The sequence below is a fragment of the Bos grunniens genome, chromosome 2, assembly GCF_055505025.1.
Source record: "Bos grunniens cultivar Pamir isolate PY7600 chromosome 2, Bosgru_T2T1.0, whole genome shotgun sequence".
Taxonomy (NCBI): domain Eukaryota; kingdom Metazoa; phylum Chordata; class Mammalia; order Artiodactyla; family Bovidae; genus Bos; species Bos grunniens.
Window position 1 is genome coordinate 127420639 of NC_141166.1, and position 144179 is coordinate 127564817.

At 37.5% G+C, this 144179-nt stretch overlaps 1 long non-coding RNA gene across 2 annotated transcripts; it reads left to right on the top strand.

Annotated features, from left to right (window-relative positions):
* The first annotated feature begins 26367 nt into the window (after nt 1–26367).
* On the top strand, nt 26368–86851 carry LOC147378718 (uncharacterized). Of its 2 annotated transcripts, none has more exons than XR_015153101.1 (3): nt 26368–26809; nt 50265–50377; nt 84863–86851. It is a non-coding gene; the product is annotated as an uncharacterized LOC147378718 (long non-coding RNA). The 2 variants fall into 2 exon arrangements; XR_015153099.1 differs by lacking the exon at nt 26368–26809 and adding an exon at nt 49153–49319.
* The last annotated feature ends 57328 nt before the right edge of the window (nt 86852–144179 follow it).

Here is a 144179-nt window from a genome sequence, read left to right on the forward strand (position 1 = left end):
AGGACTGGAAAAGGTCAGTTTGCATTCCAATCTCAAAGAAGGGTAATGCCAAAGAATCTTCAAAGTACTGTACAGTTGCCCTCATTTCACATGCTAGTAAGGTAATGCTCAAAATCCTTCAAACTAGGCTTCAATAGTATGTGAACCAAGAATTTCCAGATGTACAAGCTGGATTTAGAAAACAGAGGAACCAGAAATTAAATTACCAACATCTGTTGGATCATAGAAGAGAAACAGAATTACAGAAAAAATATCTGCTTCTGCTTCATTGGCTATGCTAAAGCCTTTGCCCATGTGGATTACAACAAACTTTGGAAAATTCTTAAAGGAATGAGAATACCTGACCACATTACCTGCCTCCTGAGAAACCTGTATGTAGGTCAAGAAGCAACAATTAGAACTGGATATGGAACAACAAACCAGTTCAAAATTGGGAAAGGAGTACATCAAGGCTGTATATTGTCACCCTACTTATTTAACTTACATACAGAGTATATCATGCAAAATGCTGGGCTGGATGAATGATTCAAAAGCTGGAATCAAGACTGCTGGGAAAAATACCAACAACCTCAGATATGCAGATGATACCACTCTAATGGCAGAAAGTTAAGAAAACCTAAAGAGCTCTTGAAGGTAAAAGAGGACAGTGAAAAAGCTGGTTTAAAACTCAACATTTAAAAAACTAAGATCATGGTATCTCATCCCATCACTTCATGGCAAATAGATGGGGAGAAAATGGAAACAGTGGTAGATTTTATTTTCCTGGGGTCCAAAATTACTATAGACAGTGATTGAAGCTCTGAAATTAAAGGACACTTGCTTCTTGGAAAAACCATGACAAACTTAGATACCATATAAAAAGCAGAGACATTGCTTTGCTGACAAAGGTGCCTATAGTCAAAGCTATGTTTTTTCCAGTAGTCATATATGGATGTGAGAGTTGGACCAAAAAGAAGGCTGAGCACCAAAGATTTGATATTTTAGGACTGTGGTGTTGGAGAAGACTCTTGAATGTCCCTTGGACTGCAAGGAGATCCAACCAGTCCATCCTAAAGGAAATCAGTCCTGAATATTCACTGGAAGGACTGATGCTGAAGCTGAAGCTCCTATATTTCAGCCACTTAATGGGAACATCCAACTCATTGGAAAAGACCCTGATGCTGAGAAAGACTGAAGACAGGAGGAGAAGGGGACGACAGAGGATGAGATGGTTGGATGAAACTCACTGACTCAATGGCCATGAGTTTGAGCAAACTCTGGGAGATGGTGAAGGACAGAAAAGCCTAGTGTGCTGCAGTCCTTGGGGTTGCAAAAAGTCAGATATGACTTAGCAACTCAACAATAACGACAACAATTATGTTATTTGCAGTCAATGACATTCCTTGCTGAGAAAGTATCATCTAGTTTAGAAACCAGCTTAGGGTGAATTTGAGGCTGACAGTTTCAGAATTCTGATTACTATAGTTTGAAAATGTCCACTACTATTTTCTACAGTAACTTCATGCTATACATAAAATGGTCTGGCACCCAAAGATTTTCCTGGAGAATTCCAACCTCTCAGTTCACTTAAACAATTACAATTCTACACCATTATGATTTGTCATGAGATCTTACTAGGCTCACTCCAGTATTTTCTGGAATGGTTGCAGAATTGTGAAAACTATATTGTTTACTGATTCCAATACTGCAACTCTCTTCTAAAGTCAAATTTAAGCATTATTTTCAGATTATTCTCTAGAAAGAGAAGAGAATCAGAAAATGTGAGTCTTGACAGGAATGCACTGGCCATGCTATCCATCGTTATAGTCTCATAATTGTTAATATAGAGTTGCTTAACTGGTACATTTTGTTGTCTTAAATTAGGCTGCTGCTGCTGCTAAGTTGCTTCAGTCATGTCCGACTCTGTGCGACCCCATAGACGGCAGCCCACCAGGCTCCCCCGTCCCTGGGATTCTCCAGGCAAGAACACTGGAGTGGGTTGCCACTTCCTTCTCCAATGCATGGAAGTGAAAAGTGAAAGTGAAGTCGCTCAGTCATCTCCGACTCTTAGTGACCCCATGGACTGCAGCCCACCAGGCTCCTCTGTCCATGGGATTTTCCAGGCAAGAGTACTGGAGTGGGGTGCCATCGCCTTCTCCGTAAATTAGGCATATATAATCTTAAAAAATGTGTGTGTGCTCAGTCACTGGGTCATGTCTGACTCTTTGTGACCCCATGGCCTGTAGCCAGTCCATGGGATTTCCCAGGCAAGAATACTGTAGTGGGTTGCCATTTCCTTCTCCAGGGAATCTTTCTGACCCAGGGATATGCATTGGCGGGTGTATTCTTTACCACTGAGTCACCAGGGAAGCCCAACATAAAAGAATAGAACATATCATTTGCTTTGGAAAATTGAAGGAATATAAGTTAATGTCTTTAAGGCAAAATAGAAAATGAATAAAAAGTATTTTTGTAGGTAGACCCACATTTTCGTCTGGGGACTGTCATATATATACTATTATTACTTACTATTAAATATTTCGCTCATAGTTATTCCAAACCTAGATCCTTGCAATTTTGCAGATACTGAACTGGAAATCTTGTGCTTAAAGAATTGTTCTCTCTGCCATTAATGTAGGGTGCACTCACTGGGAATAGCTTCAGAGAGCTTAGCACTGTAGAAATATTGGACTAAGATAATATAAAACTAAGAAATGTTTTTTGTTAATAAAACATCCTAATAATTTAGAAGGAACATAATTTTAGATTTGTCTATTTTCTGTCAAACTGTTTTATAAAGAGGGTTAATGTGTTTGACTGAAGGAATTGCACATATTTAATGATGAACCAAAAATATACTTGAAAGATACTAGAAATGAATTATCCTTTTGTATATGAGACATTCCATGAATTATTTCTTGAAATAATGCTAAGAATAATGAAATAAGCTGTGTTTGTGATTGAATAGTAAACTCCATATTTCTTTCTCAATATTTCATAACATAATTCTGCAAGTGTTAATAGACAAGAATAATTCTTTGAATTTATTAGCCATTCAACAGTCTAAGGGATGACCACCTTCCTTTTTTCCAGTACATATAAAACACTCATTCTTGAGAATGCTTACCCAAATCTTTGTTAATTTAATATAAAAAGGTTACTAGATGACTGGAGAATTGTAGTAAATTTATGCTACCTAGATTGCCTAAAACAACTTTGAATTTGTCTTTAACTATCTTAGAATTAGAACTCAGAATGGAAGAGGTTTTAGTGATTATATAGTTAGGTTAAGTGCCCTGATTTACCAACTGACTTGCATACAATTTTAAGTTGTAGGAAAAGGGCTAAAGTTACAGAGAAAGTGCCAGGAATGACCTGTTGTCCATCTCATGATTGCAAGAGTGCTTTGCCTGTGAGCTGCCATCTGCCACAGCTGCATGGAGATAGTTTGAAAAAGTGATCTATATAAATTACTATATATGGGAATTCCCTTGTGATCCAGTGGTTAAGCCTTGGTGCTTTTACTGCCGTGGTGCAGGTTCAGTCCCTGGTCTGGAAATTAGGATTCTGCAAGCAATGTGATGCCGCCAAAAAAAAAAAAAAAAATCACATTATATAGTTGAGAAACTAAGTGATTAGAGAGGTGAAATTACTTACTCAGTATAAAATATCTATTTAGAGGTATGGAGTAGAGAAAAAAAAAACCCTCAAGTTGAAGATTAGTTGAATGTATATGCATGGGTTTATTTCTGGGCTCTCTGTTCTTTTCTGTTGATCTGTATGTCTGTCTTTATACCAGTACCATGCTATTTTGATTACTGTAGCTTTGTAATATGTTTTGAAATCTTGAAGTTGGAAGCATCCAGATTTGTTCTTTCTCAAGATTATTTTGGTTATTTGGGGTCCTTTGTGGTTCCATATGAATTTAGGGATTGTTTTCTCTATTTCTGTAAAAATACCATTTGGATTTTGATAGGTATTGGATTGATTCTATAGATAAATTTGGGTACTATGGAAATTTTAGCAAAGTATGTCATCTGATCCATGAACATGGAATCTTTTTCTATTTATTTGTGTCTAATTTCTTTCAGCAGTGTGGTATAGTTTTCAGTATACAAGTTTTTTAATCTCCTTAGTTAAGTTTATTCCTAAATATTTTATTCTTTTTTGATACTATTAGAAAAAGCATTGCTTTCTTAATTGCCTTTAAGACTTCTTGCTGTTAGTATATAGAAACACAACTGATTTTTGTGTGTTGATTTTTCTATCCTACAACTTTGTTGACTTTGTTTATTAGGCCTAACAATTTTCTTGTGTATGTGAAGATAGAAATTGGGGAGAGGGCAAGGAGATTTGAATATTCAACCATCAATACTCTGCCTAACAGAATATCCTAAGAGCCTAAATAAACATAGTTGGGAATAAAACAACTGCAACTTCAATACAAGTAAAATTATATAACTGTATTTTATAAACAAGTTTATAAAGATGTGCCTTAGTTCTTAACTTTTAAACACAATGGATTTCAGACTCAATTTCTAATGGTCATAGTGACTTGATTCTTTTGGTAAAGAGGATTTGCCATAATGATTGCAAGAGAATAATTTATTGCCTGTTATGCTTTTCTTGTTACTTTTTTCAGTTTATCCTGGTATAATTTCATTGTCTGGAAGGACTGAAGTTTGTAGGAGTAATTTTCTAGTGCCCAAACAAAAAAGATTAGCAGCGACAGTTTTCTAAAATATGTGTTTCCTAACAGAGGCAACCTTCATAGCCCATTTCCTTTAATGATATCTGGGGAGGATCTGATAAGCTTTATTCTACTTTGCACAGGTTAAAGGGCATTGTCTTCCCTTTCACTCCAGCAGCCAACAACAAAGCCAGGCATATGCTATCACCATCACACAGGAAGCGTTGTGCTTGCTTGTGTTAAACGGAGCACAAATACAGGAAAAGGGTCAGGGAGGTTAAAAGCTGGTGAAGCTGTGTAAGAGGATATTATGCCAATAATATTACAGATAGAGCTGGAGATATATGATTAGCCTTCAGCATAAAATGCTTAGAAACCCTTAAACATTAAAAACTCTATAAAAAGTAGCCATTTTATTTTCTCCACTTTGAACTAATAACTCATACTTTTTAAAAATAGGAAAATAATAGTTAAATTGAAGAGTTATGTCAGGAAATAACACAATTCTCAAGCATACAATTAAGCATTTCTTAATAATTTAAAAATTGTTCCCATTTGCATTGTATGTTAAAAAATTCCAATTATATGCTCTTACTTCAAAAGAAAAGGGGATTTCCATTTTGTGGTTAAACTTTTGTCATAAATAAAGAATTTGTGCCTTTTGGAAACTAAAAAACTCATTTCATTCGGGAATTTTATTTTGTATATTTTAATTGGGGGGTATACATCTGTTTTTAAAGTTACTTGAATCATGATGGGTGTATTCTAAAGATCTCTACCAATGTGGTAAAACCTATTGTATGAGCCACACTGGATTTGTTAAAAAAAAATTCTTAGAAGTTTTGCACAATGACTTCCACATCTTTTTTCTTTTACCAAAAAGGTTAAAAACACAATGAATGATCAGACTTTCCTGATGGTCCAGTGGTAAAGAATCTGCCTGCCAATGCAGGGGACAGGGGTTCCATCCCTGGTCTGGGAAAATTCCGCATGTCATGGAGCAACTAAGTCCCTGCACTGTAGCTACTGAGCCTGTGCTCTCAAGCCTGTGCTCTGCAACAAGAGAAGCCACCTCAATAAGAAGCCAGCGCACTGCAACAAAGAGTAGCCCCTGCTCACCACAGCTAGAGATAGCCTGCACACAGCAATGAAGACCCAAAGAAGCCCAAAATAAGAATAAGTAAGTATTTTAAAAAATGGATTATAAAAACTTCTAGAGAGAACAAAAATAATAGTACATAATCTTCAACTCTGACACAGAAATTGTGAACATTTTGATTCATTTTCTCTCCAGGTATATTTTTCAATATATTTTCAAGACTGTGGTCAAATGTGTATACAAGCCTATGGCCAAATGTGTATACATGCATATATACACAATGTATCCCCAGTGGCTCAGCGGTAAAGAATCCACCTGTAATGCAGGAGACGCAGGAGATGTGAATTCAATCCCTGGGTGGAGAAGATCCTCTGAAGAGGGAGGGCATCCCACTCCAATATTCTTGCCTGCTGCTGATGCTGCTAAGTCGCTTCAGTCGTGTCCGACCCTGTGCGATCCCATAGACGGCAGCCCACCAGGCTCCCCTGTCCATAGGATTCTCCAGGCAAGAACACTGGAGTGGGTTGCCATGTCCTTCTCCAATGCATGAAAGTGAAAAGTGAAAGTGAAGTCGCTCAGTCATGTCCGACCCTCAGCGACCCCATGGACTGCAGCCTTCCAGGCTCCTCCATCATGGGATTTTCCAGGCAAGAGCACTGGAGTGGGGTGCCATTGCCTTCTCCAATATTCTTGCCTAGAGAATCCCATGGACAGAAGAGCCTGGTGGGCCGCAGCCCATGGGGTTGCAAAGAGTTGGATGTGACTGAAGCCACTCAGCACAAGCATATAATTTTGAATATAACTTTTTCTTAAAAATTAATACATAGAATATACATTTTCATGGTTTTTGTATAGTTTATAATCTTCATTTTCAGTGGCTGTATAAAGTTTCATTGATTGAACAAGTCACAATTTATTTATTAGTGAACAATTGTATAGAATGCTGAATATCTTTCTTTATTGGACGCCTTCAAATTTCCTGTTACCTTAGAGATACTGTCTCCCTATATCTTGTATTTTCTTATAGCCATGATCAGAAAGGCCCATGTCATGTGGATCAACTAATGGACTTAGTGACTCTATTGTAATGCACATGTCCTTAGCATAAAGTAATTAAATGTTAAAACAGTAAGTTAACTGTTCCCAGGGGAAAGTTAATTGTGCTAAATAGGAAGTGTTGAGGTTCTATACAGTTTGAATTCAAGCAGACAGAGGTTGTAGACTGCTGAAGAGGCTTAAAATATCTATCATCCAGGCATCAGTTAGAAGAGAATTATGCTGGTTCTCTGCCAAAGTTACAGAGAGAACTCACATGTAACATAATAACAGGGTTAATAAGTAAAAATAGTACTGGAAAGTCAGTGTCTTAAAGTGCATTTTTGTTTTATAAACCACACTATGGCCATATATGACATCTTTTGTGTGACAGCTATGAGATGTGGCTTGTGGGATCTTAGTTCCCTGACCAAGAATTGAACTCGGGCCCTCAGCAGTGAAAGCGCTGAGGCCTAAGCCCTGGACCACTAGGGAATGCCCACATGTGATATCTAGGTACCTATTTGTGTTGGAAAAACTATGCTGGTTGTGAATTTTTTCTCTTAGGACCCTAGGACAATTCTGACAGTCATACACTGTCTTTTCTATTGCTTATGAAGAAATAAATACAAAAGTCTTAAAGCACACCATACTTTATCAAACTGCTTGCCATCATCCCCAGGAGCTTTACCGTAAGCCCTTTGATATATTTTTTTCTTCTGAACTTCGTATTTTGTATTGGGGTATAGCCGATTAACAGTGTTGTGATAGTTTCTGGTGAACAGCGAAGGGACATACAAATACATGTATCTGTTCTCCCCCCAACCCCGCTCCCATCCAGGCAGCCACATAACACTGAGCAGAGTTGTAAGCCCTCTGATACTAAAGAAGGGAAATCTTTTTATTGTTTTACACCTTCTTTCTTTTTTTGGGGGGTTTCTTTTCTCTCCTTCATACCTACTTTCTTTGTTTAGAGGAGAGGACTTGACAACCAGATTTAAAAAAATCAAATATACTGAAGCTATTAAGTATCTTCTGTGTGTGTGCTTAGTCGCTCAGTTGTGTCCAATTCTTTGCAATCCCATGGACTATAGCCCTCCAGGCTCCTCTGTCCATGGGGATTCTCCAGGCAAGAATATTGGAACGGGTTGCCATGCCCTTCTCCAGGGGATCTTCCCAACTCAGGGATCAAACCCAGGTCTCCCACGTATCTTTTGAAATAGAGAATATAACAGAATAAAGGGTTATTTTTATCTTCACAGGAATAATAATGCTGTTAAGAATTCTATTTCTACCTCTAACTTACTGTTGATCTTATCAGGTTTTACCATTGAAGAATTCCATTTTTTTAATTTACGGCAATGTTTAACTAGTTTACCACTGAATAAGTATATTTAATGTTTCTTTAAAAACACATTATAATGGGAAGTCTACTACTACAACTTGATTATAAAACAAACTCTGCCCTATTTTTATTTAGGACAATCACACATGGAAATATAAAAAGGCAGACAGAATATTATTTAGTTAGTTTAGTTTTGTACTGTGCTGATGTTGGACACAAGAACAAAGAGAAGGATCTTTCTCTGCTGTAGCCCAGATGTTACAAGGCTGTTGAACTTGGGTCTAACTGACCCAAGAGAATCAGTTGGCTGCTATAGCAGCCTTGCTTCTGGCTTTGTAGAGATCAAGGAAAGCCCTTTCAGCATGTCTGAGAGCCAGATCCAGGGTGTCTCAGGCAAGCTGGGGAGCACTTTGGCAAAAATCTCCTGAATTGTGCAATCTCTGACTGTTTTTTCCCAACGTTTTCCTCTCAAAATCACATGCTTAAATTGGGCCATGCAGCTGTGTGTGGGTGGAGTGCTTATCCTCAGAGCTCTTAGGTCTGTTGGTGCCGAGTCAGTGGTACACTATTTCTTACTCCACCTTCATCCTGAGAAACTTCAAAAATAATCCCTCGAGGTAAATTGGTTAACCTGATCTGTTCACCCTGCATGTTCCTCCTCGCCTCTTCTGGGTAGTACACATAAGCAGTTTGTAGTCATCAGACAGTTTCACAATGTTTCCTTTGCTTTTAGAAATCTAGTGACAAATGTTATATATCAGTAGTTTTATATTAGAGAAGAATCTCAAACTTAGTTATCAGTTTAAAGAAGTCTACATTGCTACAATATTAATTTTTAAATTTAAAGTTTTACAGATGCTACATTATAACACTGACTACTTTGGCCACCTCATGCGAAGAGTTGACTCATTGGAAAAGACTCTGATCCTGGGAGGGATTGGGGGCAGGAGGAGAAGGGGATGACAGAGGATGACATGGCTGGAAGGCATCACCGACTCGATGGATGTGAGTCTGAGTGAACTCCGGGAGTTGGTGATGGACAGGGAGGCCTGGCGTGCTGCGATTCATGGGGTCGCAAAGAGTTGGACACGACTGAGCGACTGAACTGAACTGACTGATTGTAATAAAAAAAACCCTCATATTTTTATTTAAAACACATTTTGAGACACTCTTAATTATACTTTCCACTGACTTTTTCTTGAATTATGGAGCAGATGTTTCTACATACGTAAAGAAGGACTTGGTCCTTAGGACAAAGTTAATCTTTCAAGTTCAAATAGTAATTTGTTACAGAGTAGTTACCATGGTCCCTCGGAATGTGTCCTCTTGGATGCAAAGACATTATATTTTATTATTGCTAAGTCTACTAGCTGCTCTGCCTCCACCACCACCTCCTCCTCTTTCTCATCCTCCTTGTCCTCCTCATCCTCTGGCCCTCTTCCCAGTTAAGAAGAGACTTGATAATTAGATGAAAAATTTTATGTGCAATGATGCTATTGAATTTCCAAGGTCTTTTTCCAGGAAGAATAGAGTATAGCTCTAAGAATAATGCAAGAAGTTACAGTAATATCAATGCTATTTATGAAAATACTATAGTGGGTATGATTTAACCTAGTAGAATTCTCATTTTACAAATATAAGTCAAACTTTAGGAGAGTGACTTCACCAAGATGATGACACGGGTTATTTCTGACTTTACTCCCCTCACAAGAGGAACAACTAACAATTATTCAAGAGCAAGGCACCACCAAGAGAATCCTAGAACACAGTGGAGGCCGAAGCAACCCCCAGACCACAGAGATGAAGACGGAGTACGTTAGAAGGTAAGAGAAACACGTACAAGTTGACTACATTCTCCAGGCCAGCTCAGTACCGGGAGAGGTCTCCTTGAGCCTCTGTTCCTCCAGTGGTGAAAGAGAACCCGGTGGAACAACTAGCCACCTCTTTCCAGCATCATGGGTCTTTTTGTTTTTGGGGGAGCACCTACACTGATCTCACCCCTTAGGAATTGTAGTGGAATCTGCAGGGGCTCAACCACTGGTAATGTGACTGTGATGGAGAAGGAGGGAGGGGCTTGCTATTACCAGCACAGGAGTCTTGGTAGAAACTGAGTTCATACCTGCAGTGCCCAAGTAGTAATCCCAACCAGTGGCCTGATTTGAGCCTGATTTGCTCAAGCCCAGGCAAGGAGCTGAGTCTCACCTTCTCTGGAGTCTCCTGGCCCCATATAAGAATGCTGTTGAGAACCCCTGGAATCTGTGTAGCCCAGCAATCAGAAGCACTCATACTGAAGTAGAACCTCCATGACTGGAAGGAGGAAGACTATTGGGAAAGAAGCAGATAAGAATCTGTATATAGAATTCTATATGTTGAGATAACCTCATGCAGATGACACCACCTTTATGGCAGAAAGTGAAGAGGAACTTAAAAGCTTCTTGATGAAAATGAAAGAGGAGAGTGAAAAAGTTGGCTTAAAGCTCAACATTCAGAAAACGAAGATCATGGCATCTGTTCCCATCACTTCATGGGAAATAGATGGGGAAACAGTGGAAACAGTGTCAGACTTTATTTTCGGGGGCTCCAAAATCACTGCAGATGGTGATTGCAGCCATGAAATTAAAAGATGCTTACTCCTTGGAAGGAAAGTTATGACCAACCTAGATAACTATATTAAAAAGCTGAGACATTACTTTGTCAGCAAAGGTCCGTCTAGTCAAGGCTATGGTTTTTTCAGTGGTCATGTATGGATGTAAGAGTTGGACTGTGAAGAAAGCTGAGCACTAAATAATTGATGCTTTTGAACTGTGGTGTTGGAGAAGACTCCTGAGAGTCCCTTGGACTTCAAGGAGATCCAACCAGTCCATTCTAAAGGAGATCAGTCCTGAGTGTTCATTGGAAGGACTGATGCTAAAGCTGAAACTCCAATACTTCGGCCACCTCATGTGAAGAGTTGACTCACTGGAAAAACTCTGATGCTGGGAGGGATTAGGGGCAGGAGGAGAAGGAGACGACAGAGGATGAGATGGCTGGATGGCATCATCGACTTGATGGACATGAGTTTGAGTAAAGTCCGGGAGTTGGTGATGGACAGGGAGACCTGGCGTGCTGTGATTAATGGGCTTGCAAAGAGTCGGAAACAACTGAGTGACTGAACTGAACTGAACTGATGCTGAGAAATCTAGCATATAGGATTTCTCAGCAGAAACCCTATGGGCTAGGAGAGTAGAATGGCATACTCAGAGTGTTAAAAGAAAAATTGCCAGCCAAGAATATCAATCTGGCAAAATTTTTTCTCCAAATATCAAGGAGAAATAAGAATTTTTCCAGATCAGAAGCAAATAAAAACTGAAGGAGTTCATTCCCCCAGATCTGCCTTGCAAGAACTGTTGAAAGGAGTTCTTCAAGCTGAAATGAAAATATTCTAACCAGTGTCATGAAAACATGTGAAAGTATACAACATGCACATAAAGGTAAATATATAGTCAGACTTAGGAAACTCTAATTCTGTAATAGGATGGTGTGTTTAACCATAGTTCAAATATGTATAGTCTGTGTCACTACACTGTAAAAAGTACAGATTCTGATTCAGTAGATTTGGGGTGTGGCTGAGAGTTTGCATTTTTAATGAGCTCCCAAATGATGCTGCTGCTGTTTCCATACCATATTTTGAGTGGCAAAGCTCTGAGTCTTAATTTTGTCATATTCACATCATTTGAGTACACAGTAGATTCACATGGCTGGTATCATATTGGATAGTGCAGACAGAATATTTCCATCACTGAAGAAAGTTCTATTGGATATCAGTAATCAAGATTCTTGAATACATTGGTAACCATTAATCTTGCCATACCCATTAATTATCTCCCCACAATGACCTGTCTTTGTTTCCACCCTCAGGCTGAAGGTCTTCCTTGCATAAAGCATTGCTGAAATCTCATTCCATGTATTACTTACATTTGATTTTATCATGCTTTTCATTCTGACTTGCATTAGATTTGGAATAAATTTAAAAGAATAGAAAGTTCAAACTGGAGGTAAATGTTAGCTCAGTTTAAGGAGGAGCTTCCAAACAATTTAGACCTGTCTAAAAATCTCATTTTCTAATAGACTCCTTCACCATCCAGAACATTCATGTTTCAGGGCTCCTGTGGCTGTCTGTACTCAGGATTATGCACAGGTTCTAGGAAGTTCCAGTGTGGCTTCAACCACTACGAGGCATGACTTGAGGTAAATAAGAACCTCTCTAGGAATAAATTTTCTCCTCTAAAATGAGAAGGTTGAACAAGATTGTTATTTCTTCTGATTCTTACATTTCATATTCTTCTGCTTGTTTCAGAATAAAGATGGCATGAAGCCGGAAAGAGCTTTAGCGTTTTAGCACTGGATAAAGAGTGGGTCTGACTATGTGTCCAAAGTTACTAGGGAAGTTTTTGGCCTTTTACGAAGAGTTTGACAATTCCTGATAGAAACTGTACAAGTGAAAGTCATTCAGTCATATCCAACTCTTTGCAACCCCAAAGACTATAGCCCAACAGGTTCCTCTGTCCATGGAATTTTCCAGGCAGCAAAGGCTGGCACTAACATAAAGCTACTTTGAACAATTACATATGAACAAATTGTAAAACTGAGAAGAAATGGATGAATTCCCAGATGCATACAAGATACCAAAGACTGGACAAGGAAGAAATAGAATATCTGAACAGATAAATAATGAGTAAAGTTAAATTAAGTTTAGATTAAAAGAATAATGAAACACCTCCCAACACAGAAAACCCGGGGACCAAATGGTTTCACAGGTGCATTCTTACCAAACATTTAAGGAATAATCAATACCAATTCTTCTCAAACTCTTCCAAAAAAACTGAAGAGAACACAATACTTTCAAACTCATTTGACAAGATAAGTGTCACCTTGATACCAAAGCCAAATAAAGACACAATAAGAAAACTACAGGCCAATATCCCCAAAGAACATCAATATAAAAACTCTCAACAAAATATTAGAAATTGAATTCAAAAGCATATTAAAAGAATTATATATATTAAACATTTGGGATTTATCCCTGGCATGCAAGAATGATTCAATGTGTGCAAATCAAGAAATGTGATATACCACATGAATAGAATAGAAGATGAATTTTATATGATCTTCTCAATAGATGAAGAAAAAGATTTTGGCAAAATTCTTTCAAATATTCTTTGAGGAATAAAAACCCTCAACAAATTAAGCATAGAAGGAACATACCTCAACATAATAAAAACAATATAGGACAAACCCACAGCTAATGTTATACTCAAGGGTGAAAAATTGAAAGCTTTACTTCTAAGTTCAGAAACAAGAAAAGGGTGCTCACTTTCACCACTCTTAATGTAATACTGGAAGTCCTTGCTAGAGTAATTAGCTAATATGAAGAAGTATAAAGGATCCAAATCATAAAGAAAGAAATAAAATTGTTATTTGCAGATGATATAATATTAAATATAGAAAATCCCAAAGATTCACTCTAAAGCTGAATTGTTACTTTAGAAGTAAATTTAAAAGTGAATTTATTTAAATTCACTTTAAAGCTGAATCCTAAAGATTCACTTTGAAGCTGATTCACTTTTAAAGCTGAAGCTGAAGCAACAATACTTTGGCTACCTGATGTGAAGAGCTGACATTTTGGAAAAGACCCTGATGCTGTGAAAGATTGAAGGTAAAAAGAGAAGCAGAGGATGAGATGGTCAGATAGCATCACCGACTCAGTGGGCATGAATTTGAGCAAATTCCGGGAGATAGTGGAGGACAGAGGAACCTCTGTCTACGGATCTGCAAAGAGGCAGACGTAGCAGAGCGACTGAAAAACAACAGAAACAACAACCAAAAATTCAACCTAAAACTATTCATTGTAGTTGCAGTTTCATTGCACTCACACAAAGGAATTCAAGTCACATTATTGATCCCTTATAGATCCCAGAAAACGGGTGGATGCAATGAACTGGGGGAAGGGCAGTGCTCCATCACAGATCATGAGCAAGCAGAAGACAGAGCAGAGTGGCAAGTACCTGTTACTTATAAGGTGGTTGGGGTAGCTGTCACTAACTTTTCTCAGGCTTAACTTTAAGTGGTTATTTTAAAATAAATAGAAAAGGAAAATGAGAATTTGTGGTAGGAATCCTAAAGTTGAGTCCCTTTCTAAATGTCCAGACTCTAGGTGTGAGAAGGACTGCCATACTGAAAAGTGCCTAGGCAGGAACTCAAAATAACTGCTTTCTTATTGCAGAATCCTACACCATGATCAATTAGGATTTAGTCTAAGGATGTGAGCATTGTTCAATGTCCACAAATCAATCAATGCTATACACCAATTAACAAAATAAGGGATAAATATCATATGATAATCTCAATAGTTGCAGGAAAAGCATTTGAAAAAATCCAACATCCACTTATGATAAAAATTCCCAACAAAGTGGGTATGGAGGGAATATATCTCAACATGATATTGGCAATATACAAGAAAATGAAAGTGGAAGTGAAGTCGCTCAATTGTGTCCGACTCTTTGCGACCCCATGGACTGTAGCCTATTAGGCTCCTCCGTCCATGGGATTTTCCAGGCAAGAGTGCTACAGTGGATTGCCATTTCCTTCTCCAGGGGATCTTCCCGACCTAGGAATCGAACCTGGGTCTCCAGCATTGCAGGCAGACACTTTACCGTCTGAGCCACTAAGAAGCCCACAGCTAACATCACACTAAAAGGTGAAAAGCTGAAAGCTTTTCCTCTAAGATTGAGAACAAAACAAGGATGCCCACTCTTGTTCCTTTTATTCAACACAGTATTGGACATCCTAACCAGAGCAAGAAAGCCACAAAGGAAACATCCAAAATGAAAAGGAAGAAGTAACCTATAAAACTATCACTATTTTCAGATGACATGATGTAATATACAGAGAACTCTAAACACTCAACCCCAAAAAAACTGTTAGAACTACCAAATGTATTCATTAAGGATACAAAAATCAATTTGCTGTAATTCTATATACTAAAAATGAACTATCAGAAAGAGAAATTAAGAAAACAATCTCATTTACAATTGCACCATAAAGAAAAAAAATACTTCGGAATAAATTTAACCAAAGAAGTGAAAAGCATGTACATTGAAAAATGTAAGACACTGATGAAAGAAAGTGAAGAAGACACAAATGGAAAGATATCCTGTGCTCATGGATTGGAAGAATTGATACTGTTAAATATCCAAACTATCCAAAGTAATCTACAGATTCAGTACAGTCCTTATAAAAATTCCAGTGGCATTTTTCACAGAAATAGAACAAAGAATCCTAAAATTTGTTGGGAACCATGAACCCCAAATAGCGAATCAAGCTTTAAACAGAAAAAAAAAAGCTGGAGGCATCATGTTTCCTGATCATACGGTATTACCAAGCTATATAATTTTCAAAATACTATGGTATTGGTATAAAAACAGACACATTGATTAGTGGGACAGAATGGAGAGATTAGAATAAATACACATTTATGGTCAAATAATACACGCAACAGAGAATATACAATGAGGAAAGGAAAGTCTCTTCAATAAAGACTGGTGCTGGGAAAACTGGACCATCATGTGTAAAAGAATGAAGCAGGACAACTTTTACATCATGCATGCAATCAACTCAAATATATTAAATACTTATACATAAGACCTGAAACCATAAAACTCCTAATACAGAGTTTTAGGCCATGGCCTAAAATTTTAGTCTTCATGCCAAGAGGCACATGAAAAGATGCTCAACATCACTAATAATTAGAAAAGTGAAAATTAAAACTACAATGAGGTATTACTTCACACTGGTTAGAATGGCCATCACCAAAAAAATCTGTAAACAATAAATGGGAAATGGAGTGGAGAAAAGGACATCCTCTTAAACTGCTGGTGGTAATGTAAATTGGTATAGCCACTATGGAGAATAGTATGGAGAATACTTAAAAAACGAATAATAGAGCAACATATGATCCAGCAATCCCACTCCTGGGCATACATCCAGAGGAAGAAAAGCATAAACCAGAAGGATACCTGCACCCCAATGTTCACTGCAGCACTGTTTACAACAGCCAAGACATGGAAGCAACCTAAATGTCCATCGACAGAGGAATGCATAAGGAAGATGTAGTACATATATACAATGGAATATTACCCAGTCATTAAAAAGAATGAAATAATGCCATTTGCAGCAACATGAATGGACCTAGAGAGTGTCATACTGAGTGAAGTAAGTCAGACAGAGAAGGAGAAATATTGTATAATATTGCTTATATGTGGAACCTAAAAAATGGTACAAATGAACCTGTATATTTACAAAACAAAAAATCAGTCACCAATGTAGAAAACAAACTTATGGTTTCCAAGGGGGAAAGGATAAACTGGGAGATTGGGATTGACTTATACATAATACTGTATATAAGAAAGATAACTAACAAGAACCTACTTTATTGCACAGAGAACTCTATTCAGTACTCTGTAGTCACCCTGCTTATTTAACTTACATGCAGAGTACATCATGAGAAACGTTGGGCTGGAAGAAACACAAGCTGGAATCAAGATTGCTGGGAGAAATATCAATAACCTCAGATATGCAGGTGACACCACCCTTATGGCAGAAAGTGAAGAGGAACTAAAAAGCCTCTTGATGAAAGTGAAAGAGGAGAGTGAAAAAGTTGGCTTAAAGCTCAACATTCAGAAAACCATGGCATCTGGTCCCATCACTTCATGGGAAATAGATGGGTAAACAGTGGAAATAGTGTCAGACTTTATTTTTTTGGGCTCCAAAATCACTGCAGATAGTGATTGCAGCCATGACATTAAAAGACACTTACTCCTTGGAAGGAAAGCTATGACCAACCTAGATAGCATATTGAAAAGCAGAGACATTACTTTTGTCAACAAAGGTCCGTCTAGTCAAGGCTATGGTTTTTTCAGTGGTCATGTATGGATGTGAGAGATGGACTGTGAAGAAAGCTGATCACCAAAGAATTGATGCTTTTGAACTGTGGTGTTGGAGAGGACTCTTGAGAGTCCGTTGGACTGCAAGGATATCCAACCAGTCCATTCTGAAGGAGATCAGTCCTGGGTGTTCTTTGGAAGGACTGATGCTAAAGCTGAAACTCCAGTACTTTGGCCACCTCATGCGAAGAGTTGACTCATTGGAAAAGACTCTGATGCTGGGAGGGATTGGGGGCAGGAGGAAAAGGGGACGACAGAGGATGAGATGGCTGGATGGCATCATTGACTCGATGGACGTGAGTCTGAGTGAACTCCAGGAGATGGTGATGGACAGGGAGGCCTGGCGTGCTGCGATTCATGGGGTCGCAAAGAGTCGGACACGACTGAGCAACTGAACTGAACTGAACTGAATGACCATTATGGGAACAGAATCTAAAAAGAGTGGATATATGTATAACTGATTCACTTTGCTGTACAGTATAAACTAACACAACATTGCAAATCAACTGTACTTCAATAGAAATTTAATTAAAAATAAAAATATATAGTAAGCTCCTTTATGGAAGTGCAGAAATGATTTTTTGGATTTGACACCAAAAGCAAAAGCAACAATATAAAAATCAACAAGTGGGACTACATCAAATTGAAAAGCTTTTATTCAGTGAAAGAAACAGTTAAAAAAAGGCAGCTGACTGAATGAGAGAAACTAGTTGCAAATCATATAACTATTCACAGTTAATATAAAAATATATAAAGTACTCATATAACTTGATAGCAAAAAACCAAATAATGCAATTAAACAATGGGTAGAGAATGTGATTAGACCTTTTTCCAACAAAGACATACAAATGACCAACAGGTTTACAAAAAGGTGTTTTATATCACTAACCACCAGGGAATGCAAATGAAAGCCACAATGAGAGTGCAGAGTTCTAACCACTAGACAACCAAGGTTGGTGAAAACCACAATGAGCTATCACGACGTGTGTTAAAATGGCTATTATAAAAAAAGACAAAAAATAAGTGTTTGTGAGGATGTGGAGAAAAGGGAAAACTTTTACACTGCTGGTGGACTTAGAAATTGGTGCAGCCACTATGGAAAAAGTACAATGGTTCCTCAAAAAATTCAAACTAGAGCTACTATATGATCAAGCAATTCTACTTCTTTGGGTACTTATCCCAAAGAAAACCAGATAACTTATCATTTATCTTTAAATATTTGCACCCCTCATTTTCACTGAAGCATTATTTACAAGAGTCAAGACATGGAAGATGATTGCCAGAAGTAGGTCATGAGGGATGGGTAAAACAGTTGAGTGTGGTCAAAAGTTACAAACTTCCAGTTAGAAGATTAAGTCCTGGGTATAAGGTACAACCTGGTGGCTATAGTTAATGATAGTGTGTTGTATATTTGAAAGTTTCCAGGAGACTAAATCTTAAAAATTCTCATCATAAGAAAAAAATGTAATGATGTATGGTTTATACACACATAAACCCGTAACCACAAAACAAATACATACATAAAACAAATATAGCAAGCTTGAAAACTTATTGAGATAATCATTCTGTAATATATCAAATCACAAATCAAGATTGCCAGGAGAAATATCAATAACCTCAGATATGCAGATGACACCACCCTTATGGCAGAAAGTGAAGAGGAACTAAAAAGCCTCTTGATGAAAGTGAAAGAGGAGAGTGAAAAAGTTGACTTAAAGCTCAACATTCAGAAAATGAAGATCATGGCATCCGGTCCCATCACTTCATGGGAAATAGATGGGGAAACACTGGAAACAGTGTCAGACTTTATTTTGGGGGCTCCAAAATCACTGCAGATGGTGACTGCAGCCATGAAATTAAAAGACGGTTACTCCTTGGAAGAAAAGTTATGACCAACCTAGATAGCATATTGAAAAGCAGAGGCATTACTTTGTCAACAAAGGTCTGTCTAGTCAAGGCTATGGTTTTTCCAGTGGTCATGTATGGATGTGAGAGTTGGACTGTGAAGAAAGCTGAGTGCTGAAGAATTGATGCTTTTGAACTGTGGTGTTGGAGAAGACTCTTGAGAGTCCCTTGGACTTCAAGGAGATCCAACCAGTCCCTTCTGAAGGAGATCAGCCCTGGGATTTCTTTGGAAGGAATGATGCTAAAGCTGAAATTCCAGTACTTTGGCCACCTCATGTGAAGAGTTGACTCATTGGAAAAGGCTCTGATGCTGGGAGGGATTGGGGGCAGGAGGAGAAGGGGACGACAGAGGATGAGATGTCTGGATGGCATCACTGACTCGATGAACGTGAGTCTGGGTGAACTCCGGGAGATGGTGATGGACAGGGAGGCCTGGTGTGCTGCAATTCATGGGGTCGTAAAGAGTCAGACACGACTGAGAGACTGAACTGAACTGAACTAAACTGAAGCTGTACATCTAAAACTAATACAATGCTTTGTGTCAATTATATCTAATTTCAATAAAAACAAAAAAGCATTAAAATACTTAGAGATAAATTTAACCAAGCAAGTAAGAGATTTGTACAATGGAAACTAAAAGGCCTTGATGAAAGAAATTAAAGACACAAATTAAAAGATATTCCATGTTCCTTGATTGGAAGAATTAATATTATAAAAATATCTATAATACCCAAAGCTATCTATAGACTTCATGCAATCTCTATCAGATTCAAATGGCATTTTTTCACAGAAATAGAGAAAACAATTGTAAATTTTATATGGAACCACAAAATAGTCTGAATAGGGAAATAAATCATTAGTAAGAATAACAAAGTCAGATGCACCATACTTTTGATTTCAAGCTATACTACAAAGCTATAGTAATCAAAATAGCATGATACTGGCATACAAATAGACACATAGGCCAATGGAACAGAAAAGAGAGCCCAGAAATAAACCCTCCATATATGCTCAACTAATATTTGATAAGTGATCCAAGAATACTCAATGGGCAAAGAATAGTCTCTTCAACAAATGGTCGTTGGAAAACTAGATAACTACATACAGAAATATGAAATTTGACCCCTATCTTAGCAATGGCACCCCACTCCAGTATTCTTGCCTGGAAAATCCCATGGACAGAGGAGCCTGGTAGGCTGCAGTCCATGGGGTTACTAAGAGTCAGGCACAACTGAGTTACTTCACTTTCACTTTTCACTTTCATGCATTGAAGGAAATGGCAACCCACTCCAGTGTTCTTGCCTGGAGAATCCCAGGGACAGAGGAGCCTGGTGGGCTGCCGTCTATGGGGTCGCACAGAGTCGGACATGACTGAAGCGACGTAGCAGCAGCAGTAGCAGTTACTCTGCTCACAAAAATTAACTTGAAATGGATTGAGGACTTAAACATAAGACCTACATAAAACATAATACTGTAATACTCCTATGAGTAAACATATAAAAGAAGCTCCTTGACACTGGTCTGGGCAATGATTTTTTTTTTTTTGATCTGACACCAAAAACTCAAGCAGCAACAAAAACAGAAATCAACAAGAGGGACTATGTCAAATACAAAACACAGCAAAAGAAACAATCAACAAAATAAAAATGCAATGTCTGGAATGGAAGAAAATGCTTGCAAACCTTATATTAGATAAATGGTTAATATCTAAAATAAATAAAGAACCCATACAACTCATTCAAATAGCCAACAGGTATGTGAAAAGCATTTTTCACAGTAGACAAATATGAAAACAGTCTAAGTCCTTGGCAACAGATGAATGAATAAAAGATGTGACATATATATACAAATGCAATAGAATATTATTTCATCATAAGAAAGAAGGAAACCCTGCCATTTGCAATAAGATGGATAGACCTTGAGGGTATTATGCTAAGTAGAATAAATTAGACAGAGAAGGACAAATATTGTATGATATCACTTACATGTGGAATCCTCAAAAGCCAAACATAAAAACAGAGCAGAACAGCAGTTACCAGGGGTTGTGGGGTGGTGGTTTGGGGATATGTTATTTAGGGGTACAAACTTGCAACTCATAGATAAATAAGTCCTGGAGAGCTACTGTACAGAATAGTGATTATAAATAACAATATTATGTTATAAACTTCAAAGTTACCGGGATATTAGAATTTAAGTATTCCCACCATGAAAAAGAGACATTAATTATCTAATGTGATTTACGCTATAGTGGTAATCATATCGCAATATATAAATGGATCAAATAAACATTTTGTATACTGTAAACTTACACAATGTTATATGTCAATTATATCTCAATAAAAATAAAATGTCATTTGCAGTAACTTGGATGGATCTAGAGATTATCGTAGTAAGTGAAGTAAGTCAGACAGAGAAAGACAAATATCACATGATATCACTTATATGTGGAATCTAATTAAAAAAGATACAGATGAGCTTATTTACAAAAAAGAGACTGATATCGAAAACAAACCTATGCTTATCAAAGGGGAAATGTAATGTGGCAGAGGGGAGGGATAAATCAGGAGCTTGGGAGGAACATACACATATTACTATATATAAGATAGATAACCAACAAGAACCTACTATGTAGCCCAGAGAACTCTGCTCAATATTCTATGATAACTTAATGAGAAAATAATCTAAAAAAGAATGAATATATATATATGTATAACTGAATCATTTTGCTGTACATCTGAAACTAATATAATACTGTAAATCAACTATACTCCAATAAAATTAAAATATTATATCTCAATGAAAATAAATTTAAAAAATAAAGAAAATGGAACTTAGATAAAATTTAACTGTGGATTAGAAGGTTTACTCAAGTTTAATCACATAGTGACCTTCTGTTCTCCTGTCTTAAAAACAAGCTGCTAAAGACATACATTAGTAAGAGAGTATGAATTTCACTATTTACTGTCTACTAAGAGCCTTTGGCAGAACAGCTTTTCATTTCACAATTCTATGATGAAATAACCTGATGCTATGCAACCTTTGGCATGACTCTAAATCCCAAGGGATGGAGATGTTGAATAAAATTAGTTTTTAGAAAATATAAAATGCTAGATATATATTTCTCTGACAGGATAGTAAAAGATCTAAAGACTATCTAAACTCATGTCCTATATTGAACACATATTTAGTATGTCTAGATTGATCCCAAATGAGTGTTCTTAGAAACTCTTAAGTAGTGATAGAAATGCAGGTATGTGAGAAAACAATATAGTCCTCAGATAATTAAAAATGAAGTTCTTATTAGTTTGGATGATTTTGGCAGTAAATCATAGCTATAAAATTATTAAGTGAAATATTTTGAAGCTCTTTGGTATAGATGAAAAAGCTAAATACGGTATAGATGAAAAAGCTAAAAAGCTAATATAAATGATTACCAACTGTAACAAACAGCAGGAATCTGGCACTTTATCCTTTCAACTCTCTTTTTTTCTCAAACTTTAAACTTTTTACTTTGTGTTAGGGGTATAGCTTATTAACAATGTAGTTTCAGGTAAAGAGTGAAGGGACTCAGCCATTCATATATATATCCATTCTTCCCTAAGATGCCCTCCCATCCAGGCTGCCACGTAACAGTAAGTAGAGTTTCATGTGCTATACAATAGGTCCTTCTTGGCTGTCCATTTGGAATATAGCAGTGTGTACATTGCCTTCCCAAACTCCCTAACTATCCCTTCTCCCTGGCAACTATAAGTTCATTTACTAAGTCTGTGCATCTCTTTCTGTTTTGTAAGTAAGTCATTTGGATCATTTCTTTTTAGAGTCCACATGTAAGGAATGTCATGCGATATTTCTCTTTCACTTTCTTTTAAAGTATGTATGGCCTACAAAAAGTTTTCTCATGATATTTAGTAATAACCATCAGTTATTAAAAGTACCTACTCTGCCAGTAACTATTTTTAGTCGTTTGTTTAATCTTCATTAACTCCCTCATAGAAATTGCTATCAGCATTTCACAAATTGGCAATTGAGGATTATGTAGAACCCATAAAGCTAATAAAGAATGAACTGGTCATGAACTCAGGATTATCTGGCACCAAAACCTATGGCTTTTCCCTTTACACTGGAGCCTCAAGGGAATTTTCAGCTCACCCACTCTGCACCAGCCCTGCCTTTAATCCTCCCTTGATTACTCAGCAGCTTTGAGCATTCTTTACTTTCACACCCGATTTGGTCACAATTAAGTGGGAAATCTTCCTGCACTTTTAAAGGCACTAGCCTAAAGCCAGTGCTCTGGGACAACCCAGAGCAATAGGATGGGAGGGGAAGTGGAAGGAAGGTTCAGGAAATAGGGGACAAACGTATACCAGTGGCCGATTCATGTTGATGTAGGGCAAAAACCATCAAAATATTGTAAAGTAACTGTCCTCCAATTAAAATAAATAATTAAAAAATATAATCATATTATAGAAAAAAAAAAAAAAGGCACTGGCCTAGCCTCTGCTCTTTCTTGTTTTACATTTTATAAAGTTATATAGTAATTATACCCTGAGTCAGTTTCCACTTTTCTCAATTTCCTTTATCCATAGAGCTAACTAGAGAGTAGAGAAGATTCCAGACTATATTCAGGTTTGTTTGTGAGTGGAGAGGATAGAGGCTGAAGATGATGGTAGAGAATACAAAGAGATTGTTGATGGACCTTCTGAGCACAGCACAGCATTGAGGATCTTGTACTTGCTATGATATTAACAAGTATCCTTTGATTCATTCTCCTTTTGGTCCCTGGGTTGATTCCCCATTCCCCTGTTTCCCAACAAATGGAGGATGGATGCTGTGCAATGCAGGGTTAATTTCTTCCTGGATATATGCCATTCAACAGTTCAGGAGCTCAGCTTGTCTGATTGTTTGCAACTCCATGGACTGCAGCACACCAGGCTTCCCCATCAATCACCAACTCCTGGAGTTTACTTAAACCCATCTCCATCGAGTCGGTGATGCCACCCAACCATCTCACCCTCTGTCATCCCCTTCTCCTCCTGCCTTCAATCTTTCCCAGCATCAGGGTCTTTTCAAATGAGTCAGTTCTTCCCATCAGGTGGCCAAAGTATTGGAGTTTCAGCTTTAACATCAGTCCTTTCAATAAATATTCACGACCAATTTCTTTTAGGATGGACTGGTTGGATCTCCTTGCTGTCCAAGGGACTCTCAAGAATCTACTTTAGCACCACAGTTCAAAAGCATCAATTCTTCCACACTCAGCTTGCCTTACAGTCCAACTCTCACATCCATACATGACTACTGGAAAAACCACAGCTTTGACTAGAAGGACCTTTGTTGGCAAAATAATGTGTCTGCTTTTTAATATGCTGTCTAAACATGATGCTGTGAAAGTGCTGCACTCAATATGCCAGCAAATTTGGAAAACCCAGCAGTGGCCACAGGACTGGAAAAGGTCAGTTTTCATTCTGATCCCAAAGAAAGGCAATGCCAAAGAATGCTCAAACTACCACACAATTGCACTCATCTCACACGCTAGTACAGTAATGCTCAAAATTCTCCAAGCCAGGCTGCAGCAGTACATGAACCGTGAAATTCCAGATGTTCAAGCTGGTTTTAGGAAAGGCAGAGGAACCAAAGATCAAATTGCCAACATATGCTGGATCATCAAAAAAGCAAGAGAGTTCCAGAAAAACATCTATTTCTGCTTTATTGACTATGCCAAAGCCTTTGACTGTGTGGATCACAATAAACTGTGGAAAATTCTGAAAGAGATGGAAATACCAGACCACCTGACCTGCCTCTTGAGAAACCTATATGCAGGTCAGGAAGCAACAGTTAGAACTGGACATGGAACAACAGGCTGGTTCCAAATAGGAAAAGGAGTATGTCAAGGCTATATATTGTCACCTTGCTTATTTAACTTATATACAGAGTACATCATGAGAAACGCTGGGCTGGCAGAAGCACAAGTTGGAATCAAGATTGCCGGGAGAAATATCAATAGCCTCAGATATGCAGATGACACCACCCTTATGGCAGAAAGTGAAGAGGAACTAAAAAGCCTCTTGAAGAAAGTAAAAGAGGAGAGTCAAAAGGTTGGCTTAAAGCTCAACATTCAGAAAACGAAGATCATGGCACCTGGTCCCATCACTTCATGGGAAATAGATGGGGAAACAGTGGAAACAGTGTCAGACTTTATTTTGGGGGTGGGGGCTCCAAAATCACTGCAGATGGTGATTGCAGCCATGAAATTAAAAGACACTTACTCCTTGGAAGGAAAGTTATGACCAACCTAGATACAATATTCAAAAGCAGAGATATTACCTTGCCAACAAAGGTCTGTCTAGTCAAGGCTATGGTTTTTCCAGTGGTCATGTATGGATGTGACAGTTGGACTGTGAAGAAAGCTGATCGCTGAAGAATTGATGCTTTTGAACTGTGATATTAGAAAGACTCTTGAGAGTCCCTTGGACTGCAAGGAGATCCAACCAGTCCATTCTAAAGATCAGTCCTGGGTGTTCATTGGAAGGACTGATGCTGAATCTGAAACTCCAATACTTTGGCCACCTCATGCGAAGAATAGCTCATTGGAAAAGACCCTGATGCTGGGAGGGACTGGGGGCAGGAGGAGAAGGAGATGACAGAGGATGAGATGCCTAGATGGCATCATCGACTCGATGGACATGAGTTTGAGTGAACTCCGGGAGTTGGTGATGGACAGGGAGGCCTGGTGTGCTGCGATTCATGGGGTCGCAGAGTCGGACATGACTGAGTGACTGAACTGAACTGAGTTTGGTCATAATTTTTTTCTGAGGAACAAGCATCTTTTAATTTCATGGCTGCAGTCACCATCTGCAGTGATTTTGGAGCCCCCCAAAATAAAGTCTCTTACTGTTTCCCCATCTATTTGCCATAATGTGATGGGACTGGATGCCATGATCTTTTTTTTCTGAATGTTGAGTTTTAAGCCAACTTTTTCATTCTCCTCTTTCACTTTCATCAAGAGGCTCTTTAATTCTATTTTGCTTTCTGCCATAATGGTGGAGTCATCTGCTTATCTGAGGTTATTGATATTTCTCCAGGCAATCTTCATTCCAGCTTGTGCGTCATCCAGTCCAGCATTTCTCATAAATAAACAGGGTGATAGTATTCAGCTTTGACTTACTCTTTCCCCTATTTGGGACCCGTCTGTTGTTCCATGTCCAGTTCTAACTGTTGCTTCCTGACCTGCATGCAGATTTCTCAAGAGGCAGGTCATGTGGTCTAGTATTCCCACCTCTTGAAGAATTTTCCAAACTTTGTGATCCACATAGTCAAAGGCTTTGGTGTAGTCAATAAAGCAGAAGTAGATGTTTTTCTGGAACTCTCTTGCTTTTTCAGTGATCCAGTGGATGTTGGAAATTTGATCTCTGGTCCTCTGCCTTTTCTAAAATCAGCTTGAACATCTGGAAGTTCATGGTTCATCTACTGCTGAAGCCTGGCCTGGAGAATTTTGAGCATTTCTTTGCTAATGTGTGAGAGGAGTGGAATTGTGCAGTAGTTTGAGCATTCTTTGGCATTACTTTTCTTTGGGATTGGAATGAAAACTGACCTTTTCCAGTCCTGTGGCCACTGCTGAGTTTTCCAAATTTGTCAGCATATAGAGTGCAGCACTTTCACAGCATCATCTTGGAGGATTTGAAATAGCTCTACTGGAATTCCATCACCTCCACTAGCTTTTTTCGCAGTGATTCTTCTAAGGCCCACTTGACTTCACATTCCGGGATGTCTGGCCCGAGGTGAGTGACCATACCATTGTGATTATCCGGGTCATGGAGGTCTTTCTTGTGTAGTTCTTTTGTGTATTGTTGCCACCTCTTCTTGATATCTTCTGCCTCTGTTAGGTCCATACCATTTCTGTCTTTATCATGCCCATCTTTACATGAAATGTTCCCTTAGTATCTCTAATTTTCTTGAAGAGATCTATAGTTTTTCCCATTCTATTGTTTTCCTCTATTTCTTTGCATTGGTCACTGAGGAAGGCTTTTTTACCTTTCTTGTCTTTGGAGCTCTTCATTCAAATGGGAATATCTTGCCTTTTCTCCTTTGCCTTTAGCTTCTTTTCTTTTCTCAGCTATTTGTAAGGCCTCCTCAGACAATCATTTTGCCTTTTTGCATTTCTTTTTCTTGGGGATGGTCTTGATCACTGCCTCCTGTACAGTGTCATGAATCTCTGCCCCTAGTTCTTCAGGTACTCTGCCTATCAGATCAAATCTCTTGATTCTGTTTGTTATTTCCACTGTATAGTTGTAAGGGATTTGATTAAGGTCATACCTGAATGGTGTAGTGGTTTTCCCTGCTTTCTTCAATTTAAGTCTGAATTTGGCAATAAGGAGTTCATGTTCTGAGCCAGAGTCAGCTCCTGTCTTCTTTTTGCTGACTGTATAGAGCTTCTCCATCTTGGCTGCAAAGAATATAATCAGTCTGATTTCGGTATTGACCATCTGATGATGTCCATGTGTAGAGTCTTCTCTTGTGTTGTTGGAAGAGGGTGTTTGCCATGACCAGTCCATTCTTTTGGCAAAATTATGTTAACCTTTGCCCTGCTTCATTTTGTACTCCAATGCCGGATTTGCCTATGACTCCAGGTATCTCTTGACTTCCTACTTTTCCATTCCAGTCCCCTTTAATGAAAAGGACATCTTTTTTGGGTGTTCGTTCTAGAAGGTCTTGTAGGTTCTCATAGAACCATTCAACTTCAGCTTCTTCAGCATTACTGGTTGGGGCATAGACTTGGATTACTATGATATTGAATGCATTGCCTTGGAAATGAACAGAGATCATACTGTCATTTTTGAGAATACATCCACATACTGAATTCTGGACCCTTTTGTTGACTATGATGGCTACTCCATTTCTTCCAAGGGATTCTTGCTCGCAGTAGTAGATATAATGGTCATCTGAGTTAAATTCACCCATTCCAGTCCATTTAGTTCACTGATTCCTAGAATGTCGATGATCACTCTTGCCATTTCCTGTTTGACCACTTCCAATTTGCCTTGATTCATGGACCTAACATTCCAGGTTCTTATGCAATATTGTTTTTACAGCATTGGGCTTTATTTCCATCACCAGTCACATCCACCACTGGGTGCTGTTTTTCTTTTGGTTCCATCTCTTTATTCTTTCTGGAATTATTTCTCCACCATTCTCCAGTGGCATATTGGGCACCTACATACCTGGGGAGTTCATCTCTCAGTGTCCTATCTTTTCCCCTCTTCATACTGTTCATGGGGTTCTCAAGGCAAGAATACGGAAGTGTTTGCCATTCCCTTCTCCAGTGGACCACGCTTTGTCAGAACTCTCCACTATGACTCGTCCATCTTGGGTGGCCCTATACAGCATGACTCATAGTTTCATTGAATTAGACAAGGCTGTGGGCTATGTGATAAGTTTGATTAATTTTCTGTGATTGTGGTTTTCGTTTTGTCTGCCCTCTAATGGATAAGGATAAGAGGCTCATGGAAGCTTCCTGATAGGAGTGACTGAGCAGAAACTGGGTCTTTTTCTGATGGGCAGAGCCATGCTCAGTAAACCTTTAATCCAATTTTCTGTTGATGGGCGGGGCTGTGTTCCCTTCCTGTTGTTTGACCTGAGGCCGAACAGTCGAACAGTCGTGGAGGTAATGAAGATAATGGAGACCTCCTTCAAAGGGTTCTGTGCATGTACTGCCACACTCAGTGCTCCCAACCCTGCAGGCCCACCGCCAACCCACACCTCTGCTGGAGACTCTTGGACACTCATGGGCAATTCTAGGTCAGTCTCTTGTTGGGTCACTGTTCCTTTCTCCTGAGTCCTGGTGCACACAAGTTTTTGTCTGTGCCCTCCAAGAGTCTGTTTCCCCAGTCCTGTGTAAGTTCTGGTGGTTCTATGGTGGGGTTAATGGCAAGCTCCTCCAAGAGGGCTTATGCCATACCCAGGTCTGCTGCACCCAGAGCCCCTGGTTCAGTGGCAGGCCACTGCTGATCTGTACCTCTGCAGGAGACACTCAAACACTCAAAGGCAGGTCTGGCTCAGTCTCTGTGGGGCCTCATGGTGTGCACAAGGTTTTGTTTGACCCTTGGAGCATATCTGGTGGGTATGGGGTTTGATTCTGAACATGATTTCATCCCTCCTACCGTCTTGCTGGGGCTTCTTTGCCTTTGGACGTGGGGGATCTTTTTTTGGTGGGATCCAACATTCTTATGTTGATGGTTATTCAGCAGTGAGTTGTAATTTTGGAGTTCTCACCAGAGAAGATGAGTGCACATCCTTCTACTCCACCATCTTGTAGACAAGATATATGCTGTGATACCATTAAATACCTTAAAAATTGCTTTAAATATATTATATCATCTCTACTTTTATTCATCATGATTGAAATGGTTTTCATTTTAGAAAACACAGTATTCATTTACTGTAAAAGCATCGCTACAATAAAAAATTAATATGTAGTTACAGTAATTTTTTTTTCTGTGTAATTGAATCATGGAAAGAGAAAGTCTTGATGTAAATATTCAATTATATTGTTCATCCATTCATCACAATGAGACACTTTGACTGATAGAATAAGAGCCTGTTATTTGTATTGTATTTAATCTCTTATAAACAAAGAAGTCTATTGTAGAGATTTGGAAGTATTGAGGTTGGGAAAGCCAGTTGGTCAAATTTCAAGAGGCCAAAATGTTACACAAAGTAGACAACATTGGTGATTTCATCCTGGTTCAGCATAACAGATTCAGAGACTCAATCTTGTCAATACCCTACAATTAGTCAGACGTGTTGGATGACTCACACTGACTAAACTCACAAGAGACCAAAGTATATAAATCAGAAAGCCAGTGTATTATTTGACAATTGGAAATATAACAGATAACATAACCCAACACTCCTGTCTTTAGCCAGAGTGTTCTGTTTTACAAATAACCAGAAATGTGCTTGGTGCACATGGGAACATTATGAGTGACAAATTTGATCTGAGGGTTTAACAGAATTTCTACAATAGAAATAAATTCTACTCGACATTGCTTAGGTGGGCCAGTGCCAGTGTTTGTCTTTCAGGTCCTATTGGTGCTATACTCACAATTTATGAATTTGTTTTTCTTTCTATTTTTTAAAAATAAATTTACTCCTATTACTATCCAGTTTATTTTGGAACTTATTCAAATGATATTCTAAATTATGGTACATATAAAGACAAAAGTTGTATTTGACCACTGTAGGGGAAGATTTGCATTTACATAGTTCAACAACAACTATATTTACTCAGTGAAAACCTACTTGGGAAATCAGATTCTCCAAATGTTGTCAAAGATGTGTTCCTAGCTAGTCAAGTCCATAGGCTATCAGTAGCTATTTAAATGTGTCAGAATTGACAAAACTATCAAAAAATTATAAATAAAAGGAAAAGAAGTTCATATTATGTTGGAAAACAAATGTAACATGTAGTTTAGAAAACAGATATGACATATCTACTATAATTCCAAAGCATACATGACATTAAAACTTAAAGAGAAAACTCCAAAATTGTCAATCACATAAATATTTTGGTGTAAGATAAATCAGTCTTAAGCTACAACCAAAGGAATTTATTTACTTAAATGCCCAATAAAGGAGCTCATTATGATTGTCTTACTGAATGGAATCATCCTACAAAGAGCCACATTATGTGTGTGCCTATGTGTGTGGGGTGTGTGTGTGTGTGTGTGTTAGTCGCTCAGTCGTGTACAACTCTTTGCAACTCCATGGACTGTTGCCCACCAGGCTCTTCTGTCCATGGGATTCTCCAGGCAGGGATACTGGAGTGAGTAGCCATTCCCCTCTCCAGAAGATTTTCTAATACAGGGATCAAACCCACCCTACACTGCAGTCAGATACTTTACTGTCTGAGCCACCAGGAAAATGCAAAGAGCCACGTAGTTATGCTGTAACTATAGGCTTCCCTGGTGGCTCAATTGGTAAAGAATCTGCACGTAATGTGGGAAACCCTGGTTCGATGCCCAGGTAAGGACAATTCATTGGAGAAGGAAATGGCAAACTCCTCCAGTATTCTTGCCTGGAGCATTCCATGGATAGAGGAGCCTGGAAGTATCTACAGTCCATAGGATCTCAACGAGTCAGACATGGCTGAGTGACTAATATACACTCTAACTATAAGCAGTTGCTATTGTAAAATAATATCTAGTGTTAAATAATTTTTCTCGATTCGACAAACTGGTGGAAACTAGAAGAATGTATTTTGGAACCAGGTAAAATTGTTGGAAATTTTCTGCCTTCCCTTCTTCTAACCCTGACAAGTGGCTTGAGTAGGTAAACTTTAGAGAAGAGGAATCAATTCAGTTCAGTTCAGTCCCTTAGTCATGTCTGACTCTTTGCAACCCCATGGACTGCAGCACACCAGGCCTCCCTGTCCATCACCAACTCCCGGAGTTTATTTAAACTCATGTCCATTGAGTTGGTGATGCCATTCAACCATCACATCCTCTGTCGTCCCCTTCTCCTCTCACCTTCAATCTTTCCCAATCAGGGTCTTTTCAAATCAGCTTTTCAAGTCAGCTCTTCCCATCAGGTGGCCAAAGTATTGGAGTTTCAGCTTTAGCATCAGTCCTTCAAATGAATATTCAGGACCGATTTCCTGAATGAACCAGGATGGACTGGTTGGCTCTCCTTGCAGTCCAACGGACTCTCAAGAGTCTTTCCAACATCACAGTTCAAAAGCATCAATTCTTCGGTGCTCAGCTTTCTTTATAGTCCAACTCTCACATCCATACATGACCACTGGAAAAACCATAGCCTTGACTAGACAGACCTTTGTTGGCAGAGTAATATCACTACATTTTAATATGCTGTCTAGGGTGGTCATAACTTTTCTTCCAAGGAGTAAGCATCTTTTAATTTCATGGCTGCAATCACCATCTGCAGTGATTTTGGAGCCCCCCCCCCCAAAATAAAGTCTGACACTGTTTCCACTGTTTCCCCATCTATTTCCCATGAAGTGATGGGAACAGATGCCATGATCTTTGTTTTCTGAACGTTGAGTTTTAAGACAACTTTTTCACTCTCCTCTTTCACTTTCATCAAGAGGTTTTTTAGTTCCTCTTCACTTTCTGCCATAAGGGTGGTGTCATCTGCATATCTGAGGTTATTGATATTTCTCCCGGCAATCTTGATTCCAGCCTGTGCTTCTTCCAGCCCAGCGTTTCTCATGATGTACTCTGCATATAAGTTAAATAAGCAGGGTGACAATATACAGCCTTGACATACTCCTTTTCCTATTTGGAACCAGTCTGTTATTCCATATCCAGTTCTAACTGTTACTTCCTGACCTGCATATAGGTTTCTCAAGAGGCAGGTCAGGTGCTCTGGTATTTCCATCTTTTTCAGAATTTTCCACAGTTTATTGTGATCCACACAGTCAAAGGCTTTGGCATAGTCAATAAAGCAGAAAAAGATGTTTTTCTGGAACTCTCTTGCTTTTTCAATGATCCAGCGTATGTTGGCAATTTGATCTCTGGTTCCTCTGCCTTTCCTAAAATCAGCTTGAACATCTGGAATTTCATGGTTAATGTATAGCTAAAGTCTGGCTTGGAGAATTTTGAGCATTACTGTACTAGCGTGTGAGATGAGTGCAATTGTGTGGTAGTTTGAGCATTCTTTGGCATTGCCTTTCTTTGGGATTGGAATGAAAACTGACCTTTTCCAGTCCTGTGGCCACTGCTGAGTTTTCCAAATGTGCTGGCATATTGAGTGCAGCCCTTTCACAGCATCATCTTTCAGGATTTGAAATAGCTCCACTGGAATTCCATCACCTCCACTAGCTTTTTACTAGTGATGCTTTCTAAGGCCCACTTGACCTCACATTCTGAATATATGCACTGAAAAAAAGGGTAGAATTCATTTATTCATGTTAAAATTTACACCCATAAAAGGATATTTGCCTGTACTGAAGTCTGCTTTTTTCTATATACTATGTTTTACAGGTCAGTGAAAAATAACCTATTTTTCCCCTGTGGAAAGGTCAATGAAGCCATCTTAATTTGTTTTATTAATGCCACTGGTTTACTCTTATAGATTATATTATTTTACATTTTATACATGAAAATGTGAAATATACCTTTTAAAAATACATATAAGATAATTTTTAGGTTTATTTCAAGAGTTATGTTGTATAATTTGTAAGCTGAATCATCAGTGCCTGGCTAGTTCTTGTCTTTTAAATCTAAGATTATCTTAAATTAAGCATTTGACTCACAACTTTCTCTGCTCCAAGTTTTGCCATCTCCTTGGCTAACATTCGAGTCCATGTGGATGACCCATCTGGCTTTTGCTCAGGTCCTTGATTTCCACATCTTCAGTGACCTTTACTTCCACAGCACTGCAGCCAACCATTCCCTCAACCACATCCAGGACCTTTTCAATCACTCAATTACTTCCCCTTTAAAATGCTAAAATCAAACAACCAGGTCTCAACCTCATGTATTTATAGCTCACTCGTTCTCAGCCCAGACTATATATTAGAGAAACCTGAAAGATCCTGATGCCCAGGTGAGGCCATATCCCAGATTAATTCAATCAGAATTTCTGGACTTTCTGGAGGTGTAATAGAAAAAGCTGCTGCTGCTGCTGCTGCTAAGTCGCGTCAGTCGTGTCCGACTCTGTGAGACCCCATAGACAGTAGCCCACCAGGTTCTCCTGTCCCTGGGATTCTCCAGGCAAGAACACTGGAGTGGGTTGCCATTTCCTTCTCCAAATAGAAAAAGCAGTAGATCTTAAAGTTCCTCAGGTTACTAATATACCTCCAAGATTGAGAACCACAGTTTTAACACTTCCATTTTGTTGCTCACTATACCTGTTTGTGAAACATTGGTCCCGCAGCTGTTGCCAATCCACATTTCTCTTGTTTTTGCTCCTCTGCCTTTGTTTCATTCCCCAGCAGGCTGTCAATCCTGGACCAACCTGATAGTCTCCTGCCTGGACATGTAGGTGGACGGCTGAGCACTGGTGGAAAAGAATCAAGTCATGTCACAGGACAGGGTCTTTCTTTTCAGTTGCCCCTAGGATCTCAGTCTGAGAAGGCAATGGCACCCCACTCCAGTACTCTTGCCTGGAAAATCCCATGGGTGGAGGAGCATGGTAGGCTGCAGTCCATGAGGTCACTAGGAGTTGGACACGACTGAGCAACTTCACTTTCACTTTTTACTTTCATGCATTGGAGAAGGAAATGGCTGCCCACTCCAGTGTTCTTGCCTGGAGGATCCCAGGGATGGGGGAGCCTGGTGGGCTGCCGTCTATGGGGTCACACAGAGTCAGACACGACTGAAGTGACTTTGCAGCAGCAGCAGCAGCAGGATCTCAATGATGCCAGACGAGCCTCATTTTGCCAGTTATTTTATGCTCCCTTTCTCCACAATATGTAAAATATGTCTCACTTTTCTTAAACTACAAACTATATGGAATTATGAGTTCAAACTAACTTCATTTCTCCTGAAATATCAAGCATTCTCATTTTTTCCCCTTCATCTTTCTTGTTTATTGTTTTGTATCTCACAAATGGTATTTTCATTTAATTGGCAGAAATACAAACATCTCCGGGGAATCCTTCTTGTTTCTCTCCCTCCTTATATCAAAATCCCCCAATCATGTGGCTTACATATTTTAAAATTTGTTCTGTTTCTCAGTATTGCTACTGTTATAACCTTACACTGGGTAAGCATGTACGGTTTTCTTGGATGCTGAAACAGACTCAAATCTGGTCTCTTTCCAAGCAGTTGTCTAGTGTGAGATGCCTAAATGTCTAGCAGTTCATCGGTCTTACCGTTAGAATATATTCCACATTTCAGAACTTAAAGGCCTTCCCAAATCTGTCCTTCATCTTTCTCTGCTGCCTCATATCATACATTTTACAAAATCCTATTGCTTATAAAACTTAAACATTTATCCAGTTTTCAGTGCTGTTCCCTCTGCTTGGAACGTTTTTTCTTCTTCTCTTTCACTGGCTCAGCTTGACATTATTTACCCTGGGAAGTTTTCTCTCACTCTGTCTGGGACTAGTGGCCTCTCTACTTTGTTTCATTCTTCCTTAATCTTTTACCTCTATCATAGCTCTTATGCATTGCTTTGAAACTAGTTTTTCCCTTTATGTTCATTTCCCAAGAAACTGTAAGGACAGGGACCATAATAGATTTTAATATAATGTAACATAAAATAATATAATATAGGTTTTCATCATCATAATAAATAATTGGCCAAATTCAAGGGAATATTCAAATACTTTTAATGATATATAAAAAGCCTGGCTAGAACTCCACAGAATTTCATAGTATAATAAAACACTCAATAGAGGACTATAAATAATAATAATGAAAATCCTGGAACTCAAGTGAAAATTACTTTGGTGGTGGTTTAGCCACCAAGTCCTATCTGACTCTTGCAACCCCTTGGACTATAGCCTGCCAGGCTCCTCTGTCCATGGGAAGAATACTAGAGTGGGTTGCCATTTCCTTCTCCAGGGCATCTTTCCAACCCAGGAATTGAACTCGGGTCTCCTGCACTACAGGCAGATTCTTTACCAACTGAGCTACAAGGGAAGCCTGAAAATTAGTTTAGTGATCTCACATTCATGTTTAGTTTTGAGATCTTTTTCCATATTTAATCTACAGAGCATGATCTGCAACTCACCCAGATGATCACTAGACAGAGAGAGAGAAGACAGCAAAGTTTATTTGAGATCTGAAAATCACCTGAAAAAATCCTCTGGGTCAAACCACGTCCTTATTTGCTAAATGTAAGCAATAAAGAGTTTGGAGCTAGATAAACCTGTATGTGAAACTTGGATCCACTATCAACCAATTGGATGAATTACTTAAATCTTAGTTTTTTCATCTGTAAGATAATTAAGCTTGCATTACGGGGATGTCATGAAGGTTAAATTTAAAAAAATATATATATATATATAAATGCCCAATATAGTACCTGCTAAAGCAGATACTTGCTCCATGCTTTTATTTTTACAACGGTGCCTCAAATACTATATTATTTTGGATTAAAGGATTATATCTCTAGGAATTCCCAGTTAAATGTAAATATAGGATATGAGGTAAACATTTTAGCTTCAATTAATGTATGTGTGTGTGTGTACTTACATATTCACCTCTGAGGTGGTAGGATACTGAGAATTAAACACTAAAGAAATGGATAGAGTACTTTATGGGCTTCTGACATGTATGAGGGATGATGTGATAAGTATGAAATGTAGGACACTGATTCAGGGAAGGTTTAAACATATTTTAGTCTTGCTGCTGCCAAGTCCCTTCAGTCGTGTCCGACTCCATGCGACCTCATGGACTGCAGCCTACAAGGCTTCTCTGTCCATGGGATTATTCAGGCAAGAACACTGGAGTGGGTTGCCATTTCCTTCTCCAATTTTAGTCCTAGCCCCATAGAAAACTTTGGTTTCTTAGAAAGAAGCAAAATAAAGACTCAGTGCTGAGGCTTAGGAGCAATGCTGTTGGACAGGGAAGAGTATATCTAGATAATCCTCAACCTCCTTACATTAATTTTATTAATTTTTATTGAGGTATAGTTGATCCACAATGTGTTACTTCAAGTGTATAGCAAAGTGAATCTGTTACATACCTGTATCTATCTATCTGTGTATCTACCCAATCTTTTTTAGAGTCTTTTCCCATATAGGCTATTACACAGAACTGTATTGTATTGAGTAAAATTCTCTGTGCTATACAGTAGGTCTGTACTGGTTGTTGATTCTATATCCATTGTAGTTCAGTTGCTACGTCGTGTCTGACTCTTTGCAACCCCATGGACTGTAGCACACCAGGCTCCTCTGGCCTCCATTATTTCCTGGAGTTTGCTCAAATTCATGTCCACTGAGTCGGTGATGCTATTTAACCATCTCAGGCACTGCTGCCCCTTCTCCTTTTGTCTTTGATCTTTCCCAGCATCAGAGTTTTTCCAGTGAGTCAGCTTTTCACATCAGGGGGCCAAAGTATTGGAGCTTCAGCATCAGTTCTTCCAATGAATATTCATGATTGATTTCCATTAGGATTGACTGGTTTGATCTTCTTGTAGTCAAAGAGACCCTCAAGAGTTTTCTCCAACACCATGATTTGAAAGCATCAATTCTTCAGCACTCAGCCTTCCTTAGGGTCCAACTTTCATATCCATACCTGACTACTGGAGAAACCATAGCTTTGACTATATGACGTTTGTCGGCAAAGTGATGTCTCTGTTTTTTAGCATGCTGTCTTGGTTTGTCATAGCTTTGCTTCCAAGGAGCAAGCATCTTTCAATTTTGTGACTCCTATCACTGTCACAAGCAGTGATCTGGAGCCCAAGAAAATAAAATCTGTCACTGCTTCCACTTTTTTCCCTTCTGTTTGCCATGAAGTGATGGGACTAGATGCCAGGACTTTTGTTTTTCTGATGTTGAGTTTTAAGCCAGCCTTTTCACTCTCTTCTTTCACTCTTGTCAAGAGTTTAGTTCCTCTTTACTTTCTGCCTTTAGAGTGGTATCCCCTGGCAGTTTTGATTCCAGTTTATGATTCATCCAGCCTGGCATTTCACATGATGTGCATACACGTGTGTGTGTGCGCAAACGTGTGTGTGTGTTAGTAGCTTCGGTTGTGTCCAACTCTTTGCAATCCTATGGACTGTAGCCCAGCAGACTCCTCTGTCCATGGGATTCTCGAGGCAAGAATACTGGAGTGGGTTCCCATGTCCTCCTCCAGGGTATCTTCCTGACCCAGGGATCGAATCTGCATCTCTTAAGTCTCCTGCATTGGCAGATGGGTTCTTTCCACTAGTGCCATCTGGGAAGCCCATGATGTACTCTGCATAAAAGGTAAATATGCAAGGTGACAATATACAGCCTTGTCGTATTCCTTTCCCAATTTTGAACCAGGCCATTGTTCCATGTCCAGTTCTGACTGTTGCTTCTTGACCCACATACAGGTTTTCAGGAGACAGGTAAGGAGGTCTGGTACTCCCATCTCTTTAAGAATTTTCCAGTTTGTTGTGATCCACACAGTCAAAGGCTTTAGCATACTCAATGAAGCAGAAGCAGATGTTTTTCTGGAACTCCCTTGCTTTCTCCACAGTAGTGTGTATATGTTAACTTCCTTAAATTTTTTTTTTTTTTTACACTTTACAAATTGTATTAGTTTTGCCAAATATCAAAATGAATCTGCCACAGGTATACATGTGTTCCCCATCCTGAACCCTCCTCCCTCCTCCCTCCCCATACCATCCCTCTGGGTCGTCCTAGTGCACCAGCCCCAAGCATCCAGTATTGTGTATCGAACCTGGACTGGCAACTCGTTTCATACATGATATTATACATGTTTCAATGCCATTCTCCCAAATCTTCCCACCCTCTCCCACTCCCACAGAGTCCATGAGACTGATCTATACATCAGTGTCTCTTTTGCTGTCTCGTACACAGGGTTATTGTTAGCATCTTTCTAAATTCCATATATATGCGTTAGTATACTGTATTGGTGTTTTTCTTTCTGGCTTACTTCACTCTGTATAATAGGCTCCAGTTTCATCCACCTCATTAGAACTGATTCAAATATATTCTTTTTAATGGCTGAGTAATACTCCATTGTGTATATGTACCACAGCTTTCTTATCCATTCATCTGCTGACGGGCATCTAGGTTGCTTCCATGTCCTGGCTATTATAAACAGTGCTGTGATGAACATTGGGGTACACGTGTCTCTTTCCCTTCTGGTTTCCTCAGTGTGTATGCCCAGCAGTGGGATTACTGGATCATAAGGCAGTTCTATTTCCAGTTTTTTAAGGAATCTCCACACTGTTCTCCATAGTGGCTGTACTAGTTTGCATTCCCACCAACAGTGTAAGAGGGTTCCCTTTTCTCCACACCCTCTCCAGCATTTATTGCTTGTAGACTTTTGGATCGCACCCACCTCCCAGAATACTGGAAATAAAAGCAAAAATAAAAAAATGGGACCTAATTAAACTTAAAAGCTTCTGCACATCAAAGGAAACTATTAGCAAGGTGAAAAGACAGCCTTCAGAATGGGAGAAAATAATAGCAAATGAAGCAACTGACAAGCAACTAATCTCAAAAATATATAAGCAACTCCTACAGCTCAACTCCAGAAAAATAAATGACCCAATCAAAAAATGGGCCAACGAACTAAATAGACATTTCTCCAAAGAAGACATACAGATGGCTAACAAACACATGAAAAGATGCTCAACATCACTCATTATCAGAGAAATGCAAATCAAAACCACTATGAGGTACCATTTCACACCAGTCAGAATGGCTGCGATCCAAAAGTCTACAAACTTCCTTAAATTTTAACTTAGATGGTTTTAGCTGGTTTGTCTCAGTTGGCCTTTGAGAACCTGAAAGGAAACAGATTGAAGCTGCAGGTCTCTGTATCGTGGAACACTTCTGTGAGTCTGGGCCCTTTGATAGTTTTGTGACAATGATCTTTTCTCCTGCCCCCTTTCTTTGGGGATATCAAAGTACATATATCTGTGGAAATGACTCACTAAAAATGTGGGCCTTGGCTACAGGTCATTTCTAGTTAAATCCATCTGAAGAATTGTGTTGCCTCCTTTTTATCTTGCACCCTTATATCAAGAAATTTAGATATTTAAAAATATGCATCTTGAAAGGAAAAAGAGGAAACACAAAAGTAAATTTTTGATATTTTTATTGCTACAATGAGTTTGTCTTTCAATGAATTCTTTTTAGATGTGTAGGTATTGATATTACATGAGTTCTAAGAAATAGTTATAATCTAGCTAGGTTTGGGAAATTTCATTAAAATCCTTATTGACAATAAGGACCTACTATATAGCACAGAGAACTACATTTGATATCTAAATAACCTATAATGGAAAATAATTTGAAAAGAGAATATGTATATATATATATATATATATGTACACACACACACACATACACACACACACACACATGTATAGGGCTTCCTTGGTGGCTCAGCTGGTAAAGAACCTACCTGCCAATGCAGGAGACACAAGAGAAGCAGGTTTGATCCCTGGGTTGGGAAGATCCCTTGGAGGAGGGTATGGAAACCCACTCCAGTATTGTTGCCTAGGAAATCTCATGGATAGAGGAGCCTGGCAGGCTACAGTCCGTGGGATCACAGAGTTGGACACCACTGAACTCACATGCATGCATACATATACATGTATAACTGAATCACTTTGCTCTATATCTGAAATTAAAACAACACTGTAAATCAACTATAAGTTTTTTTTTTTTTTTAATTCCTGTTGAAACTCCTATGTAACATTTACATTTCATTTATCTGTCACCAGAGGGAGTAAGAACTCTGCTAAATGTTACATATTTTCAAATTTTTCCAAGAACAGTTGTATGAAAAGTATCCCCTTGAGTTATGATAAAATGATTTCTCTTTTCCCTAATCCATCTAGGAACTCCTTTATTAGGTGTGATTTTGAACTGATATATCTGAATTATATAAGCTAATTCATAAAAATATTAGAATCTATAAAAGATAATTTTGTAAACAGTCTGAAAAGGTCTGAATGCAATTTTTATACTATTTGACTAATATGCCTAAGTTAGTCATCATGTTTGCAACATTTAAGAAATTGTAAACAAAGCTGTGACTTATTAATAGTGGTGCAATATAATAATGAAATATATTGCAAAAGTGAAAAATAATATTGAGGAAAATCTGAACTTTCTTTCCTAGAATGTCTGTAACCTATGACAATTTTCTGTTTTCTCATCTGTTTTCATTGCTTTTAAAAAAATGCTGTGTACTAAGACTCTTGAGAGTCCCTTGGACTGCAAGGAGATCCAACCAGTCCATTCCGAAGGAGATCAGCCCTGGGATTTCTTTGGAGGGAATGATACTGAAGCTGAAACTCCAGTACTTTGGCCACCTCATGAGAAGAGTTGACTCATTGGAAAAGACTCTGATGCTGGGAGGGATGGGGGGCAGGAGGAGAAGGGGACGACAGAAGATGAAATGGCTGGATGGCATCACTGACTCCATGGATGTGAGTCTGAGTGAACTTGGGAGTTGGTGATGGACAGGGAGGCCTGGCGTGCTGCGATTCATGGGGTCGCGAAGAGTTGGACACGACTGAGCGACTGAACTGAACTGAATGTACACTCAGTCATTTCATGTACCTTGATACTCCACAGATTATTAGGTAGTTTTTGGAGTAAAAGCTTAAAACGTCTCCCATGAATAGTGCAACATTGCTGAACTTGAAAAAGTTTTTAACAAAATAAAAGTTTGCACAGTCTCCTTTTCAGAGTTTAGGTTTTAAAAAAAGTCACATGGATGTTTGTCTTATGTTCTTTGATAGAATGAATATAATTTCCCTTGAAATTATTGCTTCTTCTTGCTTAGGTATAAAGTAAAAATACCTAAGTATCTAGTAGCTATTTAAGGAAAGATCTCCCAAACTTAATATTGAATGAGTCATATATATGCTCTGTTTTATGAGTATAGGATATAAATTATGAAAAAGTGATGCTACCTTTTTTTTAGGTTTATTATAAACTATAGATTTCCCCCCACTCAACTAGAAATTCTTAAGAGGCTAACACATGGAGAGTAAAATATAGTGTGTTAATCTCTCAGTCATCTCTGACTCTGTGATCCCAAGGGGTAGAGCTCACCAGGCTCCTCTGTCCATGGGGTTTTCCCAGCAAGAATACAGGAGAGTGTTGCCACTGCTTTCCCTAGGGGATCTTCTCCACCCAGGGACCTAACATGGGTCTCCTGGACCATCTGAGTCAACGGGGCATCTAGGATAACACATAGAGAGCAAGATATTCACTAATATGAAATAAATTATGTGGCATAATATATTAATCCTTTCTTATTTTTTTGATTAAACATACAGACATTAAATGGCCTAGAAATTTTGTTTGTTGGAATATGTGTAAAAATTATTCAGTAAAAATGCAAGCCTTGGCTACAAGTCATTTCTTGTAAATCCATCTGAAAATTTTGCTGCTTATGTTTTATCTTTAAACTTTAGTTTTGCAGCAGGAACTATGATCTTCAAAAGAAGCACTTGTTATTGTTTGTAATGCCTTAGCTATGACACATGTCAGCGAACTCAGTGCAAACTTCTGGGAATCCTGAGAAACACAGTGCTTCCCCACTCCACCCACTACTCCTGGTTTCCCACAGTTTTTTTTTTTTTTCTTTCTTTCCCCTCATGTGGCTTAAATTGATGAGAGTGTGAATACTAAGGATCATTTGTAATAAAAACTCAAAAGGAATGACTTTAAACATATAACCTCAGAGCAGTTAGATCACACTTATTTTACATGGAAAAATGCAAGTATACTTTTATCTTAATAGCACAATTCTAAAGCCTCATGTTACTTAGTGAGTTACTGATGTACTAAAATCATCTTCTGGAGAGGATTTCATTACTTATACTATGTTATAAATGTAGGATAGAATACCTATATAGAGAGAGTAGCTATAGCACTTAGACTTTGTTATGTCTATAATTTTTGTTATTAAACTTGTAAATAACAAAGTTTGAGGTTAAAGAATATATGAGAATTTACCTCATGCAAGGCAAGAAAATTTTACAAAGAAAAGTATAAATGTAAATTCAATTTAATTTGAATTCAACAATTTATCCCATTTTTCAATTGTCAAAGAGGCATATTTGAACACCTACCTTTGCTTAATCATTTTAACCCAGTTTATTTAAGAGAAATTCAAGCTGATTTACATAAATATAAGTAATAGAAGAGAAAATCATTTGAAGTTAGTAGAAGAGAAGAAGCAAGGAAGCAAAAATAAGATGGAAAAATGAATTGAATATTTTATAGAAAATAAATGTCCTGGCATTTTATACAGTTGTTATTAGAGATTATAAATTGCTTTTTCATTTTCTAATAGCCAATGAGAAAGAAAGAAACAAAACAGAAAATTTTATTCCTTTAAGATAGAAATAACCCAATTTCTCTAGAAAAGCACAACTATTTATGATATTGAGAGCAAACAGTATTTCTCCTTTGGGTTCTCACCTTGTAAATTAATTAAATAAAACCCCCCAACAACATGTTTACAGTGAATTTCTACTCTCTTGCAGTCTCATACTAAGCACTAGGGATTCAAAGATGATTTGACTCAGTTCATGCTCTCAAGGGACTTGTGATCTAGCTAAGGGGATAGACACATAAATACATAATTAAAATACAACACGGTAAGTTTTATGATACAGGTAAAAGTATTGCCAGAGAAAATATCTTCAATGAAGAATGAAATTTTTTTGTTCTTATTCAATAATATACAATGAGAAAAAGCTTTTTCTTCCCATGTGTAATATTTAATTCTACAGCTACATGCCCTCATTGCTTTATTCTTGAACTAGTATCATAGTCTGCTGACCTTGCCACCTTCAAACTATTTCCTGTATTGCTTCTAGATATTCACTGGACTAAAGCTCATAAATGATTTGTGATTTAAAATTTGTTGCCAAATAAATTTCAAACTTTTACCTTGTTAATTCTTTATATGATCAGACCACAAATAATACCCCCATAAAGTATTAACTTTGTTGAGAGTATTCAGTTCAGTTCAGTTCAGTCGCTCAGTCGTATCCGACTCTGCGACCCCATGAATCGCAGCACGCCAGGCCTCCCTGTCCATCACCAACTCCTGGAGTTCACTCAGACTCACATCCATTGAGTCAGTGATGCTATCCAGCCATCTCATTCTCTGTTGTCCCCTTCTCCTCCTGCCCCCAATCCCTCCCAGCATCAGGGTCTTTTCCAATGAGCAACTCTTCGCATGACGTGGCCAAAGTATTGGAGTTTCAGATTCAGCATCAGTCCTTCCAATGAACACCCAGGGCTGATCTCCTTCAGAATGGACTGGTTGGATCTCCTTGCAGTCCAACGGACTCTCAAGAGTCTTCTCCAACACCACAGTTCAAAAGCATCAATTCTTCGGCGCTCAGCCTTCTTCACAGTCCAATTCTCACATCCATACATGACCACTGGAAAAACCATAGCTTTGACTAGATGGACCTTTTTTGGCAAAGTAATGTCTCTGCTTTTGAATATGCTATCTAGGTTGGTCATAACTCTCCTTCCAATGAGTAAGGAAAGTTAATTTTAATTTTAATTAAAAAATTTTAAATTCATAGCTTTTAATTTCATAGCTGCAATCACCATCTGCAGTGCTTGAGAGTATAAATAACTTCAAAAGATAGGTTTTGTATTTTTTCTGTTTCTTGTTGACTCCCACTGCATGGTATGTGATATGTGCTTGAATATATTTGTGAAAAGCAATGGATAAATGAATTCAGCTGGTTGAACAATGCAATGACTTTTTTAGTCTTTCTGTTATTAAGCATGTTAAAAATATCAAAATGCCCTTATGTTTTTAAATTTTCTATTACAAAAATGTCTATTAAGTTTATAGTGAAATTCCCTTACTAATATTATATTTTGTGACTACTTATGAAAGAAATTCATATTTAGATTTACTAGAAAAATTATATATTCTTTCACATATAAAAATACACTATAAGGTCCGTCATTTCTATGCCTATAACTATAGTGTGTTTGTAAGTACGTATGTATACAGACATTTTAAATATTATCAGCTTACTGTAAAATTAAGAGACTTCAGAATGATTTCAAACTCAGATCAATATTATTCTATGTATATCTTAATTTGTGTCTAAGTTAAACAATGGTTAGCAACTTGAAGATTTTTAGCACAGCAGCCAAGTAAAGATCACATCCATATATTTGATACATAAGACATTAAATATTGAATAACAGCAGTAATTTAATGCATTGTCTTTATTTTATAGCCCTTTTAAAACAATCATCTCCTTTTAAATGATATTAACCTCATAGATAGATTATTCAAGGAATACTGACCAAAACAGAAATAGTAAACCTTTACTTCACAGTTGGCTGTGATTAATTAAAGACTAGAGACCTATTTTCTGAAGCTGTTAAATCAGAATTCATGGATTTAACTGTGCTTTGTATTAGCAAGCTGTGATTTTGTGAAGAAACAAATTTTGTGAATTTTAGCTGATTTCTAACATTGATTAAGTGTTATATATGTGACATTTGGATTAGAATTACTCATTCATTACCTAACAACTATTGTGCACCTTCTGTGCGCTTGGCATGAGACAAGTGCTGGGAATAGGTACACGATTTATGATTTCATGTCATCTTCAGGTCAAGTATAAGGATTTCTCACAGGGTGTTTTGGGAGCCCAGATGAAGGGAGGAGGACTGGGGAACGATTCTAGGAAAAGCCAGTGTTCCAGCTGCTTAGGAAGTATAGGAGGTCACCAAAGAAGAGAGGGAAAGAACCATGGGGTAGAACAGCTTGGATTGGGTAGGGGAATTAGATGCCCTTTGACCTTGCTAGAGAACACACTGCTAAATGAGTGTCAGTAATGAGACAATGGTCATTTATTTATGTATTTATTTACTCAACAAAGTATTTAACTGAAATTTATTATTTAGTTTGTTATTGAGTGATGTTGATTATTCATCAGGAACTGCTGGGGATACCACGGAGAGCAAGATATACACAGTTTCTGCCATCATGGAGAGTCCTATCATGACTCTGGGATTAGATCATGGACGACTCTAGTGGGAAATTAGAGAGGCTGTAATTTATCTTGTCAGCAATGGGAAGCTGTTCACGTAAGTTTAGTCAGGAGTGTGAGTGGGTCAGACTTGTGTTTTAGATGAATTACTGTGGTACTGTGTAAAGTGGGCCTATTCAGAGGAAAAAATATTTACTTATGGGGCCACTGCTGTAATACAGTTAAGATGTGATAAAGACATTAACTTGGGCTTCCCTCATATCGCAGTCGGTAAAGAATCTGTCTGCAACACAGGAGACCCGGCTTCAATTCCTGGGTTGGAAAGATCTCCTGGGGAAGGAAATGGCAACCCACTCCAGTATTCTTGCCTGGAGAATCCCATGGACAGAGCAGCCTGGCAGGCTACAACCCATGGGGTCGCAAGAGTCGGACACGACTTAGCAACTAAACCACCACCAAAGACATTACCCAAGACAGTGGAAATCATGAGAGTTAGAGAGTAACCTATTTGGGAATTAGGATATAAAATGATAAACTGATGACTGCTTGGTGGGAGGTATGACGGAGAGGGAGGAGTTGATGACTCCTTTGTGTTTCTACCTTTTTTGATTAAATGGATTGATGATATCATCACCAACCAAGAATAGGAGAATTCAGTTTAGAAAATAAACAAAAAATTTTTTCCTGATAGTAAACCTCTGAAATTCAAAAGAATAGTCTGAAATCTATATAATATTTGTGATTTTCAAACTGAATATTTTTGACATTTTTACTTTTCTTCTCTAACCAATGTGGAATAAAATGGTGAACATTGTATAAGAATAAACATAAGAGATTATTGGAGTGCTTAGACCTTCTATCACCACCCATAAACATCCATGAAATTATTTAACTGGGCCTTCAAAACAAATATCTGCTATCACATTGTAATTTGTTTATTGTATGTGAATTTTGCATTAAAATCATAAGACAATAATATTTAGTTCCTTTTAAATGGCAAAAAAATGGAGAGAAAAAAATGTATTTTTAGCTTAAGAAAGTGACACAGTTGGAATAAGAATCCAAGTGGTTTCTGCTTCACTGCTTTTTCCAAACAAAATTTCCTGCGTTACTACCTCATAAACTGCATATCTCCATTTCACATAATTTTTAATTAAGCTTTATAGCCAAGTTGGCACTTGTAATCCTTATATTCTGATAAGTGACATGGAATTGTCTAAAGTCCAATCCTGTTTTTTAATGACGTTAGTCTAAAACTTGAAACCTTATGCAGCTCTTCTAGTAGTTATTCTTTTAATCTATAATTAACCTGTTTCCATAGGAGAATTTATTTATATACTGTTCATACAATAACTTATTACTCTGGGTATCTTCTATTACATAAAATACTTTGAAATGTTTTTAATCCTTGAAAGAGTCCTAATAGTCTGGTTGCAGTTACTTAATAGAGTCAGGAGTTTAAATTTGAGATTGTAGTTACACATCCATCTTCCATATCTTGCTTCCTATCACAGAAATTTTTTTGAACGGGTTCCTGGTGCTATTTCTGCCATTTGCTTACATATATTCTGTTCCAAGAGGGCACACCCTGTGAGTGTGGGAATAAAACTTGTCTGGGCAGAGACTCCAGTGCTGCAATTATCTTACATGAAGCTATTGGCTTGCTTGATTTCTCCAGAGAGTTTGGTAATGTAGCTGAAGAATACTCCTTCTTCTGCTCTGCTCTCAGCCATGGTTGTTTTTTCAATGCTCCATTTTCCATCTTAGTGAAATTAGCTCACCTCTAACCTTGAATAACATGAGCCTTCTAATTCCGACCCATGGCTGAAATCAACTTCGGAAAGACTTTATAATAAGAATTTTAGAAGGGAAGTTGTGCTTTTCAAAACTGCCTTGTCAATTGGAGTGCTTCTGAAACTTCAAAATTCAAATTGTTACTACCAGAGAATACTTTTTTACCTTGTTACATTATAGAAAAGGGAAAACATTTGCTAACACAGAACTAATCTATATTTTTATTTATGTTTTTCATTTAAATTATTAAGGTTTAATTGAATGGAACTAACTGGACATGATTTTAATGCTGCGCATGCATGACTACTAAGCTTTTAGGGCTAGGTGAGTGTATCATAAGCGATTCCCAAATTGTCCATTTTTGGCATTCAATAAAATGCAAAATTATCAGTGCCTAGTATTGGAGCTTGGAGAAGGAAATGGCAACCCACTCCAGTGTTCTTGCCTGGAGAATCCCAGGGACGGGGGAGCCTGATGGGCTGCCGTCTATGGGGTCGCACAGAGTCGGACACGACTGAAACGACAGCAGCAGTATTGGAGCTAAAAAGCAAGACTGAATTATTACTATGACAGTAAGCACAGATGCTGGCTGCAGGTTCACTGTGTCCAAGTACCTGTACTATCTCCTTTAATCCTCAAATATGGCAATATTATGGTAGAGAGGCGGTATAAATTCATATTTAATTGATGAGCTCTGGAGGCAGGTTGTTTGAATTCTGACTCTGCAATTTTTAAGCCATGTGACCTTGGTCAAGTTACCTAACCTTTCTGTGCTTTAGTTTCCTCACCTGTAAAGAAAGGTGATGACACCTCACATATTTTGGGGAGGATTAAATGAGTTATTTATTGAATGAACGAGACCTGGAACATAGTAAATGTTCAATAACTGTCAGCTATTATTATTGTCCTATTAGGTACCTTACTTGAGATTTTATAACTTATAAATACTGGCATTATAATAGGAAATCTGAGCTCTTGAACATCACAGCCAGTGTGCTTGAACACTAGCCTTTGTTATCTCAGTAATAAAGAATACTGGCATAATTTTGAGAGCACCTTCAGGTACAAAACGATGCAGCAAAGTAATACAACGGATACACAAGACTGATCTTTTCCCAGTAAGAGCTGCCTGGCCTTTTCTGATCTCAAGGGCAATGGATATTTTTGTGAGCCAATGATGGGCAAACGTTCATTTAGGTCATGGGAACACAAAAGCAAATTCCCTATCCTCCAGGAGCTTATGGTGTAGTGGGAGAGACAGAGAGGCAAAAAAAAAAAAAAAAAAAAATTATTGTAATTCAGTAAAATAATGATACAATTACTGTTGTATCACTGACTCAATGGACATGAGTTTGAGCAAACTCCAGGAGATGGTGAAGGACAGGGAAGCCTGGCGTGCTGCAGTCCATGGTGCTGCAAAGAGTTGGATACGACTGAGCAGCTGAACAATGATGACACGATAGGAACTGCACAGTATCCAGAAGGAGCGGCCTCTGCTGCTTAGTGAGCCATGGGATAAGTCACAGCATTGGAGCGGAATCTGAAGGATGAGCAGTGGCTTGTCAGGTGGAGCAGATAACGAAGGAATCTAGCAGATGCAGAACATGTGAAGCTGAGGAATGCGGAGAGAGCCTGGCATTGGGAACAATCCTTAGAACTGTTTAGAACTGTTGTAGAGTAGAATGTTTTCTGGTGTGGAATGTGGGGCATGGCAGGAGTCAGATAGGCAGGCTGGTAGAAAGCTTCTATATGTCTCTAGCTGTGTTGGGTTTTTACTGATAAAGGAGTTATCAAGTTCCAGGACCAAATCCTGCTGAAAGTAACTGCAGATACAAACCGAAGCTGGCAAATTCCCAGGTAAATTTTTTTGTTTGTTCAATTAATAGATTTTATTTTATGTCATGTCACCTAAAAAGTTATTCACAACCTAAAAACTGAGAGTTGTTTTATTTGGCAGGAACTTTTAGGACTTTAAGTTAGAGAGGCAGCACCTTAAGTAACCCTGAGGGAACTACTCTGAGGAGGTGAGGGGGGAGCTAGGATTTATAGGAGATTTGCAACAAAGGGCAATAGCCAGAACATCAAAAGATTACTGTTAATGAAAGAAAACCAGATATGTCAAGTTAAGGAATTTAGCGCTTTTCTATGTATGGGAAGATGTGAGAGTCTGGACTCACTGAAATTATTCCTGTAATATGCTCCTCAGCTATTTGGGGCCAGCATGCTACGTTTTCATAGCCTGAGTTTCCTCAGGTCTTACCATATTGCAGAATTTCCACTGTATTAGATATCATATTTTCTTTATCCATTAATTCGTGGATTTACATTGTTTCCACATCTTGGTTAGTGTGAAAAGGGCTGCAATGAACATGGGAGTGTTAAAAGGCAATGTATGGAATGGAATAAAACACTTGCAAACAATATATCTGATAAGGGATTCATCTCCAAAATAGAGATGAGTCAACAGCAAAAAGACCCAAAAGTCAAAAGATAAAAAACCTTAACAAGGTGATTAAAAAATGGGTTAAGGATTGCATAGTCATTTCTAAAGATTTTTTGATGTGGACCATTTTTCACTTTCACTTTCACTTTCATGCATTGGAGAAGGAAATGGCAACCCACTCCAGTGTTCTTGCCTGGAGAATCCCAGGGACAGGGGAGCCTGGTGGGCTGCCATCTATGGGGTCACACAGAGTCGGACACGACTGAAGCGACTTAGCAGGAGCAGCAGCATTTTTCTAAAAGTCTTTATTAAATTAGTTACAGTATTGTTTCTGTTTTATGTTTTGGTTTCTTGGCAAGAGGCATGTGGGATCTTAGCTCCCCGACCAGGATGAAACCTGCACCCCTTGCACTGGAAGGTGAAGTCTTGACCACTGGACCATCAAAGAAGACAACAAATGGCATATGAACAGGTATATGAAAAGATGTTCAAAGTCATCAGTAAAATGCAAACTCAAACCATAACAAGATATCACCTCACACTGTTCACAATGGCTATTGTGAAAGAAAACAAAAAACAAAAAACATTAACTTATTCTAAGTGTCTCTTAGAATATAAGATTGTAAGCTCATTATGTGTGTTAATTTTCTTTTAGAAATTCTATCTCCCTCTACCCTCTTATTTTTCCCCTCTCCCCTTTCCCCACCCCTTACTAACTGGTATGATTATTTCCACTCATCTCTCAGGCTTTCAGTTCAGATTGGGATTATATCAAGGCATTCTGGGCTTTTGCTCTTGAGTGATGTTGAAGACATGATTGATCTACATGCAGAACAACTGGCTGACTTCAGTTCCATTTCTGTTGGCATTAAGTCTTTTCCCTCATCAGCCCCAAGCAGCAGAACAATAATTTACCTTTCCTCACCGCCGGCGCCCGCCCTGCCCTGCCCCGCCCTCTTTCATTAATGGGCAGGGAAGCCACACTCAAGCCCCTACCTTCAGTGAGTTTGTTGATATTTTTCAGAGGTCACATTTTGTACTTCCTTCCTAGGAGACCTTAGCTCTGAGCTGCCACTTCCTGATTTTGATCAGTAGAATTATTGGGTTGGCCAAAAGTTTGTTTGGGTTTTCCATAACATCTTCTTGAAAAACCTGAACAAATGTTTTGGCCAATCCAGTATCTGTGTTACTTTAGTCCTAGAGATGTCTTCTTATTTTCTCTTTTGCATTTTATTTTATTTTACATATTTCTGATTACTTTTTAACAGAATTTATAATCAGTAATTATCTATTTATTTGTCTTGAAGATAAGCATAAAATTTTCATCATGATATCTTATTTACTATAGAAATATTAATGCTTGAAAACCATGTCGCCCTTTAACAAGTTTTCTTGAGACATAATTTGATAGATTATATAATGATATATTAGTTTTAGGTATATAACATAATGGTTCCATATTTGTGCATATTGTAAAATGATCACCACAATAAGTAAGTCACCACACATATTCACAAATTATTTCCTTTGATGAGAATTTTTAAGATTTACTCTCTGAGCAAATTTCAATATTATTTCAATAATGTGCTATACAATATTATTAACTATAGTCATCATGCTGCACACTGTACTAGTTATTTCTTTTATAACTGGAACTTTGTACCTTTTGATACCCTTCAGCCATTTCACTCACCATCCACACCTAAGCTCTGGCAACCACCATATTTGTTCTCTGTATCATGAGCTCACTTTTTTTTTTTTTTTTAAATAATCCACTTATAAGTAAGATAATAAGGCACTGCTATTTGTCTTACTAATTAATTTCATTTAGCATAATGCCCTCAAGTTACATCCATGTTGTCACAGATGGCAAGATTTTCTTTCTTTAGTGGAAGAATAATAATCCATTATATGTGTATATTTATATGTATATGTATGAATTCAGTTCAGTTCAGTTGCTCAGTTGTGTCCGACTCTCTGCAACACCATGGACGGCAGCATGCCAAGCCTCCCTGTCTATCATCAACTTCTGGAGTCTACCCAAACTCATGTCCACTGAGTCAGTGATGCCATCCAACCATCTGATCCTCTGTTGTCCCCTTCTCCTCCTGCCCTCAATCTTTCCCAGCATCAAGGTCTTTTCCAATGAGTGAGCCCTTCTCATCAGGTGGCCAAAGTATTGGAGTTTCAGCTTCATCATCAGTCCTTACAATGGATATTCAGGACTGATTTCCTTTAGGATGGCTGCTTGGGTCTTCTTGCAGTCCAAGGGACTCTCAAGAGTCTTCTCCAACACCCAGTTCAAAAGCATCAATTCTTCAGTGCTCAGCTTTCTTTAGAGTCCAACTTTCACATCCATACATGACTAATGGAAAAACCATAGGCTTGACTAGACGGACCTTTGTTGGCAAAGTAATGTCTCTGCTTTTTAATATGCTGTCTAGGTTGGTCATAACTTTTCTTGCAAGGAGTGAGTGAAGTCGATCAGTCATGTCCGACTCTTTGCAACCCCATGGACTGTAGCCTACCAGGCTCCTCAGTTAATGGAATTTTCTAGGCAAGAGTATTGGAGTGGGTTGCCATTTCCTTCTCCAAGTAAGTGTCTTTTAATTTCATGGTTGCAGTCACCATCCACAGTGGTTTTGGAACCACCCCCACACACAAAAAATTCTGTCACTGTTTTCACTGTTTCCCTATCTATTTGCCATGAAGTGATGGGACCAGATGCCATGATCTTAGCTTTCTGAATGTTGAGTGTTAAGCCAAATTTTTCACTTTCATCAAGAGGCTCTTTAGTTCTTCTTCGGTTTCTGCCATAAGGGTGGTGCCATCTGCATATCTGAGGTTATTGGTATTTCTCCCGGCAATCTTGATTCCAGCTTGTGCTTCTTCCAGCCCAGCATTTCTCATGATGTACTCTGCATATAAGTTAAATAAGCAGGGTGACAATATATAGCCTTGACATAATGCCTTTTCCTATTTGGAACCAGTCTGTTGTTCCATGTCCCGTTCTAATTGTTGCTTTCTGACCTGCATGCAGATTTCTCAAGAGGCAGGTCAGGTGTCTGGTATTCCCATCTCTTGAAGAATTTCCCCCAGTTTGTGGTGATCCACACAGTCAAAGACTTTGGCATAGTCAATAAAGCAGAAATAGATGTTTTTCTGGAACTCTCTTGCTTTTTTGATAATCCAGCAGATATTGGCAATTTGATCTCTTTTTCCTCTGCTTTTTCTAAATCCAGCTTGAACATCTGGAAGTTCATGGTATGTATTTGATTAATATATATACATATATATATTAAAGATTTATATATATATATTGAAGATTTTAATGAATTTGCTAATGAGCATGAAAAGATTTATATATATATATATATATATATATATACACACACATACACGCACCACATTTTCTTTATCCATTTATCCATCAATGGATGGTTAGGTTGTTTTCACATATTGGCTACTGAAAATAATGCTTCAATAAACATGGGATGCATATGTCCTTTCAAGTTGGTGTTTGTGTTTTCTTCAGACCAATACCCAGAAGTGGAATTGCTGAATCATTTGTAGTAGTTCTATTTTTAATTTGTTGAGGAATCTCCATACTGTTTTCCATAGTGACTCTACCACTTTACTGAATGTAAGCTTCTTGATACAAGAACTTATTCATTTATATCTCACTGCTTTCTAGAATAGTTCCTTGGATATAATTGGATTCTGCAAACAAAATCCAATCCAATACCAGTTTCTTTATAAACTGAGTAAATAAATAAAAGTTTAATATACAAAAGGAATTTCTATATTTCAAAAGTTTTTAGGAGCTAATTTGAGTAGTTTCCTCTTACTTCCTGTTATTCATTCTTATATCGTCAACCTCACCCTTCCTTCTGAATTGCCTCCTCATATTAGGAACATGATCAAGTAATTCCCATGTTAAAAAGAAAATCTCTGAGGATGCTTTAAAATGAATGGATTTTAAGTTGATGATAAAGCAAACTATAATACCACATATGTACATGTAGAGGTTTTAAGATAATTGAATTGATAATAAAAGTGCTAAAATTACTTAACATGTAAACTTAATAACAATCCATTTTTCTTGCCTGTTGATTCATTTTTTTGAGCCTATTAGTTTATGAATAGATCCATAAATTGGTAAAAAAAATCACATTGCATATTTAACCCACATGGAAAATATCCATTTACTTTATACTAAAGGATAAAAATTTATAGCCATGAGTTAAACCTCTTTATAGAAGTTGGGTACTGATATTTTTGTGAGTGGTTACTTTTTTCATGCTCACTCACAAATTAATTAAAATCTTTAATTCACATTTTAATTGAATTTCAGAATGACAGTTTGACTTTTGATTTATATATGTTTTGACTAAGAAATTTATTTTTGTTCATAAAATCTTTTCAGAATCACTGTAACTTAGGTGTCATATGAGGAAAATTAATTTAATTTAATAAAGCATCTCAGAAATAAGTATATATAAATTACTTTGTTGCTTTATAATCTTTAGAAACTTGTTCCTTTCACTTGAAAACAATTTTCTCCCAGAGAGTGTTATATCTTGGCAAGGATTAAATAAATTGAATCATCTGAGATTAGATTTTGTTGAAAGGTCAGGATGATTTTAGATTTTAAAAGTTATGAAGTTTCAGTCCTGATTCTATTATGAATTTATTAAAATTCTATTAGAAATTTATTAAGGTAAATCATGTTTGTCCTTTACCTGATGATAGAAGAGGTTACTTTTACATTAAATATTGTTTGTGTACAAGTAGGATATATTTTTAAAATATGCACACCAGACACACACCCCATTTTACAACTTTAAAGATTTGCTGTTTGGGTGAGTGTTAATCATTTCTAGGAAGAAACTGGCAGCTAAATAGACAATAGCAGCTACTTAGACAATATGTCTAAGTAGACAATAGATTTCCATTTTTCCATCCAGAAACATTTTTCCTACATAAATGTTTTTTGTTTTACTTTTTACGAATGCAATTTTTTGGTTAAAACACTATTTGAATGGGTTTTCCATTTCATATCCATATTCTTATCTGATTTGATTTTAATAATGACAGAATCTGAAAGATGTTTTTGTAGTTCATTATAATATTTTTTAAATGCTAAAAATACTTTTTATTCAGTTTTCAAAGTTAATATACTTTACTTATTATAGTGAAGTAATAAGGTGATTTTAAAGGAATATGTTAAATTTGGGGACAAAGTATTGCCTTATTTTAATAGAAAATAGAATTGAGAATTCACAAGGTTTATTGCTATGCTACTACCTTCTTTTCAAGGACACATATACAGAAGTCACTCATTTATGTTGTATCCTTTAACATCCCTTGGTAATTCCTAGTTGTCCTTAAATCTCTCTCCATAGAACATCACTATTTTCCTACTGTTATCACATCCCATATGCTTATCTAAATAAAAGTAGAGAGTTTCTGGAAGTAGTAAAACCAATAATAAAATTTTGTCTAATAATCCAGTGCTGTTAGATAACAGCTTACCAATGATTAGAATAATTTTGTATAGAGGGCCATAGGGAGGATGATTGAAGGCAGGAAAAGAGGTTAAAGTTTGAATAAGGTTTAACTTTTTCTGGGTCTAAAATGAAAATAGAAGTGAACCAAAACAAAATTTCCTGCCTTAACTTGCCTGTGCAACATGTGACTATATTTACTTAATCTTTCATATGAGATTTTGTGGTCTTACTCTGTAGTTCTCAGTATGTTCTTAGAATTAGAGATATTATGATAACTGGTTATCAGAGTGATCAACTAATCATTCTTAGGCTTTTGTGTATTTGCCTGACATTTGCTAGCTGATGGTTTCATGTTTAATTGGATAAAAATGTGTTTTCCTGATAGACAGCTTTAGTTTGTATAAGCAGATTTCAAGATTTTTTTCTGGGTATTCAGTCAGACATCATTTCTTTCATCTTGGAGTCATATTCTTGAAAAGGTGGATGGAGCTGTAAAAGTTTTAGCCAGAAGAACAGATTTGAATGAAAAGGCAATTAAAGAACCCAGTGTTGCTCTGCCCTGAGTGGGAGGGGAACCTTCTATCCTAAATAATGAAGAACTGCTCCTGATCACTATTTTTTCTTAAACAGAGAAGAGGACGGAGGCTGATAATATATTTCTGCCTGTAATATATTTCTGTAATATATGTCTTCTACACTTTTTAATATATGACTCAGAGTTAACAATACATGTTGTTGGTGTCAGAGCTGACATAGTAGAGGTGCAACGGTTTTTGTTCAATAATGCATTATAGTCTGCATGTATGTAGACAAAATTACCACATCATAATATGATGAGCATGGAGGAATCTCTTCTTTCTACAGAGCATAAAATTGCATATTCATTCCAGATATTCTTTCATATAGCTTGTTTGATGAAGAGCAAAGTACACTGATGCATGATGCTGAATGCAACACAGCAGTGGCTTTATGGGTTAGGACTGTGAGGAAAAGAATGGCTATGTTTGGCTGTTCTGAACACATTTATCTTCTAAAAAAGCTACAAGAATAGTACTGTTCTTCTAAAAGCACTTCTTTTGTTTTTCACTTTTAAGGATTTAAAAAAAAATTTTTTTCTTCATTGTTTTACAATGAAGTTTTCATCTTAAATGAACACCAAATATTCCCTCATTGCTTGTTTATGAATGACTTGCCAGTGTCTCTGTCCAGTCAAGTTGCTTTATCCCAAAACAATGAAACATTTCTGCATTAGACTGTGTCTTCCTTAATAAAGAATCCAGCCTTAATACTGAAAAGATTCAGCATTAAAATGCATGCCAAATATACTGCAAGGCATCTGGCTTTATTATTATTAGTATTCTAAGTGCTATTTTATTGACCTTTAGGAGGCTTTTCTCTCCTTAGATTGCAAAAGAGGTTTTCTACATTTTGATCTAATTTCATTGGTTTTCTGACAATGTAGTGCCAGATTTTATAAGGTAATTCAGTTTTTCATGATGTAGTGATAAAGGAGTAATATACTCCCAGAACCACCTGAGAGGAAGCTAGATTTTAGAAGGATTGTACTGTAGTGTGGGGATGCCAGCAGACAAGATAAAAGGACAAATAGTATCAATTTCAATCTTTATCATCCTGATAGATAAAGAATGTTTTTGCTGTTCATTCACTCAGTTGTGTCTGAGTCTTTGTGGCCCCATGGACCGCAGTACACCAGGCTTCCCTGTCCTTCACATTTCCTGGAGTTTGCTCAAATTCATATCCATTGAGTCAATGGGTTACATCTAACCATCTCCACCATCCCCTTCTCCTGCCCTCAATCTTTCCCAGCATCAGGGTCTTTTCCAGTGAGTCAGTTCTTTGCATCAGGTGGCCAAAGTATTGGAGCTTCAGCTTCAGCATCAGTCCTGCCAATTCCTGGTTGATATTCTTTAGGATTGGCTGGTTAGATCTCCTTGCAGTCCAAGGCACTCTCAAGAGTCTTCTCCAAGGTCAATGGTAGTAGCTAATTAGCATTTCTCTTATCATGAACTGAGATGGATATCTTTTCCTACTTTTTATATTTAATTTTATGGGCAAACTGTATGTTCACAGCCTTTGCTTGTTTTTACATTGAAAAAATATATCAGGTTTTTTTCTTATTGAATATTAGGAGCTATTTTTATTTTAATAACATGCAAATTGCAAATTCTTTCCCCAGTCCCTTGTTTTTTGACTATCTCCATGGTACTTTTTGATATATATAATTTTTGAAGTCAGATCTTCTTGATTTTGACAGAGAATCAAAATGTGTCATAATTTTGTGTCATAGTTTAAAAGGGCTTTCTGAGTTTAAAATAATCAATAATCAAGTGGATTCTTCTTGTAATTTTATAGTTTCACTTCCCTATTTAAATCATGTATTCATTTTGAATTTATCAATTTGAATATAAACAATAGAATATTACTTAACTCATCAGTGGCCACATGATTGGAAAAGGTCAGTTTTCATTCCAGTCCCAAAGAAAAGCAATGCCAAAGTGCGGTGAGTGAGCTCCGCCCGTGGCAAAGGTCATGAGGAAGGAGGCTTGGCATACGCAAAGGCGGGATCAAGCCTCAGGAGTCTCCCTGGAAATTCTCGAGCATCTACCCCCAAAACCAGAGTCTGCCTACTTTCTGCTTTGTGCTTTCACCTACACCTCAGACTTTACGGGGGGGCTGTCCCCCACTACCTCCCTCTGAAACAAGAGTTAGCTTACAGCTCCAGTTAATAATTCCTGGGTGTGACAGTGTTTCAACCTACAAACTCCTTTGGAGATCCTCTAGCCTGCCTGAATAGGTTTTTCCGGCCACATGTGATTGCTCAGAGCCTCCCAACTGTGAGAGGCATGAGATGTTCTAAACTGTCTAAATACAGATTCCTTTGAGCAGTTAAAAGATTGATTAGAAATTGTATTGGTGAAGGGTTTTTCACTTGTTGGGCCAATGTTTGCTGCTAAGTCTCCATATCCCTTACCTGCTGTGTCTCTGGCAGTGTATTGATTAATATAATTGGTGTAAGTAGTAGCTTTAATGTTTATAACCTGGGACCCTTGAGTTAATTCTTTTTCTTGTTATAGCCCACCACACCTTTGCTCTGTAGGAATGCAACTTTATCTAATGCTTTTGGAGGGTGGTGCTTGACTTATCACCTTTAGAGAAAAATAAGTTTTCTGAAGAAAGGGTCTTAAAATGTTAACAGGCCTCCGGGCCAGAAGATGATGCAAATCACCTAAACTTTTGCATACCATATGTTTGCAGGAAGAAAGCCTGGCTTGCTGCATGACTCTACCCCTTCCCCCATTATCCTCTATGCATAACTTAAGGTATAAAAACTACTTTGGAAAATAAAGTGCGGGCCTTGTTCACCCAAACTTGGTCTCCCCATGTCGTTCTTTCTCTCACCCTCTGGCTGAATTATTCAGCCTCTTTTCTTCACTGAATTTTCCTACTGAGCTATCCTTATTCTATTACTCTTTATATCCTTAATTAACGTTTAATTAAGCAGTTGTTTCCTGATCCTCCCCGACGCCGTCCCCACTTCGAATTCCCTGGATCCACCGGGGATGGACCCCGGCACCAAAGAATGTTCAAACTATGGAACACTTGTGCTCATTTCACATGTTAGCAAGATTATACTCAAAATCCTTCAAGCTAGGCTTCAGCAGTATGTGAACCAAGAACTTCCAGATGTACATACTTGGTTTCAAAGAAGCAGAGGAATCAGAGATCAAATTGACAACATCTGTGGATCATGGAGAAAGCAAGGAAGTTCCAGAAAAGCATCTGCTTCTACTTCATTGACTACACTAAAGCCTTTGACTGTGTGGATCACAACAAACTCTGCAAAATTCTTAAAGAGATGGGAGTACTAGATTACCTTACCTGTCTCCTGAGAAACCTGTATGTGGTTCAAGAAGTAACACTTAGAATTGGACATGAAACAACTGACTGGTTCAAAATTGGGGAAAGAATATGACAAGGCTGTGTATTGTCACCCTGCTTATTTAACTTTTATGCAGAGTACATTCTGTGAAATGTTGAGCTGGATGAATTACAAGTTGGAATCAAGATTGCTGGGAGAAATATCAATAACCGCAGATATGCAGATGACACCGCCCTTATGGCAGAAAACAAAGAGGAGCTAAAGAGCCTTTTGATGAAAGTGAAAAATGAGAGTAAAAGAGATGGCTTGAAATTCAACATTCAAAAATACTAAAATCATGGCATCCAGTCCCATCACTTCATGGAAAATAGATGGGGAAAAAGTGGAAGCAGTGACAGATTTTCTTGGGCTCCAAAATCACTGTGGATGGTGACTGCAGTCATGAAATTAAAAGATGCTTACTCCTTGGAAGGAAAGCTTTGACAAACCTAAACAGTGTATTAAAAAGCAGAGACATCAGTTTGCCAACAAAAAAGGTCCATATAGTCAAAGCTATAGTTTTTCCAATAGTCATGTGAAAGTTGGACTCTAAAGAAGGTTGAGTGCCAGAGAATTGATGCTTTTGAATTGTGGTGTTGGAGAAGACTCTTGAGAGTCCCTTGGACAGCAAGATCAAACCAGTCAGTCCTAAAGGAAATCAACCCTGAATATTCATTGGAAGTATTGATGCTGAAGCTGAAGCTCCAAATACTTTGGCCACCTGATACAAAGCACTGACTCATTGCAAAAGACCTTGATGCTGGTAAAGATTGAAGGCAAAAGGAGAAGGCGGTGGCAGCAGATGATGGTTAGATAGCATCACTGACTCAATGGACATGAGTTTGAATAAACTCTTAGAGAAAGTGGATAAAAAGGAGCCTGGTGTGCTGCAGTCTGTGGGGTCACAAAGAGTCAGACATGACTTAGTGACTGAACAGCAACAACAACAACATAAAAAGAATGAATTATTGCCCTTTGCAGCAATATGGACAGATCTAGAGATGATCCTACTAAGTGAGGTAAAGCAGAGAAAGAAATATAATATGATATCACTTATAAGTAGAATCTAAAAAGTTGATATAAATAATCTTGTCTACAAAATACAAATAAACTCACAGACATGTGGTTACAAAGGAGAAAAGGATAGGTGGAGAGATAAATTAGGAGTTTGGGATTAACATATACATAGTACTATATATAAAATGGACTTCCCTGGTGGCTCAGATGGTAAAGCATCTGCCTACAGTGTGGGAGACCTGGGTTCAATCTCTGGGTTGGGAAGATCTCCTGGAGAAGGAAACGGCAACTCACTCCAGTATTCTCTCCTGGAAAATCTCATGGACAGAGGAACCCGGTAGGCTACAATCCATGGGGTTGCAAAGAGTCGGACACGACTGAGTGACTTCAGTCACTCATGTATAAAATAGACAAACAACAAGGTCCTGCTGTTTAGCACAGGAAACTGTATTCAATATCTTATAATAACCTAAAAAAGCTTCCCAGGTGGTTCAGTGGTAAAGCATCTGCCAATGCAGGAGATTAGGGTTCAATCCCTGGGTCAGGATAATCTGCTGGGGGAGGAAATGGCAACCCACTGCACTATTCTTGCCTGGAAAATCCCGTGGACAGAGGAGCCTGATGGGCTACTGTCCATAGGGTCACAAGAGTTGGACATGTCTTAGCAACTAAACAACAACAAAAATAACCTAAAATGTACAAAATGTGAAAAAGAATACATACATAAATATATATAATGGAATATCTTTTCTGTATACCTGAAAGTATCACAACATTGTGAATCAACTATAATTAAAAAGTAAAAATTTTACGATAAATTTAAAAAATTAAAAAATCATATCTATTTTGAATTTATCAAGGTATAGGATATGAGGCATGAATCCAGCTTAATTATTTTTTTCTAGATAGCTACTTAGTTGTCCTAAACCTGCTGTTGTATAAATCATATAGGTTCCCCAACTTGTTTGAGATATCCCTTTTATACACTAAATTTCCACATGCATCTAGGTATATTTCTTGACTTTCCATTCTATTATTTTTATTATCCTGTCTCCCACACTTAAAAAATGTGATGCTCTAAGATTTGCTTTAGTATAGGATAGTCAGTTGCCCACTGGAGTTTTCCTGAATAGAGATCAAACTGAGTAGTGGATTTGCTGAGTTGTAGATTCTGCTCACCTTCTGATATACTAGATAATTTCCAAAGAATTTGTACCAAATCAGCTGAACAGTAGTCTGTGAGATTTTGTAGTTTCACATATGGAGATTTATGACTTTAATGACAATCTAGTGGGAGTAAAATGATTTCTTATTGTGATTTTAACATATTTTAAAAATTGCTAATGAGATTATCTTTTTATAGGTTTTTTAAAAAGTGTTTCAGTTTCCTTTTTAATGAAATGTCTGTTTTGTTTCTTGCTCATTTTTCGCTTGAGTTTATTTTCTCTTCCTTATTGATTTTTAGGAGTTTTTTGGTATGATGTCATTTTAAGTAATGTTTTTTCTAGGAAATGGTCAGTTTCAGTTTCCAATATTGTCAAAAGCTTTTAATAGTATTCTTTTATTAGTCTTAAAAATTCTGCCACACTGTAGATTTATGCCTTTTATCTTAATCAGTTATGTTGGTGTATTGTCAATTTCATTAACTTTTCAAAGAATAAGGTTTTATTTTTGTTTACTATTACATTGAACTTTGTTTTCTGTATTATTAATTTCTGCTCTTTCCTTATATTGAATCATCTTCATAGTTTTTTATATTTTTTCTTTTTCTACTTTTAAAGTTCTATCTAAATTAGTTTTCAGTCTTTCTTCTGTTCTAATATCAAAATTTAAGACTGTGTTTACCCAATCCAAGTACTAACCATTCCTGACCCTGCTTAGCTTCCGAGATCAGACAAGATCACACATATTCAGGATAGTATGGTCGTAAAGTTGCTTTCTTATATAATTATTTTCAATACTTAAGTTATTCAGGTGATACTTTTTTTTTTAATGGAAGCAATTTCATTTCTTTTCTGAGGGTCTAAATCACATCTTCACAGTAGTATTTTGCATATCTTTGCTACATGACCACGTTTTGGGGGAATACTTATCTTTCCTTGGCTTTGATCTCAGTTGGTTAGTAGATTCTGATTTATAGGTGCATATGTTTACTTTTATTTTATTTTATTTTTTTTTTATTCTTCCAATTTTATTTTATTTTTAAACTTTACATAATTGTATTAGTTTTGCCAAATATCAAAATGAATCTGCCACAGGTATACATGTGTTCCCCATCCCGAACCCTCCTCCCTCCTCCCTCCCCATACCATCCCTCTGGGCCGTCCCAGTGCACCAGCCCCAAGCATCCAGCATCATGCATCGAACCTGGACTGGCAACTCGTTTCCTACATGATATTTTACATGTTTCATTGCCATTCTCCCAAATCTTCCCACCCTCTCCCTCTCCCACAGAGTCCATAAGACTGTTCTATACATCAGTGTCTCTTTTGCTGTCTCGTACACCGGGTTATTGTTACCATCTTTCTAAATTCCATATATGTGCGTTAGTATACTGTATTTATGTTTTTCCTTCTGGCTTACTTCACTCTGTATAATAGGCTCCAGTTTCATCCACCTCATTAGAACTGATTCAAATGTATTCTTTTTAATGGCTGAGTAATACTCCATTGTGTATATGTACCACAGCTTTCTTATCCATTCATCTGCTGATGGACATCTAGGTTGCTTCCATGTCTTGGCTATTATAAACAGTGCTGCGATGAACATTGGGGTACACGTGTCTCTTTCCCTTCTGGTTTCCTCAGTGTGTATGCCCAGCAGTGGGGTTGCTGGATCATAAGGCAGTTCTATTTCCAGTTTTTTAAGGAATCTCCACACTGTTCTCCATAGTGGCTGTACTAGTTTGCATTCCCACCAACAGTGTAAGAGGGTTCCCTTTTCTCCACACCCTCTCCAGCATTTATTATTTGTAGACTTTTGGATCGCAGCCATTCTGACTGGTGTGAAATGGTACCTCATAGTGGTTTTGATTTGCATTTCTCTGATAATGAGTGATGTTGAGCATCTTTTCATGTGTTTGTTAGCCATCTGTATGTCTTTTTTGGAGAAATGTCTATTTAGTTCTTTGGCCCATTTTTTGATTGGGTCGTTTATTTTTCTGGAGTTGAGCTGTAGGAGTTGCTTGTATATTTTTGAGATTAGTTGTTTGTCGGTTGCTTCATTTGCTATTATTTTCTCCCATTCTGAAGGCTGTCTTTTCACCTTGCTAATAGTTTCCTTTGATGTGCAGAAGCTTTTAAGGTTAATTAGGTCCCATTTGTTTATTTTTGCTTTTATTTCCAATATTCTGGGAGGTGGGTCATAGAGGATCCTGCTGTGATGTATGTCAGAGAGTGTTTTGCCTATGTTCTCCTCTAGGAGTTTTATAGTTTCTGGTCTTACGTTTAGATCTTTAATCCATTTTGAGTTTATTTTTGTGTATGGTGTTAGAAAGTGGTCCAGTTTCATTCTTTTACAAGTGGTTGACCAGATTTCCCAGCACCGCTTGTTAAAGAGATTGTCTTTAATCCATTGTATATTCTTGCCTCCTTTGTCGAAGATAAGGTGTCCATATGTGCGTGGATTTATCTCTGGGCTTTCTATTTTATTCCATTGATCAATATTTCTGTCTTTGTGCCAGTACCATACTGTCTTGATAACTGTGGCTTTGTAGTAGAGCCTGAAGTCAGGTAGGTTGATTCCTCCAGTTCCATTCTTCTTTCTCAAGATCGCTTTGGCTATTCGAGGTTTTTTGTATTTCCATACAAATTGTGAAATTATTTGTTCTAGCTCTGTGAAGAATACTGTTGGTAGCTTGATAGGGATTGCGTTGAATCTATAAATTGCTTTGGGTAGTATACTCATTTTCACTATATTGATTCTTCCAATCCATGAACATGGTATATTTCTCCATCTATTAGTGTCCTCTTTGATTTCTTTCACCAGTGTTTTATAGTTTTCTATATATAGGTCTTTAGTTTCTTTAGGTAGATATATTCCTAAGTATTTTATTCTTTCCGTTGCAATGGTGAATGGAATTGTTTCCTTAATTTCTCTTTCTGTTTTCTCATTATTAGTGTATAGGAATGCAAGGGATTTCTGTGTGTTGATTTTATATCCTGCAACTTTACTGTAGTCATTGATTATTTCTAGTAATTTTCTGGTGGACTCTTTAGGGTTTTCTATGTAGAGGATCATGTCATCTGCAAATAGTGAGAGTTTTACTTCTTCTTTTCCAATTTGGATTCCTTTTATTTCTTTTTCTGCTCTGATTGCTGTGGCCAAAACTTCCAAAACTATGTTGAATAGTAATGGTGAAAGTGGGCACCCTTGTCTTGTTCCTGACTTTAGAGGAAATGCTTTCAATTTTTCACCATTGAGGATAATGTTTGCAGTGGGTTTGTCATATATAGCTTTTATTATGTTGAGGTATGTTCCTTCTATTCCTGCTTTCTGGAGAGTTTTTATCATAAATGGATGTTGAATTTTGTCAAAGGCTTTCTCTGCATCTATTGAGATAATCATATGGTTTTTATTTTTCAATTTGTTAATGTGGTGTATTACATTGATTGATTTGCGGATATTGAAGAATCCTTGCATCCCTGGGATAAAGCCCACTTGGTCATGGTGTATGATCTTTTTAATGTGTTGTTGGATTCTGATTGCTAGAATTTTGTTAAGGATTTTTGCATCTATGTTCATCAGTGATATTGGCCTGTAGTTTTCTTTTTTTGTGGGATCTTTGTCAGGTTTTGGTATTAGGATGATGGTGGCCTCATAGAATGAGTTTGGAAGTTTACCTTCCTCTGCAATTTTCTGGAAGAGTTTGAGCAGGATAGGTGTTAGCTCTTCTCTAAATTTTTGGTAGAATTCAGCTGTGAAGCCGTCTGGACCGGGGCTTTTGTTTGCTGGAAGATTTTTGATTACAGTTTCAATTTCCATGCTTGTGATGGGTCTGTTAAGATTTTCTATTTCTTCCTGGTCCAGTTTTGGAAAGTTGTACTTTTCTAAGAATTTGTCCATTTCTTCCACGTTGTCCATTTTATTGGCATATAATTGTTGATAGTAGTCTCTTATGATCCTTTGTATTTCTGTGTTGTCTGTTGTGATCTCTCCATTTTCGTTTCTAATTTTGTTGATTTGATTTTTCTCCCTTTGTTTCTTGATGAGTCTGGCTAATGGTTTGTCAATTTTATTTATCCTTTCAAAGAACCAGCTTTTGGTTTTGTTGATTTTTGCTATGGTCTCTTTTGTTTCTTTTGCATTTATTTCTGCCCTAATTTTTAAGATTTCTTTCCTTCTACTAACCCTGGGGTTCTTCATTTCTTCCTTTTCTAGTTGCTTTAGGTGTAGAGTTAGGTATATGTTTACTTTTAAAAAATAATTTATTTATTTTTTTATGGCTGTGCTGGGTCTTCATTGCTGTGCAATCTTCTCTCTAGTTGTAGCGAGTGGGGGCTACTCTCTAGCTGTGTTGCACAGGCTTCTCATTGCGGCAGCATCTCTTGTTGCAGAGCAGGGGCTGTAGGGCAGGTGGGCTTCAGTAGTTGCAGCACGGTGCTCAGTAGTTGTGGCTCCTGGGCTTCAGAGCACAGGCTCAATTGTGGTGGTGCATGGGCTTAGTTGCTGCATGGAATGTGGGATCTTCCTGGATCAGGGATTAAATCCGTGTCTCCTGCACTGGCAGGCAGATTCTTCACCACGGAACCACCAGGGAAGCCCTCATGTGTTTACTTCTAATTTTGCTTAGGCTGACTGCTTTGTCTGATTCTATTTACTGTTTCCACTTACTGGAATGAAGTGGGCAGAACACCCCACCCTGAGGGATCTATTAGGAGATTCCCCTCTTTTCTTGTATGTTTCAGTCATGAAGCAACTGTCCTACCTCTCTGTCCTAAGATGCAGGGAATCTGTTGCTTCTCTTTGGGTAAGATGTAGGCATCGTGGAAAGGCTGATCATTATCCATGCTCCTTTGTTTGCCTCCTGGTCACTTCCGCATCTGAAATATTGGGTCTTTTTGTGTGCAAGTGTTTGAAGCTTCTCCCACCTTAAAACAAACAAACAAAAAACAAACTTTCTTCTACAATTTTTTTTGGAATATAAGTGCTCAGTCATTTCAGTCAGTCTGACTCTGCAACTCATTGGACTATAGCCCGCCAGGCTCCTCTGTCCACAGGATTCTCCGGGTAAGAATACTGGAGTGGGTTGCCATGCCCTTCTCCAGGGGAACTTCCCAACCCAGGGACTGAATCCACGTACCCTGTACCTCCTGCATCGCAGGCAGATTCTTTACTGCTGAGCCTCTGGGGAAGCCCATTTTGGAATCTAGTTTAATATATCTTAGTATTGTTTGTGTTCTACAGTGTTGTCCCTACAGACTATTTTATTCCCTTTACCCTAACAGGCAATATTCCTAAGGCCTCTTTACAAGACTCCTTGAATGCACTGATTTTTAAGGAGACAATATAATAGTTGAGAATATAATGTTGCTACTTACTATGTGATTATGGAAAGTTGTTAATGTCAATTTCCTATTTGTCAATATTGGTATAATTACAAAATATAACTCATGAGTGTTAAATGGAATGTATCAGAGCCTGATACATAGGAGGCAGTCAGTACAATGTTTGTTATTAACAGTATCTTACACTTCTTCCTCAGGCTAGAAGTAATTTGAATTGGAGTTGATAAAATTTGGTTAGAAAATAACTTGCTAGATTTAAGTAACTCTGATATGCAGGATTTTGAATAATGATTGGATTTATAGATTTTCTGGATTGTCTTTTCAGTACACTGTCTTTTCATTTTGTTGGCCATAAAATCATGGGTGATATATATACACACACACACACACATAGTATATGTATAATGTATATGTCTATTAATACATAATAACTATTTGAGTTTTTTTGGTTCTAAGTAGTAGAAACAGTCTTTGAAAAAGGACTTTTTTAAAGGATAAAACATCACTCACAGAACCAAAGGAAGAGATCAGTATTTTGCACCCTGTTCCATAAATATCAAATTTGGCCACTGTCAATATTCTATTCAATACTATAAAAGGAAAATGAAATGAGTGTTAACTTACACAATGCACATATGTACATATGATAATACATATTCAGAAAGTGGGAGAATAAACATATAGGCTAGAGTTCTCATTTTTGCAGATAGACAAGGTAAATTTCATTTTGCTTTTCCTCTACCTATTCCATGTTTCTCTTCCATTTGGACAGGATCCTGGTTTTCTTGGTAGATTTTTCTTAGTGATATGATCCAATCCTTCATTTTTAATAGGACTCAGTGGTCCTTTCTGTGTATGCTTGAAGCACATTCACTGATTATCATTACTGTACAACAATCCCCCTGAGTTCTATCCTAATTCTTCCCAATCCCGACTATAGAGCAGAAATCCTGTTTATTCTTGATAGTCAATATCAAACAATAGCATAGCTGTAATTTTAAACTCTTTGCCTAGAGACAGGATAAAATCAAAATAATCAGGATACAGCCTCTGTTTCTCACTCAGAGAAACCATTATTGTGTTCATTAGTATACACATATCTTCCTTGGGTACTAAAACTTATAGAAAAGCAAATCTCTGGGCTCAAAAGCAAACAGTTGTCATGAAGAATACTAGATACAATTATAGGAGCCTTGCCTGCCCTGTTTCCCCTTCAAACTAAGACTTGCACATTTTTGAGAAACAGAACCATGTGTATCAGTCATTGATTTAGAGAAAATAACACATCCTGTAAGTCAGCATACCAAACTTACAAAAGTCTTGTCTGCAAATTGATAATGCAGCTAAGTTTCCAATAAGGCATTTGGCTATTCTATAGGATTATTTCCTGTGGACATCAGCTTGCTAATTTAAAAATGTGAAGCTGGTACTTTAGTTGAAGGCAGTATTTTATGGGTTGCTTCCTTGGCAATGAAAAAGTCACAGTTTAATTGAACAATTACCAGATAGCTGCTTGTTTCCTTAAGACATCATGTTTGGCCACTACTGCTGGTAAATTGGACATTAATAACAATGACTCACATTCACACTCAGCTTATACATCTGGGTTATTAAGGCTCCATTTATGGGGACTGATGTTAGAATGAGGTACAAATATTTTCATGATCTGGGCATTTTCCAAGTATTCTACTCACACACTTTTCTCCAAGCCTCCTTTCCTTCAATTTTTTAATCATCTTACCAATTCTTTACCATCTAGCCAGATATTGGCCTCTAACTGCCCAAGAATCGGAGTAAATTCTTGCCTTTATGGTAGAGTACCAGAAAGTATTCTGCCAAATGCTTTGTCCAGTGGGAGTATTTAAAGTGTTATTTGTAATAATTCAAAGGTTTCAGTAATCTCTCTTAATACTGAGACTATGTGAACATACGGGTATGTCTCTGTATATGTCTGTGTATAAACATGCACCATTAGGATCTAAACAGAACATTATATAATTTAAGAAGAAAATCATAAAAAGGAATAGATTTGGGGCTATGGAATCAGAGAATCTAGTAGATTGTGTTTCTATTAGTAGAACCAGATGATTTACATATATAAGTAGATGATAGGAAGGCTACTGTTATATTAAAAAGTGAAGAGTAACCTTCTTTCACAGATAGCAAAGAGGCACATTTTGTATTAGCTCACCAGTCTGCCACTCAGTGCATTTTTGACAACTTAGGGTTAACACACCCGAAGGCAGTTTAAGTCCTTAAGAACTACGGAATAAATTCTTTGAATTAATTTTATCCTCTATTCTGGTTCTTATTTTTGAGTTCACAATTTCTTTTAATTTTATTATATTTTTTCTTAAGCTCTAGACCCATTGGCAACTCTTACATGACATAAATGCTTCAAAAGGTTTTAACCTAGGGAAATTTTTTTTTTCTTTTCATGTGAACATATTCTACCATTTTAAGATATTTTGTTTAGAGTAGATGCATTTCAGCTGCACATGTTCAGAAAACCTCTTGTGCCTATCGAAGGAAGAATTCCAGGGCAGAACGATAATACCTATGGTCTCGCTGAGGCTTAGAGTTTTCTTTCCCTTTGAGCTGCGCTTTGTTAAGAAATACTTTCCATATTACAGAAGAACAGGGAAAATGAGATCCCTAGTGAACAGTTTTTTTCTGGTAGCAACTTTATTGAGATAAATGATTTATATTCCATATAATTCATCCTTTCAAGTGTACAATTTAATGATTTTTTCATATATTCCATACCAAACGTATTTCTATTATGATAGTTTTAAAAAATGAAAAAAAATAAAAAATAAAAAAAATAAAAAATGAACCCAAGAAAATGGTGGAGTAGGAAGATGTTGAGCTCACCTCCTCTCCAGAGACACTAAAATTATAACTATTTACAGAGCAACTCTCATCTATGAGAATGAATTGAAAACTAGCAGAAAAGATTTTACACAAGTGAAGAGATAAAGAAGGAATCACAATGAGACGGGTTGGGGGGTGGAGGTGTGGTATAGTCAAGACCCCAAAGCCATATGTGATCCACAAAAGGAAGAATAATCACTACTGCAGAGTTTCTTTGTAAGGACCAAGGAGTCCAAACCCAATATTAAGTTCCCAACCTGAAGGTCCTGCGCTGGGAAGATAGCCCCAGGACATTTGACTCTGAAGGTTAGCCAGAGGGCTATAGGAAACAGATTCAACCCCGAAAGGGCATGCACCCAGAGGCAGTAGTAGAAAAGGACCCTAGTCAGACCCACTTGCTGAACTTGAAGAGGTAGGAGGCAGCTGGGGATGTAGATGCATTTTGGGGAGATACCGTGAGGGCACTGCACTAGGAAGCACATTTTGGAGTTCTCCCTGCAGCCTTTTAGTGCTGGGGGATTACCCACAAACCAGCGGGCCAGCCTCAGCCCTGGGTTCCCCTGGGGCTTGTATCCAGCTGCACAGGGATCCAGCTCTACTCATTAGCAGGTCAGGAAACTGTGAGTAAAAATATTTAAACATTTGTTGGTGTCAAATGTCTGTAGACAGGAAAGTCTATCATTTCTATATTTCTATTATGTATGTAGTTTTTGAAAACAAAGCAAAAATACATTGTAGCACCCTGTCTACTCTAATTTTCACTTGATTCTACTGTTAAACTTTTAAGGACTTCCATGGGGGCCCAGTGGTTGAGACTCCATGCTCCCAATGCAGGGGCCCTGGTTCAATCCATGGTCAGGGAACAACTAGATCCCACAGGCGGCAACTAAGAGTTCTCATGAGGCAACTAAAACCTAACACAGCCAAATAAATAAGTAAATATTTAAAAACTTTTATTTTTTATTTTTTCCCCATCCTGAACCCTCCTCCCTCCTCCCTCCCCATACCATCCCTCTGGGTCGTCCCAGTGCGCCAGCCCCAAGCATCCAGTATCATGCATTGAACCTGGACTGGCATCTCGTTTCATACATGATATTTTACATGTTTCAATGCCATTCTCCCAAATCTTCCCACCCTCTCCCTCTCCCACAGAGTCCATAAGACTGTTCTATACATCAGTGTCTCTTTTGCTGTCTCGTATACAGGGTTATCGTTACCATCTTTCTAAATTCCATAAATATGCGTTAGTATACTGTATTGGTGTTTTTCCTTCTGGCTTACTTCACTCTGTATAATAGGCTCCAGTTTCATCCACGTCATTAGAACTGATTCAAATGTATTCTTTTTAATGGCTGAGTAATACTCCATTGTGTATATGTACCACTGCTTTCTTATCCATTCATCTGCTGATGGACATCTAGGTTGCTTCCATGTCCTGGCTATTATAAACAGTGCTGCGATGAACATTGGGGTACATGTGTCTCTTTCCCTTCTGGTTTCCTCAGTGTGTATGCCCAGCAGTGGGATTGCTGGATCATAAGGCAGTTCTATTTCCAGTTTTTTAAGGAATCTCCACACTGTTCTCCATAGTGGCTGTACTAGTTTGCATTCCCACCAACAGTGTAAGAGGGTTCCCTTTTCTCCACACCCTCTCCAGCATTTATTATTTGTAGACTTTTGGATCGCAGCCATTCTGACTGGTGTGAAATGGTACCTCATAGTGGTTTTGATTTGCATTTCTCTGATAATGAGTGATGTTGATCATCTTTTCATGTGTTTGTTAGCCATCTGTATGTCTTCTTTGGAGAAACTTTTAAACTAAATACTTTTGATTAGAGTGGTTAATATTAAAAGGTATTTTCATGTTAATGAATTAATAACTTAATTTCTAAGTCAATGTTTTAAGATTTCTAAAATGGAACATGATTTTATACCATTTTTTATTTAGAGAAACTGCTTTAATATTTAAGTTAAGCCAGAAAAATTAATTCAAATTCTAGAAAGTCAAGTACCTTAAGCTTTGTAAGGCAATTTTCTCTTAAAGGTTAATATAATTTAAAAGTTATTTTTTTGTCGCTTAATTTTTTTTATTGTATTGTATTTTTTAACTTTACAATATTGTATTGATTTTGCCATATATCAACATGAATCTGCCACAGGCATACACGTGTTCCCCGTCCTGAACCCTCCTCCCTCCTCCCTCCCCGTACCATCCCTCTGGGTCGTCCCAGTGCACCAGCCCCAAGCATCCAATATTGTATTTTAAATTATATTTTTAAGGTTATAATTTAACAATTTAGATCTATCTACCAATATTTACTGACATATTTTACATTTATTTTGCTCATTAAGGCAGTAAAGGTACATAAATCTGGTATTCATAAAAGTGTTGATATTTATAAAGCTCAAAGAAGTAATCAAAATGTGAAAGCAATGCAAGCAAATAAATTACAATGAAAAGAAAAAAAATTGTACAATTTGCTTATATAATAAAGTAAAATAGAAAATTCCACAGGTTATCTAGTTTAACTAATTTTTACAAGTGTGAATTATTTATGGTCTATGTAAGTAGACAAGCATACAGGGAACAGTAAAATCCTGACTTTATTTTGGACTGTTGCCTTAAGTAATAAATATGAAAGAAAACTGCTGTAGCTTTAAACAATTTACAGAGGCTCTCTGAGTAACTGTATCTCACTGCCTTCTTCCTCACTTGCTTGTTATCAATGAAGAGGGAAGTGTGGTCAGAATTCAGAGCTACATCAAGGTTGACAGGGAATGCCTCAGAGATCCAGCACTATGAGGCAGACATTTTTAAAAAAATTCCTCTTTATAAAACAATCACAGTGCGTAGATAGTAGTCATCCAATAAATATTTCTAGTGATTAATGAACAGGTTGGGAGTGAACTCCAAGGACCCTTGACAATTAGATTATGAGCTGCCTCTAGCTCCCATCAAAGAGAAAGAGGCTTTGGAGCACATACTTGGCATTATCCCTGGTGAGAAGTTTATTTTAAAAATGCTTCCTTTTAATAAAAGAAAGTTTCAAATGAATTTTTTTATAGTTTGTCCCACACATGAATTTTTCTTTCAATGATTAAGTAGTAATATCAAGAGCAGTAAGGTTAATAACTTTTCTGACTTCAGAACAATTTAAAAAAGAAGCATATTTACTCATCCTCCTATTAAAATTTAGATCACTGCTGTAAAAAAGATGTATGCTCTGCATTTACGAATTACAGCCCTCTCCTTAGACAAATAGTGCAACTGTACTTTATCATAATTTTACGAAGTTGAGTAATGAATAGACTTTTGTGTTTCTTTCCACTTCCTAAGGGTCTGTCCTTTCTTTTACAGTTTCTTATCAAGGCCAGCAGACATCCTACATCTGCCTTCAAACCCTTAACAGGGGTTTGAAGTTAAGAGGTGCTTCGTATGGGGTTATCTCGCTCTGCTTCTTGCAGCCTAAGTCAAATAGTTCGACTGTAAAAAACACTAAAAATAAATAGTATATTGTCTCGTGCCTTCGCTTTCTCTTCCTTTTCTAAATAAGAGCTGCATTGTATGGCATGTCTGTGGAATTTATAGTTTCCTACCATGAAAGAAGTGCTAAGCAGATCTTTACTATTCTTCAGATATCCTGGATAGTTCAAACAAATGTGGCATTTGTATTTGGAAGCAGCTACAACTTTAAGTGAGTGAAGTGATTTGGTAGAATATTTTGTAAAATTTCAAAAGTATTTTTTCATTCTTTGACATAAGTCATTCTGTCCACTCCTGAATTAAGACAGAAAACTGGGAAAACAGCATAGCTAAAAGCTCTTGTGTAGGACTACTCAGTGTTGGGAATTATCCCGAGAAGTTTTAAATCAGTCTACCTAGTTGAGTTCAATCCTGGAAATCATTCAGAAAAAAGATCAAAGAAATTATTGATTTTCCTAGCAAATGTTTTTTTCCTCTTTTACTTTTTTTTTTTAGTTTTTAGTGGTATTCTATTAATGCAAGCAGCATCTGTTTCTCTTAGTACAGGCATCTGTGACTAGCCTTAGGAGAGGTAGTCTGCATCAGGAGGGGTTTATATATGCTCTAGTTCTGGTTCCTTCCTGGCTAGCCATCATCCCCCAACCCCAGGGCACATTAGTGTCTCTTGCAGTCTGCTCTTCAGTGAGGTGAGAAGACAAATCTCTCTTCTGTCTGTATGAAACAGTTGTCGCCATGTATCTGTACATATTTTGAAGTGTAATTTTCTATATGAATATTAGTAAGTAAAGGTAATGGCAACCCTGAACAGTATGGTCATTGTTTTTGTCCATATGGATCTGCTGGTAAGGCACCAATATTTGGCAGGTCCTTTGAGGAAGGGTGTGATAAATGCAGCCCTAAGAAGAGTGCTGTCATATGTCATCCTGAAAAAAAAACAAACAAACAAACAAAAAAAAACCCTCTCCTCAGCAATCCAGGGCTGAAACTCATCCCTGACTTCAGGCACCTCAGAAGGAAAAGGTGCAATGGTGAATTAATGGGAAAAAAAAATCACAAGAAAGACTATGTGATAAGCGGCCTGATGTATACTTTTCTTCTTCCCCTTTTCTCGAAAGGCAGGTTGTATATAGACTCAAGCTTTCATAGCTTGTTCAAGTAGGAATTACCCCATTTGTAGCATATTTTGGTGCTGCATCTACATAGTATGCATTTAACTAGGTCAAGTGATTTCTCAGTGAACTCTTTATTCAAGAGTTAGATCCAAAGGGAGCCAAACAGATGGTATGTGTGCATCTGGCCTTCTCTTACAGGGTGGTAAACAATTACCAATCCTACCAAGTCTATCGTTGATTCTATCACTATTTTTAAAGCAAATGTCCTCAACCCATTTGTTATACATACTTACATAATTTAAGTAAAAAAATTTTTTTATAACTAAGATTTTAAAAAAGCTTCAGTGATAAGCAATTTTTTTTTTTTTTAAAGGCAGGATCCAAGAGATTTAAAGTCTAGTTTAATGATCGTCATTTCCCTTAAGGTCTTCCTATGTGAGACAAAGGGATTGGATTAACTGATTTCTCCTTGAGACGTTTCTCCTATTAATTTTGCCTGAGTCTTTTAATTAGTTTCATGGTCTCTACTTTAAAACCTATATAGCTTGTAGGAGAAATTTTTATCCAATTAGGTAGTGGAAACTCTTACTAGGTGGGGAGGAGGGCAGGTGGGAAGAGCTCAGAGAAGGCAAGGGATATGGCAATGAATTTAGGGCAGTTCTATGGTTATTAAAAGGTCAATCTTATGGCTCTGGTAGAAAAAGTGATTTAAAAAATACAGAAATTTCTAAACAGAAAAGCTAAGTCAGAAAAATTTCGGTGCTAATGCTACTCCTGGTTTGTTCCTTTCCTAGGTTTATGACCTGTGTTAGTGATTTCTGATTTGTTGCTCAGCTTCTGCTTCCTCTCTGTTAGGGAAAGTAGAGCAGGATTTTTCAGAGACTCACATGGAATGTTCTCTGGCAGTATAGTGGAGGAAGCAAAGCAAAACTGATGTAACAGTAACTAAGTAGCCAGACAAAGGTGGTCCCTTTCTCCTGCGTCATCTCTCTTTATTTCCAGCCTATCTCAAAAGCTCTGTCCTGGATCACTCTCTCTGTGAACCTCACTGATTTCCTTTGATGCCTAGGCTATTTCCTTTTCACTGACTTGGGAAGTTTTCTTCTTGTGAATCCCATTAGGATTACTAACCAATAGGATAGCAGGCGTGGCCTCTGCTTAGCTGCTCTTCAGGGCCTTTGCTCTTAGGCACTGTGGTTGGACCTTCTGGCCCTCAGAGAGTGAGTGCGCCTGCCTTACTGTTACTAGGACCCTAGTTTTCCCACCCTAGGCTTCAGAGCCCTCACTCCCACGTGTGAACAAAGCAACAATTCAAGAATATCAAACAGTACTGCCACCAATGATGAAAATCAATAGCTATTATGTAGAGGAGGAAGAGATATACTTGAAAAAATTCTTTGAGACCTAACAGCTGGAGTAGAGAGCTGGAGGATTTTTGAGATGGTGGTAAAAGGGAAGGGCTGTCACCGGGGTTCCAGGCAAGATTGTGTGTTGGAAAAATTTGACTTTGGTATGACCCCATTTATCTATTGGACTTGTCTTTATCAATTTTATATTTTTATTCCAAATCTTTCCTCCTCTCCCAATGACCAAGTCCTTTAGTTCTTTAAAATTTACTAATTTAATCATCAAAAAAATCTCTTATCACCTGTTTTCAGTTATAACTGTTTTCTTCCCTGTTTCATCAGTACTCCTATCTACAAGATTTGCTTATCTCAGTCATTCATTGAAGTTAAGATGGCAATAACTGGTAGAATTATTCTGCCAGGAGAATATTTCATTATAGAAGAGAACACTACCAATGTGAATAAGACTCTAATTTACAGATTTGTGTCCATAGGAGATTCTGGGTGTGTGAAAGCTTTCTGTGCCTCTTTCCCTATCTCAGGGGGTTGGCCTATCCCTCTGGGTTGTATCCTCCTCAGGTAGTTTCCAAAGAAAGAAAATACATGAAATGGACATTGCTATGAAACATAACAGTTCACATGCATGCCTGACTCCTCTTCACATTTCCAGGTAGTTCCACACCCTTTCGTCATTAACCTTGCCAGTCTTGGCAGTTCTATTGGTAAGATAAAAGGAAATCATTCCAGACTTATTGCTCCTATTCTAAGATGTGGGTTAAATTGACATAAGCTTTCCAATATTTATTTTGTGAATGAAGATTACTCGGTTAAGGTTTTATTCATAACTATTAATATTTACTTAGAATGGCCTGGAATCTGTACATTACTTTGTTTACAGTTTGAAAATTTGAGCATTTAACATTTCCTTTTATTTCCAAGTAGAGTCTTAGAGGGATTCTGACAATTTTTATTATAAAAATTTGGGCTATGATATTTCTGGTAAAAATAATCCCACAATCTGCTATATACTTCACATGCTGCTGCTGCTGCTAAGTCGCTTCAGTTGTGTCCGACTCTGTGCAACCCCATAGATGGCAGCCCACCAGGCTCCCCCATCCCTGGGATTCTCCAGGCAAGAACACTGGAATGGGATGCCATTTCCTTCTCCAATGCATGAAAGTGAAAAGTGAAAAGTGAAAGTGAAGTCACTCAGTCATGTCCGACTCCTAGCGACCCCATGGACTGCAGCCCACTAGGCCCCTCCATCCATGGGATTTTCCAGGCAAGAGTACTGGAGTGGGTTGCCATTGCCTTCTCCATAAACTTCACATAGGACCTTTTTATTTTTCAGTTATCCAAACTGAGCAAATTATAAAACTCACCTGTGATTCAGTTTCTTTAGATGAGGTTAGGAAGATTAAATGTCAGGATGAAGGCAAATCATTTGGTATAAGAGAATATCTAGCTATTATTATTAAGAACTGGTTAATATTATAATTTTCCATTAAGAAAACTGTATTAAATAAAACTATACCATGCTTGTGAGTATATTTAATTACTGGATGTAAAGTACTTTAGGGAAAGCATTCAACTGCATTTGAGAAATGCATTATAATGATTAAAAGTATATGCTAATTTGAATATTTAAAGAGGAAATAAAAATGTTATTAAATATTATTACATTTCCATATACCATAGGGATGCATAAGCATTTATTATCTTCACTTTGCTAGTATAAAATTTGCACAACTTCAGGCTTCTCTGTACACCATAACTTAGAGATTCATTAAGGACTTAATAATATCATGGTACAAATGTGGGACAGAGACAAAACAGACAAAACTTGGGGAAAGAGAAAGAAGACAAAGAAGGGGGAGAAAAATGAGGTATGTTTTATAGGATATTATTTCAAGAACTTGCCTCAATAAGGAATTAGTATTGAAACAAAAAATTATTTGCATAAGTTTATCTTTTAATATGCAGATTTTCCCTTGTGGCTAAGATAGTAAATAATCTGCTGGCAATGCTGGTGACCCAGGTGTGATCCTTGGGTCAGGAAGATCCTCTGAAGAAGAGAATGGCAACCCACTCCAGTATTCCTGCCTGGAAAATCCCATGCACAGACCTGGTGGGTTACATTCAATGGGGTTGCAAAGAGTTGGACACGACTGAGCGACTAAAACTTTCACTTTTCACACTTGTAACTACTAATCTTAATATGAATATATGTTATACAAAACTCTTAATTAATAAGTGGTAAAATATTTTAGTTATGTTAGAATAATAAAATACTAGAAAGGAAAAGAACATAGATATATAATCCAATATAAGGATATTTGCTTTCCAAAGCACTGATTTTGCATTTTTTTGATTTTTTTCCCAATGTGAACTTTATTTTGTCTTTGAAGATATCAAATATTAAGAAAAGCATAAATAAAACAACTGTTCAACTCTAAATTAAGGTATAATTGTCATTTGTATCCTGATTTTCATTATTTCTAAATATTTCTACTAAATTTGTGTACTCTTATTTACAAGCCTTTTGAAAAAGGAAACTGAGAGGATACAGTTTACCTATATCTATGTAAATTTTCCCTGCAATCTTGATTCCAGCTTGTGCTTCTTCCAGCCCGTGTTTCTCATGATGTACTCTGCATAGAAGTTAAATAAGCAGGGTGACAGTATACAGCTTTCACTACTCCTTTCCCAATTTGGAACCAGTCCATTGTTCAATGTCCATTTCTAACTGCTGCTTCTTGACCTGCATACAGGTTTCTCAGGAGGCAGGTAAGGTGGTCTGGTATTCCCATCTCTTTAAGAATTTTCCGCAGTTTGTTGTGATCCACACAGTCAAAGGCTTCAGAGTAGTCAATGAAGCAGAAGTAGATGTTTTCCTGGAATTCCTTGCTTTTTCTATGATCCAACAAATGTTGGCAATTTGATCTCTGATTCCTCTACTTTTTCTAAATCCAACTTGAACATTTGGACGTTCTCAGTTCACTTACCATTGAAGCCTAGCTTGGGGAATTTTGAGCATTACTTTGCTAGCATGTGAGATGAGTGTAACTGTGTGGTAGTTTGAACATTCTTTGGCATTGCTCTTCTTTGGGATTGGATTGAAAGCTTTTCCAGTCCTGTGGCCACTGCTGAGTTTTCCAAATTTGCTGGCATACTGAGTGCAGCACTTTCACAGCATCATCTTTTAGGATTTGAAATAGCTCAGCTGGAAATTCCATCACCTCCAAATAGCTTTGTTTGTAGTGATGCTTCCTAAGACCCACTTGACTTTGCACTCCAAGATGTTTAGCTCTAGGTGAGTGATCACACCATTTTGCTTATATATGTCATTAAGATCTTTTTTGTATAGTTCTTCTGTGTATTCTTGCCACCTCTTCTTAATATCTTCTGCTTCTCTCAGGTCCATACCATTTCTGTCCTTTATTGTTCCCATCTTTGCATGAAATGTTTCCTTGCTATCTCTAATTTTCTTGAAGAGCTCTCTAGTCTTTTCTGTTCTATTGTTTTCCTCTATTTCTTTGCATTGATCACTGAAAAAGGCTTTCTTATCTCTCCTTGCTATTCTGTGGAGCTCTGCATTCAGATGGGTATATCTTTCCTCTTCTCCTTTGCTTACCACTTCTCTTCCTTTCTCAGCTGTTTGTAAGGCCTCTTCAGACAACCATTTTGTCTTCTTGCATTTCTTTTTCTTGGGGATGGTTTTAATCACCACCTCTTGTACAATGTTATGAATATCCGTCCATAGTTCTTCAACCACTCTATCAGATCTAATCCCTTGAATCTATTTGTCACTTCCACTGTATAATCGTAAGGGATTTGATTTAGGTCGTACATAAATGGTTTACTGGTTTTCCCTACTTTCTTCAATTTAAGTCTGAATTTTGCAATAAGGAGTTCATGATTTAGCCACAGTCAGCTCCTGGTCTTGTTTTTGCTGACTGTATAGAGCTTCTTCATCTTTGGCTGCAAAGAATATAATCAATCTGATTTTGGTATTGACTGAAATCAGTGATGTTCATGTGTAGAATCTTCTCTTGTGTTGTTGGAAGAGGGCTTTTGCTATGACCAGTCCATTCTCTTGGCCATACTGTTAGCCTTTGCCCTGCTTCATTTTATACTCTAAGGCCAAATTTGTCTGTTATTCCAGCTATCTCTGGACTTTCTACTTTTACATTCCAGTCTCCTATGATGAAAAGGACATTTTTTTTTAAATTGATGTTAGTTCTAGAAGGTCTTGTAAGTCTCCATATAACTGTTCAACTTCAGCTTCTTTGGCTTAGTGGCTGCGGCATAGACTTGGATTACTGTGAATGGTTTGCCTTGGAAATTAACAGAGATTATTCTGTCGTTTTTGAGATTGTACCCAAGCACTGCATTTCAGACTCTTTTGTTGACTGTAAGGACTACAACTTTTCTTCTAAGGATTCTGCCCACAGCAGTAGATATAAAGGACATCTGAATTAAATTCACCCATTCCAGTCCATTTTAGTTCACTGATTCCTAAAATGTTGATGTTTACTCTTGTTATCTCCTGTTTGACCACTTCCGATTTACCTTGATTCATGGACCTAACATTCCAAGTTCCTATGCAATACTGTTCCTTATAGCGTCAGACTTTACTTTCACTATCAGAGACATCTACAACTGGGCATTGTTTCTGCTTTAGCTCAGCCTCTTCATTCCTTATGGAGCTATTTTTCTGCTCTTCTCCAGTAGTAGATAGGGCACCTATCAACCTGAGGAGTTCATCTTTCAATGTCATATCTTGCTGCCTTTTCTTTTTTTTATTTATTATTTTATTTTTAAACTTTACAATATTGTATTGGTTTTGCTATATATCAACATGAATCCGCCACAGATATACATGTGTTCCCCATTCCGAACCCTCCTCCTTCCTCCCTCCCCATACCATCCCTCTGGGTCGTCCCAGTGAACCAGCCCCAAGAATCCAGTATCGTGCATCGAACCTGGACTGGCGACTCGTTTCATATATGATATTATGCATGTTTCAGTGTCATTCTCCCAAATCATCCCACCCTCTCCCTCTCCCACAGAGTCCAAAAGACTGTTCTATACATCGGTGTCTCTTTTGTTGTCTTGTATACAGGGTTATTGTTACCATCTTTCTAAATTCCATATATATGCGTTAGTATTGGAGAAGGAAATGGCAACCCACTCCAGTGTCCTTGCCTGGAGAATCCCAGGGACGGTGGAGCCTGATGGGCTGCCGTCATGGGGTTGCACAGAGTTGGACACGACTGAAGTGACTTAGCAGCAGCAGCAGCATACTGTATTGGTATTTTTCTTTCCTGGCTTACTTCACTCTGTATAATAGGCTCCAGTTTCATCCACCTCATTAGAACTGATTCAAATGTATTCTTTTTAATGGCTGAGTAATACTCCATTGTGTATATGTACCACAGCTTTCTTATCCATTCATCTGCTGATGGGCATCTAGGTTGTTTCCATGACCTGGCTATTATAAACAGTGCTGCGATGAACATTGGGGTACACGTATCTCTTTCAATTCTGGTTTCCTCAGTGTGTATGCCCAGCAGTGGGATTGCTGGGTCATAAGCAAGTTCTATTTCCAGTTTTTTAAGGAATCTCCACACTGTTCTCCATAGTGGCTGTACTAGTTTGCATTCCGACCAACAGTGTAAGAGGGTTCCCTTTTCTCCACACCCTCTCCAGCATTTATTGCTTGTAGACTTTTGGATTGCAGCCATTCTGACTGGTGTGAAATGGTACCTCATAGTGGTCTTGATTTGCACTTCTCTGATAATGAGTGATGTTGAGCATCTTTTCATGTGTTTGTTAGCCATCTGTATGTCTTCTTTGGAGAAATGTCCATTTAGTTCTTTGGCCCATTTTTTGATTGGGTCATTTATTTTTCTGGAATTGAGCTGCAGGAGTTGCTTGTATATTTTTGAGATCAGTTGTTTGTCAGTTGCTTCATTTGCTATTATTTTCTCCCATTCTGAAGGCTGTCTTTTCACCTTGTTTATAGTTTCCTTTGTTGTCGAGAAGTTTTTAAGTTTAATTAGTTCCCATTTGTTTAGTTTTGCTTTTATTTCCAATATTCTGGGAGGTGGGTCATAGAGGATCCTGCTGTGATGTATGTCGAAGAGTGTTTTGTCTATGTTCTCCTCTAGGAGTTTTATAGTTTCTGGTCTTACATTTAGATCTTTAATCCATTTTGAGTTTATTTTTGTGTATGGTGTTAGAAAGTGTTCTAGTTTCATTCTTTTACAACTGGTTGACCAGTTTTCCCAGCACCACTTGTTAAAGAGATTGTCTTTAATCCATTGTATATTCTTACCTCCTTTGTCAAAGATAAGGTGTCCATAGGTGCGTGGGTTTATCTCTAGGCTTTCTATTTTGTTCCATTGATCTATATTTCTGTCTTTGTGCCAGTACCATACTGTCTTGATGACTGTGGCTTTGTAGTAGAGCCTGAAGTCAGGCAGGTTGATTCCTCCAGTTCCATTCTTCTTTCTCAAGATTGCTTTGACTATTCGAGGTTTTTTGTATTTCCATACAAATTGTAAAATTATTTGTTCTAGCTCTGTGAAGAATACCATTGGTAGCTTGATAGGGATTGCATGGAATCTATAGATTGCTTTGCATAGTATACTGATTTTCACTATACTGATTCTTCCGATCCATGAACATAGTATATTTCTCCATCTATTAGTGTCCTCTTTGATTTCTTTCACCAGTGTTTTATAGTTTTCTATATATAGGTCTTTAGTTTCTTTAGGTAGATATATTCCTAAGTATTTTATTCTTTTCATTGCAATGGTGAATGGAATTGTTTCCTTAATTTCTCTTTCTATTTTCTCATTATTAGTGTATAGGAATGCAAGGGATTTCTGTGTGTTGATTTTATATCCTGCAACTTTACTATATTCATCGATTAGCTCTAGTAATTTTCTGGTGGAGTCTTTAGGGTTTTCTATGTAGAGGATCATGTAATCTGCAAACAGTGAGAGTTTTACTTCTTCTTTTCCAATCTGGATTCCTTTTATTTCTTTTTCTGCTCTGATTGCTGTGGCGAAAACTTCCAAAACTGTGTTGAATAGTAGTGGTGAAAGTGGGCACCCTTGTCTTGTTCCTGACTTTAGGGGAAATGCTTTCAATTTTTCACCATTGAGGATAATGTTTGCTGTGGGTTTGTCATATATAGCTTTTCTTATGTTGAGGTATGTTCCTTCTATTCCTGCTTTCTGGAGAGTTTTTATCATAAATGGATGTTGAATTTTGTCAAAGGCTTTCTCTGCATCTATTGAGATAATCATATGGTTTTTATTTTTCAATTGTTAATGTGGTGTATTACATTGATTGATTTACGGATATTGAAGAATCCTTGCATCCCTGGGATAAAGCCCACTTGGTCATGGTGTATGATCTTTTTAATGTGTTGTTGGATTCTAATTGCTAGAATTTTGTTAAGGATTTTTGCATCATATTCATCAGTGATATTGGCCTCTTGCTGCCTTTTCATACTGTTCATGGCATTCTCTAGGCAAGAATGCTGAAGTGGTTTGTCATTCCCTTCTCCAGTGGACCACATTTCATCCAAACCCTCCACCAGAACCCATCTGTCCTGAGTGACCCTACACGGCATGGCCCATAATTTCATTGAGGTAGACAAGGCTGTGATCCATGTAATCAGTTTGGTTAGTTTTCTGTGATTGTGGTTTTCATTCTGTCTACCCTCTGATGGATGAGGACAGGGGGCTTCTGGAAGCTTCCTGATGGGAGGGACTGGCTGTGGGGAAAACTGGGTCTTCCCCTGGTGGGCAAAGCCATGTTTAGTAAATCTTTAATAACATTTTCTCTTGGTGAGCAGGGACTATGTTCCCTCCCTGGCCTGAGGCCAAACTATGGTAGGGGTAATGGAGACCTCCTTTAAAAGGATTTATGCCAACAGCTCCCAGGACTGTTGTAGTCAGTACCCCAAAACCCGTGGCAGGCCACTCTCAACCACTCCTCCACCAGAAACTCCCTTGCACACACAGGCAATTCTGGCTCAGTCTCTTGTGGGGTTAAATATCAATAACCTCAGATATGCAGATGACACCACTCATTGCATAAAGTAAAAGGGACTAAAGTGCCTCTTGATGAAGGTGAAAGAGGTAAGTGAAAAGGCTGACTTAAGACTCAACATTCAAAAAAGGAAGATCATGGCATCCAGTCCCATCATGTTATGCCAAATAGATGGGGAAACAATGGAAACAGTGACAGACTTTATATTCTTGGGCTCCAATATCACTGCAGATGGTGACTGCAGCCATGAAAATAAAAGAGGCTTGCTTCTTGGGAGAAAAGCTATGATGAACCTAGAGAGCATATTAAAAAGCAGAGACATTATTTTGCCAACAAAGGTCAGTATAGTCAAAGCTATGGTTTTTCCAGTAGTCAAGTACAGATGTGAGAGTTGGACCATAAAGAAGGGTGGGTGCCGAAGAACTGATGCTTTGAACTGTGGTGTTGGAGAAGACTCTTGAATGTACCTTTAATTGCAAGGAGATCATATTATTCAATCCTAAATGGAATCAATCCTGAATATTCACTGGAAAGACTGATGCTGAAGCTCCAATACTTTGATCACCTGATGCGAAGAGCTGACTCATTGGAAAAAACCCTGTTGCTGGGAAAGATTGTGGGCAGGAGGGGAAGGGAACAACAGAGGATGAGGTGGTTTGATAGCACCATCAACTCAATGGGCATGAGTTTGGGCAGGCTCTGGTAGATAGTGAAGGACAGGGGGGCCTGGTGTGTTGTAGTCCATGGGGTCACAAAGAGTCAGACATGGCCAAGAGACTGAATAACAACAATGTAAATTTTACGATTAAATAAATCATATAATACAGATGCTGCAATACATCAACATTTTTAATACTTGTGCTATTGTTCAATGTGAATACATTTTAAGTATTTATCTAACTTATCCTCCCTTTTTGGATATTCGGGTTAATTTAATTTTCCTGGTATAAAGAAAAATCCATAAATTTTGCATTACTACTCTTATGTCCTTAAGATAAATTCCTGGAAATGGAATTTTGGGTCACATAGTAAGCCTATTTTTACATCTATACCTATATCATTATTATTAATATCTATTTCTGAATCTGTGCTTCCCAGGTGGTGCAGTGATAAAGAATGCACTTGCCAATGCAGGAGACTCGGGAAACAAGGGAAAATGCAAGGAAATTCCAGAGAAATATCTACTCCTGCATCATTGACTATGCTAAAGCCTTTGTGTGTGACTGTGTGTGTCACAATAAACTGTGGAAAATTCTTAAAAAGATGGGAATATTAGACAACCTTACCTGCCCCCTGAGAAACCTGCATGCAGATCAAGAAGCAACAGAACCAGACATGGAACAATAGGCTGGTTCCAAATGTCAAGGCTGTATATTGTCACCCTGCTTATTTAACTGCTATGCAAAGTACATCATGCAAAATGCTGGGCAGGATGAATCGCAAGCTGGAATCAAGATTGCCCGGAGAAATACCACAACCCCAGATATGCAGATACAACTCTAATGGGAAAGTGAAGAACAATTAATGAGCCTCTTGATAAAGATGAAAGAGGAGAGTGAAAAAGCTGGCTTAAAACTCACCATTCAAAGACTGAAGATCACGACATCTAGTCCCATCACTTCGTGGCCAAAAGATGGGGAAACAGTGGAAGCAATGACAGACTTTATATTCTTGAGCTCCAACATCACTGCAGACATTGACTGCAACCATGAAATTAAAAGAAACTTGCTCCTTGGAAGAGAAGCTATGGAAAACCTAGACAGCATATTGAAAAGCATAGACATTACTTTGCCAACAAAGGGCAGTATAGTCAAAGCTATGGTTTGACTAGTAGTCATGTATGGATGTGAGAACTGGACCATAAAGAAGGGTGGGTGCCAAAGAATTGATGCTTTGAACTGTGGTGTTGGGGAAGACTCTTGAGAGTCCAGTGGACTGCAAGGAGATGAAAACAGTCAATCCTAAATGAAGTCAACCCTGAATATTCATTGGAGAGACTGATGATAAAGCTGAAGCTCCAATATTTTGGCTACCTGATGCAAAGGACTGATTCACTGGAAGACTGATGTTGGGAAGGAGTAAGAGCAAGAGGAAGAGGGACTGACAGAGGATGAGATGGTTGGATGACAGCACCAATTCAATGAACATGAGTATGAGCAAATCTGGGAGATAGTGAAGAACAAGAAGCTGCAGTCCATGGGGTTGCAAAGAGTCAGACACAACTTAGAGACTAAACAACAACAACATGAGACATGGGTTCGATCCCTGGGTCAGGAAGATCCCATGGAGGAAATGATAACCCATCCCAATATTCCTCCCTGGAGAATTTCATGGACAAAGGGTCCTGGCAAAAATTTGGACATGACTGAGCACGTGTGTGTGAACATTTCTGAATCTATACCTAAATCTATAACTACATAAACATAAACAAACAATACTTCAAAAAAAATTACAGCATTTCTATACCCATCAATATAATATGACAAAGCAGTGGATACTTCCTTTTGGACCTAATTAATTAATTTTTTCTGTTCTGAAGTTTTAAATGTTTGTAACATTTCACCTATTTTTGTTTATCTTTATGGTTTCTGCCTTGGTATCATGCCTAGGAAAACTTCCCCTTACTTGACTGAACAATAATTCTATTTTCTTTACATGCAGAAAAACACTTTTCATGGCTTCCCCAGCATAACAAATTTAATTTGTATCACAGAAACAGCTAGGCATAGATGGAAATAGTACTCTTACTTTTTGGTAGATTAACTGGGGAATCTCCAGTTAGGAAATTTTAGTTCAATTGATGTAACATTTATCCATATATTTAAAAAAATACTAGGTGGATCAGAATACTTTAATTGGATGAGATAGTTAAGTGGGCGTAAATTATCTTACATGGTTTCCCCTACCCTAGACTCTACTCTTAATGGACAGTTTGGGTTTTGTGAGGTGGAGAAAAGGGAAGTTAATGTTAGGGACAGAGTAAAAGAATAGAAGAGTAGCATTCCGTACTGGGAGTAAAAACATATATAAGGGAAAGGAAATGTTTAAGAAACATTTGATTTCATTAAAAAGGTATCAAATCTTGCATCATGACCTCAATCATTGAATTTTACCAGTTAATTTTTCATACTGTGTGACTGTTCAGATAACACATAGTCCTTCAATACTTGGACTTAGGAGTCCAGATACTCTGTCTCTCCCATTCCCTACTACTTTAAAGTTGAATGTGTGAATTTTTAAAAAATTGTGACTAAATACTCTCATTTTCTTAATTTGGAAAATTTAGAGTAGGTTAGGATTTAAAGTTCTCTTTCGAAGAAGAACAACTTTAAAATTTAAGAAAAATATCAATGTTCATGCTCATTATCCTGAGCAAGTAGAAAAAAAAAATCATGAGGAAAATACCCATTCTAACAAGAGATAAAAATTACCAAAAATATCTTATTTACAAAATCCCAAGTTGAAAGGTTACTGGTAAGTCAGAATTAATGACACTAATTCTTCAGAACAGAATAATGTTAACATCAAAGTTCTTAAGAAAACTCAGATACTAGTAATTGTAAACAAAAATAATCTAATAGCTACAAGACCTGGTTCTAAAAGATCTTTTTTTGGCAATGGTATTTAAAGAGAGTAATAAACAGGCTCCTCAAAAGATGGAAGCAAAGCTTAAACTATCCAAACAGAATTTTAACTAGTGGATGATTAACATAAAAATATGGTATTTTAATGATTTATTTGTTCATTCAATAAATATTTACAGGTTTTATATACTATGCCAAACCCATTCTAGGGATTTGGCCCCTATATCAGAGAAAAACATACTGACCATATTAAAACATCCATAACCTTTCCAGATAAGTTTTAATGGCCTTAAAATAATTGTTTTTCTCTTCAGATATCATTATTATATCTTGTTTTTTAACCCCAAATTTAATATAAATATTTATATTTATCATAACCCCCCTTCCCTTGTTATGAATATGTGTTTTTCAAATGAACTGAGATATTATCATAAATTATATTTTAAAGTAGATTTTCTTTATTGACTCCCACCTCTCTTTAATAACATCTTGGCAATGTTGTTAATCTAAGGATGGAATTCTGTTGTTGGTGTTATGTAAAATTACAGGACATCATAACAGTCCCACATTATACTTAAGAGTTATTCCATTCTCCCAAATGATTAGGGAGAATGGCATTAAAACATGTATTTTATATATATATATATATATATATATAAGAGTTATTCCATTCATTGATTGCAGTTAAGAGGAGATACAAAAGAGAAGCCAGTTAGGCAACATATGTCTTTAAATGGAATCCGCCTGCCACGCGAGAGACCTGGGTTCAATCCCTGGGTTGGAAAGATCCCCTGGAAGAGGGTATGGTAACCCACTCCAGTATTCTAGTGTGGAGAATCCCCATGGACAGAGGAGCCTTGCAGGCTACAGTCCATGGGGTCGCAAAGAGTCAGATAGAATGAGTGACTAAGCATAGCATAGCATAGCATAGCATAGCATAGCATAGCATAGCATAAGAATAAGATGGAGTCCAAAGTACCATAAATAAGAAAGTATATACTTTAATTGAAATCTACTTTTTTTGTTGTTGTTCAGCCACCAAGTCGTGTCCAAATCTTCACGACCCCGTGGACTGCAGCACACCAGGCTTCCCTGTGCCATTTTTGGCACATAAGTGTAAAAGTATTTTGAATTCTTATATATTCAGATCAGATCAGATCAGATCAGTCACTCAGTCATGTCCGACTCTTTGCGACCCCATGAATCGCAGCACGCCAGGCCTCCCTGTCCATCACCAACTCCCAGAGTTCACTCAGACTCATGTCCATCGAGTCAGTGATGCCATCCAGCCATCTCATCCTCTGTCGTCCCCTTCTCCTCCTGCCCCCAATCCCTCCCAGCATCAGAGTCTTTTCCAATGAGTCAACTCTTCGCATGAGGTGGCCAAAGTACTGGAGTTTCAGATTCAGCATCATTCCTTCCAAAGAAATCCCAGGGCTGATCTCCTTCAGAATGGACTGGTTGGATCTCCTTGCAGTCCAAGGGACTCTCAAGAGTCTTCTCCAACACCACAGTTCAAAACCATCAATTCTTCGGCGCTCAGCCTTCTTTACAGTAACTAATTATTTTTGATGATCACATATAAAATAGAAATAATTGATGGCAAGTTTCATAGTCACTGCAAAATTGTAGAAAAATAAAAACTTGTTAAAAGCACTGTACTCAAAAGTGTAGGAGTTACAAGAAATTTGAAAAATTGGACTTTTATTAATAGTCTCACATACCTGAGATAAAAGATTATGAACTGAAAATAAATGTTTAACACTGTCAAACTCTATACTGTGAGTCCTTGTTTTCTGCTTTCTCTCAATTAGTTTTTTGAGCAAACTGTTCCTTTACCATTGTACCCTCTGAATCAGCCCAAAACCTGGTTCATAGCAGGTGTGCAGTAAATATTTGCTAAATTAATGAAAGTGTGGAAAAATAAATGGAAATAAAAAAACATAAGAATTGGCAATAGCTTTTTATTCTAAGTTGTAAAATGTGGATTAAAACACCCTTTTTGGTACAGCCATTTTCTAAGTAGCATATTATGTTCTTGATTTACTTATTAAATTTATTGTTGATTAATTAAAATTAATTATCTGAAAAAAGATATTAGATTTTCCCTTCATGGAAGGGCATGGATTTCTCTAAAGTTTTTTGCATGTATTTCTTTAATTTATTATCAAATAGCTTATTTAACTTATATGGTGAGCACATCATGAGAAATGCTGGGCTGGAAGAAGCACAAGCTGGAATCAAGATTGCTGGGAGAAGTGTCAATAACCTCAGATACACAGATGACACCACCCTTATGGCAGAAAATGAAGAAGAACTAAGGAGCCTCTTGATGAAAGTGAAAGAGGAGAGTGAAAAAGTTGGCTTAAAGCTCAACATTCAGAAAACAAAGATCGTGGCACCATCACTTCATGGCAAATAGATGGAGAAACAGTGGAAACAGTGACAGACTTTACTTTTTTGGGCTCCAAAATCACTGTGGATGGTGGCTGCAGCCATGAAATTAAAAGATGCTTACTCCTTGGAAGGAAAGTTATGACCAATCTAGACAGCATATTAAAAAGCAGAGACATTACTTTGCCAACAAACGTTCATCTAGGCAAGGCTATGGTTTTTCCAGTGGTCATGTATGGATGTGAGAGTTGGACTATAAAGAAAGCAGAGCACCGAAGAATTGATGCTTTTGAACTGTGGTGTTGGAGAAGACTCTTGAGAGTCCCTTGGACTGCAAGGAGATCCAACCAGTCCATCCTAAAGGAGATCAGTCCTGGATGTTCATTGGAAGGACTGATGTTGAAGCTGAAACTCCAACACTTTGGCCACCTGATGCTAAGAGCTAACTCATTTGAAAAGACCCTGATGCTGGGAAAGATTGAGAGTGGGAGGAGAAGGGCATGACAGAGGATGAGGTGGTTAGATGGCATCACTGGCTCAATAGCCATGAGTTTGAGTAAACTCCGGGAGTTGGTGATGGACAGGGAGGCCTGGTGTGATGCAGTCTATGGGGTCACAAAGAGTCGGACATGACTGAGCTAATGAACTGAACTGAGATATTAATAAAACTTGTTACTTATTAAAGTGTGTCTTAGTCACTCAGTAGTGCCTATTACTTATTGAAACAACACAGTAAAAAGTTATATTTTAAGAGGCTAGTTGTATAACTGTTTTATTAACTACCTTCAAATTAAATTTCAATGAAATCAAGTCTCAAAAGTGGTTTTCGACTAATACATTGTGGTTTAATCCCACAATTTCCTAGCATCTATTCATTGTGGTTAAGTCGTTCTTAAATCTTTGAGAAGATGGCATAAAATAATGATGACTTATTTTTACATTAAAATACATGAATAAATATATGGATATATTTATATGCGTAATATAAATTTAATATCATCAATTTGGATGATAATTCATTATAGCAGTCAGCACAAAAAATACCTTTTAATTCACCTAGGATCTAGATGATGTGTCTAGAAAAGGAAAATCTAAGAAACACTTTCTGCAAATAATGACCAAATAACAAAACATCTTATTTAAATATCTGATCAAATTTATAAAAGTACATTTCTCCCAGTAACCTTTTAATTTTTTTGTGTGTGTTAGTGAAAGTCAATGAGCATTTTATTACCTACATGTGCCTTCATAAAATCAGCTTGGATATTTATAGAACGAACCAAACATTGACTGGCTCAATCTCCTCATGACACATCTGCAGAAATAAAGAAAACACAAGGCCAACTGACAAGTGTAGTAAATATAACATGCATGTCCACCTATGACCGACCTGTTTTCTCATGCTGTGCAAAGTAGATGCCAATCTTGGGTCATAAGAAGCTGTTGCAGTATATATTCCACAAAAGCCTGAAGCACAGGCCTCCTTCTGGAGGCATAAACGTGTGTGACGATGTCATCATCTAATTGCTTTCCTCTGCGAAAAATAGATGATAACCTCAAATAATGTGACTAATTTTCTATTACTAACCTCAGATCATTTGGTTTAATTTCTTTATTCATGAAATGAAACTTGACATTCAAAATCTTTAGTTTCGTTATTTGCTCAGGTGTTTCCAATCAGGAGAGAAAAGATATTTTGTCAAATTCAAAAGAACTTGATTTATGAGATATAAAAACCCAAAACAGAAAGCAACTCAGTCACTCTGGCATTGTTTGTCATTCAGCTTTAATGCTTCTTATCATTGATTGCATTAGCATAAAAGTATCTTTAAGCTAGGATAAAATTGCATAGAAATACACACACACGGAAATGAATGCATCTAAAAAGTGGTGAAATTGGATAGCATTTATAGTCTACTGCTCCTGCTAAGTCGCTTCAGTCGTGTCCGACTCTGTGCGACTCCATAGACGGCAGCCCACCAGGCTCCCCCGTCCCTAGGATTCTCCAGGCAAGAACACTGGAGTGGGTTGCCATTTCCTTCTCCAATGCATGAGAGTGAAAATTGAAAGTGAAGTCGCTCAGTCTCTTCGCGACCCCATGGACTGCAGCCTACCAGGCTCCTCCACCCATGGGATTTTCCAGGCAAGAGTACTGGAGTGGGTTGCCATTGCCTTCTCCGATTTATAGTCTAGCTAACAGTATTAAACCAATGTCAGTTTCCTGATTTTGATATTGTTCTATAGTTTTATATGATGAACTATTAGGCAAAGCTGGTTGAAGGGTATAAAAGACTCTGCGCATTATTATTTTTCTAATTCCTGTAACTGTGTAATTATTTCAAAGTGAAAAGCTTTAAGAAAAAGACATCTTCTTGGGAGGGAGCTTATTTGATGAAAATGTCCCTGGATCAAGAATTAGAAACACATAAGCCTTGAGCAAGTCACATAACCTCAGGCCTATGTTTCATTCTTTGTAAAAATGTAGTGAATGGATTAAAGTATTAGTGGGGATGCTTTAAATTTATAATTAAGATTCTAATTTGAACAGCAGAATTGATGAAAAACTTGTGGTCCAGAAAACCTTTTTCAGCTGATCAAAATTTTTCATAAAATAATTTTCTAAAGGTAAGAATATTTGAAACAAAACTGCTCTAAAAATATAGCCATTCAAGTGAATAATATTTCAGGAACTTTTACTATAGTGGCTGTCTATATAAGTGAGAATATCCTCTGGAGAAGGAAAGGACAACCCACTTCAGTACTCTTGCCTGGAAAATCCCATGGATGGAGCAGCCTGGCGAGCTACAGTCCATGGGCTCGCAAAGAGTTGGACACGACTTCACTTTCATTTTCATGTCCAAACACACTCATTAAGCTATACTTGTCCTTACAGTCTGCTAATGTAGGTAATCTGTTAATGTTGTAGCCATGTTATTAAAATTACATGTGATAATAAAAATTTCACTAAATTTTAGCCCATATGAACACGAGAGATTAAAAAAAGGATGTCCTAAAAATGCACATTTTACAAAGTTCAAAATTTTCAACGTTTAATTTTTAGAATAAAAATTTTCCCATCATTTATTTTTGAAAGTCATTTTTAGAAATGACGCTCATAGCACTTTCTGAAAGTCAGTAACTGAATGTACATTGTGCCGTTTAATCCTCAACACAAAATAGGAAATAGGTTTTATTATTCCCCAAAGGATGCAAGCAGAGTTTACAACAGTGACGAAGATCTTACAGCTGCTAAGTGGTGGAGCTGAGAGAAGACTTGTCTGACTCTCAGTGTGATGCTCTTTCCGCTGAGCCACTTTGTCCCTGAAGTATGAGGATATAAACTTGCCTTTGCTGCACAACTTTGTTCAATCTTTCAGGCATCTATTGTCTACTGTAAATATGTGCTCCTGAATCCCATGAATTCTTAACCTAGCCACACATCTTTCCAGTTTGTACTGTAACTTGTTTTCCAATTTTTGTTACTTCTTGTAGACATAGGATCAAGGTTAAATTTTCATGTATCAATTTTCAGATATTCAGTTTTAAATCCTCAAGTTGAGTTCATTTCCAGACACCGGTAAAGCATAGCATTTAATGGTGTAGGCTTTGGAGACGATAGACTTAGAATGAATTCCAACCAATGTTATTTATTGAAAACTTGTTAAAATGCTCAAAGTCCTAATTTCCTCATCTGTTATAGAAGGAATTGTATCTACCTCAAAGGGTTATTACGAGTTAAATGAGTTCACTTAAAAGGCTTTACATCCTGACCGGTTCATGCTACTCACTGATGGCTGTGATTATTGTTCTTAAATAATACATGAATAGTTAGACGGAAATGTGTGCCCTGTGAATCTATTATGTAATTGAAAAAATGTTATGTTGTATTAGTTTCAGGTGTACAGCAAAGAGATTCATTTATACATATACATGTATTTATTCCTTTTCAAATTCTTTTCCCATGTAGAATATTAGTGAATATTGAGCAGAGTTTCCTGTGTGATACAGTAGGACATCACTGATTATCTATTTTAAACATATCAGATATACATGTCAATCCCAAACTCCCAATCTATTATGTAATTTTATCACAGACTTGAAAGCAGAAAATGTATTAATAAAATAATTTCAGTTTTTGGAATCTCCCAACTTGGCCAAATCTGAAAATTTCCAACTATGTAGTGAATTATGGATAATAAATCTATTATTAGTGTTTTTTTAATGTGAAAAATATATGTCTTCAGGTGAAATTTCACCTCTAGATGATCCATAGCTTTCTGATCATTTAAGGGTTCGTTGCATAGGGCTTCCCTAGTAGCTCAGATGGTAAAGAATCTGCCTGCAATGCAGCAGACCCCGGTTCAATCTTGGGTCAGGAAGATCTGCTGGAGAAGGGATAGGCTACCCACTCCTGTTTTCTTGGGCTTTCTGGTGGCTCAGCTGGTAAAGAATTTGCCTGCAATGTGGGAGACCTGGGTTCTATCCCTGGATTAAGAAGATCCCCTGGAGAAGGGAAAGATTACCCACTCCAGTATTCTGGCCTGGAGAATTCCATGGACTGTATAACCCATAGGGTTGCAAAAAGTCAGACACAGCTGAATGACTTTTATAGGCTGAGAGACTTTCATAGGCCTAAGGTCAAATTATACTGCAAAAGGAGGGGCACGTTTGTATTACCAGCCTCCATGATTGTGGGGAGATGCTTTCTGTTCTTTAGTTTGCCTTAAGGAAGTCTCTATACCATTCTGTGGGATTCCCAATACATAGGACAAGCCAGAGAAAAATTCATATAAAGATTTGGATAGACTCTGTTTTGAAGACAGGGATGGTTCTAAAGCATCTGACACCCTGTTGGATTCAGTTCTGCAATGTTGTATTTCAAGACCATTACCTTTATAAAAGTCCACATTGCGATGTTATAGTTGGATATTATGTGGATGACACATAAGAACTGAATCATTTTCTATAACATCTTGGAGTCTTACAGAGCCAACTGAGTAAAATCATAACAAAGTGTCTCATAATAATAATATCTTAGAAAGATCAATATTTCAGTGATACATTTTAAACAGGATATGAATTTCTATAGTGACATTCCAACTCAGTAGGAATTAAGATAAAGTGACGTTTGAGGTCAACCTCATCTTTTAGAATAAGTAGTGAAAATAAATAATCTGAATAAAAAAGACTTTCATATAATCTTTCTGTTCTAACAATTTCTGTTCTGTGTATGTGATGTATTTGCTAAAGAATTTGAAATTATAAGAAAGTTTCTCTGGTGATTGAAAATATTTTGAAATATTTGATGATAATGACACTAATGACAAAATGAAAAGTAAGTGAGGAGTTGATCCTTTCATCACACAGTTAGGTACTTCTCACTGTGATTTTGGATCTTAAATATAATCATTATATGATCAGAAACCAGAGGGAAGCAAGCAATACAAAACTGTATGCTAAGATTTTTGAATCAAGAAATATGACTTCAGTAATAATAGAAAATAAGAATATGTTGTTATATGAACTTCTGTGCATATCAAAGTTTTTTTGGGGGGGTTACATAGAGAATATGCACACAAATATCTTGGGAAGAAAACTCTCTAATGTCTGCTAGAGTTATACTAGTAAGTTTTATCATAATCAAAGAAAACAATAACACTTTTGACAGATTTTAGTCATAAAAAGTTTTTGGTATATAAAATTTAACTATTGGAATTTAAACCTGGAAATTACCGTAGAATTGTGATAGTACAAGTTTAGTGCAAAATTTAAAAAAGCACATCAAATTACATAGCAAAACATGGATGTGTTGCTAGGGTTTTTAGAGTTAAGAGAGCTATTAAAGAGTAATATATACATTTATATATATAAATGTATATAATATATACATTTACAAAAAGATGATGTAGGATAAATATCAACACAAAGAAGGAAAATCTCTTTAATAATGGGAACCAAGTAAACAAAAAAGAGAGATTATGTCACTATTTAGAAAAATTTCAGAGAGAAATCTCCAGCATAAAAATCCTAAAAAATATTTGTCTATTTTTATACATATAATAATGATGTATATATGTTCCTTAAAGATATCGTCTCATCCATTCAGTAGTTGGATGCTAATATCAGTAACATATTTTCCAAAACCACTAATTTGGAAAGAAGGGTGCACCCCAATGTTCACAGCAGCATTATTTACAATTGCCAAAGTATGGAAGCAACCTGTGTCCATCAAAAGATGAACAGAAGATGTAGTTCATCAAAAGATGAATGTATATTTGTTGTATATATACACTATACACACACATGTGCACACACACACAGTGGAATAATAGCCATAAAAAAGAATGGAATTTGCAACAACATGGGGAGACTTGGAGGGTCTTAAGCTAAGTGAGGTGTCAGGCAGAGAAAGATAAATACTGTATGAGAGCACTTTTATGTGGAATCTAAAAAATAAAACAATTTAGTAAATATAACAAAAAAGAAGCAGACTCACAGATCTAGAGAACAAACCAGTGGATACCGATGGGGTGAAGAGAGGGTGGAATGGGCAGAATAGGGGTAGAGGTTTAGAGGCATAAATGACTGTGTATAAAATAAATAAGCTATAGGGACGTAGTACACAACCCAGGGCAAATAGCCCATAGTTTATAATAACAATACATGGAACATAAGCTTAAAAGTGTGAATCACTGTGTTGTACACTTGAAACACGTATTTTACATCTACTACACCTTCTGTTTTATTGACTATCCCAAAGCCTTTGACTATGTGGATCACAATGAACTGTGGAAAATTATTGAAGAGATAGGAATATCAGACCACTTGACATGCCTCTGTATGCAGGTCAAGAGCAACAGTTAGAACTGGATATGGAACAACAGACTGGTTCCAAATCGGGAAAGGAGTACATCAAGGCTGTATATTGTCACCCTGCTTATTTAATTTATATGCAGAGAACATCATGCGAAATGCCAGGCTGGATGAAGGATAAGCTGGAATCAAGATTGCAGGGAGAAATGTCAATAACCTGACATGCAGATGACATCACCCTTATGGCAGAAAGTGAAGAAGAACTAAAGAGCATCTTGATGAAAGTGAAAGAGGAGAGGGAAAAAGTTGGCTTAACACTCAACATTCAGAAAACTAAGATCATGGCATCGGGTCCCATCACTTCTTGCAAATAGATGGGGAAACAATGGCAACACTGAGAGACTTTATTCTTTTGGGCTCCAAAATCACTGCAGATGGTGACTACAACCATGAAATTAAAAGGTGCTTACAGCTATGACCAACCTAGACAGAATACTAAAAAGCAGAGACATTAGTTTGCCAACAAAGGTCCGTCTAGTCAAAGCTATGGTTTTTCCAGTAATGTATGGATGTGAGAGTTGGACTATAAAGAAAGCTGAGCGCCAAAGAATTGATGCTTTTGAACTATGGTGTTGTAGAAGACTCTTGAGAGTCCCTTGGACTGCAAACAGATCCAACCAGTGCATCCTAAAGGAAACCAATCTTGAATATTCATTGGAAGGACTGATGCTGAAGCTGAAACTCCCAACACTTTGGTCACCTGATGAGAAGAACTGACTCACTTGAAAAGATCCTGATGCTGGGAAAGATTGAAGGTGGGAGGAGGAGGGGACGACAGAGGATGAGATGGTTGGATGGCATCACTGACTCAATGCACATGAGTTTGAGTAGGCTCTGGGAGTTGGTGATGTACAGGGAAGCCTGGCTTGCTATGGTCCATGGGGTCACAGAGTTGGACACAACTGAGCGACTGAACTGAACTGATACCTCAATAAATATACACCTGGGTTTCCTTGGAGACTCAGATGGTAAAAAAAAAAAAATGTGTCTGCAATGCAGGAGACCCGGGTTTGATCCCTGTGTTGGGAAGATACCCTGGAGGAGGGAATGGCTACCCACTCCAGTATTCTTGCCTGGAGAATTCCATGGACAGAGGAGCCTGGAAGGGATACAGTCCATGGAGTTGCAAAGAGCTGGACATCACTGAATGACTAACACTTTCACATATCTCAATAAAAACAATAAAAGGAAGAATGATGTGTTTTCAATTAATGTTTCTAAACATCAAAACTGATATGCATTCCATTTTTACCAATTTCCTTAAAAAATTCTCCTCAGTGTTGGGGACTACTTCTGCCTGAGTTTAGTGATTCTCAGGATTTAGGGGAGAAAAAGCTAATTAATATTATATTTTATTCATATATTTAGGGATATATATCTATAGATTCTAAATATGTAAATAAAAGAATTTTTGCATTGTGTTATTATAATCATCTAAAATCATTTATGGAATTGGCAGGGAACATTGATAAATATATAAATTGAAACAATAGCAATCAGAGGAATGTTAGAAGAATGTTACATGAGACATTTAAGACATGGAAACTATAAGAAATTACACATAAATGTGATTGTTTTGACTTCTTAACTTATTCTAAACAACAATTTGAGTTAGCTAACATGGAACTGTGACTGACAAATTTTATTTTCAGCAGGAGGAGCAACACCGAACATTTGCCTTAAAGATGGCCCAGGTTGCTGCTGCTGCTGCTAAGTCGCTTCAGTCGTGTCTGACTCTATGCGACCCCATAGACAGCAGCCCACCAGGCTCCCCCATCCCTGAGATTCTCCAGGCAAGAACCAATACAATATTGTAAAGTAATTAGCCTCTAATTAAAATAAATAAATTTAATTAAAAAAAAATACTGGAGTGGGTTGCCATTTCCTTCTCCAGTGCATGAAAGTGAAAAGTGAAGGAGAAGTCGGTCAGTCGTGTCTGACTCTTCGCAACCCCATGGCCTGCAGCCCACTAGGCTTCTCCGTCCATGGGATTCTCCAGGCAAGAGTACTGAAGTGGGTTGCTATGCCCTTCTCCTCATTTTTTCTTTGCGGTGGGAGAGATTAGCTATATTGTTATTTTAGAAAAATTGCATTCCTTTTCTCTTTTGTCACACATACACACCCTATGTCTTCCTGTTCTCCCCCCCATATTTTTATATTATTTTTTGAATTCTTTTTAATATGCCATATATTTGGTTTATTTGTTTTATTACTATCTTTCTTATCTAGAATGTAAACTCCAGGTCCAAGGATCTTTATCTGTTTTGTTAATTGATGCATTCCAAATATCTAGATGATTTCTGTCTCATCATAATCATTTAATAAATGATTATGTTAATAAAATCTATTAACTATTTGAAGTGCAACAATGCTTTTGTTAATGTCTAGTTATTAAAATCTGTAAACTGAATTACTCTTGATGCATTACAATACATGTGGGAGTAATCAAATACTAATCAACAAATTGCATTTTTAACAGGGTGCGTTACTACTCATAAAGGCTTCTCCGGTGGCTCAGCAGTTAAGAATCTGCCTGCAAAGCAGGAGACCCAGGTTCACTCCCCAGGTTGGGAAGATCCCTTGGAGAAGGGAATGGCTACCCACTCCAGTGTTCTAGCCTGGAGAATTCCAGGGACAGAGGAGCCTGATAGGCTATAGTCCATGGCGTTGCAAAGAGTCAGATTGGACTCAGCAGCTGAGCACCACCAGCAACATTTCTATTAATAATGCAGAATCTTCTTTTCTGGTGTTCTGCCACAGCCTCTTTCCACCTTCTCCACAGAAGTAGCACATAACTGTTTTTCCTTCACTGATTTCTGTGTAACAAATCTCCCTCTGCTTTTCATTTATCCTTTTTTAAAGACCTGTATGCTCCTTTTTTTGCACCAAAGTCTACTCTATGAGAGGGTAACGGTCTTAAAAAGGGAATTCCTAGTTACATTCCCTGACTCCCAGTTTTCCTTAAAAATGTCTGTGTATGAACTGAAAAATTCAAATAAAATTTTTTTACACTTCTGGAGGATTTGAAATGCTATAGAAACATTGTCAAAATGTTGATTTAATTTTTGTATGGTTTTATTCGGACACAGAGTATCTTTCTCTTTAACAAAATTTTTCCACCTCCAAATCTACTCTTCTGTTAATTCAAACACTAGATGTCTCTCTAGTGCCAGTCTCGTTTTGCTACCCACAGGGGCTAGCTTAGCCTAGAGTTACTTATGCAGGATTTCAGAGCAAGGAGACATTTATTACGAGAAGTCAGGGGCACTCGTGTCCTGTAATGTGTATCTTCTTAGATTCCATGTGTCCTTGTGGTTAAATTTTAGCTATGGACCTCTCTGACTTACAGATATGACTGATAATGCTATTTTCCATTTGCATTGAGGTAGAAAATACATGGAAGCCTCTCACAAGTATTATTTAATTTCATTCTGTTCTCACAGTAATCTTGAAAGCTAGATATTCTGATTATCTCAACTTTTACAACTAAAGAAACAGGACCACAAATGTTACAGAATATTTATAAGTTGTCATAGCAACCACTGACTGATCCCATGTAAGTGTTAGTCGCTCAGTCTTGTCTGACTCTTTGCGACCACATGGACTCTACAGTGGGCTCCTCTGTCCATGGAATTCTCCAGGCAAGAATATTGGAGTGGATAGCCCTTTCCTTCTCTAGGGGATCTTCCCAACCTAGCGGTCGAACCTGGGTCTCCTGTATTGTAGGCAGGCTCTTTACCAGATATCTAAGCCACCAGGGAAGCCCTGAGAACTGACCCCATACTCACTCACTGATTCTGATTCTACATTTTTTGATCATTCCTCTGAATAAAACTGTGTTTGCCTAGATGAGCACTTTTAGAGGATTCTTTATTACATATATTTTGATGGACTGTGGGTCAAATATATCCCTCCATATACCATAGCTTTGAATATACAAAATATAATCTGGATCATCTTTCAAGGCAGATGCTAGTTTTTCCCTTTCCTTTAGTCATATGAAGGTGTTACAGTTTATTGCATTTAATTCTTTCATAAAACCCTACTAGAAGAACAAATGTTTTCACTAATACTTCTAAATTGGTTTAAATGCTCAAATAATATCTAGGGGTAAAAATGTCCCCCCTCCCTTTAGTCTGAACCTTGAGTAACCCTGGTTTCTGATTAACTTTGAAGAGGTATACGTGTGAGGCTACATTCCTCTGTGTACTTTATTTGCTGCCAGGAGAAACATTTAATTTCCTGGTGGGAGAAAATTATCTTTAAAGGAAGAGTCCCATTCTTTCTATTGTTACTCTGAGGTTCCCTGGATGCTTTCAATCTCAGTAAAATACAAATAAGAACTCCATTAGGTTCTGGTTAAATAAATATATATAGGAAATGTTCCTTCTCACTAGTTTGTGTATTTTACATGATAATGAATCAGTCCTCTTTAGATATGTTAGTAACACCCGCCCATTTTGCAACTATATTTTAGGAAAGTTTTGGCTTTATTACTTTTCTTAAAAAGCACATTAAAATATAGAATGGTATAAAATTAACTGTAACCTTTGATCAGCAGTTCTATGTACTTTATAATTAAAGATTTAACAGTTACATATAAAACTCTTAATTAATTTTAAAATCTTGTGCAAGGAATGAACAGGAGCCTGCTACTTACAAGAGTTTAAAGTCCTGAACACTCAGTAAATCTTCCAAATTTTCTTCTTTAATATGAGAGTAAATGTTGCTTTTAAATTAGAAAAGGAGAAATATGATCATTTTTTTGTCCTGAAAACATAAATAAAAGCTGTCCATTTCCATGAACAATTCTAATTTTTATTCATGTTTTACTTTTATGTACAAATTATTTTAGCCATTGGCCAAGAATTTAATGATATTATTTTTACAACATTCTTGGGAGTTTTGACTTATTTTTCAAGTATTCCATGATGTAGATTCCTATATCTTCTTTTTCCTTCTCCTTTTATATAATGGATTTAGGTCCCCAGAGTTGATAGGCAGTTTGCCTGGTAGTCAAGACAATGACTGGTATTTGGAGATAGACCAAACTGTTTGAATTGTTTGGAGACAGACAGTCATTGTTTGAATCCTCATTTATTGCTAATATGATCATGGAAAAATTACCTAGCTGATCTATGGCTGTGTTTCCTCATCTACTAAATTTTATTAAAAACACTCAGAATTACAAGACTGGTTGGAATGATGAAGTGCAGTAATGTGTGTGATGCATTTAGCTGAGAGCATCAAATATGGTGAGTATTTAATAAATGGCCTAATTGTCATTGGTGGCACTTCTCTAGAAAATCATGTCAATTCCCATACCTGGTTGATCTCTTATCTAAACATTACATATTGTTACTTATTAGTCCATCAATAAAAAACATTTAAAATGTCTTTTCAGAGAATATCATAGTGAAGCTAAGATAAATGTGTTATTAATACACACCTATGATCTTCTCAGGGGAATACATTACAAAATTGTTAAATAGTTTGATCACTCTCGAAAGACCTTATTTTTAGGAATCTATAAAATTTAGTTTCATTAAAAAGTAATGCACATAACATTGTAAGTGAGCAATAATTTATTCAGCTTCACCCCAATCATAGCTGGAGTGGCATTTGCATATCCTCTATCAGTCACTTAATGGAAGTGCTTTTCTTTAAAAGAAGAGGAGTCTGTTAGAAAGACATTGTTGTGCAACACCATGATGCATCGGTCTTTAGCCTTCAAAATACTTGATTGAATAGGAAGAGATATAGAGGATAAAAAGAAAGGAAATTAAATACTCATCATATATATATATAAGAGGCAACAGGGTTAAAAGATGAGAAAAGGAAGCATGAGGAAAAGAGCTTAAGTAAAGACTAGAATGGACAAACAGAATTGATTGTCCTACTAATGTTTTTAGTGGCAGCAAATTCAATAACTAAAGCTTATCTCTCCTCCTGAACACTAGTGGTTTTGTGTGCAGCAAACATAGAGAACATTCTCTGTTCCTCTATGAGTTGTCTTCTATGCTCCCAAGTAACTCATATGAAGCAAAGAACTGATATCAACAGTCTCCTGAATCTGAAGTGGAAATATTTGATAGTACCTGTTAACCATATTTTTTGAAATATATGATGTTAACAGACAAGTTATATCAGAGATTAATTAAATATTTTACTTTTCACAATAGTATTTTTGATAATATGCTACTGCTACTGCTAAGTCACTTCAGTCGTGTCTGACTCTGTGCGACTCCATGGACGGCAGCCCACCAGGCTCCCCCGTCCCTGGGATTCTCCAGGCAAGAACACTGGAGTGGGTTGCCATTTCCCTCTCCAATGCATGAAAGTAAAAAGTGAAAGTGAAGTCACTCAGTCGTATCCGATATCTAAAACCTATTTTCCAATAACACAATTGTCTACAACTTAAGAACATGAGGTTTTATCTAGAGAAAGAAGGATAGATAAATTTGAGTCTTTAAAACTTTAGTTTTAGACTGCTGGAGTCATGAAGTGTTTTGAAGTCAGAAATGGAATATCAAAAAGATTTTAATAAATAAAATATTGCTTTTTATTTTAGAAATATGATTTAAAATATTTTTAAAAGATGGCTGAGTAAGGCTGATGAATCATATGATCCTCTACTTTGAAATTATTTTTTTTTAAAATTATTTTGTATTGAGTATAGCTGATTAAAAATGTGATAGTTTCAGGTAAACAGTAAAGGCACTCGGCCGTACATATACATCTATCCATTCTCTCCTAAATTCTCCTACCATACAGGCTGCCACATAGCAGTGAGTAAAGTTCCGTGTTAGGGAGTTTGAGATGGACATGTACACTCTGCTATATTTAAAATGGATCACCAACAAGGACCTACTGTAATAGGTCCACATGAAATTATCTCCAAACGTATGATATAAAACAATTATTTTCAGCAACTTGGAAATATTCTGTTTAAAAATACTCATTTTTCTTTCTCTTCTTTCTCGACTTTGTCTCCCTTCTGATTCAAATCTTAAAAGAAACTGAAGCAAGTAACATTAGTTGATTTGCAGTACTTTATAACTAAATTTCCCCTCTAGAGATGTAGTTTCGAATGCACTTTAAGTCACAAGTGGAATGAGTCAGATGACCTCAATTTGTTCTTCTGTGACTTTCTGTGTTGATTTCAGAATGACCTTTGCCAAACTCAGTTTGGGATGAGTCCAGAGATGAAATAACAGGAGTTGAAACCTTTTTATTCAGATCATGGCTTTAGCTACTATTGATATTTTCAGAAAGTCAGTCAAAGCAAGAGAACAGGAATCCAATCATGGAGAAAACCAAGGTGTACCTGCAATCATAGTTTTGTGTGTGTGTGTGTGTGTGTGCGCGCGTGCATGTGCATGCATGCATGTGTGTGTTTACAAGATTACAAGTGATATTGAAAAAATTTTTTAACAAATTCATTTAACACCAAAATGGGATTTTGCATCCTAGACATTTAATAAGATTGGCTACAGAGGCTGTCTTGGTTAGTTTGGGCTGCTATAACAAAATGCCATACACTGGAGGCTTATAAACAATAGAAATTTATATCTTACAGTTCTGAAGGCTGAAATACAGGATCAGGGTACCGGCATGGTCAGGTGAGGGCCTCTTCAGGGTCACAGACTTCTCATTGTGTCCCCCATGGTGGAAGGTGGCAAGAGAGCTCTTTAATAAGAGATGGGGTTTCTTTAATAAGAGCACGAATTCCATTAACAAGGGCTCTATCCTCAGCACCTAAGTATCTCTCCTAAACCCACCTCTTACTATCATCACATTGGGTATCAGAATTTTAGCATATGAATTCTGGAGGGACACAAATATTCAGACCATAGCAGAACCTGACATTTGAATACATGTTTAAAATGTCATTTCAGATCATCAATAAAAAGTTAAATATGTGGATATTAAGTCATTTAAGTATATTGGTTTTACACTATATAAGGAGAATACAGGGAATTAACTGATAAAAGTCATACTTGGATATTTAGCATTTTGATCTGACACTACTAAAAAAACAAACTTTTATCAATGTATAACTAATTCATAGAAAGAGATTACTGAAGAATGTGTAGAAATGAGGAGAAAATTTAAATCTGTGCCATATGAAGGAAGTAAAGTCATGGGAATATATATAGTAGTAAGTTTGAAATAGTATGTGGGCCTAAAAGACTGAAGACTGGAATTTTAGTGTCTAAGTGGGAATGTGGGGATAGAGCTTCAACAAAGACAGAATCTGTTAAGGTGTGCTTTATGTGAAAAGGATCTCTCTAAGCTTTGTTACCAGTCTAAGGAAATAGTAAGGAATATCCCTTTTTTTTAAGTTTTGAATTATGGGTAAGAAGAAAAACCAAGTTACCCTAGAGAAACTGAAAACCCAACCCAAGGCCAGACTTTGACATTGACTTCTTATATGAGACATATATTTCTACTGGAACTCTAGTAGAAACAAAAATAGAATTTGTAATTCTATACCTTCCCAAACTATGATTTAGGTTTATTGGTTTATAGAGAAGCAACAGCTCATTGGGATATTATGATTTAATTTTTAATAATTGCCCTCATTGGATTCTGGAGATCCTCATTTGTATATCTTGGCTGAGACTGATGGCCTTCTAGTTTCTGTAGTTGCAACCATATAAATGAACCATTAATTGGCTCTCCCAAGAGTCCTGTGAGTGTCTTTCCCTTTTGTTATCTATGATGTGGGAATCTGTCTTTGGTTCTCTTTTATCCCACTCTTTAGCTCTTGCTTATAGTTCATAAGGTTCACATATAGTTCATATATACTGATAAGGCAGCTAAGGGCTTAAGAAAATTCTGAGACTCTCACTCACTCCCTATGAAGCCAAATAGTAGAAGTGTTATCTGCTTGATTGACATCTCTTAGTATTTTTCCTGTCCCTGTTTCCATATATAAGCAACTCCAGGCTCTCTCGCCAAGTGAACGATTTGGATAAAATTATATAGAGATACTTATGATTACCTGACAGAGGAAAATTAGTGGTTTGAATGACCCCAGATTGTCTTAGTAATTTTCTTTGTTTCTCCCATTCTTGGTTTCAGAAAGAGAGAATACCACATTTCTTCCACATAAGGAGAAATAAAAACATTCTTCATGAATTGGGCATCCCACAAATTTCACCTTCCATTTTCCTAGATTTCCTTTTATAGTGAATGAGGAGTGGGTGTGGTAGTATTGGTTTTGCAGGAAAATTGACTTTTGGCAATCTTTCATGGGGGGGGGGGTTATAAATAGCTAGAAAATTTGTGCACTTAGATTCGAGCTGCATAAGTGTTTTTTCCTTAACTGTGAGGCTTAGAGTCAATTTCTAGTACCCAGGACCAAAAAAACTTGTTGAAGAGTAGGAACAAAATAAAATCACTCAGAAAAATAAAGACTAAGAAGATTCTTACTCAGAACCACTAAAGGAAATATCAAACTATGCATTAAAAAAGGTAGGATAGGGAACACAGAAGAACAGGATGCAAAAATTTTTTAAAAAATGAAAAAGAAACAAGAGGAAATTCTTTGCAGATATGAAAACTAATCATAAAATTATAAGTATTACTCTATTTTTCTATTAAATGCTTTTTAATTTTTAATTGTGATCAGGACAAGATGGCAGAGTATTTTTAATTGGAAGACAATTTTTAATTGGAGGATAATTGCTTTACAATGTTGTGTTGGTTTTATTTCACTATTCATGGGGCTAGACAAAACAATCAATGGAAAGGAATAAAGATCTCTGAAAAAGGCTTATGCATATTGTTGTTGTTCAGTTGCTCAGCTGTGTCTGACTCCTTGTGACCCCATGGACTGTAACATGTCAGGTTTCCCTGTCCTTCACCATCTCCAGGAGTTTGCGCAAATTCATGTCCATTAAGTTCATGATGCCATCCAACCATCTCATCCTCTATCGTCTCCCTCTCCTCCTGCCTTCTATCTTTCCCAGCATCAGGGTCTTTTCTAATGAGTCAGCTCTTCGCATCAGGTGGCCAAAGTATTGGAGCTTCATCATTAGTCCTTCCAATGAATATTCAGGACTGATTTCCTTTAGGATTGACTGGTTTGATCTCCTTACAGGCCAAGGGACTCTGAAGAATCTTCTCCAACACTGCAGTTCAAAAGCATCAATTCTTCAACCCTCAGCCTTCTTTATGGTTGAACTCTCACATCCATACATGACTACTGGAAAAATCATAGCTTTGACTAGATGAACTTTTGTTGGCACAGAAATGTCTCTGCTTTTTAATATGCTGTCTAGGTTTGTCACATATTTTCTTTCAAAGAGGAATCAGTGACTCTTTGTGACCCCACGGACTGTAGCTCACCAGTGTCCTCTGTCCATGGAATTCTCCAGGCAGGAATATTGAAGTGGGTAGTCATTCCCCTTCTCCAGCGGATCTTCCGGACCCAGGGATCAAACCTAGGTTTCTCACATTGCAGGTAGACTCTATCAACTGAGCCACCAGGGAAGCCCTATTCATATAAAAACCTCAAGAGTGGTATCTTTTAATAGAATAGTATCCTAGCAGTTAAAATATGGCTCAATTTGGATACATTTTGGAAGCATATGGTTAAATTATAAACCTAACTGCAAATATACATTATGCAAAATTGCAAATACAGTAAAATAATACCTATAATTTTAATGGCTCTATTCATATGTGGGAAAAGTAAAAAAAGCCATGATAGGAAGGCTGCCCAATCTATTCATATGTTGATTATTTCTGAAAAGGGAGGAAAGCAAATAGAAGGCAAAGAATACTTCAGGTTAAAAAACTCAGGAAGGGGTGAAAGAAGCTTTCTCTGTAGTTGCCAGTTTTCATTTCTTTGCAAAAGTTTCTGAAACTGTTAAAAAATTAACATTTGTAAAATCTAGGTGTTGGGTACAAATGTTTGAAACGTTTCATATAAAAGGGGGAAAAAGTAAAGTTGATGAACAAAAAGAAGCATAGCCATTTTCTATATATTCTGTGCTGAATGATGAACAGTTCTATTAGTTATAGTGCTGACCTGCAAAAAGTCTCAAATTTCTCCTGACTCTACATGTGAACCTGGGCTGAGCCTCACAGAGGGAATGCACAAATTAGAGAGGTCAAAGTTGAGTAGGAGGGAGACCACTGCTATTGTTAAATATTAAAAAGAAACGAGTCACAGGATTCCTCACACAAACTAGTGTAACTATGAAAATATCATGGAAATTAGTCACAAAATGCTATTTTTTAAAATACCTACTTCTCTCCTATGGGAAAGGGGAAAAGGTTTTGCAAAATATATTTAGGTGAAAAATGCTGTTGCTTTATTTCCTAGACAACCAAATGCTAATATACAGTCTTATGGAATAGTTTTATTTTCTCTTCCAGAATTAGTTTATTTAGTGTAACTTAAAGCATATGACAAAGGGAATATATAGATACTGGGTTTAAATCTTTAAATTTTTTGGCTTCTCTATATACATTTGACTTAGAGAGTTTCAAGATAAGTAAATGATAAATTGAATTGACTGCCAGTGCAGAATAATTTTTAGTTTCTTGTCAGATAAAATTTTAGTTTTTGTCAGGTAATAGTACTCTCTCTCTCTCTCACACACACACCCAGACACACCAAATTCCAAACCAAAAACTTCTACAGATCATTCTTTTGTTTTAAATAAAATTAAGTGATTATTGTTAAAAAAATTAGATACATATTGCCAAAATTAGTCATTCAGATCAATTAAAACAGTTACCATGATTGTGTATGTTACTCCGTGTTTGATATTTTTTAAAACTTATGTAATTCCATTATATTAAGTAATTAGTTTTCCTGTGAAAAGCAAAGTTATGGTTAGCTAGTATGATGAATAATCTTATGCGTTAACCTAGCTAGGATATGGTACTTAGTTGCTTGGTCAAACAGCAGTCTAGATGTTGCTATGAAGGTATTTTTCAGATGTGGTTAACATTTAAATCAATAGGCTTTGAGTAAAGCAGATGTGGGTTGGGCCTCTTTCAATTAGCTAATATCTTAAGAGCAAAGACTGAAGTTTCTTGAAAAAGAAGGAATTCTTCTCCAGACATCAACATAGAAATCCTACTTAAGTTTCCAGTCTGCTGAAATGTGAAATTCAGATTAAAGATTACAATATCAACCCTTACCCGAGTTTCCAGTCTGCTGGCCTGCCTTATAGATTTAGGACTTGACAGCTTTCACAATTCATAATTATGTGAGCCAATTCCTTAAAATCAATCAGTCTCTCTTGTTCAATCACTTTCCCTTTCTCTCCATACTACTGATGTTATTTCTCTAGAGAACCATGATTAATCGCTATCAACCAGTTGAATTAGGTGAGCACCAATATCAGAATTCTCCAATTGTTTTAACACATCTTACATATACAAACTTTTACTAAATGCCTAGGACACATTGGCTTATTAGGACAATTTTTATGCCCCAAATAATCTAGCTCCACTTACAGCACAAACTGAAAAAGAGTTGCTCATCTTTGGGATTTAAAGCACAAACAATTCTGTAGGGCCTATGCTGAATCCCTCCATGTGACCCTCTCCCTGGAGCTTTTCATCCTTTTAGGACATGTGGAAAGAAAGAGTAGGTCCTCTGTCCATATGGGCCATCCCAATGGAGGCAAAGTATGAAGATGTAGTGGTATGTGTCAGGCTATGTAATAGATTGGGAAGGAAAAAGCAAAACAGAAAAGTGAAGGGAAAAATGAATCTTTGAGGTCAGCTGTCAACCACCAACATGAAAAAACAGAAAAAATTTTTTAATTTCTGTAGGACCTGGGGATAAAATAATGTGGCTTCTACACATTTTCAGTCTGCTTTTAACCTACTAGAGAAAGAAGGAGGATGTTAAAATCTCCACCCTTTCCTCCTCCTTGTGCCTGAATCTTTCTTTGTGTTCTATTTTGTTATCTGAACACTTGGGAAATGAATTTTGTGGAAAGAACAATCAGAATGCTTGCAGAGGGGAGCAGAGGGGGAAGTTGAATAATACTTACAAATTTTACAAAGCAGAACACATTTACAAGGTTTACAAGGGTTTCCTACACACCCAGTTCTGCCAATAAGTAGATCAGTTTTTTCATGTCTTAAGGAAAGGAATTGGATGTCTCCAGTAGAGGATTTCTATAGTCTCTTTCAGTTTAAAAATTCTATGAAAATGAATAATGCAGAGGAAAAAAAATTCAGATCTCTTATTCCCACCTCATCCACTGAACAAACAGAATTATAATTTGGCTTGTTTTTTTTTTCCCTTATGAAGAGTGATTGTTACATGAATAAAGAATAGAAAATAGTCTATTTCATAAAAATAAACTAACAATATGGAATTCCCAGTAGAATACAGGGTCAGCCAGAAGTTTAATATTTATCTGTACTTTTAGCTTTTTATCTGTACTATGTAAAACAAAGTTAAAGTCAAAGTGTGAGTTGTTCATTCACGTCAGACTCTTGGTGACCCCATGGAATGTAGCCTGCCAGGCTCCTCTGTCCATGGAATTCTCCAGCCAAGAATACTGGAGTAGGTAGCCATTCCTTTCTCCAGGGGATCTTCCCCACCCAGGGATAGAACCTGGGTCTCCTGCATTGCAGGCAGATTCTTTATCATCTGAGCCACCAGGGAGATCCATGTAAAGCAAGCTTCATGTTAATTAATGTAATGTAAAATATGTAATTCTAAAGTTTCAAAATCTTTCTCCATTATCTGCCTGTACAATTTTGAAAAGTACCATATTTTTGAGCCTTAATATCTTCATCTTTAAAGTTGAAACAATGACTTCCTATTTATAAAGGTGGTTATAGAGATTAAATGAAGCATTATGTGTGAAAACCCTTAACATATCCTGAATGTAAGCTGAACTTTTCACAACTTTCTCTTCTTTCCTTTTCCTATATTCCTTATCTTTATGATCTATCCATCAATTTTTCTCTGTTGCCAAGCTAGAAAGCTGGGAGTAACCCTAAATCAGTTATTTTCTAACTGTGATAATATCAAATTCTGCTGCCAATATTTAAAAATAGAAACAATAAAATATAAAAAATATTAGCATTGCACATAGTCAAGATATCTATTATCTTGTAAAAATTTTGCATCATTAAAATATATATTTGTGTATGGGAAGGCAGAAGGAAGGGAGGAAGGGTCTTCCTGGCATGGAATCTATTTCCTCATGTGGGTTATAGTAAAAAGTATTTAAGAAACACTGTCCACGGACATGCTGTTTCTTTCTTATGTTCTCCAGTTTATCAATCTTATCCTAAAGAAGCTTTCTGATCTGTACTCTTTTCTTTCCCTACTTTAGCATAAGCCCTCATCTCTTCAATTTCCTTGTCATCAAACTTTTCCATGCTGAAAACTGTTACTGAGTAGATGTTTTTAATATGTCAATTGAAACAAGTTAACCTTAAGACAGATAATAATTGTTAGGGTGAGAGGTCAGTGAGAGGGTCAGTTAAACCAGTAGCACAAGCATTGCGGAGCATTTCAAATACATGATTGTTAAATAAAAGAGTACCTCAGGCACTTCTAGATCTTCCTGTGTCCCTTCCAGCCTCCGATCTGATTCTAGCCTCAACTTGGACAGTTAGCCCCTTGCAGAATTCCACAGTTCATTCTGCAGTTGTTTTTTAGCTATGTTGTGTCTGACTCTTTTGTGACTCCATTCACTATAGCCCTGCAAACTCCTTTTTCCATGGGATTTCCCAGACAAAAATACTGGAGCCAGTTGCCATTTCCTTCTTCAGAGAAGCTTTCTGACCCAGGGACTGAATCAAGGTTTTCTGCGTTGTTAGGCAGATTCTTTACCAAAGAGCCACCAGTGAAGCCCTCAATTTCTGTTCTTTAAATCCTGTACTTTCTGCCCCACGGCGCCTCTCAGGTCGTGGCCTGCAAAACTGGGTGTGCCCTTTTGCCACACGTGTAGGCACCTTTTAGGATGCCTGCGTGCTGTGTGGGTGTGCTCTTGCGTGTGTGCGTGCACATACTGCACATGTGCAATCGTGCAGTAACATGAAGCTCCAATCAATACCGGATAGGAATTACTCGCAGAATGCGTTTCCCTTTCTGTTTTAGCGTGGAAGAGGTCTCTGAGCTCTTCTAAATGTTCCTCAGAAAACGTGGTCCTGAGGCCGCTACCTGCTAGGGGCGGTGATCAACCCAGTACAGCACTCTCAATTTGGCTCTTCCTGTTTGCCTCTGCCTTACCTGTCTTCAAAATAAACTAGCTGTACACATATAGTTTTATGCATTTTAATTTTGTATTTGCCCTTCTATTTTCTTCACTACGTTGCAGGGTCACACAAGGGATCTGTAAATGAGCTGGGGTAGGCTCTGGCACATACAATTATGTTCATAATTTTAGAAATCTATATTATGATGTATATTTTCCCATGTTTATTACCCAGAAAAAAACTTCTCAGGCGATTGTCATGGATAACAGTCCTCTTCTTTAAATAGCACAAACAAATCCATTTTACAAAATGTTGCTTTATATCTGTGATCCTCTTAATTAACTTTGAAGCAATAATTTAATTCAAATATTTCTATTTGGTTGCCAGTATAAGGTTGAACTGTACCAAACAGATCTTTACGACCCAGATAATCACGACGGTGTGATCACTGACCTAGAGCCAGACATCCTGGAATGTGAAGTCAAGTGGGCCTTAGAAAGCATCATTGAACAAAGCTAGTGGAGGTGATGGAATTCCAGTTGAGCTATTCCAAATCCTGAAAGATGATGCTGTGAAAGTGCTGCACTCAATATGCCAGCAAATGTGGAAAACTCAGCAGTGGCCACAGGACTGGAAAAGGTCAGTTTTCATTCCAATCCCAAAGAAAGGCAATGCCAAAGAATGCTCAGACTACCACACAATTGCACTCATCTCACACACTAGTAAAGTAATGCTCAAAATTCTCCAAGCCAGGCTTCAGCAATACGTGAACCATGAACTTCCTGATGTTCAAGCTGGTTTTAGAAAAGGCAGAGGAACCAGAGATCAAATTGCCAACATCCGCTGGATCATCAAAAAAGCAAGAGAGTTCCAGAAAAGCATCTATTTCTGCTTTATTGACTATGCAAAAGCCTTTGACTGTGTGGATCACAATCAACTGTGGAAAATTCTGAAAGAGATGGGAATACCAGACCACCTGACCTGCCTCTTGAGAAATGTGTATGCAGGTCAGGAAGCAACAGTTAGAACTGGACATAGAATAACAGACTGGTTCCAAATAGGAAAAGGAGTTCGTCAAGGCTGTATATTGTCACCCTGCTTATTTAACTTATATACAAACTACATCATGAGAAACGCTGGACTGGAAGAAACACAAGCTGGAATCAAGATTGCTGGGAGATATATCTATAACCTCAGATACGCAGATGACAACACCCTTATGGCAGAAAGTGAAGAGGAACTCAAAAGCCTCTTGATGAAAGTGAAAGTGGAGAGTGAAAAAGTTGGCTTAAAGCTCAACATTCAGAAACTGAAGATCATGGCATCCGGTCCCATCACTTCATGGGAAATAGATGGGGAAACAGTGGAAACAGTGTCAGATTTTATTTTTCTGGGCTCCACAATCACTACAGATGGTGACTGCAGCCATGAAATTAAAAGACGCTTACTCCTTGGAAGGAAAGTTATGACCAACCTAGATAGCATATTCAAAAGCAGAGACATTACTTTGCCAACAAAGATTCATCTAGTCAAGGCTCTGGTTTTTCCAGTGGTCATGTATGGATTTGAGAGTTGGACTGTGAAGAAGGCTGAGCACCGAAAAATTGAAGCTTTTGAACTGTGGTGTTGGAGAAGACTCTTGAGAGTCCCTTGGACTGCAAGGAGATCCAGCCAGTCCATTCTGAAGGAGATCAGCCCTGGGATTTCTTTGGAAGGAATGATGCTAAAGCTGAAACTCCAGTACTTTGGCCACCTCATGCAAAGAGTTGACTCATTGGAAAAGACTCTGATGCTGGGAGGGATTGGGGGCAAGAGGAGAAGGGGACAACAGAGGATGAGATGGCTGGATGGCATCACTGACTCGATGGACATGAGTCTGAGTGAACTCCGGGAGTTGGTGATGGACAGGGAGGCCTGGAGTGCTCCAATTCATGGGGTCACAAAGAGTTGGACACGACTGAGTGACTGATCTGATCTGATTTAATAAGGTTGAAAGAGCTTCCCTGATGGTTCAGTGAGTAAAGAATCTGCCTGCAATGCAGGAGACACAGGAGACATGGGTTCGATTCCTGGGTTGGGAAGGTCCCTTGGTGAAGGAAATGGCAACCCACTCCAATATTCTTGCCTGGAAAATTGTCTGCCCACAGAGCCCTGCGGTCTACAGTCCAAAGAGTTGCAAAGAGTTGGACATGGCTGATGACTAATCACAGCATAAGGTTGAAAGGAGCTAGGTTGAAATTTCCAAAATTTCTTGGAAAGCGTGGACATACAGCTTGCCACAGTAGTATTGATAGGTACTAATCAAATTGTGAATATATAGTATAGGTAGGAAAATGAATGCATTAAAATTAGCCAGATGAAATCAGAGTAATAGAATCAGCACATTTAGAAAAAAACTATGCAAGTAAATCCAGTCCTAATGAACCAGCCTGAAATTCAGGAGACACATGCAGGAGACAGGGGTTCAGTCCCTCTGTTGGGAAGATCCTCTGGAGAAGGAAATGGTAACCCACTCCAGTATTCTTGCCTGGGAAATCCCATGGACAGAGGAACCTTGCAGGATACAGTCCATGGGGTCACAAAAGTGTTGCATAGGACTTAGCGACTAAACAACAACAGCATGCAAGTAAATCAGATACTGAGAAGATGAAGAGAGCTGTTTGAGGCAGAGTTGCAAAGTAAGAAGAAAGAAGGATTTGGTTTCTAGCTAGAGTGAATATAGTCACAAGCATAGTGGGAGTCTGAACAGGTAGAGTTAAAGCTGACTTGCTCTAGGGAACTTTCTCTCTGACTTTAGTGAGAATGAGGTTAATAAATTAAGTAATTAAATCCACATTTACTGGAAAGAAATCTCATTAGTCAGAAACTAGGATTGAGGGTGGTCCTAAGATGGTGGAGGAATAGAACGGGGAGACAACTTTCTCCCCCATAAATTCATCAAAAGAACATTTAAACGCTGAGTAAAATCCACAAAACAACTTCTGAATGCTGGCAGAGGACATCAGGCACCCAGAAAAGCAGCCCATTGTCTTCGAAAGGAGGTAGGTAAAATATAAAAGACAAAAAAAGAGACAAAAGGGGTAGGGACGGAGCTCTGTCCCAGGAAGGGAGTCTTAAAAAGAGAGAAGTTTCCAAATACCAGGAAACACTCTCACTGCCAAGTCTGTGGCAAGCCTTGGAAGCACAGAGGGCAACATAATAGGAAGGAAAAATAAGTAAATAATTAAAACCCACAGATTACGAGCCCAACGGTAATTCCCCCAGGGGAGAAGCAACGCAGACTCCTGCACCCGCCACTAGCAAGCGCGGCTGGGCAGGGAGGCGCGGGCTGCAGTGCTTAGAGTAAGGATCGGGCCTGAATGCCCCCGAGGGTAATCAGAGCGAACTAATTTGGGCTAGCAAATCAGACTGTAGGATAGTTACCACGCGAAAAAACCTAAGACACTGCCAGGCCCGAGCACGGAACAAAGGGCAGAACAGAACTAGCCGGCTGCCGACCATCCCCTTCAGGTGACAGGCAGCCAGAGCCGGAAGGGGGAAATCGCAGCCCCAGAGAGACGTTATCTACCAAACTGCAAGCAGGCTTCTTTGCTTACTAAGACTTCTTGGGGTTCTGGACAGTCATCCACCTGAGAAGGTGCACCGGTTGTACACCCAGAAAACCAAGCGGTAGGGACGAGAGAGGTGATAAGTTGCAGTTACTGCGCTCGCCAAACATCTCATCACCCTAACTGCTTGGAGCTGGGAAGGGCACAAAACGCAGGCCCAATGGAGTCTGCGCCTCTGAGGACTACCGGAGTGCCTGAACCTGAGCGGCTTAGACCTGGGAGGTACATGCAGCCCAGGGCCGGCCTTGGATGGTTTCCCGGTGGAGCAACCTAGAGCCTGAGCTGTGTGGGCAGGGAGGGTGCACGTGCGTGAGCAGGGGCAGGCCCAGTGCTGCTGAGACACTGTGATCACATGCCAGTGTTATTTCTTTGCAGCGTCCCTCCCTCCCCAAAGCGCGACTGAAAAAGTGAGCCTAAAAATGTGTCCACCACCGCCCCCTTGTGTCAGGGCAGAAATCAGACACTGAAGAGACCAGCAAACAGAAGCTAAAACCAAGGGAACCGCCTTGGAAGTGACAGGTGCAATAGATTAAAACCCTGTAGTTAGTACCGACTACATAGGAAGGTGCCTATAGATCCTGAGTAATATAAGCTGGACCAAGAAACTATCCGAAAATGAACTGACCCCACACTGCCCACAACACCAGCAGAGAAAGTTCTAGATATATTTTTACTATTTTTACGATCATTCTTTTCTTTTTTTTTCTTGTTTTTTTTTTCTTTTCTTTTTACTTTTTTTAACTTAAAAAAATTTTAAGTCCTCTATTACTCCTTTAATTTTCACTTTTATAACCTACTATTACTTTTTTAAAAAAAGACTATTTTTTAAAGCAAACTTCATATATATATATATTTAATAACTTTTGTGACTTTGTTTTTTTTTTTTTCTTCTTCTTCTTTTCTTTAATATTGTATTTTTGAAAATCCAATCTCTACTCTAGAATTTCAATCTTTGCTTTTTGGTATTTGTTATCAATTTTGTACCTTTAAGAACCCAATCTTCAGTACCTATTTTTACTTGGGAGTGAGACTACTGGCTGGACTGCTCTCTCCCTCTTTGGACTCTCCTTTCTCCCCACTAGGTCGCCTCTGTCTCCTCCCTCCCCCTTCTCTTCTCTACCCTACTCTCTGAATCTCTGAGTATTCCAGATGGTGGAGGACACTTAGGGAACTGATTACTGGCTGGATCTGTCTCTCTCCTTTTCATTCCCCCCTTTTATCCTCCTGGCCACCTCTGTCTCCTTCCTCCTCTTCTCTTCTTTGTATAACTCCACGAACATCTCTGAGTGGTCCAGACTGTGGAGTGCACATAAGGAAGTGATTGCTGGCTAGCTTGCTCTCTCCTCTTTTGATTCCACCTGATCTCATTCGGGTCACCTCTAACTCTCTCCTCCCTCTTCTCTTCTCCATGTAACTCTGTGAACCTCTCTGGGTGTCCCTCACTGTGGAGAAACTTTTCATCTTTAACCTAGATGTTTTATCAATGGTGCTGTACAGAAGGAGAAATCTTGAGACTACTGTAAAAATAAGACTGAAAACCAGAAGCAGGAGGCTTAAGTCCAAATCCTGAGAACATCATAGAACACCTGACTCCAGGGAACATTAAGCAATAGGAGCTCATCAAACACCTCCATACCTACACTGAAACCAAACACCACGCAAGGGCCAACAAGTTCCAGAACAAAACATACCATGCAAATTCTCCAGCAACACAGGAACACAGCCCTGAGCTTCAATATACAGGCTGCCCAAAGTTACTCCAAATCCACTGACATCTCATAACTCGTTACTAGACACTTAATTGCACTCCAGAGAGACGAAATCCAGCTCCACCCACCAGAACACCGACACAAGCTTCCCTAACCAAGAAACCTTGACAAGCCACTGATACAACCCCACCCACAGCGAGGAAACTCCATAATAAAGAGAACTCCACAAACTGCCAGAATACAGAAAGACCACCCAAACTCAGCAATATAAACAATATGAAGAGATAGAGGAATACCCAGCAGGTAAAGGAACAGGATAAATGCCCACCAAACCAAACAAAAGAGGAAGAGATAGGGAATCTACCTGATAAAGAATTCTGAATAATGATAGTGAAATTGATCCAAATTCTTGAAATCAAAATGGAATCACAGATAAATAGCCTGGAGGCAAGGATTGAGAAGATGCAAGAAAGATTTAACAAGGACCTAGAAGAAATAAAAGAGTCAATATATAATGAATAACGCAATAAATGAGATCAAAAACACTTTGGAGGCAACAAATAGTAGAATAACGGAGGTAGAAGATAGGATTAGTGAAATAGAAGATAGAATGGTAGAAATAAATGAATCAAAGAGAAAAAAGAAAAACAAATTTTAAAAAATGAGGACAATCTCAGAGACCTCCAGGACAATATTAAATGCTATAAGATTCGAATCATAGGGGTCTCAGAAGAAGAAGACAAAAAGAAAGACCGTGAGAAAATACTTGAGGAGATAATAGTTGAAAACTTCCCTAAAATGGGGAAGGAAATAATCACCCAAGTCCAAGAAACCCAGAGAGTCCCAAACAGGATAAACCCAAGGCAAAACACCCCAAGACACATATTAATCAAATTAACAAAGATCAAACACAAAGAACAAATATTAAAAGCAGCAAGGGAAAAACAACAAATAACACACAAGGGGATTCCCATAAGGATAACAGCTGATCTTTCAATAGAAACTCTTTAGGCCAGGAAGGAATGGCAAGACATACTTAAAGTGATGAAAGAAAATAACCTATAGCCCAGATTACTGTACCCAGCAAGGATCTCATTCAAATATGAAGGAGAAATCAAAAGCTTTTCAGACAAGCAAAAGCTGAGAGAATTCAGCACCACCAAACCAGCTCTCCAACAAATGCTAAAGGATATTCTCTAGACAGGAGACACAAAAACAGTGTATAAACTTGAACCCAAAACAATAAAGTAAATGGCAACGGGATCATACTTATCAATAATTACCTCAAATGTAAATGCGTTGAATGCCCCAACCAAAAGACAAAGACTGGCTGAATGGATACAAAAACAATACCCCTATGTATGTTGTCTACAAGAGACCCACCTCAAAATAGGGGACACATACAGACTGAAAGTGAAGGGCTGGGGAAAGATATTCCATGCAAATAGAGATCAAAAGAAAGCAGGAGTAGCAAGACTCATATCAGATAAAATAGACTTTAAAACAAAGGCTGTAAAAAGAGACAAAGAAGGACAGTACATAATGATCAAAGGATCAATCCAAGAAGCTGCTGCTGCTGCTAAGTCGCTTCAGTCATGTCCGACTCTGTGCGACCCCATAGACGGCAGCCCACCAGGCTCCCCTGTCCCTGGGATTCTCCAGGAAAGAACACTGGAGTGGGTTGCCATTTCCTTCTCCAATGCATGAAAGTCAAAAGTGAAAGTCAAGTCACTCAGTCGTGTCCAACTCTTCGTGACCCCATGGACTGTAGCCCACCAGGCTCCTCCATCCATGGGATTTTCCAGGCAAGAGTACTGGAGTGGGGTGCCATTGCCTGCTAACAAGTATGAAAGGGGAAATTAACAATAATGCAATAATAGTGGGAGACTTTAATACCCCACTCACATCTATGGATAGATCAACGAAATAGAAAATTAACAAAGAAGCACAAACTTTAAATGATACAATAGACCAGTTAGACCTAATTGATATATATAGGACATTTCACCGCAAAACAATGAATTTCACCTTTTTCTCAAGAGCACACGGAACCTTCTCCAGTTTAGATCACATCCTGGGCCATAAATCTAGCCTTGGTAAATTCAAAAAAATTGAAATCACTCCAAGCATCTTTTCTGACAACAATGCAGTAAGATTAGATCTCAATTACAGGAGAAAAAATATTAAAAATTCCAACATATGGAGGTTGAACAACATGCTGCTGAATAACCAACAAATCACAGAATAAATCAAAAAAGAAATCAAAATATGCATAGAAACAAATGAAAATGAAAACACAACAATCCAAGACCTATGGGACACTGTAAAAGCAGTCCTAAGGGGAAAGTTCATAGCAATACACGCATACCTCAAGAAACAAGAAAAAAGTCAAATAAATAACCTAACTCTACACCTAAAGGAACTAGAAAAGGAAGACATGAATAACCCCAGGGTTAGTAGAAGGAAAGAAATCTTAAAAATTAGGGCAGAAATAAATGCAAAAGAAACAAAGGAGACCATAGCAAAAATCAACAAAGCCAAAAGCTGGTTCTTTGAAAGGATAAATAAAGTTGACAACCATTAGCCAGACTCATCAAGAAACAAAGGGAGAAAAATCAAATCAATAAAATTAGAAATGAAAATGGAGAGATCACAAAAGACAACACAGAAATACAAAGGATCATAAGAGACTACTATCAGCAATTATATGCCAATAAAATGGACAACGTGGAAGAAATGGACAAATTCTTGGAAAAGTACGACTTTCCAGAACTGAACCAGGAAGAAATAGAAAATCTTAACAGACCCATCACAAGCACGGAAATTGAAACTGTAATCAGAAATCTTCCAGCAAACAAAAGCCCAGGTTCAGATGTCTTCACAGCTGAATTCTACCAAAAATGTAGAGAAGAGCTGATACTTATCCTACTCAAACTTTTCCAGAAAATTGCAGAGGAAGGTAGACTTCCAAACTCATTCTATGAAGCCACCATTACCCTAATACCAAAACCTAACAAAGATGCCACAAGAAAAGAAAGCTACAGACCAATATCACTGATGAACATAGATGCAAAAATCCTTAACAAAATTCTAGCAATCAGAATCCAACAACACATTAAAAAGATCATACACCATGACCAAGTGGGCTTTATCCGAGGGATGCAAGGATTCTTCAATATTTGCACGTCAATCAATGTAATACACCACATTAACAAATTGAAAAATAAAAGCCATATGATTATCTCAATAGATGCAGAGAAGGACTTTGATAAAATTCAACATCCATTTTTGATAAAAACTCTCCAGAAAGCAGGAATAGAAGGAACATACCTCAACATAAGAAAAGCTATATATGACAAACCCACAGCAAACATTATCCTCAATGGTGAAAAATTGAAAGCATTTCCCCTAAAGTCAGGAACAAGACAAGGGTGCCACTCTCACCACTACTATTCAACATAGTTTTGGAAGTTTTGGCCACAGCAATCAGAGCAGAAAAAGAAATAAAAGGAATCCAAATTGGAAAAGAAGAAATAAAACTCTCACTGTTTGCAGATGACATGATCCTCTACATAGAAAACCCTAAAGACTCCACCAGAAAATTACTAGGACTAATCAATGAATATAGTAAAGTTGCAGGATATAAAATCAACACACAGAAATCCCTTGCATTCCTATACACTAATAATGAGAAAACAGAAAGAGAAATTAAGGAAACAATTCCATTCACCATTGCAAAGAAAAGAATAAAACACTTAGGAATATATCTACCCAAAGAAAAAAAAGACCTATATATAGAAAACTATAAAACACTGATGAAAGAAATCAAAGAGGACACTAATAGATGGAGAAATATACTGTGTTCATGGATTGGAAGAATCAATATAGTGAAAATGAGTATACTACCCAAAGCAATCTATAGATTCAATGCAACCCCTATCAAGCTACCAACAGTATTTTTCACAGAGCTAGAACAAATACTTTCACAATTTGTATGGAAATACAAAACACCTCGAATAGCCAAAGCAATCTTGAGAAAGAAGAATGGAACTGGAGGAATCAACCTGCCTGACTTCAGGCTCTACTACAAAGCCACAGTCATCAAGACAGTATGGTACTGGCACAAAGACAGAAATATAGATAAATGGAACAAAATAGAAAGCCCAGAGATAAACCCACACACCTATGGACTCCTTATCTTTGACAAAGGAGGTAAGAATATACAATGGAGAAAAGACAATCTCTTTAACAAGTAGTGCTGGGAAAACTTGTCAACCACTTGTAAAAGAATGAAACTAGAACACTTTCTAACATCATACACAAAAATAAACTCAAAATGGATTAAAGATGTAAACGTAAGACCAGAAACTATAAAACTCTTAGAGGAGAACATAGGCAAAACACTCTTCGACATACATCACAGCAGGATCCTCTATGACCCACCTCCCAGAATATTGGAAATAAAAGCAAAAATAAACAAGTGGGATCTAATTAAAATTAAAAGCTTCTGCACAACAAAAGAAGCTATAAGCAAGGTGAAAAGACAGCCTTCAGAGTGGGAGGAAATAATAGCAAATGAAGCAACTGACAAACAACTGATCTCAAAAATATACAAGCAACTCCTGCAGTTCAATTCCAGAAAAATAAATGACCCAATCAAAAAATGGGCCAAAGAACTAAATGGACATTTCTCCAAAGAAGACATACAGATGGCTAATAAACACATGAAAAGATGATCAACATCACTCATTATCAAAGAAATGCAAATCAAATGTACTACAATGAGGTACCATTTCACGCCAGTCAGAATGGCTGCGATCCAAAAGTCTACAAGCAATAAATGCTGGAGAGGATGTGGAGAAAAGGGAAACCTCTTACACTGTTGGTGGGAATGCAAACTAGTACAGCCACTATGGAGAAAAGTGTAGAGATTCCTTAAAAAACTGGAAATAGAACTGCCATACTACCCAGCAATCCCACTGCTGGGCATACACACGGAGGAAACCAGAATTGAAAGAGACACATGTACCCCAATGTTCATCGCAGCACTGTTTATAATAGTCAGGACATGGAAGCAACCTAGATGTCCATCAGCAGATAAATGGATAAGAAAACAATGGTACATATACACAATGGAATATTACTTAGCCATTAAAAAGAATACATTTGAATCAGTTCCAATGAGGTGGATGAAACTGGAGCCTATTATACAGAGTGAAGTAAGCCAGAAAAAAAAAAAAAAAAACACCAATATATATGCATATATATGGAATTTAGAAAATTAATAACGACAACCCTGTATGTGAGACAGCAAAAGAGACACAGATGTATAGAACAGTCTTTTGGACTCTGTGGGAGGGTGTGGGGGGATGATTTGGCAGAATGGCATTAAAACATCTATAATATCATGTAAGAAACGAATTGCCAGCCCAGATTTGATGCAGGATACAGGAAGCTTGGGCCTCGTGCACTGGGATGACCCAGAGGGATGGTATGGGGAGGGAGGTGGTAGGGGGGTTCAGGATGGGGAACACGTGTACACCCGTGGTGGATGCATGTTGATGTATGGCAAAACCAAAACAATATTGTAAAGTAAAAATAATAATAATAATAATAATAATAAAAAGAAACTAGGATTGATAAAAGGTGAAGACTCACTGTCTGATTGTGACTTTTCAGAGCATAAGACAGAAGCATGATCTTTTAAAACTTTCAGTCAGACTACTTCCTTCCTCTGTCCATCTCTGATTGGCTTACAAATCCCTACAGAATTGGCTCCCATGTCTTTATCTTTTATATATCAGTTTATCTTCCTCTCCCCCTTGGTCATTCTCCTGTCAAAGATACTGTCTTTGTATTCTAATTATTATTGCTTTACATTTAGAATTGAAAAGGGACCCAAGTATGACTTAGGATCTTTGGGAAGGGAGTATTTGAGCTTTAGTCACTCCTGTGACTTAATGCGATTACTCTGTAGAGTCAGCCTCACTCGATGGTCAGGTTTTAGTTGACTGAGTGGCTGTTCGACTGTCCAGGGCTGAGACAGGTAGAGTGAAGGTATCCTCATCAAAGTTTGAGTGAAGGTATCCTCTTAAACCTGTCTGATAATAAGTTGATCCTTGCCGAACACTGTCTTAGCAAATAGGATTCCTTTGCCATTAAAGTGATTATAGAAAGTGGGAAAAGGCTGAAGAATAGAATTATGACTGAAGAATAAATGAAGATTCAGAATGCAAAGAGCAGTAAAACATTTATTCACAATCCTGTGTCAGAGGGTTACATGACCTCATGAATTCAAATCAAACAGTTCAATTTTCTAAAAATGTCATGATAAACTTGGCCCATTTGTGATGACAGATATGCTTGCTTTGGCCAAATAAGCTAAACACTGAAACTTAGGAAAATATAGGTAAATTTTTGATGCATTAAAAGAACCCCATAAAATTAATATTTTGGTATCTAATTTTAAAATTATTATGATAATGAGAATATACATTGATTAAGATATAGAAAACATTTAAAAGAATATGGCAGATAAGAAACATAGATATATTAGCTTTGTTAAGATTTTAATTTGAAATGTATATGAGAATTTTATTTGTCCTAAAGAAAAGAAAGCTATTTGCACTCATGTTTGATTATTAGATTTACAGATTTGCTTAAATACTTAAAAGTGATTTGCAAGTTAAGCATTTGGATTAGTCTGTTAGGGTTATTGCAATAAAGTGCTTCGGACTGGTGACTTAAACGACAGAAATTTATTTTCTCACAGATCGGGGCTAGATGTCCAAGATTAAGAAGTCAACAGAGTTGGTTCCTTTGAAGTGTTGTGAGGGAGAAAATTGTTCTATACGTCTGTGTCAGCTCTGGTTGTTTGCCAGGGACACAATCTCTGGTGTCCCTTAATGTCCCCATGATTTCTGTCTTCATTTTCACATGGTGATCACTTTGTGTGCATAGCTGTCTACAATTCTCCTTTTAATAAGAACACTAGTAAGATTAGGGATTCGTGCTACTCAAGTATGACCTTATCTTAACTAATTACATCTGCAATGACCTTATATCCAGATAAAGTTGAATTCTGAGGTTCAGGAGATTTGAAGTTCAACATAACAATCTTGGAAGGGGACACAATTAAATCCATAATAGCATTTAAGTCTGACTTATCAGGAGCTTGAACTGATGAAAATCAGCTATATTTAACTTTAAGATGAGCAAGTAAAACTTGTCATTCTTATTTTATATAGATTTAATATTTTTATTTTGCACTGACATGAAGGATTAGAAGACACTTGGGTTGAAGATTTTAAATTTTAATTAATAAGCTAAAACAAAGACAGTTTAAAGTTTTGCTTTTCACACATAAATCCTCCCAGATATTACTCAACTGAAGCTCTTTACCAACTAAAGGCCAGGCAAGCATAATACCGTATAATAGATTTTTATATGCATTCAACCTGCTTCTAAAGAATAAAGACATACTCGGGGTTTCTAGTTCACCCTAGATAAATCCAAATCAATGTGGATTTATCTTTATTTTGTAATAAACCTAATTGAAATCATTAACCAAACTAGCTTGAGGTAACATTTCCACAATGGAGCCCAGAACTTGCGAATTAGTCTTTGCCATTATTGTGGCATAAAACAATCTGGGGCTTGAGGTAAATTGTCTGACAATCTATACAGAGTTGATAAAGTCAATATATATACAGTTCATTTTATAGGATTGATGGTAATTATTCCAATTACCCTGTGTACCAGATACTCAAATATTTAGTTTTTAAAAAAATTTATATAATTTTTCATTAGCAATTTTTGCATATTCTGCCAAACATTTCATAAGTTGATGTTCCAAAGTAAACAGAATGATGTGATTAAATGCTGTATGCCCAGGTTTATCGTCAATGCTGTACTACTACTACTTTTAAGTGTGTATTGTGTCTATTCAACAGAAAATATATTTATGCTTGTTTTTAAAGGGACTAGGCAATGGCACCCCACTCCAGTACTCTTGCCTGGAAAATCCCATGGATGGAGGAGCCTGGTAGGCTGCAGTCCATGGGGTCGCTAGAGTCGGACAGGACTGAGCGACTTCACTTTCACTTTTCACTTCCATGCATTGGAGAAGGAAATGGCAACCCACTCCAGTGTTCTTGCCTGGAGAATCCCAGGGATGGGGAGCCTGGTGGGCTGCCGTCTATGGGGTCGCACGGAGTCGGACACGGCTGAAGCGAATTAGCAGCAGCAGCAGGTATATTTTACGCTGAGTAATAATGTTTTATGGTAGCTCAGCTGGTAAAGAATCTGCCTGCAATGCAGGAGACCCTGGTTCAGATCTTGGGCTGGGAAGTTCCCCTGGAGAAGGGATCAGCTACCCACTCCAGTATTCTTTGGCTTCCTGGTGGCTCAGATGGTAAAGAATCCACCTGCAATGCAGGAGACCTAGGTTCGATCCCTGGGTTTGGGAAGATCCCCTGGAAGAGGGCATGGCAACCCACTCCAGTATTCTTGCCTAGAGAACCTCCATAGACAGAGGAGCCTGGTGGGGGCTGCAGACATGGGATTGCAAAGAGCTGTACAAGACTGAGCGACTAAACACATGCCATAAATTATGTGTGTTGAATATTTGTGAAGAGGGCTTTTCTCTTTTAGAACACTAAAACGTGGTCCTCTGTCTCTTCATGTATTATGTTCCTGAACTATTCACTAGAAAAAAGAAATAATGATTCAAGTATTCAGTTAGTTCAATATTCTCACACTAAAACCCCACAACTATTCCTTTAATATCATTTGCAGTCTCAAAATTAAATATTATCACTAAAATTTTTAATATTAAAAACCTTTTCAAATTTAATATTAGATATGCTTTTTCAAATATCACTGTTGAACATAGCCTTTAAACCTTCTGCATACTCCTCCTGAGTATATACATACATGTGCGGAATGAAGAAGCATAGTCACACTTTCTTTCTCTTTATTTCTTCTCCCAGATTGAAACTCAGTTATTTAGTTGCTGAGTTGTGTCTGACTCTTTGTGACCTCATGGACTGTAACCTGCCATATTACTTGGTCCGTGGAATTTTCCAGGCAAGTATACTGGAGTGGGTTACCATTTCCTTCTCCAGTGGATCCTCCTGACCAAGGGCTAAACCTGAGTCTCCTGAATTGGCAGGCAGATTCTTTACCACTGGGTCATCAAGGAAGTCCAAAAAGGCAAGCAGAGGTGGGCTAAAGTATCCTGATTTAGATGCATGTAGGTGTAAAACTTTGGTTAGAGTGGACTATAATAATCATTTGTTGTCTTTTAGTCACTCAGGCATGTCTGATTCTTTGTGATCCCATGGACTATAGTCCACCAAACCCCTCTGTCCATGGGATTTCCCAGGCAAGATTACCGGAGTGGGTGTCTATTTCTTTCTCCAGGGGATCTTCTCAAAGCCAGGGATTGAACCTGTGTCTCTTGCATTGCAGGCAGATTCTTTACTACTGAACCACAAGGGAAGCCCATAATACTACGTGTAAATATACAATATAATTTCTATGAGAAGAGTGTTTCATCAGATATTGTAGACTCTGATGTATTTTTAGACTACTTCTTTATTTTCATCGCTTTACTCAGTACAATTTATTGTATAAAGTGTTCGTGAGATGCAATTAGTATTTGCTCAGCAAACTATATCCTTGCAGTCTAACCTAGAGAAGTCATTCAGGGAAGCTGAACAGTTCCATAACTTTCCAATGTTGAATTTAAATAATTATTACAAGGCAAGAAAAAATCATTTAAAGAATAAGCTTGGCCTTTCTTGGTCTTTTCTGATCTCAATAAATCCTTCAAGAGTAGTTTTTTTTCTTTTTTTTTTTGGGCTCATCTCTAGAATTTTATAGCTTAGGGTTTCATTCTAAAGTGCATGAAACTTATAAATAAAATATTGTTTAATTCAGGGTTAGGATGAGTAATTCTGTCAACTAGTTAGCTATCTGGGTGAGTCTTCAATGTAATCTTTCATCAGCATCTTTTAATTAGCAAAAGATGCTAATGAAACTATAGATTGATTATCTTCATAATAATTTGAAGGTTTTAGAGCTGAAGGTTTAAAAATCCCACAAATTTATAGATTAAAAAATGAAATCACAGGAAAGCCATGAATAAAATTTCCTTATCAGGAAGCTAACTACCATCTGAGCCAGAACAAATATTCAGTTGAATCTCCTTTTCACAGAAACTGTCAGGTATACATTATCTTTATTTAACAAACAAGAGGTCTGACAGGTATACATTATCTTTATTTAACAAACAAGAATTCTGAAGCCCAGAAAAGTGATGGAATAGGACAGAGACATAGAGTTGGTTAAGGGAAAACTCAGTCCTCATTTCAAAACCCCACTGTTTCAGATACACCATGCTATCTCCCAAAGGCAATACTTAAAATGAGAAAATATTGTTCTTCAATCCCTTGATAACTGAGTGATCATTGTTTGATAAGTAAGAAAAAGCCAGAACAAATAAAACAAAGATTTCTTTTCTTTTTTTTCCTGTGTTTTGTCAGCTGATGTAAAGTTGTGATGTTAAAAGTAAAAATGAAGTTTCCATTAAATAGAAAACTCAGCAGAAAACCAAATGTTCTTCAAGGGAATCTCATTTATTTATTTTTTCTCTAGCCGTGTGCACTAACTCAAAATGTAGTCTTCATCTCCCCCATTTTTTTTTTCTGACAAACATCGATAGGGTAAAGTTAAAAGAAAAAAAACAAAGTAAAAAAAAACACAAACAAACAGAAAACCCCCAAACAATTGCTTTATTAAAAACTGCCAACTATGACGAATGTGAAAGCTTAACTTTACCTTTCAGATAAAGTTTACTTCTTGACAGCTCTCATTAGCCCCTTCAGTTAAACAAGTTAAGTATGGGAAATATACAACCATTGCTTGTGGAAAAGTTTGAAGTAACTTGAATACATATGTATTTCATTCTGGAAAACTAAGATTTCTGATGACAATAGGATTTGTTGAGTGTGTACTTTAGCCAGTGTCATAACTCATAAGAGTTGTTACTTCTTTGTGAGAATATTTCCTTTCTTTGTACTGCTTTTTTTTTTTTTTGGTATGTGTGTGGAGATGTGAATGTTGTTTTTGTTCAGTCTGAGGGATAGGCTAAAACTCGTCCTAGCTACAATAACTGAGGTTCTTTATAAAACAACTATTATGCAATAGGAGTAAACAGGTTATACTGCTCCACTAATCTGCTTAGGTAAATCGCTTAGACAAAGTCTTTATAGTGCATTGCTAAAGCCATGCTCTTGCTAATGTGTTGAAGATGGAGAGCCATTCTACTGGCCAACACTTTAATACATAAACAGAAAACTGGGCATGAAATCAAATACAGAAGACTAAGGATTATGGTATCGCTCAGAGCAGCTGGTGACAAGCTGTCCCTCCATGCAGAGATGAGATTTAAGGCCACAGTATTCCCAAGCAGTTTTTATATTCTAGGTGGACCATTTAGTACTTAACTGTTGGAGGTAGGACAAATAGTTTGAGTTAGGTAAGTCCTCAAGTTTGGACTCGGACACTGACTGCTGCCTAGCAACAGTTTATAAATATGCTCACGCTTAGAAGTACTATTGTCACTTGAAATATCTTAATAACTAAGGCAACCTGTGGCTAACAATGATGAGAAGTTGAGACAGAAGTCTCTGGGAATGTCTAGCAGACATGACTTCATGCTTTAAGAGAGACTCTAAAAATAAATTTGAATTGGACTTGTCATTTCTCAATGTGTATAGGGTGACTGATGCCCTGACTTATAGTATTATTTAAAACCAAATAATCTACATGTACTGATGTTGGGTTTTCATGTTCACATGTGAATTTCCTATTGGACAAGAGTGCAAAGCCATACACAATGACTTCCGGTTTTTTTCTGAAGGCAGATCTTGTCACTCTTAAACATCTTGTAACATGGCTCATTTTGAATTGGGAATATAAAGAATGGGGAGAAAGAACTTAAACTATAGGGTTATTTTATTTGCTCTAAGAGGTTGTTGTGTCTGGAACTTATGGTGTGGGGAGATTTATACTGTGCCTGCTCTGATTGAGATTGAGCTTGCTACCTGAAAGTAGGGATCTTATCTGTTTTATTTACCATTTGTTCATTAGAGCAACTTCTCTGTATAATCCTCCCCCAACCAAACAGGTATAATTTACATAATGACATACATAGATTTTAAGAGTAGAGTTTGACGGGTTTTGACAAATTTATACATCTCTGTAGCATCATCCTGGTCAAGATGTAGAACATTTCCATCACTCTAGAAAGTATCTTCATGCCTCCCTACAGTCGATGCACCTCCATCCCCTATCCAGGCAACCACTCTCTGTTTTCCTTCCACCTTGAGATAATAACAATACAATATATATTCCTGTTATTGCCTTCTTTCACTCAGCACAACATTTTTTTTGAGACTCATCCACATTACTGTCAAATAATAGTGTGTTCCTTTTTATTTCTGAGTAGTACTTCAATATTATGAATCCACCAGAATTTTGTTAATCCGTTTATCTGTTGAATTTTGGATGGTTCTGATTTGGGGCTATAATGAATAAAAATACCATAAACATTTTTGCACCAGTATTATTATTGGAGTATGTTTCATTTATTTTGGGTAAATATCTAGGAGTAAATTGCTAGATAATTTGAGTAGTTTTACATTTCCCTTTATAACATACTTCTGTTTTCCTGAAAAGATTGATAATTTCACATTATCACTCAGCAATGTATGAGAGCTGCAATTACTCCACACTCTTGCCAAAAGTTGAATTTTAGCCTTTTTCATTTTAGCTATACTTTAAAATGTGAACTGTTAGCTCATTGTGAGTTTAATTTACATTTCTCTAATGACTAATGATATTGTACAAGTTTTTTATGTGTTTATGATGAAAGTGAAAGTGGAGAGTCAAAAAGTTGGCTTAAAGCTCAACATTCAGAAAACGAAGATCATGGCATCCGGTCCCACCACTTCATGGGAAATAGATGGGGAATCAGTGGAACCAGTGTCAGACTTTATTTTTCTGGGCTCCAAAATCACTGCAGATGGTGACTGCAGCCATAAAATGAAAAGACGCTTACTCCTTGGAAGGAAAGTTATGACCAACCTAGATAGCATATTCAAAAGCAGAGACATTACTTTGCCAACAAAGGTTCGTCTAGTCAAGGCTATGGTTTTTCCTGTGGTCATGTATGGATGTGAGAGTTGGACTGTGAAGAAGGCTGAGCACCGAAGAATTGATGCTTTTGAACTGTGGTGTTGGAGAGTCCCTTGGACTGCAAGGAGATCCAACCAGTCCATTCTGAAGGAGATCAGCCCTGGGATTTCTTTGGAAGGAATGATGCTAAAGCTGAAACTCCAGTACTTTGGCCACCTCATGCGAAGAGTTGACTCACTGGAAAAGACTCTGATGCTGGGAGGGATTGTGGGCAGGAGGAGAAGGGGACAACAGAGGATGAGATGGTTGGATGGCATCACTGACTCGATGGACATGAGTCTGAGTGAACTCTGGGAGTTGGTGATGGACAGGGAGGCCTGGCATGCTGTGATTCATGGGGTCGCAAAGAGTCGGACATGACTGAGCGACTGATCTGATCTGATTGGTTATTCATGTATCTTTTTTTGGTGAAATGTCTTTTAAGAGTTTTTCCATTTAAAAATAACCCCCCTAAAATTATTTGACTTTTTATTATTAAGTTATAGTCATTCCAGATATATTTTGAATAAATTCATTTGCCAGATATCTATGCTACACATGTTTTCTTCCAGTCTGTGACTGGCTTTTTAATTTTCTTAACAGTTTTATTTTCTTATGAATGGAAATTTTTAAAATTTTTATAAGGTCCAATTTATCTTTTTCCCAACAATTTTGCTTATGTTCTCTTTAAAAAGTTTTTCAGTATTACAGGTTTGCAAAAATCAGTCTATATATTTTCTTTAAAAATCTTCATAGTTTTAGCTTTTATATTAGATATATACAGAGTGAAGTAAGCCAGAAAGAAAAACACCAGTACAGTATAATAACGCATATATATGGAATTTAGAAAGATTGTAACAATAACCCTGTGTAAGAGACAGCAAAAGAGACACTGATGTATAGAACAGTCTTATGGACTCTGTTGCAGAGGGAGAGGGTGGGAAGATTTGGGAGAATGGCATTGAAACATGTATAATATCATGTATGAAACGAGTTGCCAGTCCAGGTTCGATGCACGATACTGGATGCTTGGGGCTAGTGCACTGGGACGACCCAGAGGGATGGTATGGGGAGGGAGGAGGGAGGAGGATTCAGGATGGGGAACACATGTATACCTGTGGCGGATTCATTTTGATATTTGGCAAAACTAATACAATTTGTAAAGTTTAAAAATAAAATAAAAATTTAAAAAAAAGAAAAAAAATAGATATATACCATATCAAATTAATTTTGTGTATGGTATAATGTAGGGGTCAAACCTATTAGAAATAGACTTAAAAGTAGACAAGGAATGTCTGAAGAAATCCAAGGATGTAATGTAACCTGTAAGCTCTAAGAATAACCATAAGGTAGCAATGTAAGTTATTCTTCACATTGACTGGCTTCTTTTATAACAGAAAATTCAGTATGATCTTGTTAAAGATAAAGATTTGTTTCTTAGCTGCTGCTGCATAATAAGGCATTAAGCAATGAAAGGAGAGTATTACCTTCTTCCTGCCAACCAACAGTGCAATGGTAGATTGATATCTCTGGAGAATAGCATGGTGGGAGCAGCAGCATCTTAAGGGAGATCAGTAGTCTCATAGCTGTTGAAACAAGAGATAATGGTTCATGTCATGTCTTAAGACTGGAACAAATGTGGTCGAATGGCTCCTATTCTTTTTTGCTTTTTAACTGGAGGCTAATTGCTTTACAATATTGTGTTGGTACAACAATGTGAATCAGTTTTAAATATACATATATCCCCTCTTGAGCCTCCCTTCCAGTCCCCTGTGACCTCTCTAGGTTTCATCATAGAGCACTGAACTGAGTTCCCTGTGCTATTAATATATATTTGTCTCCCACTAGCTATCTATTTTACACTTGATGCCATTGATATGTCAACGCTACTCTCTCAACGTGTCCCATCCTCTACTTCCTCTGCTGTGCCACATGTCCATTCTCTACATCTGCATCTCTATTCCTGCCCTGCAAATAGGTTCATTGTACCATTTTTCTAGATTCCATACATAAGTGTGATATGTTCTTCTCCTTCTGCCTTACTTCACTCTGTATAACTGGCTCTAGGTTCATTCACCTCACTATAACTGATTCAAATTCATTCCTTTTTATGGCGAGTCATATTCCATTGTATATATGTACCACAGCTGCTTTATCCATTCACCTGTCAATGGACATCTAGGTTGCTTCCAAGTCCTGACTATTGTAAATAGTTCTGCTATGAATATTGGGGTACATGTGTCTTTTTGAATTATGGTTTTCACATCCTCAGTAGTGGGATTGCTGGCTCATATGGTAGTTTTATTCCTAGCTTTTAAAGAAATCTCCATGCTATTCTCCATAACGGCTGTATCAATTTATATTTCCCCAGACAGTGCAGGAGGGTTCCCTTTTCTCCACATCCTCTCCAGCATCTATTATTTGTAGTTTTTTTTTTTTTTGATGATGGCCATTCTGACTAGTGTGAAGTGATATCTCACTGTAGCTTTGATTTCTTTTCTCTAATAATGAGGGATGTTGAACATCTTTTCATGCATTTGTTGGCCATCTGTATGTCTTCTTTGGAAAATGTCTCTTTAGGTGTTCCTAAATGTCTGTTTAGGTGTTCCTTTGGCTTCTATTCTTAAGTACAAGGGGAAAGGATATTCAAAACCTCTAGAAACATTTAGGAGATATTATAAAGAATTAATTTTTATATTTAGATTGTGGGTACTCCAAGTTGTAGTTTGAATTTTAGTGGAATGTGGCCTTATGTTTTTACTCTCTAGCCAATAAGGCCTGAAGATCCCTTTCTACACATACTAAGAAATATATAGAAATTTACATATATAGTCATATGTGTGACTGAAGTAGAAGTTTATCTTCATTTAATATTAACATTTGGGAAAAATGTAATGAGGATAATTTCTGGTATCTTAAATAAAAGCAAATTGATTATGAGTGGCACCAAATCCAACTGGAGAACTTCAAAAAGTGTCTGTTTGTTCAACAAATCAAGCTTCAACGGAAAAAAGAGAGACAAAATTATGAGGTGGAATAAAATTGTATAAATGAATAGGACTTGTTATGATGTAGAAGTACAGGGAGAGAGATGGGTCAAAAATGACTGAGTTTTCAGCTTTGAGAAGCTCTATGGATAGAGAGATTCCATTTACAGTGAGGGGAAACTGGAGGAAACACAGACTTGACATAATTTCAGTTATTGAGAGTGAAAAACCTGTGAAAAATTCTATGACTGGATAGTGCCCAATCATGCATTAAAATCTATGGCATATTATAGCAAATTTTCAATACATGTTTGTTGAATTAACATCCATTGCTGCTGTTGCTAAGTGGCTTCGGTCATGTCCGACTCTTTGCGACCCCATAGGCTGCAGCCCACCAGGCTCCGCCGTCCCTGGGATTCTTCAGGCAAGAATACTGGAGTGGGTTGCCATTTCCTTCTCCAATGCATGAAAGTCAAAAGTGAAAGTCAAGTCACTCAGTTGTGTCTGACTCCTAGTGACCCCATGGACTGCAGCCTACCAGGCTCCTCCGTCCATGGGATTTTCCAGGCAAGAGTACTGGAGTGGGGTGCCATTGCCTTCTCCATAACATACACTGGGTATACCCGTTTAAAAATTGGATACATGAAACTGGAATGCCAGAGGCAAATTTTGGATATATTATAGAATATATGATTATTGGAAAAATGAAACAGCCCCCACAGAAAATGTAGCTTTTAAAGGGAAGGACAGCTCTTGAAGAGTCTCATTTAAACAATGAATAGAAGAAGATATCATGGAAAGGAGCCTGAAAAGAAGTGAGATAAGGTGGGCTAAAACTAGGAGAGGGTGTTAAGATGAAATGAAAATTTAAAAAGTCTTTCAAAAAGAGGGCATGCTTAATATCATCTCAGGTCTTTAATATTCAATAATGACCAAGTGAATGCTGACTGGCTTTCAGGTTACAGAGTTTATTCATGACCCAAATGAGGGTATTTTCAGAAGAATAGTGAAGGCAGAAATCAGATTAAGTTTGAGGATTCAGTCAGAGATGGAATTCATGGAGAGAGCATCTGAGCATAACCCATTAAAGAAACTTGAAAAGGAGAAAGAAAAAAAGATAGAGGGTAATAGCAGGAGATTTTCAGGTTGGGGTTTAAGTCCTAGATTTTCCAATTATTTTTTATATTATTTCTAATACATTACCAAATATTTACATAAGGAAAATTTTAAGACTTTGCAATTTGCAAAAAAGATTACTGAATATCTTTCACAGGAATGCTTGAGCTCTGGAAATTACTTGATCCTGTACGGATATGTACGTTTGTCACTGACTAGCCAGCGATGGCACCCCACTCCAGTATTCTTGCCTGGAAAATTCCATGGACAGAGGAGCCTGGTGGGCTGCCGTCCATGGGGTCACTAGGAGTCGGACACGACTGAGCGACTTCACTTTTACTTTTCCCTTTCATGCGTTGGAGAAGGAAATGGCACCCACTCCAGTATTCTTGCCTGGAGAATCCCAGGGACAGAGGGGCCTGGTGGGCTGCCATCTATGGGGTTGCACAGAGTCAGACATGACTGAAGTGACTTAGCAGCAGCAGCAGCAGCAGTCTATTTTATAGCTCTCTTAACAATAAAAGTTTACTTGTAGAACACTGACAGTAATGCAAATAATTCTTACTTACAAACATGCAAGTAAATTCAGTCTAGTAGAGAGCCAAGCTTTTCCTCTTCCCTATTGTCAAAAAACTCACTTTTCAACCCATCTCAAGATGCATTTCATCATTCCTCCACTCCCTATAAATTTGTGGGGATTTGGACTTCTGTCTTATCCTTTCACTTAATTTATGAGTTAAATAAACATTGATACATGCTTATTTTATATTGGTATGAGAATCATGGTTTTAACACTTTTGAAAAATGATTATCATTTTTTATAAGTTTCAGGTTGCCAATCTGGGCAATGAGTTGTTAAGAGATTTAACTAAGATATGCTAAGATACTCCAAATTAAAAACACTCTCTGACCCTGAAAAGAAATGCAAAGTGGTGTCGGGAAAGCAGTGTTGGGCTAGGTGAGGTAGTTTATTCTTAAATAATGTGAGAGGGAAAGTTAATTTATCAGGATCTGATGGATGATGGGAAGGGAAGGAAGCTGGAGCATTGGGCAGATATTGAAATTGGATAGGACAATTCCTCTCTTGTGAATAGAGAATGGAGGGAAGGATGATGTAGGTACAGGTGTGCTTACAGATTTGGTGGCCAGAAGGTGAGGGGGTTGCTATCTGATGTGGCTAATTTCTGAGAAGGAAAAAGTGATGAGGTTGGTAGTTTGAGGACAGTGAGAAAGTTGAAATGATCATAGTATAGAGACAGGGGTCATGCTGGCTAAACAAATGTAACAAATATAACAGGATCACCAGACTGGGCTTAGCGCTCAAGGGGGTGCTGATCATACGGCAGTTTTATTGATACCACATGGTTTAGTCATTTATTGACATCAAGTTTGGTTACAGGCATGGTGAAAGCATCATGAAGTTTTGACAGGTGAATATTATGTAAGGGGACAAAGAGATTTAGAAACTGAACTGAAGTAGATAAATTGAAATGAGGACTCATGAAATATAAACTGTGTAGGGAAGAATTTGGCCACCCAATGTGCAGAACTGACTCATTTGAAAAGACCCTGATGCTGGGAATGATTGAAGGCAGGAGGAGAAGGGGATGACAGAGGATGAGATGGTTGGATGGCATCACCGACTCAATGGACATGAGTTTGAATAAGCTCTGGGAGTTGGTGATGGACAGGGAGGCCTGGTGTACTGCAGTTCATGGGGTTGCAGAGTCAGACACGACTGAGCGACTGAACTGAACTGAACTGAGGGAAGAATTGGCTTCTTCCCTTTAGTGTTTTCTTTAAGCTTCAGTGACTTAAAGAATAAAGAGAAAGGTGAAATCAGTATTTTCATAGGTTACAGAATTTCTTACATACTCTCAACAGCGTATTTTTTCCTTAAAGTGTTAATTTATTTATTTTGCTGTAGTTTTTACTTCTTCACCTGCAATGTTAAACATTTTACACATGCTCTTAGTTTTTCTGTCTCTCTGTTCAATTTTTTTCTTTCTATTTCTCTAATTGAATACCTATACATATAAATACATGCATATATGTATATTCAGTAACACACATAAATATACAATATGTGCATTAAATAAAACTGAATTAGGGTAATATTATTTTGTAATCATGCATCATGAACATTTTCCATGTCATTTTTCATGAGATCATTTTTAAATAGCTGCATAATATTCTCCAAAAAATTATCATAATGATTGACCAGTACCTTTCTAAATGAATGTTTTCCCCACTTTTTATTATCATTTGTAACATTGCAAAGAAAATTGCATATAAATCTTTGTACAAAATTTCAGGTATTTCTTTTTTTTTTTTTTTCTAATTTTATTTTATTTTTAAACTTTACATAATTGTATTAGTTTTGCCAAATATCAAAATGAATCCACCACAGGTATTTCTTAAGGAATGCTTTAGTGGCTAAGATGAGCTGGTGTTAATCTTTATGATTCTTAATAAGGAAAAGTATGCAATAAAAAGCTAAACACTTCAGTATACTAATGTGTGTGAGTTAAGAAGGGAAACTAAGAAAATGAGACAAACTTCTGTTTGGGATTGGTTCATGTTACAGCTGTGTATCATAACTCTTCATGCTGAGGAATGATACAATTTCTTTCATTGTGTATTGAACATATAATACAGTATTTAAGATCTATAAAATGGAATAGTTCCTATGGTGCTATGCAAGTATAACCCTTGATGACATAGGCATATTGTTAACTAATTTTACTCTGTATATAAATAAACTTAATTGTGTGCTTTTAAAATAATGTTTTGAAAATTTAAAATTATAAATATATACTTAATGTTAAAACTCAAGTACAAATTATATTACTGTGGGGAAGCTTTCCTCCTGTAGATTCAGCTTTATTTTTTTCTTGTCATTATTCTTATCCATGTGATATTCAGCTTTTAAAATCTTGCTGAATTACTTATTTGCTATTACTTGCCTTGTTTTCTTTGTCTTTATAAGTTGATGATGCAAAAAAAAAAATCCTTTACGTCTCTTTAATGGGATTTTGGAAGGAGTAGACATGTTCTTCTCTCATTTTAAAAATTATTGTGTCTCTTTTCTCCATTTCTTTTACTTCTTCGAGAAAAGAGTAACTGTAAGATTTAGCTTCCAACACTCTTTTTCAGTTTCTTTGCTTACTTGTGGGCAGGAATCCCTCAGAAGAAATGGAGTAGCCATCATGGTCATCAAAAGAGTCCAAAATGCAGTACTTGGGAGTCCAAAATGCAGTACTTGGATGCAATCTCAAAAACAACAGAATGATCTCTGTTCGTTTCCAAGGCAAACCATTCAATATCACAGTAATCCAAGTCTATGCCCCAACCAGTAACGCTGAAGAAGCTGAAGTTGAACGGTTCTATGAAGACCTACAAGACCTTTTAGAACTAACACCCAAAAAAGATGTCCTTTTCATTATAAGGGACTGGAATGCAAAAGTAGGAAGTCAAGAAACACCTGGAGTAACAGGCAAATTTGGCCTTGGAATACGGAATGAGGCAGGGCAAAGACTAATAGAGTTTTGCCAAGAAAATGCACTGGTCATAACAAACACCCTCTTCCAACAACACAAGAGAAGACTCTATACATGGACATCACCAGATGGTCAACACTGAAATCAGATTGATTATATTCTTTGCAGCCAAAGATGGAGAAGCTTTATACAGTCATCAAAAACAAGACCAGGAGCTGACTGTGGCTCAGACCACGAACTCCTTATTGACAAATTCAGACGTAAATTGAAGAAAGTAGGGAAAACCACGATGCCATTCAGGTATGACCTAAATCAAATTCCTTACGATTATACAGTGGAAGTGAGAAATAGATTTAAGGGCCTAGATCTGATAGATAGAGTGCCTGATGAACTATGGAATGAGGTTCGTGACACTGTACAGGAGACAGGAATCAAGACCATCCCCATGGAAAAGAAATGCAAAAAAGCAAAATGGCTGTCTGGGGAGGCCTTACAAATAGCTGTGAAAAGAAGAGAAGCGAAAAGCAAAGGAGAAAAGGAAAGATATAAACATCTGAATGCAGAGTTCCAAAGAATAGCAAGAAGAGATAAGAAAGCCTTCTTCAGCGATCAATGCAAAGAAATAGAGGAAAACAACAGAATGGGAAAGACTAGAGATCTCTTCAAGAAAATCAGAGATACCAAAGGAACATTTCATGCAAACATGGGCTTGATAAAGGACAGAAATGATATGGACCTAACAGAAGCAGAAGATATTAAGAAGAGATGGCAAGAATACACAGAAGAACTGTACAAAAAAGATCTTCACGACCCAGATAATCACGATGGTGTGATCACTGACCTAGAGCCAGACATCCTGGAATGTGAAGTCAAGTGGGCCTTAGAAAGCATCACTACGAACAAAGCTAGTGGAGGTGATGGAATTCCAGTTGAGCTATTCCAAATCCTGAAAGATAATGCTGTGAAAGTGCTGTACTCAATATGCCAGCAAATTTGGAAAACTCAGCAGAGACCACAGAACTGGAAAAGATCAGTTTTCATTCCAATCCCAAAGAAAGGCAATGTCAAAGAATGCTCAAACTACCACACAATTGCACTCATCTCACATGCTAGTAAAGTAATGCTCAAAATTCTCCAAGCCAGGAGTCAGCAATACGTCAACCATGAACTTCCTGATGTTTAAGCTGGTTTTAGAAAAGGCAGAGGAACCAGAGATCAAATTGCCAACATCCTCTGGATCATCAAAAAAGCAAGAGAGTTCCAGAAAAACATTTATTTCTGCTTTACTGATTATGCCAAAGCCTTTGACTGTGTGGATCACAATAAACTGTGGAAAATTCTGAAAGAGATGGGAATACCAGAGCACCTGACCTGCCTCTTGAGAAATCTGTATGCAGGTCAGGAAGCAACAGTTAGAACTGGACATGGGACAACAGACTGGTTCCAAATAGGAAAAGGAGTACATCAAGGCTGTATATTGTCACCCTGCTTATTTAACTTATATGCAGAGTACATCACGAGAAACGCTGGACTGGAAGAAACACAAGCTGGAATCAAGATTGCTGGGAGAAATATCAATAGCCTCAGATATGCAGATGACACCACCCTTATGGCAGACAGTGAAGAGGAACTAAAAAGCCTCTTGATAAAAGTGAAAGTGGAGAGTGAAAAAGTTGGCTTAAAGCTCAACATTCAGAAAACGAAGATCATGGCATCCGGTCCCATCACTTCATGGGAAATAGATGGGGAAACAGTGGAAACAGTGTCAGACTTTATTTTTCTGGGCTCCACAATCACTGCAGATGGTGACTGCAGCCATGAAATTAAAAGATGCTTACTCCTTGGAAGGAAAGTTATGACCAACCTAGATAGCATATTCAAAAGCAAAGACATTACTTTTCCAACAAAGGTTTGTCTAATCAAGGCCATGGTTTTTCCTGTGGTCATGTATGGATGTGAGAGTTGGACTGTGAAGAAAGCTGAGCACTGAAGAATTGATGCTTTTGAACTGTGATGTTGGAGAAGACTCTTGAGAGTCCCTGGGACTGAAAGGAGATCCAACCAGTCCATTCTGAAGGAGATCAGCCCTGGGATTTCTTTGGAAGGAATGATGCTAAAGCTGAAACTCCAGTACTTTGGCCACCTCATGCGAAGAGTTGACTCATTGGAAAAGACTCTGATGCTGGGAGGGATTGGGGGCAAGAGGAGAAGGGGACGACAGAAGATGAGATGGTTGGATGGCATCACTGACTCAATGGACGTGAGTCTGGGTGAACTCCGGGAGTTGGTGATGGACAGGGAGGCCTGGCATGCTGCGATTCATGGGGTCGCAAAGAGTCGGACACGACTGAGTGACTGATCTGATCTGACCTGATCTCATTGCTTACTTGGGTGATTTTGTGAGCTGGTTCCATGGTTACATCGTGGAATCTGCATACATCAGTACTATAGTTTTACACTGTATTCATCCTATTTCCTATTTAGTCTGTTTACTTTTAGAATTCAGAAATCATAACTTTGGTTCTAGAAAGTCATTTTCTTCCATAAGGTAATTAATTTCCTCAAGACTTCACAGTACTATTTATTTAAAGTCCTATTTTCTTCCTTCCTCCCTCTCATTCTCCCCTTGCCACCCCACTCCCATCTTCTAATATGTGCAATAGGAGCCATCTGTTGAAGGAAGAGCCTGCTGCTTAGGATCTAAAACAGAAAGCTGTTTTTATTCCTTGCTAATCATGAGGGAGCTGTGCTTGTAGTACACAGTCTCGTTGAACAAAGCATAGAGGCGTGTGAACTGATGTGAAGCTGTTATTAATCACTTGGATCAATGGTTGCTTGTTTTTATGACCAAAGGACGGTCAGTCTTTTTCTAAGAGAACAGAAACCGTTCATTCTTACTTTTGTCAGTGTGTATTTCTTCCGTACCCATATAGGCCATATTGGTGGACAGGCAGGTAGTGAAAAATAGAGTAGGCTGGCAAACGAAAGCATATCTGTGGAGGCAAGGGCCAGATCATCTTAGTTCTTAATTTTTTTTGGTGTATGTGATGGGAAGCAATCCTTTCCTCAACTTTTCAACTATTCCTGACACAATAATGTCATTTAAAAACTATAGCTACAGTGATTTTCTTATGTATTTTCATTTTGTGAGTCTTTCCCCCAAATAGTTAAATGCTTTTCCAAAACATGATCTTAAATGATTGTGTATTTAAATAAAATATTTATTTGAATGTTGCTTTGTAACCATGGGTCTGAGAAGAGTTGTACCAGTATATCAACATTATTTATTAATAACATTGAGACTGGTGGTTTGTATCTGGTCTTAGTGAGATCACTATGAGTGTCTGCTATTATGGCTGGTTGTATAGCAAGTATGTGCTTACATGGTCAGCAAAGTATACGGAACCTGGGATGAGTCACCCACTGGGCTCCCTAGTTTGGGAGTGTTCCACATATATTACTGGTGTTACCTGATGTGAGAGTAAAAAGACATCTGCTGTGGCCTTTCGGAGGAAGAACAATTGGAGCCCCTGCCTGGATACCCTGTTCTGAGGTAGCCTTTGGCTGTGGTGCATATCCTTGCTTTATGCTGCTGTTATATTGTGTTCTTTCTTGTATATTTGAAAGCATTGCCATTTGGTGTCCTGTGAGTCTTCTTTAGCAATCAGCTCTTCTTTAACTGCCCCTGTACACTTGAAGGTCAGGTCATGTTCTATCTCAAATATGCTTATACTCAATAAAGGCTTTAACAAAGAGTTTATTAGGTTCAGCAGAAGAATAATCTCAGAAGTTCACGGCAACTTAATAAAAAAAAAATCACCTATATCTGTAAAGGGTGGGTACAAAATCTTTGCAGGGAAAGAACCAAATAAACTTGTTTATTGCTGATATTTTTACCCTTATGCAGAGACATTTTTGGAGAAGGAAATGGTAACCCACTCCGGTATTCTTGCGTAGAGAGTCTTGTGGACGGAGCAGCTTGGTGGACTGCCGTCTATGGGGTCGCAGAGAATCGGACACGACTATAGTGACTTAGCAGCAGCAGCAGAGACATTTTGCATCTCAAAATGTCCAAAGGTATGGTGTTAGGTTTTTGCCACAGCAATCAGAGCAGAAAAAGAAATAAAAGGAATCCAAATTGGAAAAGAAGAAATAAAACTCTCACTGTTTACAGATGACATGATCCTCTACATAGAAAACTGTAAAGACTACCACCAGAAAATTACTAGAGCTAATCAATGAATATAGTAAAGTTGCAGGATATAAAATCAACACACAGAAATCCCTTGCATTCCTATACACTAATAATGAGAAAATAGAGAAATTAAGGAAACAATTCCATTCACCATTGCAACGAAAAGAATAAAATCTTAGGAATATATCTACCTAAAGAAACAAAAGACCTATATTTAGAAAACTATAAAATACTGATGAAAGAAATCAAAGAGGACACTAATAGATGGAGAAATGTACTGTGTTCATGGATTGGAAGAATCAATATAGTGAAAATGAGTATACTACCCAAAGCAATCTATAGATTCAATGCAATCCCTATCAAGCTACCAACAGTATTCTTCACAGAGCTAGAACAAATAATTTTACAATTTGTATGGAAATACAAAAAACCTCGAATAGCCAAAGCAATCTTGAGAAAGAAGAATGGAACTAGAGGAATCAACCTGCCTGACTTCAGCTCTACTACAAAGCCACAGTCATCAAGACAGCATGGTACTGGCACAGAGTCAGAAATATAGATCAATGGAACAAAATAGAAAGCCCAGAGATAAATCCACGCACCTATGGACACCTTATCTTTGACAAAGGAGACAAGAATATACAATGGAGAAAAGGCAATCTCTTTAACAAGTGGTGCTAGGAAAACTGGTCCACTACTTGTAAAAGAATGAAACTAGAACACTTTCTAACACCATACTACTACTACTAAGTCGCTTCAGTCGTGTCTGACTCTGTGTGACCCCATAGACGGCAGCCCACTAGGCTCCCCCGTCCCTGGGATTCTCCAGGCAAGAAAACTGGAGTGGGTTGCCATTTCCTTCTCCAATGCATGAAAGTGAGAAGTGAAAGTGAAATCGCTCAGTTGTGTCCAACTCTTAGTGACCCCATGGACGGCAGCCCACCAGGCTCCTCCATCCATGGGGTTTTCCACGCAAGACTACTGGACTGGGGTGCCATTGACCTCTCCATTCTAACACCATACACAAAAATAAACTCAAAATGGATTAAAGATCTAAATGTAAGACCAGAAACTATAAAACTCCTAGAGGAGAACATAGGTAAAACGCTCTCCAACATAAACACAGCAGGGTCCTCTATGACCCACCTCCCAGAATATTGGAAATAAAAGCAAAAATAAACAAATGGGACCTAAATAAAATTAAAAGCTTCTGAACAACAAAGGAAACTCTAAGCAAAGTGAAAAGACAGCCTTCAAAATGGGAGAAAATAATAGCAAATGAAGCAACTGACAAAGAATTAATCTCAAAAATATACAAGCAGCTCCTGCAGCCAAATTTCAGAAAAATAAATGACCCAATCAAAAAAGGAGCCAAAGAACTAAACAGGCATTTCTCCAAAGAAGACATACAGATGGCTAACAAACACATGAAAAGATGCTCAACATCACTCATTATCAGAGAAATGCAAATCAAAACCACTATGAGGTACCGTTTCACACCAGTCAGAATGGCTGCGATCCAAAAGTCTATAAGCAATAAATGTTGGAGAGGGTGTGGAGAAAAGGGAACCCTCTTACACTGTTGGTCGGAATGCAAACTAGTACAGCCACTATGGAGAAGAGTGTGGAGATTCCTTAAAAAACTGGAAATAGAACTGCCATATGACCCAGCAATCCCACTGCTGGGCATACACACCAAGGAAACCAGAATTGAAAGAGACACGTGTACCCCAATGTTCATCGCAGCACTATTTATAATAGCCAGGACATGAAAGCAACCTAGATGTCCATCAGCAGGTGAATGGATAAGAAAGCAGTGGTACATATACACAATGGAATATTACTCAGCTATTAAAAAGAATACATTGGAATCAGTTCTAATGAGGTGGATGAAACTGGAGCCTATTATACAGAGTGAAGTAAGCCAGAAAGAAAAACACCAATACAGTATACTAATGCATATGTAGTATATGGCTTCCCTGGTGGCTCAGAGGATAAAGCATCTGCCT